Here is a 144,179-nt window from a genome sequence, read left to right on the forward strand (position 1 = left end):
AGTGCTAACCACTGAGCCACTGTGCTGCCCAAAGTTTGTTGAGGGGGGCACCCGGAGTGATCATGAAGCTGTTGGATTGATATAAAAATCAATATCCCTTAGGGAAGGAAATCTTTCCCTCTTATGATCCCAGTTGGTGTTCCTACCGAGCATACCAGAGCCCACATCAAAACCTAGCTTTCGACTGGTTTTAATGGAGAGGAGCGGGGTGAGGGATTCTCCCGCAGAAACACAAGTATGGAATGCTGAAGATGTTTCAACAATAAAACAGAAATTTATCAACAAAATAAATAAAAACAGAATAATCTAAATTATCTAGTTACAAAACACAATCAAAATTTTTAAACACAGTGTAAAAACAATCTCATTAACCTCTTTCATCATATAGTCTTTAAGTAACAATAACAGCAGCTTTTATGTAGTATCGAAAACATGTTCCTAACAGTCCCACAGAGATATGCTTCGGTGCAGTCATCATGACCAAATAGGGGTTTGGGGAGGAAGTGTTGTCAAGGGACAGTGAGACTCCAAACACTATTTCAGGGTTTCCCTCCATCTCCTCCTCTGACCAACAAAATACCAGCCGCTACGAAGACCACAAGAAGCAGAAGCAGAGGTAAGTATAAACCTACTGGAGCTGGGGGCTCGTTGTAGCTGCAAGAAAAAGCTGGAGTGACGCCACAGGGAGGCTGTGACCAGATTCGCTGGTAGGAAATCAGCACTAAATTTGAAAACGAGCACAGCCAAGAAGTATCAATAAAACTAATTAACTCAATAAAGTAATTAACTAAGTAGAAATAACTGGGCAGGTGATGTGCTGTAGCTGTATGATGTGGGAGCTGGCTGATCCCATTGTGAACGGCAGCGACCACTTCTGCAGCAAGTGCTGGTTACTCGAGGAACTTCGGCTCAGAGTTGATGAGCTGGAATCGGAGCTTTAAACCCGACAGCACATCCGGGAGGGGGAGACGTACCTGGGTGATTTGTTTCAGGAGGCAGTCACACCTGGTAGATTAAGTCATTCAAATTTGGTCAGTGGCCAGGAACAGCAGGGTGTGGCTGTAAGGGAGGCAGGTAGAGGGATCCTGCAGTCAGCAACAAAGGAGCCTCAGCTCTTGACCTTGTCCAACAGGTACGAGGTACTTGCTCCCTGTGTGGATGAGGAAAAGGGCTGCAGGGAGGATAAGCCAACTGCCCACTGCACCGTGGTACCAGGAGGTCAATCAAGATGGGGAGCAAGAAGACAGGTAGTAGTTGTAGGGGATTCTATCATTAGGGGGACAGACAGAATCCTTTGTAAGCAGTATCGAGAGCCCTACATAGTGTGTTGCCTGCCCGGTGCCAGGGTAGGAATGTCTCTAACCGGCTGGAAAGGATATTGGAGCAGCAGGGAGAGGATCCAGTTGTTATGGTCCATGTTGGAACAAACAACATCGGCAAGACTAGGAAAGAGGACCTGTTCAGGGATTATCAGGAGCTAGGAACCAAATTAAAGAACAGGTCCTCAAGGGTTATAATCTCCGTATTATTGCCTGAGCCACGTGCTACTTGGCGCAGGGACATGAGAATAAGGGAAGTAAACATGTGGCTAAAGGAGTGGTGCAGGATAGAGGGGGCCCTTTTCATGGGACACTGGCATCAGTGTTGGAACAGGAGGGAACTATAGCACTGGAACAGTTTCCACTTGGGACCAATATTCTAGTGAAAAGCATTAATAGACTGGTCAACAGGACTTTAAACTAGAAAGTAGGGGGAAAGGGAAGGAAAAAACGTCTCCTGTTGGGGAACAAAGCAAAAGGCTAACATCCGTAGGGGTAGATCCCACTGTGTGGAAAAATACAAAAAGAATGACTGAAGGAGAACTCGGGAGAAGTTATTAAAGTCTCCAGGACAGACACAAATAGTACAGAGTGTTTGGAAAGTGTTAGGAATCAAACTTCAAGCACATTGGATAAACAAGTGACAATGAGAAGAGGGACAGTTAATATAGGACTGAAGGTATTATATCTGAATGCATGCAGTATAAGAAAGAAGGTAACTGAGCTCGTGGTGCAGATCGAAATTGGCAGATATGATGTGGTGGGCATCACAGAGACATGGCTGCTCAGGGATCAGGATTGGGAACTGAATATCCAAGGATATTCACCTTATCAAAAAGATAGGCAGGTGGGCCGAGGGGATGGGGTTGCCTTATTAGTAAGAAGTGAAGTATGGTCATTTGGTGTGGAATCTGTGTTGGTAGAGTTGAGGAACTGCAGAGGTTAAAAAAAGTACCAGCGTTGGAATTATATTGGAATGATGGGCGGCAAAATGTGGTGGGTGCTGGTGTACAAGATATACTATGAAATAGAAACCGTGTGTAAGAAAGGCAAAGGTTTGGTGATGTTGGGGGATTTCATTATGCAGATGGGCTGGGAAAATCAGATTGGTGGTCGATTGCAAGAAAAAGAATTTGTGGAATGTCTACGAGATGGCTTTTTGGAACAGCTTGTGGTGGAGCCCACATGGGAAGATGAAATATTGGATTTAGTGTTGTGCAATGAGGCAGACTTGATAAGGGGGCTTAAGGTGAAAGAATGGTCAGGAAGCAGTGATGATAATTGGATAGATTTTACTCTGCCATTTGAGCGGGAGAAGATAGAATCAGAGGTAATGGCATTACAGCTGAATAAAAGCAACTGCAGAGGCATGAGGGAGGAGCTGAGCAGAATCTCTGGGAGAGGAGCCTAGCAGGAAAGATGTGGACCAGCAATAGCAGGAGTTTCCGGGAGTAATTCAGGAGGCGCAGCAAAACTTCATCCCTCGGAAAAAGAAGCGTGGTACAGGGAGGATGAGGCAACCATGGCTGACTAGATAAATCAGGGATAGCATAAAAGCAGCAAATAAAGCATATGTTGTGGTGAAGGACAGTGGAAAACCAGAGGATTGGGAAGCTTACACAGACCAACAGAGGGCAACAAAAAAGAAATAGAGAGGGAGAAGAATAAATATGAAGGTAAGCTAGCCAGTCATACAAAGGATGACTGTGAGAGTTTCTTGAGACATGTAAGGGGCAAAAGTGGACATTGGACCATGAGAAAATGACACTGGAGAGATACTAGTGGGGAACAAGGAAATGGCTAAGGAACTGAATAATTACTTTGTGCCAGTCCTCACTGTGGAAGACATGAGCAATATCCCAAAAATTCGAGAGAGTCAGGAGGCAGAGCTGAGTATGGTGGCCATCACTAAGGAGAAGATGCTAGAAAAACTGAATAGCCTGAAAGTGGATAAATCATCTGGACCAGATGGACTACACTGAAGGAGATGGCTGAAGAGATACTGCTGGTTGTAGTGGTGATCTTTCAGGAATCACTAGAGTCAGGGAGGGTCCCAGAGGACTGGAAAATCATGAACATGATATCCCTGCGTAAAAAGAGAGACTGAAAATGACAAGCTGTTTAGCCTAGCTTTGGTAGTGGATAATATTTTAGAGCCCATTTTGAAGGATGAGATTTCTGAACACTTGGAAGTGCATGATAACGCACAGCGAAGTCAGCACGGCTTCATCAAGGGGAGGTCATGCCTGACAAATCTGTTAGAATAATTTGATGAAGTAATGAGCAGGTTAGACTAAGGAGATCCAATGGATGTTGTTTACCTGGACTTCCAGAACGCCTTAGACAAAGAGCCACGCAGGAGGCTGCTGTGTAAGATAAGGGGCCCAAAGTGTTAGAGGCAACATGCTAGCATAGATAGAAGATTGGCTGTCTGGCAGAAAACAGGGAGTGGGGGTAAAAGGGTCTTTATCAGGATGGCAGCCCACAACAAGTGGTGTTCCGCAAGGGTCAGTGTTGGGACCACAACTTTTCACTTTGCACATTAATGATCATGATGAAGGAACTGAGGACATCCTGGCTAAGATTGTAGCTGATACAAAGTGTGGTGGAGAGACAGGTAGTATTGAGGAGGTGGGGAGGCTGCAGAGGGATTTAGACAGGTTAGCAGACTGGGCAACAACATGGCAGATGGAGTACAATGTGGGAATGTAAGGTAAGAAGAATAGAGGTATGGACTATTTTATAAATGGGGGGAAAATTCAGAAGTCTGAAGTGCAAAGAGACTTGGGAGTTCACGTCCAGGATTCTCTCAAGGTAAACTTGCTGGTTGAGTCAGTAGTTATGAAGGTAAATGCAATGTTGGCATTTATTTTGAGAGGACTTGAGTATGAAAGCAAGGATGTAATTCTGAGGGTCCATAAGGCTCTGGTCAGGCCACATTTGGACTATTGTGTGCAGTTTTGGGCCCCATATTTTAGGAAAGACACATTGGCCTTGGAGCAGGTTCGGAGGAGGTTCACAAGAATGGTTCTGGAATGAAAAGCTTAATGTACAGGGAACTTATGAGGACTCTGGGGTTTACTCGATGGAGTTTAGAAGGATGAAGGGGAATCTAATTAAAACTTACAGAATACTGAATGGGCTGGATGGAGTGGGTGTTGTGAAGATGTTTCCATTGGTGGGAGAAACAAGGACCCGAGAGCACATGCTTAGAATAAAGGGAAGACCTTTTCGAACTGAGATAAGAAGAATCTTCTTCAGCCAGAGAGTGGTGAATCTGTGGAATTCACTGCCACAGAAGGCCTGGTGGCCAGGTCATTGAGTATATTTAAGACAGAGATAGATAGGCTCTTGATTGTTAAGGGGATCAAGGGTTACAGGGAGAAAGCAGGGGAATGGCTATGAGAGACTTACTGGCCATGATTGAATAGCAAAGCAGATCTGATGGGCCGAATGGCCTAATTTCCACTCCAAAACCTTATGATCTCATGGTCTAAAGCAAACCTTGTATAGTATCTTCAAAGAAAAGATACACTATTCATGGATAAGAGATAATGGGAACTGCAGATGCTGGAGAATCCAAGATAACAAAGTGTGGGGCTGGATGAACACAGCAGGCCAAGCAGCATCTCAGGAGCACAAAAGCTGACGTTTCGGGCCGAGACCCCTCTCTGATGAAGGGTCTAGGGCTGAAATGTCAGCTTTTGTGCTCCTGAGATGCTGCTTAGCCTGCTGTGTTCATCCAGCTTCACACTTTGTTTCCATACACTGTTCATACTAGATTTGCAGCCACTTGCACTGCAGCAGGTTTAACTTATAACCTATAATAACTGCTTCCTGGAGCTGTTCATGCACAAATATATTCAGTTTTAAGTAAGTTATTCAGGGTTTTATCCCAACATGTGAGGCCTGAGACTATCACTAACACTTCACTCTAAGGTCATCTAGTTTCACTAATTGCCTTCCCTTCTTGGAAGCACTGGCCTATGATCATCACAGGATTTCACAGGACTGTTCCAAACTCAAAGTGATGCTAAATTAAAAATATTTCTCTGTAAAAACATAGATGACAAGGTGTGGAGCTGGAAGAACACAGCAGGCCGAGGAGCAGGAAAGCTGATGTTTCGGGTCTGGACCCTTCTTCAGAAAAACAATAGTATTTACTATATGCTTAAAAAAGACCCCTCCTGACCTTATAAACTGCAGCTTGCTAATCTTGAATGGTTGAAAAGCCCTACCCATATAAATAAAAGGCCCTATAATTCTAAAGCTAGGCCTCACAAACTGATTTAAAGGTTCAGATTAGGATTGCTGAGGGAGAAAGCGAATGGGTGACCAAAAGGCAGAGGAAGAGCGGGAAGGCAGTGCAGGTGTCCCCTGCGGTCATCTCCCTCCAAAACAGGTATTCCGTTTTGGATACTGTTAGGGGAGATGGCTCACCAGTGGAAGGCAGCAGTAGCCGGGTTCATGGCACCATGGCTGGCTCTGCTGTACAGAAGGGCAGGAGAAAGAGTGGAAGGGCGATAGTCATTGGGGATTCAATTGTAAGGGGCGTAGATAGGCGGTTCTATGGTCGAAAATGGGACTCACAAATGGTATGTTGCCTCCCAGGTTCCCCGGTCAGGGATGTCTCCGATCGGCCGCAGAACATTCTGAAGGGGGACGGCGAACAGCCAGTTGTCATGGTGCATATAGGCATCAACAATATAGGCAGAAAACGGGATGAGGTCCGACAAGCAGAATTTAGGGAGTTAGGAGCCGAGTTAAAAAGTAGGACCTCAAAGGTAGTAATCTCAGGATTGCTACCAGTGCCACGTGCTAGTCAGTGCAGAAATGAAAGAATAGCCAGGATGAATGTGTGGCTTGAGAGATGGTGCAGTGGTGGGGGGGTGGGGGGATTGGGGGGGGGGGGCGGGTTCAGATTTTTGGGACATTGGAACCGGTTCTGGGGAAGGTGGGGCTGTTACAAATTGGATGGGCTACACCTGGGCCGGACTGGAACCAATGTCCTTGGGAGTGCTTTTGCTAGTGCTGTGGGGGAGGGTTTAAACTAATGTGGCAGGGGGATGAGAACCAAATATTGGACAGAAAAGAGGTAGAAACGAAAGCCTGTAGGGAACTAGATAATGGAGTCAGTGTGACTAAAGGGAATAGTAGTCGGGAGCAGATGATGAACACAAAGGGACAGGTGGCCTGAGGTGCATTTGTTTTAATGCGAGAAGTGTAGTAGGTAAGGCAGATGAGCTTAGGGCTTGGATCGGTACCTGGAAGTATGATGTTATTGCTATTACTGAGACTTGGTTGAGGGAAGGGCATGACTGGCAACTAGTTGTCCCAGGATATCGATGCTTCAGGTGGGATAGAGAGGGAGGTAAAAGGGGTGGAGGAGTTGCAGTACTGGTCAAAGACGATATCACAGCCGCACTGAAGGAGGGCCCCATGGAGGACTCAAGCAGTGAGGCAATATGGGTAGAACTCAGAATAGGAAGGATGCAGTAACAAGGCTGGGCTGTACTACAGGCCTCCCAACAGCGAGCATGAGATAGAGGTACAAATATGTAAACAGATAATGGAAAGGTGTAGGAGAAACAGGGTGGTGGTGATGGGAGATTTTAATTTTCCCAACATTGACTGGGATTCACTCAGTATTAGGGGTCAAGATGGAGGAGAATTTGTAAGGTGTGCCCAGGAGGGTTTTCTAGAGCAGTATGTATGTACTCCAACTCGGGAAAGGGTCACACTGGACCTGGTGCTGGGGAATGAACCCGGCCAGGTGGTTGATATTACAGTAGGGGACTACTTTGGAAATAGCGACCACAATTCCGTAAGTTTTACAATACTCATGGACAAGGATAGGAGTGGTCCTAAAGGAAGAGTACTTAACTGGGGGAAGGCCGACTATACCAAGATTCGGCAGGATCTGAGGAAGTAGATTGGGAGAGACTGTTTGAAGGTAAATCCACATTTGATATGTGGGAGGCTTTTAAAGAGAGGTTGATTAGCATGCAGGAGAGACATGTTCCTGTGAAAATTAGGAATAGAAAAGGCAAGATTAGGGAACCATGGATGACAGGTGAAATTGTGAGACTAACCAAGAGAAAAAATGAAGCATACATGAGGTCTAGGTGACTGAAGACAGACGAAGCTTTGCAAGAAAATCGGGAATGTAGAGTGAATCTGAAATGAGGGATTAAGAGGGCTACGAGAGGACATGAGATATTGCTGGCAAACATGGTTAAGGAAAATCCCAAAGCCTTTTATTCATATATAAAGAGCAAGAGGGTAACTAGAGAAAGGATTGGCCCACTAAAGGACAAAGAAGGAAAATTATGCGCTGAGTCAGAGAAAATGGGTGACATTCTTAACGAGTACTTTGCATCAGTATTCACCAAGGAGAGGGACATGACGGATGTTGAGGTTAGGGATCGATGCTTGCTTAGTCTAGGTCAAGTTGACATAACGAAGGAGGAAGTGTTGGGTATCCTAAAAGACATTAAGGTGGACAAGTCCCCAGGTCCGGATGGGATCTATCCCAGGTTACTGAGGAAAGCGAGAGAGGAAATAGCCGGGACCTTAACAGATATCTTTGCAGCATCCTTAGACTCGGTGAGGTCCTGGAGGACTAGAGACTTGCTAATGTTGTCCCCTTGTTTAAGAAGGGCAGCAAGGATAATCCAGGTAATTATCGACCGGTGAGCCTGACGTCAGTGGTAGGGAAGCTACTGGAGAAGATACTGAGGGATAGGATCTATTCCCATTTGGAAGAAAATGGGCTTTTCAATGATAGGCAACATGGTTTTGTGCAGGGAAGGTCATGTCTTACCAACTTAATAGAATTCTTTGAGGACGTGACAAAGTTGATTGCTGAGGGAAAGGCTGTAGATGTCATATACATGGACTTCAGTAAGGCGTTTGATAAGGTTCCCCATGGCAGGCTGATGGAGAAAGTGAAGTCACTTGGGGTCCAGGGTGTGCTAGCTAGACGGATAAAAAACTGGCTTGGCAACTGGAGACAGAGAGTAGTAGCAGAAGGGAGTTTCTCAAATTGGAGACCTGTGACCAGTGGTGTTCCACAGGGATCTGTGCTGGGACCACTGTTGTTTGTGATATATGTAAATGATTTGGAGGAAGCTGTAGGTGGTCTGATCAGCAAGTTTTCAGATGACACTCAGATTGGTGGAGTAGCAGATAGTGAAGGGGACTGTCAGAGATTACAGCAGAATATAGATAGACTGGAGAGTTGGGCAGATAAATGGCAGATGAAGTTCAAACTGAGCAAATGTGAGGTGACGCATTTTGGAAGATCAAATTCAAGGGTGAACTATACAGTAAATGGAAAAGTCCTGGGGAGAATTGATGAACAGAGAGATCTGGGTGTTCAGGTCCACTGTTCCCTGTAGGTGACAACGCAGGTCAACAGGGTGGTCAAGAAGGCATACGACGTGCTTTCCTTCATTGGGCGGGGTATTGAGTACAAGAGTTGGCAGGTCATGTTGCAGTTGTTTGGGACTTTGGTTTGGCCACATTTGGAGTACTGTGTACAGTTCTAGTCGCCACATTACCAAAAGGATGTGGATGCTTTGGACAGGGTGCAGAGGAGGTTTACCAGGGTGTTGCCTGGTATGGAGGGTGCTAGCTATGAAGAGAGGTTGAGTAGATTAGGATTATTTTCATTCGAAAGATGGAGATTGAGGTGGGGCCTGATTGAGGTCTACAAAATCATGAGGGGTATAGACAGGGTGGATAGCAAAAAGCTTTTTCCCAGAGTGGGGGACTCAATTACTAGGGGTCATGAGTTCAAAGTGAGAGGAGGAAAGTTTAAGGGAGATATGCGTGGAAAGTTCTTTACACAGAGGGTGGTGGGTACCTGGAACGTGTTGCCAGCGGAGGTGGTAGACGCAGACACGTTAGCGTCTTTTAAGATATATTTGGACGGGTACATGGATGGGCAGGGGGCAAATGGACACAGACCGTTAGAAAATAGATGACAGGTTAGACAGAGGATCTAGATTGGCACAGGCTTGGAGGGCCGAAGGGCCTGTTCCTGTGCTGTAATTTTCTTTGTTCTTTGTTCTTTGTTCTTTGTAATCACCATGGTTGCAGAAGTACTTAGGAATTAATTGCTAACATCAGATGCACGGAAAACACATTGTTTCCTAACTCAGGGACCAAAACAAAGCCCAAACTCACAATAAATAATATCAAAAATGTACATAATTCATGACCAATACAGGAAATCCATATACAGCCTTCGTAAGGCTATCAGAGATGCCAAGAGGCAGTACTAAACTAGGCTTGAGACCCAGACCAACCACATGGACACCCATTGTTTGTGGCAGGGTAGACACGATATAATGGGCCACAAAGTGAAGTCAAATAGAATAGCAGGCAGCAATACACCACTACCCAATGAGCCTATCCCAACAACCTCGCATGCACCTGTACTCATGGTCACTGTTGCAGATGTCTTATCAGCCTTCTTGAGAGTGAACATAGACAAAGTGACTGGCCCAGACTGAATCCCTGGCCATGCACTCAGATCCTGTGTGGACCAGCTGGCAGGAGTATTCACAGACATCTTTAACCTCTCCTTACTATGGTCTGAAATTCCCATCTTCTTCACGAAGACCACCATCGTCCAGGTGCCAGGAAAAAATTATGCAGCATGTCTCAGTGACTACTGCCTGGTGGCTCTGCCCTCAATTATTATGAAGTTCTCACATCAATTCCAGCCTCTCAAATTGCCTTGATCCTTTGCATTTCATATACCAGCGCAACAAATCACCAGCAGACTCCATCTCCCTGGCCCTACACTCATCCTTAGAACATCTAGATAATGAGGGTACCTGTGTCAGGCTCCTACTTATTGAATACAGTTCTACCTTCAACACCATAATTCCAAACAAACTCACCTCTAAACTCTGAGACTGAGATCTCGGCTCCCTCCTTTATAACTGGGTCCTTGACTTCCTGATCCATAGAGCACAACCAATAAGAATTGGTGACAACACCTCCTCCATCATAATGTTCATCACTGGTGCTCTGCAAGGCTGTGTCCTCAGCTCCCTACTGTACTCCTTATACACTCACAACTGTGTGGTGAAATTCTGCCCCAATTCCAGTTACAAGTTTGCTGACGACAGTACCATTGTAGGTTGGATCTCGAACAACATTGTGACAGAGTACAGGAAAGAGACTGAGTGCTTAGTGGCATGTTGTAAAGACAATAATCACTTCATCCATGGCAGCAAAATGAAGGAGCTGGTCATTGCAGAGTGGAAGACATGCCCCTGCCTGCCTCAGTAGTGCTGAAGTGGAGATGGTCTCGAACGTCAAGTTCCTGGAAGAGATGGTCGCCAATAACCTGACCTGGCCCATCCACATTGAAGTGACTGTCAAGAAAGCACAACAATGTTCCTACTTTTGAGAATGCTAAGGAAATTTGGCATATCCTGAATGACTCTTCCCAATTTTAAAAAAAATGTACTGTAGAAAGCATCCTGCCTGAATGCATCACAGCTTGGTATGGCAACTGCTCTGCCCAAGACCACAAGAGATTATAGACAGTCATGAATGCAGCCCAGTCCATCCCAAAAAACAGCCTTCCCTCCACTGAGACAGCAGGAACTGCAGATGCTGGAGAATCTGAGATAACAAGGTGTGGAGCTGGATTAACACAGCAGGCCGAGCAGCATCAGAGGAACAGGAAAGCTGACGCCTCCAGCTCTACACCTTGTAATCTTTCTTCCCTCCACTGACTCCATCTATACTTCTCGGGAAAAGCAACCAACATAATCAAAGACCCCCCTCCCACCCTGGTAATGCTCTCTTTCACTCTCTTCTATTGGGTAGAAGATATGAAGTTTTGAATATATGTACAAACAGATTGAAGAGCAGCTTCCTCCCTACTATTATCAGGTTTTTGAACAGGCCTCTTAACTGTTAATATTGATCTCTCTCTCTCTCTCTCTGCACCTTCTCTGTGGCTGTAACGCTGTATTTTACACTCTGTTCTGTTCCCATGATGCACTTGTATGGTACGGTCTGCCTGTATAACATACAAAGCAACACTTTACACTGTATCTCAGTACATGTGACAACAGTCAGCCAAACTAAGCTAACCTCAAACTAAACTATACATCCTCATGGTGAGGTAATCTGGAACTCCGAAGGCATTGCCAACATGATCAACTTTTGACAGCTGTCTGAAGTTGCAGAGAAAATTGCTCAGCCGTTTGAAGTCAAGAAAATAAAACAATACCAGTAGCTTGCCACGGCAACGAGGAATGGGCATTCCAACAACAGCCACAGGTTAACATCAGTTAACACATCAGTTAAAGAGGGTGAATTCTGAGCAGTGACTGACTTTAGGTGTCCCAGGATAAAAGCTTTTGTGTTGTGTGAGACTGAGAGCAGCACTCACTGGCTGCCTGGGAGTCTGTATCAGGGAAAATTCTCTTCAGTCCATGTGTTGCTGGTTATGTGACAGGTATGACAGGGGCAAAAATGGTGGATTGGAAACAAGGAAAGTGATTCAATGTTGCCAATTGGATTGAATATTTTTAGTAATCAATGATGAGTTAACAATATCCAGATACCCTAAATTAATCTAGTCCCATTTGCCAGTATTTGGCTCACATCCCCTAACCCTTCCTATTCATGTAGCAATCCAGATGCTTCTTAAATGTTGATAAAATTTTATCAACTCTGACTTCTATCATCTGCAGTTCTTGTCATCTCCTAGTCACTTTTTAAATTTTTGTACCAGCCTACACTATCTCCTCTGGCAGCTAATTCTATACACACATCACCCACTTTCTGAAAATATTGCCTCTTAGGCCCCTTTTAAATCTTTCCTTTCTCACCTTAGCCCTATGCTCCCTAGTTTTGGACTCCTCTACCCTGGGGAAAAGACCTTGGTTATTCATCTAACCACACCCCTCATGATTTTATAAACCTCTATGGGCTAATGGTAAGGTTCTTGGTAGTGTGGATGAGCAGAGAGATCTCGGTGTCCATGTGCATAGATCCATGGAAATTGCAACCCAGGTTGATAGGGTTGTTAGGAAGGCATACGGTGTGTTAAATTTTATTGGTAGAGGGATTGAGTTTCAGAGCCATGAGGTCATGTTGCAGCTGTACAAAACTCTGGTGCGGCCGCACTTGGAGTATTGTGTACAATTCTGGTCACCGCATTATAAGAAGGATGTGGAAGCTTTGGAAAGGGTGCAGAGGAGATTTACTAGGATGATGCCTGGTATGGAGGGAAGGTCTTACAAGGAAAGGCTGACGGACTTGAGGCTGTTTTCATTAGAGAGAAGAAGGTTGAGAGGTGACTTAATTGAAACATATAAAATAATCAGAGGGTTAGATAGGGTGGACAATGAGAGCCTTTTCCTTGGATGATGACGGCGAGCATGAGGGGACATAGCTTTAAATTGAGGGGTGAAAGATATAGGACAGATGTTAGAGGTAGGTTCTTTACTCAGAGAGTAGTAAGGGAAAGGAACGCTTTGCCTGCAACGGTAGTAGATTCGTCAAGTTTAAGGGCATTTAAATGGTCATTGGATAAACATATGGATGATAATGGAATAGTGTAGGTTAGATGGGCTTCAGATTGGTTTCACGGGTCAGCGCAGCATCGAGGGCCGAAGGGCCTGTACTGTGCTCTAATGTTCTATGTTCTATGTGACCACCCCTCAGCATCTGGAGCTCCAGGGAAAATAGCCCCAGGCTATTCTGCCTCTCCCTATAGCTCATTTGGAAAGTATGGGAAACAGGCTGTTACAAAACCACAAGACCATAACACACAGGAGCAGAAATAGGTCATCAAATCTGCTCTACCATTCAATGAGATCATGACTGATCTCATCACCCTCCACTTCTGCATTTTTCCATAACCCTCCATTCCTGGCAACATCCTTGTAATTATTTTCTGAGCCCTTTCAAATTTAATTTCTTTCCTATAGGTGGGAGACCAGAATTGATCGTAGTATTCCAAAAGTACAGCTACAACATGGCCTCCCAACTCCTATACTCAATGCACTGACCACTTGAGGCAAGCATACCAAATGCCTTCTTTGATATCCTATCTACTGTCCCAAAGACCATAAGACCATAAGACATAGGAGTGGAAGTAAGGCCACCTGCCAGTCTTCAGCAGAAAAAAATTTAGTTTGTTTAGGAACTTGCTGCATTTCTACATGATAAGATCTATAGTCTTAATCATTGCCAATTCAACTCTCTGCACAAATGTTCAGGCTGTAAATTAATAATTTCAGTCACCCATTAACAGCACTGGGGGTCTGGATGTGAGTTTGCTCGCTGAGCTGGAAAGTTCGTTTTGAGACGTTTCGCCAGCTTTTTCTTTATTTGAAAAAATATGCTTTATTTGTAGAATGTACAAAAACAAAATTTATACACCTACCCAGTCATGCTGGCCACTCCGGGTTACCCAGGGGGTACGTACACCAACTAAAGGCAAAAACAAAACAAAGAAGAAAAAAAAACAAAACAAAGAAAATGCCCCGACAGTCGTCACCCCGCACAGTCCCTGTTGGCGCCCTGACCAGTTGGGGAAGACGCCAGCTGGGCCCAGTTACCAGATTGGGCCCTTTTTCCTATTCTGGACGAGGGGTTTCATACCGTGGTCTTTCCCCACCGCGCCTTGGCGGCGGCTGCCCCAAGCTTTAGCACGTCCCTCAGCACGTAGCCCTGGACCTTGGAGTGCGCCAGTCTGCAACACTCGGTCGGGGTCAGTTCTTTCAGCTGGCAGACCAGCAAGTTGCGGGCAGACCAAAGAGCGTCTTTCACCGCATTGATGGTCCTCCAAGCGCAGTTGATGTTGGTCTCGGTGTGCGTCCCAGGAAACAGCCCATAGAGCACGGAGTCCTGCGTCACGGAGCTGCTCGGGACGAACCTCGACAAATACCACTGCATCCCCCGCCAGACCTCCTGCGCATAGGCACACTCCAGAAGGAGGTGATCGACCGTCTCGTCCCCACCGCAGCCACCTCAAGGGCAGCGTGCGGTGGCGCAGAGATTCCGGGCATGCATAAAGGATCTCACTGGCAGAGCCCCTCTCACCGCCAGCCAAGCAGTCCTTGTGCTTGTTTGAAAGTTCTGGCGATGAGGCATTCTACCAAACGACTTTGGCAGTCTGCGTGGGGAACCACACGATGGGATCCACCCTCTCCTTTTCCCGAAGGGTCTCAAGGATACTACGTGCTGACCACTGCCTGATGGCCTTGTGGTCAAAGGTGTTTCCCTTCAAAAATTTCTCCACGAAGGACAGGTGGTACGGGACAGCCCAACTACTCGGAACGTTCTGCGGCAACGAGGCCAGGTCCATCCTTCACAACACCCGGGACAGGTAGAACCTCAGTAAGTAGTGACACTTGGTGGTTGCGTACTGAGGATCTACGCACAGCTTGATGCAGCCGCACACAAAGGTAGCCGTCAGGGCGAGGGTGGCGTTCGGTACGCCCTTTCCCCCATTTTCCAGGTCTTTGTACATGGTGCCCCTGCAGACCCGGTCCATCCTTGACCCCCAAATGAAGTGGAAGATGGCCCGGGAGACCGCAGCGGCGCAGGTCCAGGGAATAGGCCAGGCCTGCGCCACATACAACGGTACCGAAAGCCCCTCGCACCTGACAACCAGGTTCTTACCTTCGATGGAGAGGGACTGGAGCGTCCACCTGCCCAGCTTCTGCTTCAGTTTGGTGATATGCTCCTCCCAAGTCTTAGTGCACGCCCCAGCTCCACTGAACCAAACACTCAGCACCTTCAGGTAGTCTGTCCTGATGGTGAAGGGGATGAAGGAGCGGTCATCCCAGTTCCTGAAGAACATGGCCTCGCTCTTACTCCTATTGACTTTGGCACCTGAGGCCTGTTCAAACTGGCCACAGATGTCCAACAGCCTACTCACCGACCGACGATCGGTGCAGAAGACGGCGACATCGTCCATGTACAGGGAGGTCTTGACCTGAAGGCCTCCACTGCCTGGGATAGTCACGCCCTTCAGGCTCACGTCCTTCCTGATGGAGGCGGCGAACGGCTCCACACAGCACACAAACAAGGCAGGAGAGAGCAGGCAGCCCTGCCTGACTCCAGATCTGATGGGAAAACTGTCTGATTCCCACCCGTTGATCGAGACTGCGCTAACGATGTTTGTGTAGAGCAGCCGGATCCAATTGCGGATGCCCTCCCCGAACTCCAATTTGGAGAGGACGTCCCTCATGTAAGCACGAGAGACCCTGTCGAAGGCCTTCTCCTGGTCCAGGCTGAGGAGGCAGGTGTCCACCCTCCTGTCTTGTACGTAGGCGATCGTATCCCTGATGAGCGCGAGGCTCTCAGCGATCTTCCTGCCCAGCACAACACAGGTTTGGTCAGGGTGAATCACCGACTCCAGGACAGACCCGACCCAGTTGGCTATGACCTTGGCCAGGATTTTGTAGTCCACGTTCAATAGTGAAATGGGACGCCAATTCTTAATTTCTCCCCTCTCCCCCTTCCTCTTGTAAATGAGGGTGATGATGCCCTTCCTCATGGCATTGCACATTTCCCCTGCCCGAAGCGCACTATCGTACACCTCCAGCAGGATCTGGCCGACCAGGTCCCACAGAGCGGAATACAGCTCGACCGGTAAGCCGTCGCTCCTGGGAGTCTTATTCCTCTCCAAGGACATGAGGGCTCTGGTCAGCTCGTCCAGGGATATCGACTGGTCCAGCCACTCCCTCGTGCTGTCGTCTCAGACCTCCATGATAGACGACAGGATTGACTCGGAAGCCATGCTGTCCGTGGGCTTCGTGTTGTACAATCTGGCATAGAAGGATCTGCTGATCCTCAAAACGTCGGGCCGAGACGACGTCACCGAGCCGTCGTCCTTCAGCCGGCTAAGCACAGAGCTCTCTTTGTGCACCTTCTGAAAGAAGAAACGCGAGCACGTCTCGTCCTGCTCCACAGAGCGGACCCTGGACCAGAAGATTATCCTGGAGGCCTCCACGGTGAAGAGCAAGGCTTCCTGGCCCCTCACCTCACGGAGGTCCTCCGTGACATCGACCCCCATCAACTGAAGAAGGAGCAGGTTCTGCACCCTTTTCTGGAGTTGCGACAGCTTTCCCCGCCTCTCTCTCGCCTTCCGAACACCCTTGAGGACAAAGAACCTCTTGATGTTCGCTCTCTCCTGCCTTGTTCGTGTGCTGTGTGGAGCCGTTCGCCGCATCCATCAGGAAGGACGTGAGCCTGAAGGGCGTGACTATTCCAGGCAGTGGAGGCCTTCAGGTCAAGACCTCCCTGTACGTGGACGATGTCGCCGTCTTCTGCACCGATCGTCGGTCGATGAGTAGACTATTGGACGTCTGTGGCCAGTTTGAACTGGCCTCGGGTGCCAAAGTCAATAGGGGTAAGAGTGAGGCCATGTTCTTCGGGAACTGGGACAACCGCTCCTTCATCCCCTTCACCGCCAGGACAGACTACCTGAAGGTGCTGGGTGTTTGGTTTGGTGGAGCTGGGGCGTGCACTAAGACTTGGGAGGAGCGTATCACCAAACTGAAGCAGAAGCTGGGCAGGTGGACACTCCGGTCCCTCTCCATCGAAGGTAAGATCCTGGTTGTCAGGTGCGAGGGGCTTTCGGCACCATTGTATGTGGCGCAGGCCTGGCCTATTCCCTGGACCTGCGTCGCTGTGGTCACCCGGGCCATCTTCCACTTCATTTGGGGGTCAAGGATGGACCGGGTCCGCAGAGACACCATGTACAAAGACCTGGGAAATGGGGGAAAGGGCGTACCGAACGCCACCCTCACCCTGACGGCTACCTTTGTGTGCGGCTGCATCAAGCTGTGCGTAGATCCTCAGTACGCAAACACCAAGTGTCACTACTTACTGAGGTTCTACCTGTCCCGGGTGTTGTGAAGGATGGACCTGGCCTCGTTGCCGTGGAATGCTCCGAGTAGTTGGACCGTTCCGTACCACCTGTCCTTCGTGGAGAAATTTTTGAAGGGAAACACCTTTGACCACAAGGCCGTCAAGCAGTGGTCAGCATGTAGTATCTTCGAGACCTTCGGGAAAAGGAGAGGGTGGATCCCGTCGTGTGGTTCCCCACGCAGACTACCAAAGTCATTTGGTGGAATACCTCATCGCCAGAACTTTCAAACAAGCACAAGGACCTTGCTTGGCTGGCGGTGAGAGGGGCTCTGCCAGTGAGATCCTTTATGCATGCCCAGAATCTCTGCGCCACCGCACGCTGCCCTCGAGGTGACTGTGGGGGGGACGAGACTGTCGATCACCTCCTTCTGGAGTGTGCCTATGCGCAGAAGGTCTGGAGGGGGATGCAGTGGTATTTGTCGAGGTTCGTCCCGAGCAGCTCCATGACACGGGACTCCGTGCTCTATGGGCTGTTTCCTGGGACGCACACCGAGACCAACATCAACTGTGCCTGGAGGACCATCAATGCAGTGAAAGACGCTCTTTGGTCTGCCCGCAACTTGCTGGTCTGCCAGCTGAAAGAACTGACCCCGACCGAGTGTTGCAGACTGGTGCACTCCAAGGTCCAGGACTACGTGCTGAGGGACGCGCTAAAGCTTGGGGCAGCCGCCGCCAAGGCGCGGTGGGGAAAGACCACGGTATGAAACCCCTCGTCCAGAATAGAAAAAAGAACCCTATCTGGTAACTGGGCCCAGCTGGCGCCTTCCCCAACTCGTCAGGGCGCCAACGGGGACTGTGCGGGGAGATGACTGCCGGGATATTTCTTTGTTATTTTTTCTTCTTTGTTTTGTTCTTGCCTTTAGTTGGTGTATGTACCCCCTGGGTAACCCGGAGCGGCTTGCATGACTGGGTAGGTGTATAAATGTTTTATTTTTTTTGTACATTCTACGAATAAAGTATATTTTTTCAAATAAAAAACGTGACAAAACGTCTGAAAACGAACCTTACAGCTCAGCGAGCAAACTCACATCCAGAACCTCAACCTGCGCTACAAATCTTCTCTAAACTCGCCAGCAGTGGGGGTGTTTAGCTCCATCAGCTGGATAGTTGGTTAGTGTTCCCAAGAGCATGGGTTGAATTCCTGCACTAGCTAGGGTTTCCATGAAGGACTCTCATTCTCACTCTCTTCACTTACCTGAGGCCTGGTGGCCCTTACTAGGCATCTCTCTTAACATGAGAGCTGGACATGGCAATTTTCCCTTTTACTTAACAATGTACTGGTGTTTCCAACCTAGAATGGGAACAATTCCACCTGATTGCTGCATGTGATCAATTGTTTTCCAAGATTTTCCTTTCTCTCTTTAACTGTTCTTGCCCTCTCTATTTCTCTTCCTCCTCCTGATTTGATTTATTTCTCCATCACTCCCTTGTTCGTTTCTCCAGCTATGAGGATAGGAGGGTTTGGGATTGTTATCAGCTGAACAGGAATTAAGGATTTAATGGAAGTTAATAAAATTATAAGATACTAGGTAAAGGAGATAGTAAGGACCTATTGCCCTTATTGTCCTTGTATAACAGTGGACAAAGGTTCAACATCAAATATGGAAGAATCAAAGTGGAGTTGAAGAATTATTTTGTCACCAGAACATGGTAGGGGTCTGAAACTCACTACCCAAGAGGAGGGTAGAAGTAGAACCCCTCATCCTACTGAAAAGACTTTGGATATATAACGGACAATGATACAGATCAAGAGCTGGATGGTGGGATTAGATTGGACACTCTTTTTTCAGTCAACACAGGAATCATATTCTGAACTTTTGATAATAATGATTCTTGACACTGTGAGGGAATGTGGAATACTCAGATCTTATCAAATGTTAATGGGGCCAAATGGCCTACTCCTGTTCCTAATTCATATGTTCGTATGAATGACCTCCTCCTGTGACAAATATTTTCACTGTTTTTATGGTTAAAACCTGAACAGTTTGGCAAACAGACCATCACAATACCATTAGAGCATAAGACATAGGGGCGAAAATAAGTCATTCAGCCCATCAAATCTGCTCTACTATGAAATGAGATCATGGCTGCTCTGCTCACTCTCAACTTCACTGTGCTGCATTTTCCCATAACCCTTGATTCCCTTCCTAATTAAAAATCTTTCTCAGCCTTGAATATACTTAGCAACCGAGGCTCGACAGCGATCTGTGGGAAAGAATTCCAAACTCACTGCCCTCTGCAAGAAGAAATTAATCCACATCTCTGACTTAAATGGGTGACCCCTTACCCTGAGCTGATGCCCTCCAGTCCTCCCACAGGGAGAAACAGCCTCATTGTTAGTGCCCCATCACAAGCTCACACTAAGTGCAGGGAAAAATGAATTTCTTGAGCAGATTGGTTTAGTTGAAAAGCCGAATGTAGGGCCTGTACAATATTTCAGAATGGCAAGATCCTCCGCCTCAGTTGGTTGGAGAGGTCAGAGATTGCAGGACCCCGTGAGAGTGATTCATATTTTCTGTTGCTGCCTGTGATTCAGTTGTACGTGTTCAAAACCTCAATCAGGGCTGGGTGCTGACTGAGATTAACCAGGTGGCCCCCTTGAGACTGAGCCAGATAATAACAAAAGTCTGGAGTTACAGGAAGGGAATGGGACCACAACAAGACTTTCATTTTATTCGTACATGGGATGGGAGCATCGCTGACTGGGCCAGCATTTATTGTCCATTGCATAAGAGCCAACCCAGCCCAGCTCTTCCCCTCCCCCCACTGCATCCCAAAACCAGCCCAGCCTGTCTTTGCCTCCCTAACCTGTTCCTCCTCTCACCCATCCCTTCCTCCCACCTCAAGCCGCACCTCCATTTCCTACCTACTAACTTCATCCCACCTCCTTGACCTGTCCGTCTTCCCTGGACTGACCTATCCCCTCCCTACCTCCCCACCTATCTTCTTTTCTCTCCATCTTTGGTCCGCCTCCCCCTCTCTCCCTATTTATTCCAGAACCCACACCCCATCCCCTTCTCTGATGTAGGGTCTAGGCCCGAAATGTCAGCTTTTGTGCTCCTGAGATGCTGCTTGGCCTGCTGTGTTCATCCAGCTCCACACTTTATTATCTTGGATTCTCCAGCATCTGCAGCTCCCATTATCACAGAGCCAACCATATTGCTGTGCGTCTGGTGTCGCATATAAGCCACCCAGGTAAGAATGACAGATTTCTTTCCCTAAAGGACATTGATGAGCCAGCTGAGTTTTTCCAACACTCAAAGGTAGTTTCATAATCATCTTTAGGTTGCTTTCATTGAATACAAATTCCACATTCTACAATGCCTGTGGCAGGGTTTGAGCCCAAGTCCCCAGAATGTTATCTGAGTCCCTGGGTTAACAGTCCAATGATAATACCACTAAGCTATCACCTCTATAATTCACCTCAGTCCATCCCAAACCCTGATGGAAATGCTCGGTCTCCTCTTCTGATGGAATACTAGTGTTTCCCCTCTGTCACTGAACCTCCCAGCGAAAGTCAGAGCCTTAGAGCTTTAGAGTCATACAGCACGAATACACAACCTTTGGCCCAACTTGTCTGTGCCATCCTGGTTTCCCAAACTAAATTGGTCCCATTTGCCTGCACGTGGCCCATATCAGTCTAAACCGTACCAATTCATGTACCGAACAACATTTCCATTAAAAGTGACTTGCATTTGTACAGTGCCTTTCATGACCTCAGGATGTTGTGGAAAACTTTACAAACAATGACGTACTTTTGAAATGTTGTTATGAGGTGTTGAGTTGTACACAGTGAGATCCTGCAAGGAGTCATGTCACAGTGACCGGATCATCTGATTTTTAGTGATGTTAACTGAAGGGTAGCTATCAGTCAGAACACCAGAGACAACTACTATGTCCTACAGTGCAGAAAGCGGCTATTCAGCCCATCAAGTCCACATCAACCTTCTTAAGAGCATCCTATCCAGATGCACCCTCTCGGTCCACAATATCCCTGTAATCCTCAATTAAGCATGGCCAATCCACCTCACCGGCATACCTTTCGACTGTGGGAGGAAACCATAGTACTCTGCAGCAACCCTCACAATATTCCAGAATGGAAAGATTCTCCACTAAAGTCGGTTAGAGAGTGTGCACACTCCACACAGAATGTCACCCAATGCTGCAATTAAACCAGCTCCCTGGTGTAGTGAGGTAGCAGGTGATAATCACTGAGCCACTGGGATCTTGGGCAGATGGGGGAACATCTGCAAAGACATGGGCAGCAGACACATGGGAACACCACCCCCTGCGGGCTCCCCTCCAATCCACTCAACGTCCTGACTTGGAAACATATCGCTGTTCCTCCATTGTCGCTGGGTCAGAATCTGGAATTCCCTCTCTAAGGCATTGTGGGTCAACCCACAGCACAGAGACTGCAGGTTTAAGAATGCAACTAGGGACAGGCAATAAGTCCTGGCCCAGCCAACAATGCCCAAATCCCACAGAAGAATATAAAAAGTTTAGCAGCTAAACTTAAAGACAGCCATTCTGAAGTGTGGCACTCCCTTGGTACTGACCCTCCAACAGTGCGGTGCTCCCTCAGTACTGGTCCCCTGACAGTGTGGCACTCCCTCTGTACTGACACTCCAACAGTGCGGCACTCCGTCAGTACTGACCCTCCGACAGTGCGGCACTCCCTCAGCACTGACCCTCCGACAGTGCGGCGCTCCCTCAGCACTGACCCTCCGACAGTGCGGCGCTCCCTCAGCACTGACCCTCCGACAGTGCGGCACTCCCTCAGCACTGACCCTCCGACAGTGCAGCACTCCCTCAGCACTGACCCTCCGACAGTGCGGCACTCCCTCAGCACTGTCCCTCCGACAGTGCGGCACTCCCTCAGCACTGACCTTCTGGCATTGCAGCACACGGTCAGTACTGCACTCTGAGTGACAGGGTAAAAGGTGTGCTGAAGTCACTGGAGATGGAGCTAATCTAACTTTTGGCCATATTTGGAATATTGTGCACAGTTTTGGGCACCATATCTCAGGAAAGATGTCCTGATCCTGGAGTGGGTTCAGAGGAGCTTCATAAGAATAGTCAAAAGAATGAAAAGCTCAACATAAGAGGAACGTTTCAGGAATCTGGGTCTATGCTTGATGGAGTTTAGAAGGATGAGGGGGGATCTAATTGAAACTTACTAAATGGCCTGGACAGAGTGGATGTTGGGTCGATGTTTCCATTGGTAGGAGAGACTGGGACTGAGAGCACAGCCTTAGAGTAAAGGCAAGACTTTTTAGATTGGAGATAATTAGAAACTTCTTCAGCCAGAGAGGAGTGAGCCTATGGAATTCATTGCTACAGAAGGGTGTGGAGGGCAGGTCATTGAGAATGTTTAAGACGAAGATAGATGGGCTCTTGATTGTCAAGGGGATTAAGGGTTACAGGTAAAAAGCAGGAGATTGAGGTTGAGAAATTTATCAGCCATGAATGAATGGTAGAGCAGGCTCAATGGGCTGAATGGCCTAATTTCTGCTGTTATGTGTTATGGTCTAATGGCCTAACCTTCTGTCTCTCTGTTGAGAGGGGGGGACACAAGAAAAGAGGGAATCCTGCCTATTGACCTGTATGAGAGCGGTCTCCAGTTTAGAATGAGTGCAGGTATGGAGGGATAGTCTGTGTTCACCCAAAGAGTTGAGGGAGAGGTTAGTGATGAACATGTGAATGAGATCACGGGCTGTTCCAACAAACTCTGAATCATACAATGAGACATCACCATTAACCTTTGTGATTATGCAAACACTAGTCAAATTTAATGCTTCCTGTCCATTCATCTGAGCTAGAGAATCCCATGCAGCCCAGCCTGTAATCCATCAGTTTGCAAAGCATGGTCAAAGCGGAAACTGCTGGATGCATTCATTTGATTTTCCCAGATTTTGGAATACTATCTCAAACAAGATTGGACTGAGGAAACTGGAAGTAAATACTGGCGAAATTTGCCAATCGAATGTCGAAACTTTGTGTGCAGTGTTTCAGAATATGTAGGCTCTACCTTATTTAACACCAGTTTTGAGCAGCTGCATCTTATTTAACGTAATAGATGGTTTGCTATTGCAAGATCCGCCTTCCCCAGAGATCAATGGTACTTTGTGAATTTGAATTCATCTTTAACAGAAAGTAACAGCTACATAAATCTGGAATAAGGGATTTCTGAAGAAGGGTCCCGACCCGAAAAGTCAACTTTCTCTGATGCTGCCTGGCCTGATGTGTTCCTCTAGCTGTTGCCTTTGGAATAAAATCATGGTGTCTTAGCAAAATAAAGAAACTCCAGATGCTGGAGATCTGACACACACATAAAAACAGAAAGCATGGGAGAAATTCAGCAGGTCTTGCAGCACCTAAGAGGGAACTGAGGATATCATTTTGAGTCCAGTGAACCTTCTTCAGTTGTGAAGAAATTCTAAAGCTTTGGATACTCAGTTGTTGAATATACTAAATGTGGGGACAGATCAATGTTTGGTCTCTGAGGGAGTTGAGGGAGATGGAGGGTGTATGAGGAAGTGAAGTTGAAGACCATGGCCAATCAATAATTGATCTCATTTCTGTTTTAACAGTCACTACTGGGAGGTTGCTTGACAGAAAGATCTCAGAATCTGGAGGGTCCCAATTGGATCAAGTTAAAAGACATCTGGAAGGGTATCTGATAGGAAGAGTTTAGAGGGATATGGGTCAAATGCTGACAAATGGGCCTTGATTGAGGGGAGGTGATGGCCTCGTGGTATTATCACTGGACTATTAATGCAGAGACCCAGGCAATGCCTGAGGACCTGGGTTTGAATCCTGCTATGGCAGATGGTGGAATTTGAATTCAATAAATTTCTGGAATTAAATATCTAAATAATAAATGCTAGGCAGCATTTATTGCCCATCCCTAATTGCCCAGAGGGCTGGTTAGAGTCCACCACATTGCTGTGGGTCTGGAGTCACATGTAGGCCAAACCAGGTAAGGATGGTAGTTTCCTTCCCTAAAGGACATTAGTGAACCAGATGGGTTTTTCCTGACAACTGACAATGTGGTCGTCATTAGATTCTTAATTCCAGATAGTTTACTGAATTCAAATTCCACCATCTGCCATGACAGGATGTGAATCTGGGTCCCCAGAATGTTTGTCTGGGTGTCTAGAGCAGCAGTCCAGTGATAATACCACTAGGCCACTGTCTCTCCTGGAGACAAACACACTGAGCCCTGTAGGCGTCTGTCTGACAGGGCAACAAAAGGATGCCAATGAGAACAAACAAGATGAGCATCACATTGTTCCCAATCTCTAATGCAGACCTAGAAGTCTGATTGGGCATCAGAGTGGGTGAACATTGGGCCAATGATATGTTGAGGGTAAGGGAGCAGAATTTGGGACATGGGGGTGAGGGTGTCACAGGGCAGTCATGAGCCTGAAGAGGTCACGACTGGGGAAGGTTCTGTCTGGTCCGGATCAGTTAAAGGACGACTGGACTAACACCAACTGAGAGAGACATGACACAGCTGAGGCCTTCACCAAATTGCTCAGCTATCACCAGCTGAAAGCACCAATCTCAGTGAAGGCCCTTGCCTATATGGGTGAGTGGCCTTCACAATCTGATCATGAACTCTGAAGCTTCAATGTGAGTCAGACAGAGGTAAAGCTTTGTTTGAATTCTTTATTCCATGATGTTGCCCAGCAATGATAAATATTTTCCCCTTGTCACCACAAGCAAATGTCACCATGAACCACTTTAAAAAACATCCAAAGCAAAGTGTGAAGGCACTGAGTACAGAACACCAGAAAGCATGAAAACCATTGCCAATAAAGTAGCAGTGACTCCATCGTGCACATTTCAAAACTGAACATTGAACTCAGCTTTTGTAGTGGTAGGAGTGAGGGGAGGGAATGAATCCCACAGTTTGAGGAGCTCGGGGGAGAGAGTTCGTGATACGGAGGACAGAGGGAGAGTATGGGGTGGGAAACAGGGAGAGGGTTTGGGACAGAGGGCAGAGGGGTTACTGTGTGTATTGGGGTATTTGGGGATTGGGAGGGATAGTGGGCAGAGTTCAGAGAACTAAGCAAAGTTGGACTTAATAAAGAGGCAAGAAAAGTTATAATAGTGAATAATTAGCATTACATTACATTAAACAGAATTTATTCAACATATGATCTTTACTGTGAAGATAATTAAAACTCAGTTTCAAATGAGAGAAGGATTCAATTTGTTGTCTTGCTGTTTCTCTGCTGCTGATGATCTGGAGGGCGGGACTTCATGTGCTAAGCATCAGTGATAGGATCTTTAGAGAGGAATTGATTCTCGCTTCCATCCCTTCCAATCCATAACATCCGAATGATCTTAAGTCAGTTATACTGAAAAAGAAACAAGGGTATTTTGCTGATTGAGAGGAGCTTGATTCTGCACAGAGTTCAGAGTCACCAGGTACAAGATCCATTATTGCTCACTGTTCAGCCCATCTCGTGTCTGAGCGAAATGCTAACCTGAGTTGATTGAGTGGTAACACATTGGGAATTGTGCCAACTCTGTCCAAACATATTTCCCATTGAGAATACTTACAGGAAGAGGGTGACTAGACTGAGATTTTATTGTGGGATGTGGGCATCGCTGGCTGGGTCAGCATTTATTGCTCATTTGTGAGCAATAGTTCATCCTCACATTTTCATCTCATTGTGGATGATCAGCCATGATCATAATGAATGGTGGTGCTGGCTCGAAGGGCCGAATGGCCTATTCCTGCACCTAATGTCTATTATCTGTAGTTGCCCTTGAAAATGTGGTGATAAGCTGTCTTCTTGAATTGCTTAGAGTGCTTAAATATGCAGACGGACTCTGAAACTGGTGTCGAATGGTGTAAAAACTCATCTCATTCACTAAAGTCCTTTCGGGAAGAAAACTGGCCTGGTTCTGGCCTACATGTGACTCTGGACACACAACAATGTAGTTGACTCTTACCTGCCCTCTGGGTAATTGGGGATAAGCAATAAACACTGGCCTAGGGGGCCAGTATTGGCCTAGTATGGCCCAATTGTGGGTCAACCCACAATGCAATGAGGAAGAGAATTCCAGGATTTTGACCCAATGACGCTGAAGGAACAGTGATATATTTCCAAGTCAGGATGGTAAGTGACTTGGAGGGGAACTTGCAGGGGGTGGTGTTCCCATGTATCTGCTGCCCTTGACCTTCTAGATGGAAGTGGTGGTGGGTTTGGAAGGTGCTGCCTGAGGATCTTTGGTGAATCTCTGCAGTGCATCTTGTAGATAGTACACACTGCTGTTACTGAGTGTCTGTGGTGGAGGGAGTGGGATGTTTGTGGATGTGGTGTCAATCAAGCGGGCACTTTGTCTTGGACGGTATCAAACTTCTTGAGTGTTGTTAGGGTTGCATTGGATCATCCAGGCAAATGGGGAGTATTGCATTGCACTCTTGAGCCTTGTGTAAGGTGGACAGGATTTGGGGAGTTAGGAGGTGAGTTAGTCTCTCCAGCATTCATAGCTTCTGACCTACTCTTGTAGCCACTGTGTTTGTTTATGTGGTGATTCCAGTTACATTTCTGGTTAATAATAATCCCCAGGATGCTGATAAGGGGGTTGTCAGTGATGGTAACACCATTGAATGTCAAGGAGTGCTGTTTAGCTCGTTTCTTATTGGTGACGGCCATAGCCTGGCATTTGTGTGGCGCAAATGTTACTTGCCACTTTTTAGCCCAAGCCTGGATATTGTGCAGATCTTGTTGCATTTGATCACGGACTGCTTCGGTATCCATGGAGTCGCAAATGGTGCTGAACATTATGCGATCATTGGCGAACATCCCCACTTCTGACTTTACAGAGAATAGAACAGTACAGCACAGTACAGGCCCTTCAACCCATGAAGTTGGGCCAAAACTTTACCGTAAACCTCCACCCCTAACTTATACTATCTTCCCTATGCCTATCTAATAGCTGCTTAAATGCCGCTAATGAGGCCGACTCCACTACCCTCCCTGGCAATGCATTCCACGCCTCTCCCATTCTCTGAGTAAAGAACCTACCTCTGACATCTGCCCGATATGCATCTCCTTTCACTTTAAAACTATGTCCCCTCGTAAAAGCTACCTCCACCCTAGGAAAAAGCCTCTGGCTGTCCACTCTATCTATACCTCTGATCATTTTGTACACCTCTATCAAATCACCTCTCATCCTTCATCGTTCTAAAGAGAAAAGCCCCAGCTCTCTCAACCTTTCCTCATAAGACCTTCCCTCCATTCCAGGCAACATCCTGGTAAATCTCCTCTGCACTTTTTCCAACACTTTCATATCTTTCCTGTAATGAGGTGGCCAGACATGGACATAATACTCCAGATGTGACCGAACCAGGCTTTTGTACAGCTGGAGCATAACTCCACAGCTCTTGAGCTCAATCCATCTATTAATGAAAGCTAACACACTATACACCTTAACAACTCTATCTACCTGGGTGGCAGCTTTCAGGGAACTGTGGACATGATCCCCAAGATCCCTCTGCTCCTTCCCACAGCCAAGAATCTTTCTTGTAACCCTGTATTCTGCTTTCAAGTTCGTCCTTGCAAAATGAATCACGTCACACTTTTTAGGGTTAAACTCCATCTGCCACTTCTCAGCCCAGCTCTGCACTCTACCAATGTCCCTTTGTAACCTAGAACAGTCCTCCACACTGTCCACATCACGACCCACACTACTATCATCCACGAACTTGCTAATTCACCCTTCCATTCCTTCATCCAAATTATTTACAAAAATCACAAATAGAAGAGGACCCAGAGCAGATTCTTGTGTTACACCACTCGTAACTGAACACCATGTTGAATATTTTCTGTCCATTACCACCCTTTGTCTTCTAAGGGTCAGCCAACTCTGAATCCAATCAGCCACACTTCCCCCTATCCCATGCCTCCTTACCTTCTGCATGAGCCTACCATGGGGAACCTTATCAAACGCCTTAATTAAATCCATGTGTACCACATCCACTGCTCCACCTTCATCCACGTGTTTGGTCATTTCTTCAAAGAATTCTGATGGTGGGAAGGTCTTTGATGAAGCAGCTGAAGATGGTTGGACCTAGGGCACTACCCTGAGGAACTCCTGCAGAGATGTCCTGGAGCTGAGGTGACTGACCTCCCACAACAACGACCATCTTCCTGTGTGTCAGGTATGACTCAAACCACCGGAGGGTTTGTCCCCTGATATCCACTGATTCCAGTTTTGCTCGGGCTCCTTGATGCCACATTTTGTTGAATGCAGCCCTGATATCAAGGGCTGTCACTCTCTCCTCACCTCTGGAATTCAGCTCTTTTGTCCATGTTTGAACCAAGGCTGTAATGAGATCAGGAGCTGAGTGGCCCTGATGGAACCCAAACTGGGCGTCACTGAGCAGGTTATTGCTGAGCAGGAGCTGCCTGAAAGCACTGTTGATGGCACCTTCCATCACATGGAGGTGGGAATTTCAATAGGAATGACACTTTGAGAAAGAAATCTCACTCGTCATCACCATCTTAAATAGGAGACCCTTTATATTTACACAATGCCTCCTATTTTCAGACTCCTCCATGGGGGGCACACCCTCTCTGCAGTCATCTTGTCAAATCCTCTATGTACCTCATCCAAGATCACCTTACATTCCTTTAAATGCCAATACCATATTAATAAAGAATGTCTCCTTGATCTTTTAGCTCCCCAGCCCAACCCCAGGTATTTTGGAGATGCTGTGGGCCCAAGACGGAATGAACTCTGTCCCTGGAATCTGCTCAGAGTTGGAAAAACTGATGGTCTGTTCTGCTCTCCTCCCACTGCTCTGGGCTCCTTAGGGTCAGCACTTTGTCATCAAGGTAAGGTGATATCCCAGTCTCTTCTCCCATTGTGAGATTAAAAACACACAGAAATATCACAGAAATAGGCCATTTGGCCCATCTGCTCTGTGCTGGTGTTTCTGCACCACATGAGCCTCTAGTCTCCCCCTTTGATATACGATGCTTTTACAGTGTTCCTTTCTCCCTGTGGCTTTATCTGGCTTCCCCTCTAAATGCATTGATACCAATCTTTTAGATTGCTTTCGTTTAGAGAAAGGACTGAGAGCTCAAAGAATCATAGAATACAGGCCCTCCAGCCCACCTCTATGCAGGTGAAACATTTTCTCTATGGCAACCCTTTGCAAAACGTTGTGTAATTCTGAAGTTCCCCTGGGGGTTACTATCTTTAATTTCACGCATTTGAAAGCTGGAGTAAAATATTCTCCTCTTACTGAATTTTGAATTTTTCCTGACCAAGTTTCCTTTCGGGTTGACTGATGAGCTGACCACTCGGGTTATGGTGCCACTGGACGGAGCGCCATCTCTGGAATGGAATCAATGAGACACAATGACACAACAGGAAGACATTTGTGAATTTCCAATCTGCTACAGGACTGCAATATTGTACCAGACCCTGCCGTTCGTCCAGTCTGACTGTGGGAACTGATCAAAATGATTAGACAATATGAAATTGATAGCATACTAACACAAACCGGGAGCCATGAGTCAGAGCATTGTGGCACAGAAGAGAAAAATCAGCCTTTTGAGGCTATGCTGACTCTCTGTAGAACAATCCAGTGGATTCTCATTTCACCATTCCAGCCCCAACAAATTTAATTAATTCAAATGGACAACCAGTTTCCCTTCAAAACCACAGACTGTCTTCCTTTGCAACCCCCATGCAGGCAGTGAATTCCATTCATACTGCTTGCTTTGTCAGAAGCTTCCCCTCACATTCCCCGTCCCCACATTTCTTGCCCAAAATTTGCATTGTGTCCCCTCGGCCTTCTACCATCAACAAACGGAAACAGTTTCTCGAGTCTACTTTATTGTAGGGCAGCACGGTGGCTCAATGGTTTAGCATTGCTGCCTCACAACGCCAGGCACCTGGGTTTGATTCTAGCCTTGGGTGACTGTCTGTGTGGAGTTTGCATGTTCTCCCCGCGTGTGTGCGTGGGTTTCTGCCCAGGTGCTCCAGTTTCTTTGCACAGTCCACAGATGTGCAGGTTATGTGGACTGGCCAAATGTAGGGACATGGGAGGCTCTTTCATGGGCCGGTGCACACCCGATGGATCAAATAGCCTCTTTCTGCACTGTAGACATTCTAAGATTTGAAACCTCCTCAAATTCCCTCTCCTTCTGGGAGGACAACCCCAACATTTGGACGAAGGCAGAGGAAAATAGATTCTTGTTCTTGTGGAATTCAAACCACAAACAGACCAGCCATAACTTTATTGAATAGTGAAGCAAGACTGGGGGGGCCGAATGGTCAATTTCTACTCCTGTTTTGTATTTTCATATGCATCATTCCTGGCAGCATTATGGTAAATCTCCTTTCAAAGGCTTCTTAAATTGTGCTGGCCGGAACTATACATAACATTGCAGGAGTGGCCAAACCAGAGCTTTTTGTAGAAGTGTCATTATTAATTCTTTTTTGAAGATTCGCATTCAATGGATTGATATGGCTGAGAAGAGATACCTAGGCATTTTTAAAAATAAGTGGACATTAAGAAGACATTGGGCATTTTTTAAATAAGATTTTTCTTAACATGCAGATGGTTTAAGCTAATTCTTGGATTGCTTACTGGAAATCACATGCTAGGGCTTATGGCTTTGTCTTGGATATTAGTTGGAGCTCAGTCCCGGTGCTGTCTGCTGAGTGAGAAGTTCCCCTGCCAATCCTCTGCATTTTTGAGAAGGACTTTTCATAAGGCCCAGAGTAAGACCAGGAAAAGCTGATGCAGCTGCTCTTCTGAAGTGCTTGACAAAACTTGAATGAACTGTGTTTGAAGAAAATTACATCCCTGTGCTTAGTGACGCTGTCTACATGATCCAAGACATCAACAGAAAGAAACGTGACCAGGGGAAACCGGTTGCAACTGTGCCAGCCAGAGAGAGAGAAGACCAAGTGTCGAACCTGTGGTGAATCTTCACTGAGATATGGGTGTTCGGAAATGATATCAACTTTTGTCAAGATAACAAAGTGTGGAGCTGGATGAACACAGCAGGCCCAGCAGTATCTCAGGAGCACAAAAGCTGACGTTTCGTGCCTAGACCCTTCATCAGAGAGGGGGATGGAGAGAGGGAACTGGAATAAATAGGGAGAGGGGGGGAGGCGGACCGAAGATGGAGAGAAAAGAAGATAGGTGGAGAGGAGAGTATAGGTGGGGAGGTAGGGAGGGGATAGGTCAGTCCAGGGAAGACAGACAGGTCAAGGAGGTGGGATGAGGTGGTAGGTAGGAAGTGGAGGTGCGGCTTGAGGTGGGAGGAAGGGATGGGTGAGAGGAAGAACAGGTTAGGGAGGCAGAGACAAGCTGGGCTGGTTTTGGGATGCAGTGGGGGGAGGGGACGAGCTGGGCTGGTTTTGTGATACAGTGGGGGGAGGGGACGAACTGGGCTGGTTTTGGGATGTGGTGGGGGCAAGGGAAGATTTTGAAGCTTGTGAAGTCCACGTTGATACCATTGGGCTGCAGGGTTCCCAAGCGGAATATGAGTTGCTGTTCCTGCAACCTTCGGGTGGCATCATTATGGCACTGCAGGAGGCCCATGATGGACATGTCGTCGGAGGAATGGGAAGGTGAGTTGAAATGGTTCGTGAATGGGAGGTGCAGTTGTTAATTGCGAACCGAGCGGAGGTGTTCTGCAAAGCAGTCCCCAAGCCTCCGCTTGGTTTCCCCAATGTACAGGAAGCCACACCGGATGCAATGGATACAATATACCACATTGGCAGATGTGCAGGTGAACATCCTGGGGCCTGGGATGGGGGTGAGGGAGGAGGTGTGGGGGCAAGTGTAGCACTTCCTGCGGTTGCAGGGGAAGGTGCCGGGTGTGGTAGGGTTGGAGGGGAGTGTGGAGCGGACAAGGGAGTCGCGGAGAGAGTGTTCTCTCCGGAAGGCAGACAAGGGTGGGGATGGAAAAATGGCTTGGGTGGTGGGGTCGGATTGTAGATGGCGGAAGTGTTGGAGGATGATACGTTGCATCCGGAGGTTGGTGGGTTGGTGTGTGAGGACGAGGGGGATCCTCTGGGGGGTGTGTTGCGGGAAATGAGAGAGACACAGTCAAGGGCGTTCCTGACCACTGCGGGGGGAAAGTTGCGGTCCTGGAAGAACGTGGACATCTGGGATGTGCGGGAGTGGAATGCCTCATCCTGGGAGCAGATGCGGCGGAGGCGGAGGAATTGGGAATAGGGGATGGAAGTTTAGCAGAAGGGTGGGTGGGAAGAGGTGTATTCTAGGTAGCTTGTCAACATTTTGTTACTAATGTAATATAGTTCACGTTTCTCTTGTTTAATAAGTGTTTGTTTTTGCATGTTGAAAGTACAAAAAAAGAACAAAAGAGAAGTATGGCACAGGAATAGGCCCTTCAGCCCTCCAAGTCTGTGCTGATCGCCATGCCCTGACTAAACGATAAAGCAAACCTTCGACCCTCATTTGATGCATATTCCTCGATTCCCTCCCTATTCATGTAACCATCCAGGCCTCTTAAATGTTGCCAATGTGCCTGCTTCCACCATCTCCGCTGGCAGTGCATTCCAGGCTCCTATAATTCCCCGCATGGCAAGTTTTCCTGGCACATCTCCATACAACTTTTGCGCTCTCACCTTGAACCTGTGTCCCCTTGCAATTGAAACTTCAACCCTGGGAAAAAGCCTTTGACGATCAACCCTATCTATGCCTCTCATAATTCTTTAGATGTCTATCATGTCTCCTCTCAGCTGCCATCTTTCCAGTGAAAACAATCCTAGTCTTTTTAACCTCTCCTTGTGGCTAATGCCCTCGAAACCAGGCAATATCCTGGAGAATCCAAGATAACAAAGTGTGGAGCTGGATGAACACAGCAGGCCAAGCAGCATCTCAGGAGCACAAAAGCTGACGTTTCGGGCCTAGACCCTTCATCAGAGAGGGTCTAGGCCCGAAACATCAGCTTTTGTGCTCCTGAGATGCTGCTTGGCCTGCTGTGTTCATCCAGCTCCACACTTTGTTATCTTGGATTCTCCAGCATCTGCAGTTCCCATTATCACCAATATCCTGGAGAATCTTCTCTGCAACCCCTCTAAAGCTTCCACATCCTTCTGGTAATGTGGCGACCAAAACTGCACACAATATTCCAAATGGGGCCAAACAAGGGTTTTATATAGCCGCAACGTGGTTTGCCACTCTTGTACTCCATACCCTGGCCGATGGAGGCAAGCATGCCATGTGCCTTCTTAATCACTTTGGCTACCTGTGTTGCTATTTTTAGGGAATTGTGGACCTGCACACCCAGATCCATTTGTATGTTAATGCTCCAAAGGGTTCTGCCATTTACAGTATAATTTACCCCTAAATTTGATCCTCCAAAATATTTCACCTCGCATTTGTCTGGATTAAACTCCATCTTGCCATTTTTGTGCCCTAGTTGCCTATCTATCGATATCCTGTTGTATCCTTTCACAATCATCGGCACTATCAGCAACTCCACTGATCCGCAAGTAATCAGCAAACTTACTAATCGGCCCATCCACATTTTCCTCCAGGCCATTTATTTACACCACAAACAACAGAGGACTTCAGACTGGATACCACTAGTTACCGGTCTCCTTTCTGAAAAACATCCTTCCAACGCTACCCTCTGTCTCCTACGATCGAGCCAGTTCTGTATCTGTCTAGCCAGCCTACCAGAAATCCCATGTGATTTTAGTTTTTCTACTGAACTGCTATGTAGGACCTTATCAAATGGCTTCCTAATGTCCATATAAACCACATCCACAGCTATTCCCTCATCAATTATCTCTGTCACCTCTTCAAAAAATTAAATCAGGTAGGTGAGACGTGACTTTCCCCGCATGAAATCATGCTGCCTGTAGCTAACTAGCCCATTTTCTTCCAAATGTGCATATCCTGTGCCTCAGTATCTTCTCCAAGAGCTTTGCCATCACAGATGTCAGACTCATGGACTATAATTTCCTGGATTATCCCTACTTCCTTTCTTAAACAAGGGAACAACATTGACTATCTCCATTCCTCTGGAACCTTGCCTGTGGTCAAGGAGGATGTGAAGGTATTTGTTAATTCCCCAGCTATTTCTTGCCTTGACTCTCACATGAACCTGAGATAGATCCCATCTGGCCCTGGGGACTTGTCTACCTTAATGCAATTGTAGATACCCAAACTTTCTCCTTTAATATATTGATAATCTCTACAGCACTCACACACTCATCCCTGACCTCAACATCAGTCATGTCCCTCTCTCCTTGGTGAATACCGATACAAAGTACGCATCAAGGATCTCTCCCACTTCCTGTGGTTCCATGCATAACTTCCCTTCTTTGTCTTTCACGAGGCCTACCCTTTCCCTGGCTGCATATGGATACTGATAGGATAGTGTGGGGGGGGTGCTTAGATTAGTTCACAGGTCGGCGCAACATTGAGGGCCGAAGGGCCTGCTCTGCGCTGTACTGTTCTATGTTCTATGTCTCTGTCTGCCTTCTTTCTTCTAATATATGCATAAAAGGCCTTGAGATTCTCCTGGACCTTGTTTGCTAAAGGCAGTTCACGACCCCTTTTTGCCTTCCTAATTCCTAGTTCCTTCCTAACTTCTCGATACTCCTCAAGGGCTTTTTGTCAGTTTGTAGCTGCCTAGGCCTATCATATGCTTCCTTTTTCTTTTTGACTTTTTACAATTTCCCTTGTCATCCATGGTTCCTGGATCCTGCCATTCCTATCCTTTAGTTTTGCAGGGACATGCAATTTAGTCAACTGGTCTTTAAAAACCTCCCACATGCCAGATGTAGATTTGTCCTTAAATAACTGCTCCCAATTAACATTCTCCAGTTCCTGTCTAATTTGGATGTTTTTGGCCCCTGACCAATGAAACACCCTCACCCAAGGGCCACTCTAGTCCTTGTTCATGACTGCTCAAAAATCTTATGGAGTTATGGTCATTAAGCCCAAAATGCTTTCCTCATGAAACATCAATTGCCTGTCCTGACTCATTCCCTAGGACCAAATCTAACATGGCCTCGTATCTGGTTGGATTGTCAACACACTGCCTCAAAAAGCCCTCCTGGACATGCCAACAATTGGTCTCCAACCGAGCCCCTGGCTCTAAGGGAGTCCCAGTAAATAAGAGGAAAGTTGAAGTCACCCATCATAGCTACCCTGCTCTTTTCAAACTTCTCTGGTATCTGACTACATTATATGTCTCCCGTCGGCTGTTGGGAGGACTATAGACAACTCCCAACATTGTGATTTCACCCTTCCTATTCCTGAGCTTCATCCATAATGCCTCGCTGCACCATCCCTCCGATGTGTCCTTCCTCAGCACGACGGTGATGTGGTCCCTAACCTGCAGTGCAACTCCTCTCGCCCCTTTTTCTTTCCCTTTCTGTCCTGTCTAAAAACAGCAATATCCTGCAATATTAAGCTGCCAGCCCTGTCCGTCCAGTAACCATGTCTCCGTAATGGCAACAACATCATAATTGCAAGCAGTAATCCGGGCTCTTAGCTGTCTTACCTGCTACACTTCTCACATTGAAGTAAATACACTCCAGACCTCCAGTCCCTCTGAGCCCCGTGACTTCCCTGTGCCTGCTCTAATTCTGCGCTATGCATATTTCAGTCTCTTCTTTGTCCCAAGTCCCTGCACCCACTGGCCTGTTGTTCTGATTCCCACCTCCCTGCCACACTAGTTTAAACCCTCCCAAAGAGCTCTAACAAACCTCCTGCCCAGGATGTTGGTGCCCCACCAGTTTAGGTGTGACCCATCTTTCGTGTACAGATCCCACCTTCCCAGAAGACATCCCAATGACCCATACATCTAAAACCTTCTCTCCTACACTAGCTCTGTAGCCAGATGCTCAACTGTACTCTTTCTCTGTTTTTAGCCTCACCAACCCATGGCACAGGTCGTAATCCCAAGGTTACTACCCTGGTAGACCTGCTTTTTAGTTCCCTACCTAACTCCTTGAATTGCCCTCGCAGTACATCTTCCTTCTCCCTACCTATGTCATTTGTGACAACGTGGACATGGCCTCTGTCTGTTTTTCTTCCCATTTCAGAATGTCTGTACCCGCTCCGAGACATTCAGGACTGGCACACTCTTGTTGAATGTGTTCAGTAATGGACTTTGTGGTTTGCAAAATAAAAAGCAAAATTGGGGTCCATCAAAAGAGGTTTCACTGTGGAATTGGAGTTGGCCAGTATGAATGTAACAATGTGCACTTCCTGTACCCCTGTATTTTGTGCCCAAATGAAAAGAGTGGGAAATTCAGCTTCTGAACTCTCCACAATCTGTTTCAGAAGATTGGTCCCCCTTGTCTTACACAAAGACTAGTATTTTGGGAAAGATCTTGGCGCCTGGTACAATAATTATCCCCCAGCCAAAATTACCTGGTTGATTATGGAATCTCACTGTGCATCAGTTAGATACAGCTTTTCTTACATTGCAACTGATACTAGGATCATTCAAAGTTTGTAAAGTGCTCTGAAATGGCTTGGATCTGGTGAAGGATGTTACAGGAATGGCAGTTCTTTTTGGGGATACTTGTGCTGTGCTCACCTTTCCTCCTCTCCATCCAGGAGTTTACTGTAGGTGGCAATCTCCATGTCCAGTGCCATGTTGGCGTTGAGTAATTCTTGGTGCTCGCGCATTTGCTCGGCCATATCCGTCTTTACACTCCGCAGAGCCTCCTGCAGCTGGTTGATATGGTTCTTGGCTTCCTCGATGGCAAGCTGTCCACGCTCCTCTGCATCCCTGGTGTTAGACTCCAGGGAGGCACGCTGTGGGAAGGTAATATATCAGTCGGGATGCTAATACCCAACGCAGGCCTGGAAGTTCCAGGCAGCAGTGATTAATCTCCTGCAGTGAGGAAATTAAAAACCAAAGGATCTTGCGTACAGCAAGAGGCTGTTCTCTCCACTCTGCTGGTTTCTTTGGAAAAGCCATCTGATTAATTCCACCCTCATGTATCCTCCCATCTCACACTTCCACTCCAAGCCCGGCAATGCTTTTCCACATCATTAAAATGGCAGAAAAATGTCCTTCACACACCCTACCCCCATCACTTCTTTGAATCTTTTTTCTTATTCTTCAAAATATTGAGAATTGTCTCAAAGTTTGGATGTTGGCCAACAGTTCAGAATCCTCCAATCACATGATGAAGAGCGAGTGCACTCTCCCATCAGTCATTTTGAGTTGAGGCACCAGGGGAATTGGTGGAGCCAACAGCAGAGGGAATGAGGTGGAGACATTATGGGATGACACCACCAGGATCCTCTCGGATCAAAGAAACTAATCTCTAGCATCTGGCAATATCCCAGAATGATTGCTGACCGACTGGAGCTAGTTTCGCAAATCCTGACTCAAGGCAAATCATAAGTCAAATGAGTTCAAGAACCAAAAATCAGATTCAAGCTTCCAGATTTAAACTGAAACAACTCTAATACATGGGGACATTTAGAGTAGGTTTTTGTCTGAACACATCCACAGATAAAATATTGTGAGAATGGGAGAGGTCCAAGGTTAGCTAAGAGTAAAGCACCCACCACAATTTTAAACTGAAAATTAAGATTCCTCTACTTTTTCAATCTGAAAGGGAAGCTCCATCTACACTGTCCCCATCACCCACTTTAATTCATACCTGATTCTGAAGCGCATCTATTTCAGACTTCAGCTTCTGCAGATAACGTGAGCAATCAGCAAACTCGTTCTTTGCATTTCTGAGGTCATTGTTCTGTCTTGCCTTGTCATTCTCCAGATCTGATAGCTGTGCACAAACAGAATTACCATCAGAACATTGTCTAGGCCTGCCTGATATGACCACTGAGTCTCTCACTGAGAAAAGGGTTTGTAAGAGACTCTGAATGACAACAGTGTGATGGGCATATTATTAGAAAAACTGAGAATTAACACAATGAGAAGAATGAGCGGTAACAAGGTGTAGAGCTGGATGAACACAGCAGGCCAAGCAGCATCTAAGGAGCAGGAAAGCTGACGTTACGAGTCTGGAGCCTTCTTCAGAAATGGTGTGTTCTCAGAGTCTGTAAGATCACATTTCACTGACTATACTGTGTTTGGTGATGTCCGTGATTTTATGTTCTCTAGCAGAATGGGGGAGACACTGGGTAGGCCAACCTATATTGTCCATTCCTGATCTTTTAAAAACTTGTTCATGGGGTGTTTCTGGGTCACTAATACCCTTTAGGCAAGGAAACTGCCATTCTTACTCGATCTGGACTACATGTGATTCCAGACCCACAGCAATGTGGCTGACTCTTAACTGCCCATTGAAATAGTCTAGCCAGTCACTCAGTTCATCGAGTTAACTATTCAGACCCTCAGGCCTGCTCTGCCATTTAATAGGATAGCAGCTGATCTGATTGTAACCTCAAATCCACATTCCTGATGACCTCTTGGTAAGATTTGATCCCTTTGCTGAACTAGAATCTCTCCACCCCTGCCTTAAAAATATTGAAAGACTCAACTTCCACCCTCTTTTCGGGAATAGAGTTCCAAGGACTCTTGACCCTCCGAGAGAAAAGTTCACCCCACCTCTGCTGTAAACGGGTCACCCCTGCTTTTTAAAACAGTGGCTCCTAGTTCTACAATGTACCATGAGAGAAAACACCCTCTCTATACCTACCTGCTCAACTTCCCTCAGAATCTTACACATTCCAGTCAAGTCATCTCTTCTAAACTCCAGCAGATACAAGACTCATAAGACCACCACTTCATTCCAGGGATTAGTCTGATAAACCTTCTCTGAACTGCAGCACCCCACCCCCCGCAATGCAGTTACACCTTTCATTCAATATGGTGACCAACACAATACTCCAGCTCTCATCTTCCTAGTGCTCTGTATAACTGAAACATAACACCCCCACTCCTGTACTCAATTCCCCTCACAATAGGTATTCCTGTTCTATTAGCTCTCCTAATTACTTGTACCTGCACACTAGCATTTTGTGATTCCAGCAACACAAACCTAGTTCCCTCTGCATCTCAGAGCTCTGAAATCTCTTTTTATTTAGGTGATATACTTCTTTTTCATTCCTGCTGCTAAAATGGACAGTTTCACATTTTCCCACATTTTATGTTCAATTTGTCAGATTATTGTCCACTTATTTAACCTGCTAATATCATTTTGTAGCCTCATTGTGTCCTCTTCACAACTTATTTTCTTACCTAGATCAATTGGGGGTGGCCAACAGTGACACTCACATTCCATGAAAGAACGAAAATAAATGAGGGAACACTCACAATGCACATAGAAAGTTCTAGGACATTGGCCCAGCGACAGTGAAGGAACGGCGATATATTTCCAAGTCAGGATGGTGAGCGGCTCGGAGGGGAACTTGCAGGGGGTGATGTTCCCCTGATGCCCTTGTCTTTCTAGATAGAAGTGGTCGTGGGTTTGGAAGGTGCTGTCTTGAGGATCTTTGGTGAATTTCTGCAGTGCATCTTGTAGATAGTACACACTGCTGTTACTGAGCGTCGGGGATGGAGGGAGGGGGATGTTTGTGGATGTGGTGCCAATCAAGTGGCTGCTTTGTCCTGGATGGTGTTGAGCTTCTTGAGTGTTGTTGGGGCTGTACCCATCCAGGCAAGTGGGGAGTATCCCATCCCACTCCTGACTTGTGCCTTGTAGATGGTGGACAGGCTTTGGGGAGTCGGGAGGTGAGTTACTCGCTGCAGTATTCCCAGCTTCAGACCTGCTCTTGTAGGCACAGTGTTGACATGGTGAGTGCAGTTGAGTTTCTGGTCAATGGTAACCCCCAGGATGTTGACAGTGGGGGATCCAATGATGGTAAGACCATTGAATGTGAAAGAGCGATGTTTAGAACTTCCCTTATTGGAGGCGGTCATTGCCAGGCATTTGTGTGACATAATTGTGACTTGCTTCTTGTCTGCCCAAATTGAGTCCAGAGGTTTTGAAATATGTGACATAAATGTAACAACTGTTCTTCCTGCTTTTCTAATGTCGGCTGACACTAACCAAGGTAGATATTAGTGAGTGAATGGGCTTTACCTTGCTTTGGTACCAGGCTTCAGCCTCACTCTTGTTCCTGGCTGCGACTTCAGCGTGCTGCCGTTTGATGTCATCGATCATCTGTTTCATGTCAAGTTGGCGTTTGTTGTTAACCTTGAGTGTGACGGCAGTGCTCTGGATTTGCGATTGCAGCTCATGAATTTCCTGTAAGCAGACGGTTTACAAGCAGTTACTCTCAGCAGATAATTCGCACATTGCTCATCCATCCTTTACACTGTCCCAATCAAACACACTCTCAGGAGAGGGTCAGCACAGGGTTAGAGACTGAGTAAAGCTCCCTTTACACAGTCCCCATTTAACACTCCCAGGACAGCTGCATCACAGGGTTAGATGCAGAATAAAGCTCCCTCTACTCTTTTAAATTAAAATGAGACTTCCTCAGTACTGTCCCCATCAAACATTCCCAGGACAGGCACAGCATGGGGTAGGATGGGGTTAGATACATAGTTATCTGCTGTATAATGTTATAAAAAGACACTTCAGGGCATCTCACCAAAATATAAATTCAAGGGGAGGGATTTTGTGGCACAGTGGTAATTTCTACCTGTGACTTAGAAGACCTAGTTAGGCCATATCTGAATATATTGTGGAAAATTATCTTTAAATTCAAAGGGAAAGCCAACATTTATATTGCAAGTGAGCAAAATTCTAATTGTTTGGCAAGTCGACAATGATTGGCAGAGGCTTTGCCATGGAGAATGCACCCATTAGTAAGGATTGAAGTTGACAGACTTTAAATTTAAACAGGTATCACCTTGAGAAATGAAGCAGCAAATGGCTGTTGAGCTATTTTGTGGAGTTGAAATAAGCACTGTGAATGTTCTCTGTTTGCCAAGAGCACGGCCCTGTGTATTAATTTGTGTGTCGCTTCCAACGTACATAGATATGCCACATTGCAACCCAACTACCTATCATAAATTAGTCATTAGCATAACTCTTGACATACTTAGGATTATCCGGCAAGCGCTGTCCAATGCTAGAATTACATCTAATGTTCACTAGAGTGTTGCAGGTTTGGCAAACACCAGGCAGTTGGGCACCTCACCTCCTGCTGGTTATACTGTTAATGGGTTTAAACCTGTGTAACAGTTTAATAGCCCCTTCCCCATTATAAGGAATTGGTTAGCTCGGTTGGTTGGATAGTTGGTTTGTAATGCAGAGTGAGTTCAATTCCAAGATAACAAAGTGTGAAGCTGGATGAACACAGGCCTGAAACGTCAGTTTTTGTGCTCCTGAGATGCTGCTTGGCCTGCTGTGTTCATCCAGCTTCACATTTTGTTATCTCGGATTCTCCAGCATCTGCAGTTCCCATTATCTCTGGGTTCAATTCCAACACCACTGAGGTCACCAGGAATGACTCTCCTTCTCAAACACTTCCACTACCTGAGGTATGGTAATGCTCAGGTTAAGTCACCACTAACCATCTCTCTAAGGAGAGAGCAGCCCTATGGTCTGGAAAGACAATGGTAACTCTACCTTTTCTCCATTGCTGGGGCCAAATGGAGATGAGCCCCTTCAATTGGCTTTCATTAACAGGGGGATTGAGTTTAAGAGTCGTGAGATCTTGTTGCAGCTCTATAAAACTTTGGTTAGACCGCACTTGGAATACTGCATCCAGTTCTGGTCGCCGTATTATAGGAAAGATGTGGATGCTTTGGAGATGGTTCAGAGGAGGTTTACCAGGATGCTGCCTGGACTGGAGGGCTTATCTTATGAAGAGAGGTTGACTGAGCTTGGTCTCTTTTCATTGGAGAAAAGGAGGAGGAGAGGGGACCTAATTGAGGTATACAAGATAATGAGAAGCATAGATAGAGTTGATAGCCAGAGACTATTTCCCAGGGCAGAAATGGCTAGCACGAGGGATCATAGTTTTAAGCTGGTTGGTGGAAAGTATAGAGGGGATGTCAGAGGCGGGTTCTTTACACAGAGAGTTGTGAGAGCATGGAATGCGTTGCCAGCAGCAGTTGTGGAAGCAAGGTCATTGGGGTCATTTAAGAGACTGCTGGACATGCATATGGTCACAGAAATTTGAGGGTGCATACATGAGGATCAATGGTCGGCACAACATTGTGGGCTGAAGGGCCTGTTCTGTGCTGTACTGTTCTATGTTCTATGTTCTAATTACACAATAAAGGATGTACCTCAGCATAGAGTAGCTTCAGGAACTCAATCAGATTGGTGAGATATTCCAGTTTTGATTCCAGCTCGACCTTTTGAAAATAGGCATCATCCACTTCCTGGAAAAATGTTTTTGATATGGCAAAAGTAATTGGACAGGCTTTAGGTGAAGCAATCAATCATTCTGAACTTTTACATCACATCAGAAAGTTTGAACTGGGCCAACAAGCTCCTTTCTGCCCTCAGATTGTGCATTAATTCTCACTCCAATCCCACCCTTCAGCCAGAAGTTACCATATTCCCAACACTAACATCAGCTGAATCAATCCTGAGCTCATTCCTCATTCTCTATGAAATTCAAAGCTATCCCTTTTGAAATCTCACTTCCAGTTTTTCTGGTGACCGTCAGGGTCTTTCCTAGGGCTAAGGCTAGGTCTTTGCCACCTGTTAAATCCTGCTGAGCCCAGCTCGGATGTTTCCCTCATGCCTCACGGTGCACTTTCCCAGTGTGTAGCATCAAGGGGAGCCTGACCATCTCCTCAGGAGAATCGACGGAATTTCCATTGCTAACACTGCCAAGATTAATCCCCTGGGATTAGTATTAAATTGACCAGAAGCTGACCTGGGCTAGATATAAATATGACAAGAACTGATCAGAAGCTGTGAATTCTTCAGATAGCATCCCACCTGATTCTACAAACCTCTCCACCTACATGAGTCAGGAGAGTGATGGAATACTCTTGCCTGGATGGGTGCAGATCCAGCAACATTCACAGCACTCTTGGTTGGGACCACGTCCATAAGCATCCACTCCCTCATCCACCAACACTCAGTAACAGCAGTGTGGACTATACACAAAATGCACAGCAAAAAATCACCAAAGATTCTTAGAAAACACCTTCCAAACCCACAACCATTTCCATCCAGAAACACAAGGGCAGCAGATACATGGGAACACCACCATCTACAAATTGCCTTTTAAGCCAATCACCATCCTGACTTGGAAATATATCACCGTTCCTTCGCTGTTGCTGGGTCAGAATCCTGGAATTCCCTTTTTTAGGGGTTTTGTGGGTCTACCTCCAGCACATGGACTATAGTGGCCCACTAGCTTCTCGAGTTGCAACTTGAGACAGGTAATAAATGATGTTCAAGCAGCGAAGCGTACATGCAGCAAATGAGATTTAAAAATTAGACGAGAATTAACTGCTCTCTCTGTCAGTTGCTTCTCTGTCATTCAACGGATTTCCAACACAATATATAACAGTTGAATCACTACATATCCAAATCTTTACACCAGAAATGACCTCCTTGATTTGCTAATCAATGCTATAAAAAACAAAAGGTGAAATTCTATTTGTTTATTCTTGGACTGATTTACTTTTGAAACAGTCTTTGTGATTTACATGTCTGTCCCCAGTCCACTGAAAGTGTAGTTATTTTGTCTAAATTCTCATCTTTTACATCATATTTTGTTCCAAAATGCATTATTCACATTTCTTTTAATTGGCATTAATCTGCATTTGTCTTGCTCCCACAGTGTTGAACTATAGGCGCTGGCCTAGTGGTATTATCGCTGGACTGTTAATCCAGAGACCCAGATAACGTTCTGGGGACCTGGGTTCGAATCCCACCATGGCAGATGATGGAATTTGAATTCAATAAATTCTGGAATTAAGAATCTAATGATGACCATGAATCCATTGCCAATTGTCAGAAAGACACGTCTGTTTCATTAATGTCCTTGAGGGCGGGAAACTGCCATTCTCACCTCGTCTGGCCTACATGTGACTCCCAAACTACAGCAATGTGGTTGGCTCTTAACTGTCCTCTGGGTAACTAGGGATGGGTAATAACTGCTGCCCAGTCAGCGATGCCCTCATCCCATGATGGAATAAAGAATAAAATCATTACTACAATTTATTTGTAATCTAATGTTATTGGCTAATGTTGTTATCATCTTTCCAAGTCCTAACTCTGGATTGGTCTTCTCCTGTGTAAAGGTAAACCTTCCTCAAAGTTCACTGCCCAGTTTGTCTGGCCTCAACCTTACTAATCTCAGTCGTAGGCAATAGTAGAGAGCTCTGCCTTACACTGAATTTCCTACAGGTGGCACAACGTAGACATGGACATAACTTTTCCCACCAAGAATAAATTTTTGTTGACCCTTCCAGGGACTTGCAGACAGCAAGTGGTGTTTCAACCTTTGAGTCTGTTCTATCATTCAGTGAGATCACAGTTGATCTTGCTCTACATAGGTATTTCCCTATTAATCTCAAACTTAAATACAACAAGCTGCATTTTCAGAATAGAGATCTGAATCTCTGTGTATATGTATTTGGAGATTTCTTATATGTAGGATCACGTTTCATATCTAAGTGATCTCCCCTAGTTCTGGACTCCTCAAACTAACAGAAATCACTTATTTTTCTTCTGATCCTTTCAGGTGTTCTTAAATAAAGATGCCATTGTTTCAGAGGGCCACGGGAGAGAGATGATGGATGGTGAGATAAACCTGAGGGTCCTCATGCCTTGGGTCAGGTGTGAAGTTGAAAAGGTTGGACCTTCATGGTAACATCAGCCAGTGCAGTGCAGAGGTCAACTTAGATCAGTTAGATGGACAGCTGGGCTTGTGATGTAGAATGAAACTAATAGCTCAGGTTCTCAAATTGATCCCATGTAGAAACTTCCAGCAAGTCATGCATTAACCACCTCAATTCTAGCAAGTGCAATTTGGGGCTTTGTGTCACAATTAATTTGTCTGGTAAGGGATGCGTGTCTTTCATTCTTTGGACTATAAACTGAATTGGAAGTTTCAGTACTTTAATTGGAAACAGGAATATTTTGCAACTGGAAGACAAGGGTTGCCTATTGTGAAGTTGTGAAATACAATGTTGCTTTTTGGAAGCAAACAGAGAGAGAAGTTGTGACTGAATGGCACAGAATCTTTTGAGTTGCGGAAATCCGGCTTCACACAGAACATAGAACATAGAACATTACAGCACAGTACAGGCCCTTCGGCCCTCGATGTTGTGCCGACCTGTCATACCGATCTCAGGCCCATCTAACCTACACTATTCCATGTACGTCCATATGTTTGTCCAATGACGACTTAAATGTACCTAAAGTTGGCGAATCTTCACAACAGCCCTCTGATTGGTTGAGCTGTAGTGTTTTAACAAGCTGTAAGTGCCAAGGACAGCAGAGAGTGAAAAGATCTGGAGCTGGAGAGATTACAACTCCCTCTCTCTCTTTGTGTGAGGTCAAAGATGGAAAGCCTCAGAAAGCTTCTGCGTGAATTCTTTCTTTGAAAAAGATCCAAGTTTACCTGATCAACCATTGATCTGAAGAACAACGAACACAGGGCCGTCACTGTTTCATGATTGAAACATATAAAATAATCAGAGGGTTAGATAGGGTGGATAGGGAGAGCCTTTTTCCTAGGATGGTGACGGCGAGCACGAGGGGGCGTAGCTTTAAATTGAGGGGTGAAAGATATAGGACAGATGTCAGAGGTAGTTTCTTTACTCAGAGTAGTAAGGGAATGGAACGCTTTGCCTGCAAGGGTAGTAGATTCGCCAACTTTAAGTATATTTAAGTCGTCATTGGATAAGCATATGGCCGTACATGGACTAGTGTTGGTTAGATGGGCTTGAGATCGGTATGACAGGTCAGCACAACATCGAGGGCCGAAGGGCCTGTACTGTGCTGTAATGTTCTATGTTCTATTGCAAAAATCAAAAGGACTGTAAGATCAAAAGAACTTTCTACATTGTAGACTCTTCTTTCGACCTTCAAAATTTTGTTTCTCATTTTTTAGTCTTTTCCACCTGCAGAATGTGTGTCAAACTGTTCACCTTTTGTGCCTTAATTGTGATTGAGCCTGTGTGTATTTTGGGGTTTTGAAGAGGTGGAGTAAATCTCTTAAATAATTAAAAGAAAATTACACATAGTAGTTTAGGTGTGGTCTCACTAATGCTCTGTATTGTTGAAGCAAGACTTCCTGATCTTTTCCTACTTGTTTTTGTAATAAAGATAACATTGTATTGTCTTTCCTGGTCACTTATGCACCTGTTGACTTAACTTTTTGTGATTCAAGTACCAGGTCTCCTCTGTAGCACTGGGTTCTGAAGTCTCTCTCCACTTAAACAGTAGGCAATTCTTCTATTTGTCCTGCCACAGTGGACTTCATATTTTCCATGTCTCCATCTACAGAATATTCTCTTTAATAACTGATTCTTGCAATCTCCCAGTGACAGATGCTAGCCCACAGTTTCCTGCACTCTGTCTCCCTCCTTTCTTGAATAGAGATGTTACAAATGTGGATTTCCAATCTGCTGTTTGCTTATGGAATTGAAGGAGTTTTGCTCGTCAACAAATAATTGCATGCATCATCTAAGACCCTGGTGGCTGTCTTTTTAAACCAAATCTGAATTGAATTTACACTTGTTCTTGTGGAGTGGAGTCGAGACTGAATGGCACCGAGAATCTTTCAAGCTGAGGAAATACAGCCTGGCAACAGCCCTCTGATTGGTTGAGCTACTGTGTGTTACCAAACCGCAAGTGTCGAGAACAAGAGAGAGTGAAAAGATCAGGAGCTGGTAGAGATAGAAATGCTGCTTGGCCTGCTGTGTTCATCCAGCTCCACACTTTGTTACCTTGGATTTTCCAGCATCTGCAGTTGCCATTATCTCTGATCACAAGTTTAACCTTACTGTGAAGCCTCTTCCAGGGATGCCTAACCTGAAGAAGTTATCCTCCTCCCTCCGGACCAACCTCAGGGAATGTCTCTCCCACTGCTCTCCATCTTCAGTCCGCCTCCCCCTCTCTCCCTATTCATTCCAGAACCCTCACCCCATTCCTCTCTCTGATGAAGGGTCTAGGCCCGAAACGTCAGCTTTTGTGTTCCTGAGATGCTGCTTGGCCTGCTGTGTTCATCCAGCTTCACACTTTGTTATCCAGGAGCTGGTAGAGATTCACTTCTCCACTCCAGCTCAGGAAAACAGATTGAAGATTAAGATCTGCAGCAGAACATGAGTTCAAAGTCACTGAAATCTACAACTAATTTCTCTCTATGACACTGAAAACTTGAAGAAGGAGCTTCTCTATAATTTTGCACATTAGAACACCCAGTCAATTAGAGTCAGGGTCTTAAGTGATCTACTGACCTTTTTAAGGATAACAAATTCATTCTCCAGTGTAGTACGGGAATTAATCTCATCTTCATATTTCCCTTTGAAATCTTCAACCATTTGCTGTGTGTGCGAGATCTGCAGCTTCAGGCGGTCTCTCTCCTTCTCTAGATCACCAAGCTGCTGCTTCAGTTTGTTGCAGAACATGTTGACGATTTTGTCAGCATTTGATTTGTACGTGTCTGTGTGCTGCAGCAGATCCCATCGTGTCACCAGCACCTGCTTCTCCTGTTCTAGCTTACGAACCTGTACAAAAAATGCAAAAATGACCCCTTCCCCTCTCCCAGAAATAGTCTAAAATGTGCTTCACTACTTACTCTCAAATAGCCCTGAAATACAACGCCCATCAGAATGGAAAAGAATTAAACAGGAACATGTGACTTTGACCTGGACATTGCAAAGGACATAATGTAGACTCAGCCAGTTCATCAGTCAAACAGGAGCCTGTGGTAAAATTCACAGAGCAATACACTTACCAATGACACTGGGGATCTCTTTGGTAACTGCATCAGTTGCGTCATTCTGTGCACTTGAGAGAACTTGACGCTGTGGAAGGATGCTGCATTTTCAGAGGATCAGTGCTGAGGGAGGGCCACACTGTCAGAGGGTCAGCACTATGGGAGGGCAACACTGTCAGAGGGTCAGTACTATGGCACGGCCACACTGTCAGAGGTCAGTGCTGAGGGAGTGCTGCACTGTCAGAGGATCAGCGCTGAGGGAGTACCACGTTGTCGGAGGGTCAGTGCTGAGGGAGCGCTGTGCTGTTGGAGGGTCAGTGCTGAGGGAGTGCCACACTGTGAGAGGGTCAGTGCTGAGGGAGTGCCACACTGTCAGAGGGTCAGTACTGATGGAGTGCCGCACTGTTGGAGGGTCATTGCTGACGGATTGCTGCACTGTCAGAGGGTCAGTACTAATGGACTGCTGTGCTGTTGGAGGGTCATAGCTGAGGGAATGTCACCGTATCGGAGGGTCAGTACCGAGAGAGTGCTGAGCTGTCAAAAGTTCAGTGCTGAGGGAGTGTTTGCCATTCAAACTATTTAATTTCTGAAGAGATGCTGAATTATCTGTCCTCCTGGGATAGATGTAGATGTTTCCACAGCATTATGCTGTGAAAGAGCTGGGAAGTTTTCACCTGGTCCTTGACCATCATGGCAAAAACAGAGTATTCAATTGTTATCACATTTATATTTTTGGGATCTTGTGTGAAATTTGGAAGCCTTAAAGCAGACATACATTAGAGCTGTGAGAACACTTCAGAGCGCGATCTGGAAAGTGCTATACATTTGAGGAGCCAGTAGATGTCAGTGATGGTTCAGGATTGGAGCTGCTCCTGTGTCTCGCATTTTGCACAGATTGGACAACATGGTAGGTCAGGCAACATCAGAGGAGCAGGAAGGTCAATGTTTCAGGCTGAAATTCTTTGTCAGGACTGAGGGAGTTGGGCCAAAATGTTGACTTTCTTGTTCCTCTGACCTGCTGTGTCTGTCCAGCTCCACATTTATTGACGCTGGCTTCCAGCATCTGCAGTCCTTACTGTCTCTCATTTGTACCAATGGACTGAATTTGGTTTGAGGTGAAGGTAATGGAACCAAACTCCCATGACTCAGAATAAATAAATTAACCCACTCCCTGATGGACGGACACTTGATATTTCTCCCCCTAAAACCTCATTTTTAAACTGAGCCATCCCTACCTTTGTTACCCCCTCCTGTCAGACAACCACCCAAGTTCTCAGAGCTCCTCTCAGTCTGGGCTCTGGTAGCAACCTGAAATCCAACACTTCTCCATTGGGAGCTGTGTCTTCGGTTTTCCTGGGCCATGCAATCTGGAATCCCCTCCAAAAACAGCCCCATGCCCTCCCTTTCTGTCTCTTCCTTCAAGATTCTGCTTCAATGCAATCTCTGGCCAGGGTTCTGGGCACCCATTCTACTCAGCAGAGCAGAGGAGGACGGTATCACTGGTCTGTGTTGGTCTCAGACTCCCAGAGGAAGCCCCGTTGTGAGAACCGCTGTCTGGGGAATTCTCACTGGGATCAGTCCAGGGAGATTCTCTGAAACATTGACCAGACAGACAGAATGACTAGAGCCCAGAAAAGCGTGAAATGAGCTCATTTCCATTGGGAAATCTTTTTGCTGAAGAAGGGTCTAGGCCCAAAACATCAGCTTTCCTGCTCCTCTGATGCCCCTCGACCTGCTGTGTTCACCCAGCTCTACACCTAGTTATCTCTAACTTTCATGGGGCTTGGATCTTTGGTAGGTTGGATATTTGGGGGTGTCCTTCAGAAGGGCTGAGGAGTTTGAAGATGTATTTTGAAGGAGTTTGAGTATTCGGGGGTATTTTGGAGGGATTTGAATATTTTGTGGGGTTTTCGAGGCTTTATTTCTGAGGGACCATGGGTATTTGAGGGGTTCTAAGCTGAGAGACCCCAGCGCTGCACAGCTCATTTCTAACACCTCCCAAAAATTCACAAACAGGACTGTTCAGGCAGACCCATTGTTTCAGCCTGCTCGTGCCCCACAGAACTCATTTCTTCCTACCCTGACTCAGTCATCTCTCCCCTAGTCCAGTCCCTGCCCACATACACGTATGAGTCCTCTGATGTTTTACGTCGGTTTCAAAACTTCCAGTGTGCAGTCTCCAGCTGCCTCCTCTTTGCCATGGATGTGCAATCTCTTTACATGTCCATTCCCCACCAGGAGGTCGTAGGGCTCTCTGCTTCTTCCTGGAGCAAAGATCTGAGCTGTCCCATCCACCACCAACATCCTCTGCTTGGCCAAGCTTGTCCTCACCCTCAAGAACTTCTCTTTAATTCCTCTCATTTTCTTCAGGTCAGAGGGCTGGCCTTGGGCATCCACATGGGCTCTAGATATGCCTGTCTCTTCGTGGGGTATGTGGAACATTTCTTGTTCCAGACCCATTCCGGCCCCCATCCATAACTTGTTCTCTGATACATCAATGGTATAACAGTGCTGCTTTCCTCTCTCATTGGAATTGGAAACGTTCAAAGATTCTGCTTCCAATTTCCACCGTGGTCTATCTCTGACTCCTCCCTTCCCTTCCTCTGCATCTCTGTTTCTAGTTCTGGGGCCACTAACATCCTCTTTAAACCCACTGATTCCCACAGCTACCTGGACTATACATTCTCACACCCTGCTTTCTATAAAGACTCCATCCCATTCTCTCAGTTCCTCCATCTCATATGGTCAGACGAGACAACTTTGACAAAGGAGCCTCTGAAATATCCGCTTTCTTCTTCAACCAAGGATATCCCCAGCACCATTGTCGACAGGGCCCTCAACCAGGTCCGACCCATCTCCTGCACTTCCACCCTCACCCCTTCTCTTCCGTCCTGCAACAGCAATAGTGTTCCCCTTATCCTCACCTACCATATAACCAGCATCCACATCCAGAAGATCATCAGACACCATTTCTGCCACCTCCAGCAAGATGCTACTGCCAGACACATATTACCCTCCCCACCCTTGTCCGCCTTCTCTAGGGACCGTTCTCTCTGGGACCCACTGGGCCACTTTTCATTCACCCCCCCCCAAAACCACCCCACAGGCCTACGGCACCTTCCCCTGTAACCGGTGAAGGTTTGACATCTGCCCAGTTACCTCCTACCTCCTCATTATCCAAGGACCCAAACATACCTACCGGGTGAAGCAACACTTCACCTGCACTTCCCAGAGTTTGCTGCTCACAATTGATCCTCTACATTGGGGAAACAAAGCATAGACTGGGAGAACACTTTTCAGAACATTTCTGTTCTGATAGCAAAAAAGACCCTGAGCTACCTGTTGCCTGCCACTGTAACACACCACCCTGTTCCCTGGCTTTGCTTGCAGCAAAGCCCAGCGCAAGCTGGAAGAACAACACCTCATTTTCCGCATGGCGACCCTGCAGCCCTCTGGATTCAATATCGAGGTCAATCATTTTAGGGCACAAACTCTCCCATGTCCTAGCCCCCTAACCCACATACCTGGCCTTGTTATCACACAGACTGTCATTACACACTACCTATTGTTAGTCACTAACAATATCCATTAAAAGTTATGCACATTCCCAGTCAGATCACTATCCGCTCCTTTGTCTGTCCGACTGCTCTTCACTCTCTTTGGGCTCTATCCTTTATCCTATCATTTATTCCCTATCTGATTCCCCCTCCCTATTTACTGCACACAAACCTACGCTTTTCCAGCTACCATCAGTTCTGAAAATGGGTCACTGGACCCAAAAGTTAGCTCTGATTTTTTATCCTCACTGATGTTGCCAGACCTGCTGAGCTTTTCCAGCAACTTCTGTTTTGATCATTATTGTGGGTGGGGTACTTGGGTGTGTCTTTCAGGAGGGCTGGGAATTAAGGCTGTGGGTATTATGAGGGTATTTGGTGGGGGGGGGTTGGTATTTTCAAGGAGGCTGAGGAGTGTTACAGAAGGGGGATGAGTGTTTAGAATGTTGCAGGAGGGGAATGGGTATTTGGGGAGTGTTACAGGATGGGAAGGGGTGTTTGGAGGCTGTTGCAGGAGGGGGATGAGTGTTTGGTGAGTGTTACAGGAAGGGGATGGGTGTTGGGGTGTTGTTGGAGGGAGTAGCGACTGAGGGTATGGGTTGTGTTTGGGTATTTGGGAGGCATTATATTGGGGGTTGGCTATTGGGGTGGGTTGGGATTGGTTTTGTGGTGTTATTTTGAAGGGATTGGACATTTCAGGACTCATTTGGGAAGGGGTTGGTATTTGGAGAGTATTTTAGGGTAGGTTGCATATTTGTAGGGCATTTAATTGCATGAGACCATGGGATGCAGAAGAGAAATAGGCCATCTGGCCCCTTGAATGTGCTCACCCATATAATGAGATCATGGCTGGTCTGATAATTAACTCCATTTTCTTGCCTTTTCCCCATAACCTTTGATTCCCTGACTGATTAAAAATCTGTCCAACTCAGCCTTGAATATACTTAACAGCCCAGGCTCTCTAACTGGATGTGGTTAAGAACCCACAGAGTCACTTCCCTCTAACAGAAGAAATTCTTCCTCATCTTAGTCTTAAATGTGAGACCACTCACTCTGAGGTCCTAGAATCTCCACATCTACCCTGTCAAGCCCCATAAGAATGTTATATGTTTCAAAAAAGTCACCTGTCATTCTTCTCTATTCCAATGCGTATACACCAAATCCATTCAAAGTCTCCTTATTAAACAATCTTTCCATACCTTGTTTCAGTCCAGTAAACCTTCTCTGGGCTGCCTCCAATGTCAGTCTATCTTTCTTTAGACTAGGGGGGCCCCAAAGCTACTCACTGCATTCCAGTTATGGCGTGACTAACGCCTTGTACAGTTTTAGCAAAACTCCCTCCTTTTATACTTAATTCCCTTTGAAATAAAGGCCATCATTCTATTTGTCTTCCATATTCCTGCTGAACTTGGATGCTGATTTTTTTGGGAATCATGCATGTGGACTCCCAAATCCCCGTGTGCTGTAGCCTTCTGAGGTCTTTCTCCATTTATATAGTATTTAGCTCCTTTATTCTTCCTACCCAAGATTATAATGTCTCATTTTCTCACATTATATTCCATCTGCTGAGCTTTTGCCTGCTCATTTAACCCCTCAGAACCCTTCACCTATTTTTGTGTCATCGGCAAACTTGGCTATAGTACATTGACTTCGCTCATCTAAGTCATTAACATAAATAATTGTGATCTCAACATTGATCCCATTGGCACTCATCTACTGATGGGTTGCCATCCTGAAATTGCCCCCATTGTACCAACTCTCTGTCGTGTATTAGTTAGCTTATCTTTTAGATATGTTAGAAGAGGAAGGAGGACTGGAAACATTACAGTAGTATAATGTCTGGGCCTGACTATTCCTTAACACCAGATTCTTCCATGATGCCCCTCATAGCTGCGCTGACTGTGAAGTCCACTCACAGAATGCAAATGAGCGATAACACAGCACCCTCTGGTTGGATCAAATATACTACCTCCAACACCATGGGTTTTTATTCGGTAGCCTAATATGTGGTACCTTATGGAATACCTTTTGGAATTCTAAATCTATCACATCCTCAGCTCCCCCTTTATCTATCTAACTTGTTACCACCTCAAAGAATTGTAGTAAATCTGTCAGGAATTACTTCCCCTTCATGAAGTGTGCTGACTCTGCTCTGTTACGTATTATATATTTCTAAATGCTCTGCTGTTACATTTCTATAATAGACATTTCTATTAATAGGCATTAAGCTAACCGGTCTGTTGCCAGAGGCTTATAGATTTAGGGTTGGGTTGAGTATCTGGGGACATTTTATACAGTTTGCATATTTAGGGATGTGGATTGGGTTGGGTTTTTGGGGTTATTTTGGAGCGGCTGGATATTTGGAAGGAGGCTGGCTATTTGTGGAAGCATCGTACAGCATGGAAACAGACCCTTGGGTCCAACTAGTCGGTGCTGAACATAATCGCAAACTAAAGTTGTCCCGCCTGCCTGTTCCCAGCCCATGTCCCTCCAAACTTTTCCTATTCATACACTTACCTAAATGTCTTCTCAACATTGTAACTGCACCCACATCCACCACTTCATCAGGAAGTTCATTCCACATGCCAACCACCTTCTCACCTTAAAAATGTGCCCCCCTAGTCTTGGAATTACTCATCCTAGGGTAAGGACACCTACCGTTAGCTCTATCCCTTCCCCTCATTATTTTATAAACTTCGGTCGGGTCTTTGGAGGGGTGTTGGGTATCTGGGGGTATTTTAAAGAGTTTGGATATTTGGGGATGTGGGCTGATGTGGCTGTAGGGAAGGAGTGTGGTGGTGGGCATTTGTTGTCCTCTCACCCGGCTGATGACATCCGAGAACTTGTCATTCAGCCTCTTGATCTCGTCCTTCTCCTGGGTCCGGGCCGCCCGCAGTTTCGGGTCGATCTCCGCCCGGGGGCTCTCATTCAGTAAATTCGTGGTGGAAACCGAGAAAGTCCGGGGCACGTTCCTGAGGCTGAGCGCCCGGGACATCCCAATGGTGTTGCTTCCTACGCGGCTCATTCCGATCCCGGTCTCGGTGCGGGTGCTGACCCTGATCCCGGTGCTGATCCCGATCCCGGTGCTGGACCCTGATCCCGGTGCTGGACCCTGATCCCGGTGCTGATCCCGATCCCGGTGCTGGACTCTGATCCCGGTGCTGATCCCGATCCCGGTGCTGGACCCCGATCCCGGTGCTGATCCCGATCCCGGTGCTGGACTCTGATCCCGGTGCTGATCCCGATCCCGGTGCTGGACCCCGATCCCGGTGCTGATCCCGATCCCGGTGCTGGACCCTGATCCCGGTGCTGATCCCGATCCCGGTGCTGGACCCCGATCCCGGTGCTGGACCCCGATCCCGGTGCTGGACCCTGATCCCGGTGCTGATCCCGATCCCGGTGCTGATCCCGATCCCGGTGCTGGACCCGATCCTGGTGCAGGATCCCGGTCCGAGTGCCCCGTTGCTGTCGCACGCCGCCCCTTTTAAGGTAAATTTGCATACGGCCCGTCCCCGCCGCTGCACATTGGAGAGAACCATAGGGGCGGGGCCTTCAACTGGATACATTCCTGAATAATAATGAGGCTGGGTGACTCCCTGCGCTCTGATTGGTCCATCTTGCTGTCACTCCAAACCGACAGCTCCAGGTAATATAATCGGAGAGACTCACCTGAGACAGAGAGATAGAGACAGAGGGAGAGAGAGAGAGAGAGAGGGGGGGGGAGAGTGAGGCTCTGTTCACATACCCCCGCGCACACAGTTTGTTGCTGCCCCTAGATCGAGATGAACTACAACAAGACACCGTTCTCCCGCACAGCCAGCTCCAGCAGCATGGTGATGGGTTTAACCCCCAGGAGAGCCAGTAATGCCCGCAGCCTGCAGGGTGATGTGAGCAGGAGCGTGAGAGTAGCTTCTTACAGCCCGGTCAGCATGACCAACCTGAGCAGGGTTGCAGTCCCCAGCACCTTCAACCAGCAGGATGAACTGCAGGGACTGAATAAGCGCCTGGCTCTTTACCTAAACAGGGTGAATAGCTTGGAAAGCACGAACAAGGAGTTGGAGGGCAAGATCCATGCTCACCTGGCTCAGAAAGGTAACCTGGCTCGGGACTGGAGCTCTTACGAGAAGCCAGTGGTGGATATTTGCAAACAGGTGGGTAATTGCTTTAGAACCTTCAATCCATCGGTAACATTCTGTCCCCAGACCGTTCTTTTAGACTTATTATTTCAAAGAACTGACCGAGCCCAAGTTTGTGATGCACGCAGCTGTGAAATTCACCATACAGACAAAAACCAGGTAGAATGTAACAAATCCAAGAGGGAAGTGAGGGAACGGACCTGACAGCTCAAGAGAGAATAATAAGAAACTGGCAGCTAGCATTAAAGGGAAGCTAAAATTCCCCCCAATGCATTATTTTTGTTTTTCATTACTGAGGTTCAGCTGGTTGGGTTAGCATTTGTTGCCCATCCCTAACTGCCCAGATGGCAGTCAGGAGTCATTGCTGTCGGTCTGGAATAAAATATTGGGCAGACCAAGTAAGGATGGCAGTTTCTTTCCTTGAAGGATGATAGTGAACCACATGGGTTTTTCCCCCCTGATAATCAACGATGAATTCATGGTCACCATAAGGCTCTTAATCCCAGATTTTCTAAAATTTGAATTCAAATTCCACCATCTGCCATGCCAGGGTGCGAACCTGTGTCCCCAGAACATTAGTTGGATCTCTGGGTTAACAATCCAGTGATAATACCATGAGGCAGCCACCTTACCAATAGAACACAGTAAAAGAGCATAGAGCTAGTAAAATAAGATAATAAAGTGTGAAGCTGGATGAACACAGCAGGCCGAGCAGCATCTTGTGCTCCTGAGATGCTGCTTGGCCTGCTGTGTTCATCCAGCTTCATACTTTATTATCTTGGATTCTCCAGCATCTGCAGTTCCCATTATCTCTAGAGCTAATAAAATGGTGGTTACAGAAATGGAAATTGTTGTGTGACTAGGAGACCAGATTGATGGGGCGTGACTGAGGTACAAAATGAAGTTTACATCAGTTCTTATCAAGGAGAAAGATCCTGCTGATGTTGTAGTGGAAGACGAACTATTTTAGATACTGAATGGACTGAAATTGATGAAGGGGATCTATTGGTGGGCTACCTTGATATATCACCAGGACCAGATGAGATGTCTCTGAGGAAACTGAAAGCAGGAATTGTGAAGAGATTGGCCATAATCTTCCAGCCCTCCTTAGGTACACAGGGGTGGTGTGAGAGGACAGGGGAATTGCAAACACTATGTTCTTGTTAAAAAAAAAACAGGTGTAAACATAATCACAGAAACTACAGTTTAACCTCAGTGGTGGGAAATCTTTCTGAAATGATCAACAGAGACAAACTCTTGTAGTCGCGTGGATAAAAATCAGACAATTAAAGAAAGCCAGCACAAATTTGTCCAGGTCAAGTTGTATTTCACCCACTTGATGGAGTACTTTGAGAAGGTTGATGAGGGTAATGCGGGTGATGTGATGTAAATGGACTTCCAGAAGGAGTTTTGATAAAATGCTGCAAAACATGCTTGTCCGTAAAATGTGGTTGGACAAGCTGGGAAAGTGGTTTAAAGAGCACGCGAGATCCTGCACTTTATCAGTAGAAGCACAGATTACAAGGGAGAACCTTTGTAAAACACGGGGGAGTTGTGTTCCATTCTGGATGTGAAGTGATTAGGCAGGGTGCAGTACAAATTTGTGACTCTGATTCCAGGGATGAAGACTTAAGTGACTGGATTGAGAGGGGATGGTGGGTCTGTTCTTATTCGGATGGGAATCTTAAGTAGAGATTTGATGGAGATGTTGAAAACATGACAAACCAAGGCAGAGTAGATCAGGGGTAACTGTTCCCATTAGCAGTAGAGTTGAGAATCAGAGGACACAGATCTTTGATGATTGACAAAAGAAGCCAATGACATGAGGAAAAACATTTTCACTCAGTGAGTCATTAGTATCTAGAATCCACAGCCAGACAGTGTGAGGGAGGTAGATTTTATTGAGGCTTTTGGAAAGGAATTGGAATCTGAAGAAAATGCAGGGCTATAGAAAAAAGGGTGACTGGGTAGAACTTGCTAAATTCCTCCTACATTTCCAGCACTGACTAAATGGATTGAATAGTCTTTTCTGTTCTGTCACCATTTGATGATTCTATAATTTAGCCTTCATGTGAGATGAGTTTAAAGGGTGGATAAAATAAGGTCCAGTGCTCAGATCTCATTGAGATCCTGTTTTATTCTTTTCATTGTGTCTCTTTTTCGTCTTTCTCCACTTACAGCTCCACTGGAATCTGCCCCTGTAAACTGTAAAAAGACACTCATTACCCGTGGTGGCACTGCAGTGTCTCATTAGACAAAGGTGTACATCACGTGTGTATCAAATCTCCAGTTTGTGGAGAGAAGTTGTGGAGGAGTTTAAATATCTGTAAATACAAATACATTAACAAGCATTTTCTTGTGTCTACCATATTTTCTGTGAATTCTAAGTTGCTTTGTTTTTGTAAACAGGTACCACTCTCAGTTCCTTTCTCGCTCTCCCTTTCTATCTTTCTCCCTCACTCCTTTTCTCACTCTCTTTTTCCTACTCTGTCTCTTCCTTTCTCTCTTTGCATCAAAAGCAGTGCAGTATTTTGAATCACTGTGAAGCAGGAAATTGATGGAACAATGAATATCAACAATTTATGAAAATATTAAAATTATATATCAGGATGCATTATTAGCTTTCTGCATTGGGATAAAACTTCTGACAAAAGCCATTAAGTAAATGTTGGTTACTGTAGGCCTGTGCTGAAAATTCCTTGACACACCCACAATGAACCTGAGTCTGTGTTTATTTAATGTCATTTCAACTTTAGTGCATTGAAGTGACACAGGTTTGGCTGACTTATGCGTTGTTTAGCATTTCACTCCTGACCTGATTATGGGATGGATATCAGAAATGCTTTGGTACTCGAGAATCGCAAAATCCTGGGATGGTTCAACATGGGAGACATACAGTTTATTGGGCATCAGTATCAAAACAGAGGAACCAGGAGCAGGATTAGGCTGTTTAGTCTCTTGAGCATGTTCTGCCTTTTATTACAATCATGCCTGATCTTATCTTTAGCTCAAATCCACTTTCCTGCCCACTATCCATCACCCTTTAACCCATTACGAATGAAAAATCTATTTCTTCCTTAAATTTACTCAATTTCATGGCATCCATCAGGTTCTGAGGGAGTGAATTCCGCACATTCATGACCCTTTGATCTTCTCATCTCTTTTAAATCTACCACCCATTAGCCGAAAACTACGACCTCTCATTCTAGATTGCCCCACAGGAGGCAATACTCTCGACTAATCAATGCCTTTTACCATCTTCCATATCTCAATTACATCTCCTCTGATTCTTCTAAACCATACAGCGAGAAGGTCCAAACTGCTCAGTCTCTCTTCATTGGATATGCCTGGAATTAATCCAGTGAATGTTGTCTGAACTGTCTTTAATGCAATGACATCCTCACATTCATTTCTGTTGGTTGGAGTCATACTGAACACAAAATGAAGGTGGTTGTGGATTTTGGAGGTCAGTCATCTCAGCTCCAGGACATCTCTGCAGTAGTTCCTCAGGGTAGTGTCCTAGGACCAACCATCTTCAGCTGCTTCATCAATGACCCTCCCTCCATCATAAGGTCAGAAGTGGGGATATTCGCTGAATATTGCACACTGTTCAGCGCCATTTGCAATATGTCAGATACTCAAGAAGTTCATGTTCAAATGCGGCAAGATCTGGACAATATCCAGGTTTGGCCTGACAGGTGGCAACTAGTATTCATGCGACACAAATGCCAGGCAAAGACCATCTCCATTAAGAGTCAATCTAATGACTGTCTCTTAACATTCAATGGTCACTAAATACCCCACTGTCAATATCCTGGGGGGTAACCATTGACCAGAAACTCAACTGGACTCACCACATTAACGCAGTGGCTATAAGAGCAGGTCAGAAGCTGGGAATACTGCAGTGAGTAACTCACCTCCTGACTCCCCAAAGCCTGCCCACCATCTACAAGGCACAAGTCAGGAGTGTGATGGAATACTCCTCACTTGCCTGGATGGGGGCAGCCCCAACAACACTCAAGAAGCTTGACACCTTCCAGAGCAAAACAGCCGCTTGATTGGCACCACATCCACAAACATCCCACTCCCTCCACCACCGACGCTCAGTAGCAACAGTCTGTACTATCTACAAGATGCACTGCAGAGATTCACCAAAGACCCTTATACAGCATCTTTCAACCCCATGGCCACTTGCATCGAGAAGAACAACAGCAGCAGATACATGGCAAAACCACCACCTGAAAGTTCCCTTCCAAGCCACTCACTACCCTGGCTTGGAAAGAGTGTTCCTTCAGTGTTGCCGGGTCAAAATCCTGGAATTCCACCGCATCCCCAAAGGACATTGTGGGTCAACCCACAGCATATAGACTGCAGTCGTTCAAGAAGGCAGCTCACTACCATCTTCTCAAGGGGCAACTAGGGATTGGCAATAAACGCTGAGCAGCCAGTGATGCCAGCATCTCATGAATGAATAGAAACAAATTTACTGCATGGACATCAATGTCACTACATCCAGTTATTACGTAGTGTGTGCATTTTAAGATCTGTATTCGATCTCTCGCTGTGAAATGAAATTAACTGATGTTGATTTATTAATCGTTGCTATTTGTATAAAGGAATCCTATTTCCCGGCAGGTTCAGGAAACAAACATGGATAATGCTGGTTTGACTCTGCAGCTGGACAACTGCGAACTGGCCTCTGACGATTTCAAAGTGAAGTGAGTGTGGGGCAGGGACTATGAAATGTAAAGAAGTAGGCCATTCAGCCCATTGAGTGTGCTGCACCAACAATGAGATCATGGTTGATCTGATCATCCTTACCTTCACTCTCCAACATTGTTGACACAAGCCTCAATTCCCTTCCTGATTAAAAATCTGTCTGTCTCAGCCTTGAATATACTCACTCCCCTCTGACAGAAAAAATTCCTCCTCATCTCTGTCTTAAGTAGATATCCCTTTATTCTGAGATGATAGCCTTTGGACTGAGGGGTGAAATATGCAGATGACTGAATGGGTTGAATAATGTCCTGATGCAGAGCTAACTGTGGAGGGTCTTTTTTGTTTTGTTCTCATTGGGGGCTGGATTCTTTGATTCCAGAGGGATTTGGTGTTCGGTATTGCAATTGATCTTAATAACTCTTTGTGATAGAGAGCAAGAAACAGCTGGTGTTTGTCCAATGATTCCCTGGACTCAACCTCAACAGGGCATTATACCCTGAGGCTGTGTGTTTAGCAAAGGCCATGGGTGAATATTCTGTTTGCATGTGGAGAGCAGGCAATAGGGTGAAACATTGAAGGGTGAAAATCGAGGAGGGGAGGTGAGAATATTGGTTCAGGAAAGTCGTTCAGTTTTGAAAGAAATAACTTTCATTTCTATCACACTTTGCAGAACCCCAAAACACTTTGCACCTAATGAAGTATTCTTTGAAGTGAACTAACTGCTCTAATTTAGGAAACTAGGCAGCTATTTTGCACACTCCAAGATCTTAGAAATAAGAATGTGATCATAAACGGACAATCATTTGAAGCTTAAATGTTCTCCAGGGCATGGGAGTTGAACTCTTGTACTCTTCTTTGAATGCTGCCTGAGATTTGAGATTTTTTGCAGTCACTTGAACTCATGGTCTCAGCTCTTTAATCCCCACATGATTCATTCAGTGTCACAAATGGACATTGCAGAGACAGGGATTCTTCTCTTTTGAGCGGAGAGGGTTCAGCAGGAGGTTTAAGCTAATCTCAATACCATAACAACAACTGGCACTGTCTAGTTTTCTGGTGGAGAGAATGGGAAGATGCTCAGGAACGAGATGCGGAGGAATGGGATTGTGGGAGATATAGCAGTTTGGATCGGAAATTGGCTTGTTGAAAGAAGACAGAGGGTGGTAGTTGAAGGGAAATGTTCATCCTGGAGACCAGTTACTAGTGGTGTACCGCAAGAGTCGGTGTTGGGTCCACTGCTCTTTGTCATTTTTATAAATGACCTGGATGAGGGCGTAGAAGGATGGGTTAGTAAATTTGCAGACGACACTAAGGTCGGTGGAGTTGTGGATAGTGATGAAGGATGCTGTAGGTTGCAGAGAGACATAGATAAGCTGCAGAGCTGGGCTGAGAGGTGGCAAATGCAGCTTAATGCAGACAAGTGTGAGGTGATGCACTTTGGTAGGAGTAACGGGAAGGCAAAGTACTGGGCTAATGGTAAGATTCTTAGTAGTGTAGATGAGCAGAGAGATCTCGGTGTCCATGTACACAGATCCTTGAAAGCTGCCACCCAGGTTGACAGGGCTGTTAAGAAGGCATACAGTGCTTTAGCTTTTATTAGTAGAGGGATCGAATTCCGGAACCAAGAGGTTATGGTGAAGCTGTACAAAACTCTGGTGCGGCCGCACTTGGAGTATTATGTACAGTTCTGGTCACCGCATTATAAGAAGGATGTGGAAGCTTTGGAAAGGGTGCAGAGGAGATTTACTAGGATGTTGCCTGGTATGGAGGGAAGGTCTTACAAGGAAAGGCTGAGGGACTTGAGGCTGTTTTCATTAGAAGAAGGTTGAGAGGTGACTTAATTGAAACATATAAAATAATGAGAGGGTTAGATAGGGTGGATAGGGAGATCCTTTTTCCTAGGATGGTGATGGCGAGCACGAGGGGTCATAGCTTTAAATTGAGGGGCAAAAGATATAGGACAGATGTCAGAGGTAGTTTCTTTACTCAGAGTAGTAAGGGAATAGAACGCTTTGCCTGCAACGGCTGTAGATTCGCCAACTTTGGGTACATTTAAGTTGTCATTGGATAAGTGTATGGACGTACATGGAACAGTGTAGGTTAGATGGGCTTGAGATCGGTATGACAGGTCGGCACAACATCGAGGGCCGAAGGGCCTGTACTTGCTGTAATGTTCTATGTTCTATGTTCTATGAGATGCAACTAGCCAGTAATGAGACACAAATACATGAAAATAAGGTAGTCATGGTTCATCAACAAGATTCAAAATTCGCCATTGATATGCTGAGAAGATGCTTTCCCTCATGGGAGAGTCTAGGACCAGAGGCCCAGAATCAGAATAAATGGATGCCAATTTAAGACTGAGGTGAGGAGGAATTTCTTCTCTCAGAGGGTTGAGAGTCTTTGGAACTCCTTACCACAGAGACCTGTGGGGGCAGAGTCCTTGTGTCTATTTAAGGTGAGCTAGATAGATTCTTGATCAGTCGGGGAATCAAGGGTCACAGGGAAAGGGGGCAGGAAAGTGGACATGAGGAATGCCAGATCAACCATGATTCAACTGAGTGGTGGAGCAGGCTCGAGGGGCTGAATGGCCTACATTTCTTATGGACCAACTTAATGGAGAAAGTAGGACTTTTTTAACATGATGCCGGGAATCCAATTTTTCATTTTTTCCATATTTGCCTAACTTTCTCGCCTTTCCCTTGCTGCTGATGGCCTGGGGAAATTCTGCCCGATAGGTTTCTGTAGAATAATGACGTTAAGGGATGTGGAAACAGTGTGTAATGGCATAGTAGTCTTGATTGCCTGATGGGCCTTTTGTTCTGAAGTTCCTATGTTCAAAGTCATGAGTGGGTTTCACGCAGTAAGTGAGGAGAAAGTGTTTCCAGCGACAGGAGAGTCAGTAACCAGAGGGACACAGATTGAGTATGATTAGTCAGAGAAATAGAAAGAAGGTTTCTCTTAGCTGTTTGCTACTACAAAACCTGGCCTTTGATGAAAGACAATACACAATTAATTGAAACCTTTATGTCTGATGAGGACTCTTTGTAAGCATTACTTGTGTAAAAGGAAAACAATATTTAGACTGGGTGAAGGGACAGTGCTGTTTGGTTGTGAATGGACTCTGATTGGTAGAGGTGTTACCATGGAGAATGCACCAGTTAGATGATGATCGACTGTTAACTGCCAAGCATTGTTTAAATTTGAAGCCGGGCAGGTTGAAGATGATTAGTCAAGGCATTAAAAACCAAAAGAACGGTGGATGCTGTAAATCAGGAACAAAAACAGAAGTTGCTGGAAAAGCTCAGCAGATCTAGCAGCATCTGTAAAGAAAAAAAATCAGAGTTAATGTTTTGGGTCTTCCTCAAAGGGTCTTCCTCAGAGTGACTCTTCCTCAGAATACTTCCTGCAACTTTTATTTTGTTAGTCAAGACATTAACCCTAAGAAATGAACCAGAGAAAAGCTGTCACACATTCTGAGTTGAAGGTCTAGGCCCGAAACGTCAGCTTTGGTGCTCCTGAGACGCTGCTTGGTCTGCTGTGTTCATCCAGCCCCACATTTTGTTATCTTAACAGTGTGTGTACATGTTCATTCCGTCTGCAAACGTACACGGTTCTGTATTTATCAATGCAGCTTCCGGTGCACATGTGTGTTCCACATTAAAAATTAATGAAGCAAGTTGTTGTCCTCCAGAACACACTGCTTGAAAGGGCAGTGGAAGCAGATTCAACAGAAGCTTCCAAAACAATTGGAGAATTCATTAGAAAAAAGGGAAATGAAGTGGGACTGTGGACAATGATCAGGGGAGTGGTCAAAGAGAAAAAACAGACATTGACGGGCCAATTGGCTTCCATCGGGCATTGCAGGATTCTAGGACTTTCAAAAGGAATCTGGGTAAATACTTGAAAAGGGCAAATTCACAAGGTTTAAACGTGGAAGAGGGGGATTAGCCCCAATTGGATAATTCTTTCAAAGAGCTGCCACAGACAAGGAGGACTGAACAGCCTCTTTCTGATCTGTGAAAGTCTAAGGTTTCAAACTGTGACCTCTGGAAAGGTCTCAAGTGCCAGGCTCACTGGCTTAATGGTCTTTGCTTGAGATTGCTTTGTAACTCAGTTATCATTGGTCTCCAGGTGGCAGTCAGAGTTGGACCTGCGGCAATCAGTGGAACAGGACCTTAATGGGCTGCGGAAAATCCTTGATGACACCAATGTGGGGCGCATGCAGCTGGAGTCCCAGATTGAGGCCTTGAATGAGGAGCTGAGTTATCTCCGGAAGAACCACCAGGAGGTGAGACGGAAAGTGGATTAATCTAGTACTTTTCACCAGTTGGGACCAAAGGGGTGATGGTGACATAGTGACAACGTCACTGGTCTGGTAATCTACAGACCTGTGCTATTACCCTGGGCTTACAGGTTCAAATCCCCTCATTACAGCGGGTGACATTTCAACTCTGTTAGTAAAAATCTGGAATCTCAAGCTAGTTTCAGTGATGGCAACCATGACAACGATCACAAGCTGTTGTAAAGACTCACCTAGTGGGAGGGGAATCTGATGCCCTTACCCAGCCTGATGTGCATGTGACTCCAAACCCATGTGGATGACACATAACGTCTGAGTTGGCCAGTAAGACTCTCAGTTCAAGGGGCAATTAGGGATGGGCAACAAAAGCTGGCCTTGTCCACATCCTGTGAAAGACTAAAAATGAACAGTTCTCTGTTCTCAGCAAGATCCCAAAATGATCAGATAAATTATTTTAGTGACATTTGTTCATGGATAAATATTGGTCAGGTCATTAGAGAATAGTGAAGAGCTCCCTCTAACATGGTGGCATCCCATGGGATTTGATACCCACTAAATAAGGCAGATGCTGAGCCAATTTGACATCTCATTTGAAAGGAGGCACCTCCAATGGAGCAGGCCTCGTTCAGTTCACAGAACCTCTTTCAGCCCCACTTTCAGTCTCAAGTTCTCTCCTTTCCCCTCTCTCCCTCTGTTTGTACAGGAAGTGGATGAGCTCAAAAAGCAAATTGCAAATTCCAGTGTCTCAGTGGAAGTTGAAAATTCCGACGACGAGGATCTTGCGAAAATTATGCACAGCATCCGTGAGGAATACCAGGCCCTGGCTGATCAGAACAGAAAGGATGCAGAGGAATGTTACAAAAAGAAGGTATAGAAGTCACGAGGACTTTGTGTGATTTGGACAGTACGGGTGTGTCTCAGAATATTTGTGTGAATTTGCATGCGCTTGTGTGTGTGTGTGTGTGTGTGTGTGTGTGTGTATCTGTGTTTGTGTGTCTGCGCACACATGTGAGTGTGAGTGTATGTGTGAATATGTGTGTGTGTCTGTGAGTGTGTGTGTGTGTATCTGTGTTTGTGTGTCTGCGCACACATGTGAGTGTGAGTGTATGTGTGAATATGTGTGTGTGTCTGTGTCCCTGTATATATGTGTGTGCCTGTGTGTGTATGCATATCTGTGTATGTGCGAGTTTATATTAGTGTGTTATCTCGTAATGTGTATCCACTTATCTAATTAAAACCTGTTCGCATTTGTGCTCAGTTTGATGCTGCTTCTTTTGAAGCTTCAAAGAACAATGAAGCTCTTCAAGCAACAAAGAATGAGCTGACCAATATCCGGCGCCAGATCAAAAACCTGGAAGTTGAGCAACGCTCCTTGATGGCCATGGTAAGCCCCCAACTCAAGCATAGTCAGGAAAGCAGTAGCTGTTATCAGTGTTCAGCACTGAATCCACTCTCTCTTTCTCACCCTCAACCTTTCCTCCCTCTCTCTATCTCTCTCTCTTTCTCGCTCCACCCCACACCTCCCCCACCCTCTATCTCTCTCCCTCTCCTAACCTCTCTCTGTCTCTTCAAACCCCGCACTCTCTCATGGCACCACATCCACAAACATTCACTCCCTCACCACAGCCTCCCTCAGTAGCAGTGGTGTGTACTATCTACAAGATGCATCACAGAAATTTACTAAAGATTCTCAGACAGCAAACACACAAACTACTTCTATTTAGAAGGACAAGGGCAGCACTTACACGGGAACACCATCCCCTGCAAGTTCCCTTCCAAGCCACTCACCATCCTGACATGGAAATATATCGCCGTTTCTTCGCTGTTGCTGCTTCAGTTCCCTCGCTAAGGGCATTGTGGTCTAGCTATCGCACATGGACTGCAGCAGTTCAAGAAGGCAACTCACCAGCACCTTCTCAAGGGGCAATTAGGGACAAATGCTGGCCCAGCCAGTAATATCCACATCCAGTGAACAATTTAAAGTAAGCCCCATCACAATTGTTCTCACCAACTTTACAGATTTCAGATTGAATGGATCAAGTATGTTAGTTCTGTTCTGTGTCACAGAAAGTGAGAGTTGATGAAAGCCTGTTCTGTCAGCTAGTTATTGGGTGTAAACCTTCCCTCAAACTCAGCCTGGGCAGTGTGACTGGCACATGAGGAAGGGATCTCTTTGGTTTTGGCAGTGTGAGCATCTCCTGCTAACGGAGTCTGGTGAACAAGCTTCTTACCGATTGCAAGAGCCTATCTTAACTCATAACAAGCACCATGCATCTATCACTCTCTGGTTAAGGGTCACCTTGTTTTTCAAATTGTTATTGTAGTTCTCAAATCCCTCTGTGAGTTTGGCCCATGCTACCTGAGGAAGGATCACTGGACCCAAAATGTTAACTCTGATTTTTCCTTGACAGATGCTGTCAGACCTGTTGAGCTTTTCCAGCAACTTTGTTATTGTTTGTCTGTATGTACTCCCCTCCAAACCCCTCAACCTTCTGAGTTCTCTGTGGTCCACATTCCTGATTTTAATCTCAGCCATCGGGAATCATACTTTAAGCCGCCTTAGCCCCGAGCTCTGGAATTCTCTCCTTGCCCTCCTTGATCTGGCTTTCCCCTTTAACCTTCTGCTTTTGACTGAGCTTTTCGACACAGTGATTTTGATAATACGTATAGAAGCACATGTTACAAGGTAAAGTATGCAATGTAGATACAAGCTGTTGATTTTAAATTATTCTCCTGTCATCAGATCAGTTCCCTTGAAGACACTTTGGAGGACACTGATCAGCGATTGGCTGCAGAGCTACAAGCCCTGAACCAGACCATCCAGCACCTGGAGGAGCAGCTCGCTGACTGCCACAGTAGACTGAAAGCTCAGAATCTGGAGTACCAGAACCTCCTCAACACCAAGATGAGACTGCAAGCTGAGATTGACACCTATCGTCGTCTGCTGGAAGTTGAAGGGTAAATTATCCTCACTCCTGAACTACAGTATGGCGTTAGATACAGACTAAAGCTCCCTCTAGACTGTACCCCATCAAACATGCCCAGGACAGGGACGGGTTGGGGTTAGGTATAGAGGAAAGCTCCCCATATTCTGTCCCCATGAAACACTCTCTGGACAGGCATGGCATCCAGGCATTTGCTGGGAAAACCTGGGATGGACAGTGTTCTGAGGAAGGGTCACTGGACCCAAAATGTTAACTCTGACTTTTTCTTCAAAGTTGCAGCCAGACCTGCTGAGCTTTTCCAGCAACTTTATTTTTGTACGTGGTGGACAGAATGGTTTCCGGGGCACACAGGACTATGGGTATTATTGCCGCCAATGTTGCCTGATTGTTCCAGGTGTTGATGAGTCAGATGACCTTAAATATGAACCTTTGTGTGGGATGGTAGGTAAAATGATGAAGCCTCATAAATTGAGTAAGTGACCCAAACTAGCTATCTTCATGTGCCATCTCAAACGTGTTTCTGTCTTCCAGACATAGTCAAACAGAGCATTTCAGAAGTCTTCCTGATTCGAGCACTGGAGGTGAGTTGGTGACTGTTAGCTAGCTGATTCCAGGTGGAGCACTGTTTGGGCTATTTCAATTGGACGAGGCAGAAGAAAGCCCACATACAGTGAGACCATAAGACATTGGAGCAGAAATTAGGCCACTTAGCCCATTGAGTCTGCTCTGCCATTCAATCAAGGCTGATAAGTTTCTCAGCCCTGTTCTCCTGCTTTCTCCTCACAACCTTGATCCTCCTGACAATCAAGAGCCTATCTATCTCCATCTTAAATATACTCAATGACTTCTATGGCAGTGAATTGCATAGATTCAACACTCTCCAGCTGAAGAAGTTTCTCGTAACCTCTGTTCTAAAAAGACTTCTTTTACTCTAAGACTGTGTCCTCAGGTCCTAGTCTCTCCTACCAAACAGTGCTCCACCTGGAATTGGCTACCTAACCCAGACTCTACTGTGTATAGGATCAAACCCACTACATTTCTGCCATTGACATAATTTTAGATGGAAGGAAACCTGAAAGAAACACATTGGGGGGACTTCAACAGACTTAATTTTAGTTACAAAATAGTAATAGGAGAATACTGGGACTTAAAATAAACACATTACCAGGACCTGATGCTTTCCACCACAAATGTGTATAATAAATGGGTGATTAAATTGTAGGCGCACATTTCTGAATTTTCCAAATCTCTCTAGATTCTGAAATGATGCATTTGGATTAAAGATTTGGAAACATGTCCCTCCATTATTGAAAAGAGAGTGTGATTGGATAATGATAGACCAGTCAATCCCATATCAGTTGTGGGCAGGTTTGGTAGAACTTGTTTGGCATAATGCAGTTAACCTCTGGGACCTGTGTTCATGATTAATGAATTGGTTTGGATTTATGAAGAGCCTGGAATGTATGCCAAATCTAGTTGAACGCTTGTAGTGTACTAGCATGATGGACAGGAAGATCTCTCTGGATGCTCTCTGTGGGGACTTCCAGAGGTTTGCACACAGTGAAAATGAAAACCCATGGAACTGGGGTGATATGAGTCAGGAACTGATGAGGAGAAAGATGACAATGATGAAGACAATGTTTGCCACTTGATAGTTGTGATGTGTCATGTCTCCTAAGGATCTGTACTGGAGCCTTAACTTTTCACCATGTACGTTACTAACTTAGATGGCAGCAAAGATAATTTAAATCTCAGCTAAGACAAAGATAGGAGGCACAGAAATTTATTTTGAATTCAAATGGATTGTTTATTGTCACATGTATTCAATGTAAAAATACAGTGAAAAGTATGTACCTTCACTGTACCTACATGGCGCCATTCACATTAACTTCGAATGAGATAACCTTCCCTTCCACTGTCACAGTCCCGCTCCGGGATTTCCAGCCCTTGCCATGCCTCCGCCAAAATCCTACTCTCGGCTGCCTCGCAGGCTTGTTCATGGCACCGCTGCCTCACTGGCCCACTCTCGATCTGCCGCCGTCGCTCCGACTCATGCTCGCTTGATTCACTATCGTTGCAGGCCACAAACCACACATTCAGCTCACTCCACATGCTTCCTGGTCGTGACCCAGCTCCTCGACTCCTTAGGCGGGTAGTCACAAGCGGGTGTGGGAGAGGATGGAATTACTGCACAGGGAGAGATAAGGAAGAAAAAAAGGGCAAAGAAAGAAAAGAGAAAGAGAACTGGCCAGCAGAGTGGAGCTCTGAATGGAATGGCTTTGCTGCCATGTTGCTGGAACTTTAGGTGGAAATTAGACACTACAAAGGGACTTAGTTGATTAAGGTAGCAGATCAAACAATAGTTGATCAAAGATTATGTCACTTACTGTATGTCTTCACATATTCCTGACTACTCACTCACATTTGCGTGACTCACCATGTATTCACACATATTTCCATGCACTCACTGATCTCCTTCTATTGCAGACAAGAAAGCCACTAAGAAAGTCATCATCATTTCCCAGAAGGTCATAGATGGGAAAATCGTTTCGGAGAAACAGGAATCCGAAGAAATTCTGCAGTAAAAATCTTCTTCATGCAGAGAAAGTTTCTGAAAAGCATTCCGATCTGTTTCCAGCAAATAATGCAGGGTAAAGGGATTGTCTGGTGATTCTGGGATGTTATTCTGATCATCTTGTTTCTGTCAAGTGATCTGCGGGCTGATGGGCTGTTGATTGGCTATATTTACATGTACCTGTGTGAAAGGGACAATGTGTTCAGATAGAAAAAAAAATGTCTGGCTCTATCAAAGGCACAGGCATGTGTCTGTCATGTAGGTTCACTCAGCACTATTATGACATTTGTCTGATGAATAAACAGTTGGATTGAGTTAACATTTGGTGAAGTTGCATGTTTTCCTGAATGACTGAGGACTGTCAATTTTTGCTTGAACACTGCATATTCCTGTATATTCACAATTACTCCAATGTTTTCACTGTACACTATCTTTAAAGTGTACTCCTATTAAGTATATTCATCATGTACACCAATGTATTCACTTGTATCACTGTGTTTTCCTTGTGTTTCTGCTTTTGAACTCAAATTGGTCAGAAGCCAACAATGTATCTTCCTACATACTCTGCATATACTCCCATAATATCCATGGAAGTTTAAACTATTACTTCCGACTGAAATAACAATTCCCAAATCAGAGCAACATATGGAGTATAATGATGGGATCTGATCTGATTGTATCTGTTTTCTGTTTTTCTGCTCTAATAAAAGATTTGAGTTTATAACGTGCTTCTGTTGTAAAGGCTGGATGTTATTACACAATATTTAACCAGGTCATTCTCCAGCACCCAAATTTTACCCAAACTGGTTAATTGTCTCACTGGCCAAAAGATCCAGTCAGTTGCTGCAAGCAGTTCTGAGTGAAGTTTCCAGAGACAAGGTGAAGGATTCCTTCACCATCAGGAAGACTTGTACATGTCCTGTATATCAATGATAATGTTGTGACCACGAGCTCTTTCAATGGTGTGAGTTGACTAACTAGTGTACTATTGCCTGAATGTGTCCATTGCATTTATGAAATCAGCAACATGTATAATCGTGTCCGGCTTTATTGATAACAATTTGGTGAGATAGATGCTATTGACATGGCCTCAAGGCTGAGCTCTATCTTTAATTTTTGACAGTCACATGGAAGATCTGTTGATGAATTGACTGCTAATTTCCCATTCTTTGTAAATTGCCAATAAATAGATGACACCTTTGCTTTATTTCAATCTGGAGCGAAGTGTAAAAATTTCCTTACACACACAACTCGTCTTAGAAAATGCACTCTAACAAGCTCCCTTTATTGTATGTGCTATCTTGAGGTTCTCCAATAATATCTACCAGAAGTCTACCTTCAATGGTCAATATATACTTCATCTATTATAAAATTGGCCTTAGAATTTAGATTAGAAGTGTATAAATCATGAGCAACTATGTAAGTGGGGCCGAAGGCAGTTTACCAGCAAGCCTCATGTTGAAAGAAGTGCATCAAAGCAAGCCTGCAGGGTAACGGTGACTTGATTTGGATAAGTTCTTGCTGTATATTACAAAGTTCAGACCTCAAATTACCCAGGGAGGCACTTCAGAAATGGGTGATATGACTCGTTTCTTGCTGATACTATGCAGTAGCAGCACAAAGGACATTCGCCACTAACAGGAATTTATATCAAACCAAAAAGACATTCTCCCAGTCACACAACTGAACAATGGGGTTCTATGAATTTTAATTCCAGTGTGATGCCAAATGTATATGTGGGCCATATATCCCAACAACTGATAGATTGTATCAAATAACATATTCTTTTCACTATTCACAACAGAATATGCAAATTCAATCAGGCTGCACCTGTAAAACATAGAACATCAAATGTGATTGTGTGATTGTCCAGTAAGTGCTGTCCAAACTCAAAAGTGATAAGTATTACACTGAGATAGTAGGAACTGCAGATGCTGGAAAATCTGAGATAACAAGGTGTAGAGCCGAATGAATGGAGCCAGCCGAGCAGCACAGCTGACGTTTCGGGCCTAGACCCTTCTTCAGAAGCCTTCTTCTTCTGGAGGGTCTAGGCCCGAAACGTCAGCTTTCCTGCTTCTCTGGTGCTGCTCGGCCTGCTGTGTTCATCCAGCTCTACATCTTGTTATCTCAGTATTACGCTGATCCACTTAAAGAGCTTGTTATTCAGGCTCACAATGTAGCTCACTTACTTTAGCGAGAAACTTACATTCGTATTCAGAGACCTGTTCTTTACAGGTACAAGGAGATCATCTAACTTCTTTTTCGAATGAAAAACAAATAACGTCATCATTATATTCTCCATGGCAACACTTCAGGGGCAGCACGGTGGCACAGTGGTTAGCACTGCAGCCTCACAGCGCCAGGGACCTGGGTTCGATTCCAGCCTTGGGCGACTGTGCAAATTTGCACGTTCTGCCCGTGCCTGCGTGGGTTTTCTCCGGGTACTCTGGTTTCCTCCCACAATTCAAAGATGTGCAGGGTAGGTGGATTGGCCATGCTAAACTGCCCGCAGTGTGGGTTAAAGGGGAACGGGTCTGGGTGGGATGCTTCAAGGGGCGGTATGGACTTGTTGGGCCGAAGGGCCTGTTTCCACACTGTAGGAAATCTTAAATCAGACAACTTGCCAAATGGTAGCATCCCAACTGTCGTTAGTAAATTGTTGCTTGTGTTGTTCTGAAATTCTTGCAACTCTGTCCTGAAGAATACAAGACAGAAGTCTTCAAAAGTCTGAGATAGTATCTATCTAGATAGATAGCCATCTCACCTACTTTACCCAGCCCCACCTCTCCTCTATTTATTTGAGTTCCCTTCCTCCTCCACCATTTCTGAAGAAGGGTCTTGACCTGAAACATCAGCTTCCCTGCTCCTCTGATGCTGCCTGGCCTGCTGTCTCTGACTCCACACAGTTACTTTCAACAGTCTGTCTTTTTGTCACCAATACTCATGTTCTGTACTACCAATCACCAGAAATATGATTTTTGTCTTCTACTGCTTCACAAAATATATGTTTAACCTGTGCTCCTGAGATGCTGCTTGGCCTGCTGTGTTCATCCAGCTTCACACTGTTATCTTGTTTAACCTCACTGTCATTTTGTCCTCCGTGATGATGCGTTGTCTCTGCCTCTAGAGAAGCCACATTTAATTACACTAATATCAAATGGATATTTGTAAACATGCTTACAAACTGCTTTTATATTTCTTGCTAATTCTTAAATTTCACATTCTATTTTATAACTATCACATTCTTGGTTACGCTCTGCTGATTTAAAATCCTTCCAAATCTTCATATTTACAAGTCATGTTACCAACATTTTAACTCTTAATTTAATGCTATTGTTTATGGTTCTTCTCAAATATTGCTATCGATTGTGAGATAATGCTGGAAGGATTTAGAGGCTAATTATCATCCTGTAAAATATATCATACTTTTCCAGGGGTCACCAAGTCCAGGAATGGGTCTTGAACCCAGAGCTTTTGATTAAAGAGGCAGGGACATGACTGAATGCGTTACAAGACCTCCTGCAATTGATATTGAAAACTATTGACCGGATGATGGGGCTGCCTTTGTTCAGAAAGTTACCACAACCAGGTTCAAGATCAAAGACAAAGGAGTGGACCTCCACAAGGGAGGTGAGTGACTGACTTTCACATCAATGCAACATTGAGTCCCACACTAATGTCCTGGTGTGAAACAAAAGGTAAGTGTGGCTATTTAGCTTGGTCAGAAGAATAGGAAAGCGGTGGGTTAGTGGTATTACTATGGGACTATTAATCCAGAGACCCAGGGGAAGAGAGTTCGAAGCCCAGCAAATGGTGGAATTTGAATTCAATAAAATATACAGAATTAAGAGTCTAATGACAATCATGAGTCCATTGTCATTAAAAACCTGCCCAGTTCACTAATGTTCATTAGGGAAGGAATATGTCATTCTTACCTGTTTTACATGTGACTCTAGATGCATTGCAATGAGATAGACTTTTAACTGCCCTCTGAGCAATAGGCAGTGGCCTAGTCAGCAATGCCCTCATCCCGCGAATGAATAAACAAAAGAAATGCAACTTCACTAAATGGAGGAGAAATTTCAAAACACTATGATGAAGAAGCAGGGTGTCCTCACGCATGAACTACAGAAACGAGAATGCAGGGACAGCCGGGAATGATGGCAAATGGAATTTTGGCATGCTTTACTGAAGGAATAGAGTATATATAAATAAAAGGAGTTGTTGCATTGCTTGGTGAAACAGAATCTGGAGTACAATGCCGTTTTGGGACCTTTGAGGAAGCAGGTCATTGAACTGGAAGCAGTACAGAGAAGATTCACCAGGTTAATGCCAGAGATGGAAGGCTTTTTTTAAGAAGAGAGATTGAACAGTTTAGGCCTGTACTCACTAGTTTAGGAGAATAAGAAGAGATTTTTATGAGGTATCAAGGATTCTAAAATGGATTGACAAAGTAGACAGACCAGATATTTCTTCTTGTGGGGAAAATCTAGAACAAAAGGTCAATATTTTAGGGTTAGGTAGCAGATTTAAAACACGAGGAGGAATCACTTCCTCAAAGGATGGAAAATCTGTGGAATTTATTTCCCCAGAGAACGGTGGATATTGAGATGTTGAGTAAATTTAAGGAGAGATAGATTTTTTAAAATTATTAATGGATTGAGGGGCTGTGGAAATTGGAGCTGAAGCCAAGATGAGATCAACTGATCATATTAAATAGCAGAGTCGGCTTGAGGGACTGAATGGCCTAGTCCTACTTCAATTACATTGGTGAGAACACATCTGTAGCACTGCATACAGTACTGGTCAGGTCTGGTGGGACGTGCGGAGAGAAATCAAAGTTAGTGTTTCGGGCTCAGTGACCCTTCCCCTCAGGACTGAAGGAGGGTCATGGATCCTAAATGTTAACAGACTTCTCTCCACAGGTGCTACCAAACCTGCTGAACTTTTCCAACAATTTCTGCTTGATTACCACAGTTCTTTCAGTTTTTTTATACAGTATTGGTTTTCTTATTTAAGGATGGATGTTATTGTGTCAAAAACAATTCAGTGAAGGTTTGTATTAGTCTAATACCTGCAATGAGTGGGCTATCTAATGAGGAAAGATTTTATTGGCTTGGCTTGGATCTGCTGGAGTAAGCTTGGGAAAATCCGATGGGGATATTTTGGAGGCTGAACTGAAGAGTTTAATTATTTCAGCTGTAATGTTGTTCACTTGTACAAAGCCCAAACATATACAAAGCCAGAAACAGCTGTGACATATAAAAGATTTATTCTTTTGGATGTGCTTACAGTTTCTGCCACTTTTGCAGGCACACCATCACCGGTGAGTCAAATCCTGTATTCAGTGTTAATGGCCATGGGAAGCAACAGCATAACAGTAATGGATAAGGAGAAGAGAATTACATAAAGGTGGAAAAATTTCTCAATCGGGGTCTGCCTAGGCACCAAAGACAACAGGAGTTAACTGCAAGCAAAGCTCTGCTGGGAACCAGCTCCCATAATCAGAAGAAATTATTCCTGGTTTGCCCCCGACAGGGCTCCCTCTGACCCTATGCTGGAGATCTGCACAAGCATCAGCTTCAGGCTCATCGGCCCAAAGCTTTATTATCGGGCTGAAAATGTCTTCCCCCTGTGGACAGAACAATACAGTCAGAAACAATTCAAGATAACAGCTCCTTCCATTCACACCACCTAGTCCTCCCCAACTTAGCCCACTTATCCTTCACCCCTCCTTGTTTTGAAGCTGCAGAGGGTGTCTGTGCTGTGTGGGGAGGTCAGACAAACAGTCGCTTCAAGGAGTTTTGTCATTGTGCTACACACTGAGAACAAACTGCTGGTGAAGACACTGCAATTTCGGCCTTTCACTGTCATCATCCCTCCGGCACTTGTTCACAGCACAATCGGGGGTATCTGGCAGCCAGTTCCCAACACATCCTAGTATCCCAATACCCAGAGGCTTAGAAAACACGGTGTGCTTGAGGAAGCAAGCAGACATGGTGGATTCAAATAAATTCCTGTCCAGAAACAGGTTACCTGGAGTGGGCATAGGGAGGCTGCTTGCTGGATTCAGGATCTGACTGTCTTCCTACATCGTGGAAAGTGAATAAATTGGAGGGCATCACCAAGTACAGCAGAGAAGATTTATCACTACCTGGAATGAGTTGATTGCCTTGTCACAGAAGGCTGGATAGGCTGGGCCTGTATCCTCTGGGTGTTTAAATTTATCCACCTCTGACTCCTGTAAACATGTTGGATTGTGGGTGGTCTTAAACTGGGTTGACGTGGAAAGGATGCTTCCACTTGTGAGAGAATCTAAAACTACGGGTTACTGTTTAAAAATAAGGGGCTGCTCATTTAAAATTAGAGGCAAGTAAATATAATTTCTTTCAGAGGTTCGAGTATCTTTGGAATTCTTTTCCTAAGGCGGCAGTGGATGGAGAATCTTTAAATATTTTTAAGGCAGAAGGAAATGGATTCTTGAAGACAGAGGGGGATGAAAGATTATCAGCGATATTCAGGAATGTAGAGTTCAGCTTAAAAGCAGATCAACTGCAATCATATTGAATGGCAAAGCAGGCTTGAAGGGTCGAGTGGCCCACTCTTGTTCCTTGTTTGTGTGAACTGCCAACTGAGAGGGGGATTATAGAGATTTAACTGAGGGGCTTTATGGGAGATGCTGGTGAGCACGAATATACTTGGTACTGTGTCAAGTCGCACAAAGAAACGTGGTGACCTGTGACCCACACTCTCCAACACTCACCAAGTTGCTTGCTGTGCAGGCCACAGCGACACTGCCATGTCCCAACTCATGAAAACTGAATGATAGGCCTGTCTGTTTCAGCTGGTGTGCAGTGAAGGCATCAACCCCTCTAACGTACAGATGAATAAAGGAGGTGAGCTCAAAAAAGTCAGCAGGACTTTTGCTGAGAAGATAGAAACCAGCAAGGTGTGTGACATACCCAAGGATATAACAAGGCACTTTGTAAGGTATTGCAGCCTGTCACCCACAAGGATTCTGTGACATTATACAAGATTCGCCCCACAGTTGACGTAAAGTCACTGGCACACCATGACAGCAGGAGTTGCCGCAGGTAGAACAGCAAAGATCCAACCTAGACTGAGGACCTTCAAAGGGCGACGCGGTGGCTCAGTGGTTAGCACAGCTGCCTCAGTGCCAGGGATCTGAGCTTGATTTCAGCCTCAGCCTACAGTCTATGTAGAGTTTGCATATTCTCCCTGTGTCTGCACGGGTTTCCACTGGGTGCCACGGTTTCCTCCCATAGTCCAAAGATGTGTGGATTAGATGAATTGGCCATGCTAAATTGCTCGTGGTGAGCATGGGTGTGTAAATTAGGTGGATTAGCCATGGGAATTAAAGGGTTATGAGGAAAGGGTATGGGGACGGTTGTGGGTGGGATGGTCTTTGGAGGGGTGGTGTAGACTTGTTGGGCTGAATGGCCTGTTTCCACACTGTAGGGGTTCTACGATTCTGTGAAGTGTTAAGCAGGGCTGTGCTTGCTGGGTCTGTGTGGGAGGACAGTTTTACTTTAACCACTTATTTCTATGATACTGGGTGCAATCAGCTTGTGGCGAAACTATTGCAATAGTTTCTGTATTGCAATTGTGACTCCTGCACTCAAGTAATGTGGTCAGTTGCCCTCCCTGTATCACTCACGCGTGTATCTATCAGAAGACCTGACAATCCTGGATTGCACTGCACTGTCTGTCCACTCTCTAGGCACTGCAGCTATTGGACTATCCCCATAAGCACTCTGCTGCATAAAGCCAGAATAGAGTTTGCCATGGAAATACCTGAAGGAAGGGAGAAATACAAAAAGCACAATAACACAAAGCAACATGCTACACGCAGAGCTACATGCAAAGTGTACATTCGCAGGCTACCCCTGAACAATGTAGGTGGATCCAGCAGTGGTCTGTGTTATCCTGAGATACAATAATGATGGGGACAGGTCCGTCCGCTGTGTAACACTGGGGTACAGTAGTGGTGATGGGGACAGGTCCGTCCGCTGTGTAACACTGGTGTGCTGGAGTGATGGGGACAGGTCTCTCATTGTTGAACGCTCGTGTGCAGGAACAGTGGGGTCAGGTCTGTCTGTGGGGATGAAGCTAATATCTTAGCATACATACTCTCACTGCAGACTAGCTTGTTTATTGGCTTTAATTTGCTAAAACGTAACAGGAAAGTTCACTGGATTGGGTTATAATGTTAAAAAGTGCAAAATAGTTTAAAGGCATTGCAGCTACTGAGCAGAGGCTGACAACAATTCATTTTAGCAGACTGAGGCATGCAAAACAGAATTCAAATTATACACAAAATAATCGTCCATTATAAGTTTGCAGACACAAATGAATTGGATGCAAAGCAGAAGGAAAAAAATCCAAAACAGCAACAAGAGGAACTGCAGGGAACATACAGCAAAAAAAAAAGGATACCAGTCAAGTCATATCACCCCTCTGACTGACCCGGCACAGCCGGAATGCACAGGATCCCTACAGCTCTATCTGACTTTGAGCACATCAGGTGCCATCATAACTTAATCAAGTTCCCAGCAAAGTCGTTCACCACTAACTGAAGGCTACGGGCAGAGGCAGCTTCCTCTGACACATACAGACTTCCTGCCTGGTCCCATTGCAACTGATTCCTTGCATTCTGCTTCGTCATGTCAGGCTAGAATTAAATAGTATCTTATTCCTTAAGTTTCATTTTAGAAACTGTTGCAGTGAGCAAACAGGTCAGTTCATTGCACAGAAGAGTCATGAATTTGTTTCATGGAAGAGTCACATTGGACTCAAAACCATTACATCGGTTTCTTTCTCTCAACAGACGCTAAGTTTCTCCAGTACTATTTTTATTTTAGCTACGTTCAAAGCTACTTACCTTCACACATTTCGAGTGAGGAATAGGTACTGAACAGGAACAAGGTACAGGGACCTTTTGAGCTTTCTTTTATTCCGTTCCTCCCTCACCCCAGAGGCTCAGACAATATCTAGTGCTATAATTATCTGCCTTCAATTGAGCAGGGCCAGAGACGAAAGCTCAAGTTTTAGAGTTTTGGAATGGTGGCTGTCCTCCAGCAGGTACCTACAGATCCTGTCACAGCAGTCAAGCTGCTTAATTCCATTTCCTTCACCTTCACATAAATTGCAATAATTCCCACTGAATTAAAAGCAGGTGAAATTCACCAAGGAGCTCTGAATGTTCAGAACACTTTGCCATCTCTTTTGCAGGAATTATTCTCTAACAGGTTACAGTGGCACGTAATAAATCAACTAGAGGCAAGTTATTCAATGCTGTTTGTAAAACACTAACATCTTTTGTATTCTTCAAATTAAAAGACGTGAAACACTAATATTCCATTTGAAGCATGAAATTATAGCAGCACAGTTGATACTGCTCCTATGCAATAGCCTGTCATTCAGATAACTCCTCCAGAGGACACTGTTCCTCTCCTCTACCATCTCTGCAGCCTTCCAAGTACAAGATCTGCTAAGTTTTTCCAGCACTATTTTTACTTTAGTTACATTTAAAGCTGCTTTTCGCCTTCACACATGTCTAGTGAGGAATGGGAGCTGAACACTCAACAGCAGCGGGGTCCGCAGTAGTGAGGTCAGCTCAGACAACAGAGACAAGGTGACCAGGGACAACGTACTGCTTTATGCTCACTTGCCCTAACCCAGTGAGCCTAACAGATGATAAGCAGCAATTACTTGGCCCCACCCTCCTGCCTGGTACTCACGACATTGTTTTCATTTCCTTTTTCTCAGTTTCCGGCCGCGCACGGTTCAGCACTTTCAGGAAGTCTGAGGTCTTGGCTCTCATACGAGTATGGATATAAGCCTGCAAACAACAGGAAGACATGAGATTACCCTGCAAAACAGTCCATTATAGAACCTCAGGAATACAACAGCTCACCAAGTTTTATACGAATGACTGACATCCTGTGGTATTGACCATTGCCAGTTGTTGAGTATTTTTGCGAGGGGGGCAGGGGGAGGGGGTGTGGGACAGCCTGTGGATGTTACAAAGGAAGGTGGGAGATATTGGCATAATGATATTATCACTGGGTTCGTAACCGAAAGACCGAGGTTCCAATCCCGCCACGGCAGACGGTTCAAGTTGAATTCAATAAAAATCTGGAATTGAAAATCTAACGATGACCATGAAGCCATTGTCGAACAATGTCCTTCCAAAAAGAAAGCTGCTATCCTTAATTTCAATTCCAGATTTTTATCGAATTCAATTTCCACCATCTGCCGTTGTGGGATTTGAAAGTTGGTCTTCGGCTTACTAGCCCAGCAATAATATTGCTATGCCATCATTTCACGCCTTTCTTTGGTCTGGTCAGTTGCATCTCAAGAAGAAACGAGACTGGACAGGCTTCTAGAGATCAACTTAGAGACCAGAAATGATGATAACTAACTCATCCCTGTTCAGGCTGTCAAGTCCTTCTTACCAACATTAAAGCTGGGACATGTGGCTCACAGATCAGTTGAGCCACAGTCTGACACAGCCAAACAAACAGTATCAAGTTTCCTTCGAGAGCACCTTCCAAACCAATGACCACTTCCATCTCAGAGGATTAGGGCAGCAGATATATGGGAACACCACCACCTGTAAGCTCCCTTTCAAGCCATCACCATCCTGACTTGGAAATATATCAACATTCCTTCACTGCTGCTGGGTAAATATCTTGGAATTCCGTCCCCAGCAGCACTGTGCATCTACCTACAGCATGTAGACTGCTATGATTCAAGAAGCAGCTCGCCACCACCTTCAGAGAAAATAAGGACGGGAAATATCCAGCTAGGTTTCCTACTGGGATTTGACTTGTCCGACATTACCATCAGCTAGGATCAGAATGAGTTACAGTCGAGACAGATGTTGGATAAAAGCTCTTTCTGAATTTCTGTCTAATGAAAGGGCCAGTTGTCTGGGCAGTCCTACTGTACAAGACAAGGTAGCAGATATCTCAAAGCTGAGCTTCATTGTGATGCAACTGGTGGTGAAACAGCACTGTTTAGGTTCACCACTCAGGCCGGCATGCCGAGATTAATCACTGTGTGGTGCCAATGCTTCATACTTGGAATTCCTTCAAGAACTCACATCTGAAGGATTGAGGTGAACGAATTTCTTTCAAGTTTTGTGGAAATCCCTAGAGTGATTTCTTTTGGGAATAAAAGTTGTTGAAAGGTTAGTGTGGTCACTGAAGTTCTTTCCCCCAAAAACAAGGCTCCCTAAGAAGGAAATGATAATTGCTTGTTCCTGTGTAGACCACGACTGCGGCAGGATGGAGCGTGCTCTGGCGAACAGGAATCATCTTGCTGAGCCGTGGGTGAAACATATTTGCTCCTTCAGGCAAGTAATTGGAAAAAAAACATGTCAATATTATATTTCCTGAACAAGTGGTAACTGCCAAGATTCCAGAAGCAACCACACATTATTAGTGATTTGTTCTGACAGATTTAATCATTCCAAAACATTCTATGCTTTATTATTTTGCCTTGAAGAATAACTCCAATGGCCTGGAAGTTTTTTTTTAAAAGAAGAGGTCACTCGAACATCAGATCACTCCTTCAGCCTTGACCTTCAAAGTATAATTTAAACACTGCATAGCCACTTCCCCAAAATACACAAACGCAAAGTAATATTGTTCGAGAGCTTTACAGATTCACAGTACAGGTAACACAGAGGTAACAGGTAGGTTAGACCAGGGAAACCCAGTGGATGTTATCTATCTAGACTTCCAAAAGGCCTTTGATACGGTGCCTCACGGGAGGCTGCTGAGCAAGGTGAGGGCCCATGGTGTTCGAGGTGAGCTACTGGCTAGGATTGACGATTGGCTGTCTGAGAGAAGACAGAGAGTTGGGATAAAAGGCTCTTTTTCAGAATGGCAACCGGTGACGAGTGATGTCCCGCAGGGTTCAGTGTTAGGGCCGCAGCTGCTCACCTTATATATTAATGATCTGGATGAAGGGACTGGGGGCATTCTGGCGAAGTTTGCCGATGATACGAAGATAGGTGGACAGGCAGGTAGTACTGAGGAAGTGGGGAAGCTGCAGAAAGATTTAGACAGTTTAGGAGAGTGGTCCAGGAAATGGCTGATGAAATTCAATGTGAGTAAATGTGAGGTTTTGCACTTTGGAAAAAAGAATACAGGCATGGACTATTTTCTAAATGGTGAGAAATTTCGCAAAGCAGAAGTCCAAAGGGATCTGGGAGTGTTGGTCCAGGATTCTCTAAAGGTTAACTTGCAGGTAGAGTCTGTGATTAAGAAAGCGAATGTAATGCTGTCGTTTATCTCAAGAGGGTTGGTATATAAAGGCAGTGATGTGCTTCTGAGGCCTTATAAAGCTCTAGTTAGGCCCCATTTAGAATACAGTGTCCAATTTTGGGCCCCACACCTCAGGAAGGACATACTGGCGCTGGAGCGTGACCAGTGGAGATTCACACGGATGATCCCTGGAATGGTAGGTTTAACGTACGATGAACGGCTGACGATCCTGGGATTGCGTTCATTAGAGTTTAGAAGGTTGAGGGGAGATCTAATAGAAACTTACAAGATAATGTATGGCTTAGAAAGGGTGGACGCTGGGAAGTTGTTTCTGCTAGGCGGGGAGACTCGGACCCGTGGGCACAGCCTTAGAATTCGAGGGGATAAATTTAAAACTGAAATGAGGAGACATTTCTTCAGCCAGAGTGTGGCAGGCCTGCGGAATTCATTGCCATGGAGCGCAGTGGAGGCCGTGACGTTAAATGTCTTCAAGGCAGAGATTGATAAATTCTTGATCTCACATGAAATCAAGGGCTATGGGGAGAGTGCAGGGAAGTGGAATTGAAATGCCCATCAGCCATGATTAAATGGCTGAGTGGACTCGATGGGCCTAACTTCCACTCCTATGTCTTATGGTCTTAACCATCATCTATAGCTGAGGCAGATCATCAATATAAGCTAAACACCTCCTTCCACATCTGTACAGACTCCGTGTGTATTATCAGTGGGACTTGGCACTGTTGAACATTGGAATCTGATGTACGGTTTGGCTGCTCACCTTGGAACACTTAATGTGGTAATGCAGATAATCTCTGAAGGTGTGGATCAGGTTGATGGTATTGTCACGAGTGTTTGGATTAGTGTGTCGAGGAAACAGCACTAGCAAAACAGAAACAAAACTGATCAGCGGAATGGAGACAATGCAGAGCACAACCCCCAATCGTAGACGTAGACATAGACATACACACACAGGCTCCCAAAGGGAATTAAACTAAAAAGTTTCAGAAGATGCATAGGTTACCACATTTATATTATGATCTGGCTAGTGACTAATAACACACACAGATTCATATAGTGCAGAAAAGGCCCACTGAGTCTGCATGATATAACTATTGCTAAAAGTGCACAATCCCAATCTTCTGCACTTGCCCCATATCCTTGAGTGTCATGATATTTGAAGTGCTCATCCAAATATTTTTTTTAAAAAGGTTAGGGTTTCTGGCCTCCACTACCTTCCCAAGCAGTGAATTTCAGATTCCCACCACCCGCTGAATGAAAAAGCTTTTCCCCAAATTTCCTCTCAATCTTTTGCCCCTTACCCTAAAGCTATGCTCCCTCATGACCGGCCCCTCAACCAAGGGGAGTAGCTGTTCACCCTGTCCCTAGCCCTCAATCATATACACCTCAATCATATCCCCCTCAAGTGTTTTCCGGTCTGAAGAAAACAATCCAAGCCAATCTAGTCTCTCCTTATCATCCAATTTCAACATCCTGGTGAATCTCCTTTGTACCCCCTCTCGTGCTTTCACATCCTTCCTATAGTGAGGTGGCCAGAACTGCACACTGTCGTCCATCTGTTGCCTGACCAATACTCTATGCAACTCCAACTATGCAACAAACCTCCTTGCTCTTACACGCGATGTCAAAACTGATGAAAGCAGTGTCCCATGTGCTTTCTTAACTATACTACTCATGCATTCTGCTGATTTCAGGGATCTGTGAATAATTACCCTGATCCCACTGTTCCTCTAAGCTACCCAGTGTCCTGCCATTCACTAAATACTACCTCATCTGGTTTCTTCTTCCAAAGTGCATCACCTCGTACTTATCAGGGTTAAATACCATTTGCCACTGGTTTGTTAATCTGACCAACCCATCTATGTCTTCCTGTAACTACCTTCTTCGTTATTAACCACTCTACCAATCCTGGTGTCATCTGCAAACTTGCTTAACATTCCCCCAACATTTTCATCCAAATCATTTATGCATATAACAAATAACAAGGGACCCAGTGCTGATCCTTGTGGTACACTGCTGGACACCACTGCTGGTCACTCAAACCGCTTTCTGCTGCTACCCTTTGTCCTACTATTAAGTCACTTTCTAATCCATCTGGTCAAATTTGCCTCAAATATTCTCAGTCTTCCAATGTGGGACCTTGCCAAAAATTTTGCTAAAATCCACGTAAACTACATCAACTGATTTTCCCTCATCCACACACTCGATTGTGTTTTTGATAAACTCTTAAATTTGTTAGGCACAACCTCCCTCTGGAAGCCATGCTGACTATCCCTAATTAACCCATGACTTTCCAACAGGGTATTAATGGCTCCTTTAAAAAAGTAAACAAGCTTGAGATTCCAGTCTCTGACAAAAACTAAAATCACAAGACTTCACCGATTTGAATAATGACGGAATGTACTACACAAGATTTGAACAGCAACATTTTGTAGATCGCACATACAGTTTATACTTTAACATCTTCAATTAATCAGAAGTAAATACGGACAAACAGAACGTGTGGTCCAACACCCATTTATTTCAGAGAATGGAGTGCAAAAGTTGGAAGGTTTTTCTAAAACTCTACATGGTACTAAATAGTACTACACCTGGGATACTGGGAACAGTTTTGGGGCACCTTATCCGAGGAAAGACTGGCATTGGGGGCTGTGCAAAGAAGGTTCACGTAGCAGAATGAAGTATGCAGGGACTGTCTTATGAGAGGTTGGTTAGATTGAACCTGGACCCATTGGACTATAGAAGAATGATAGGCAACCTTACTGAAGCTTACAAGATTCTTAAGTGACTTGACAGGGTCGATGCAGAAAAGTTGCTTCCCCTTATGGGAGAGAGAGATAATAAAATGTGAGACTGGATGAACACAGCAGGCCAAGCAGCATCTCAGGAGCACAAAAGCTGACGTTTCGGGCCTAGACCCTTCATCAGAGAGGGGGATGGGGGGAGGGAACTGGAATAAATAGGGAGAGAGGGGGAGGCGGACCGAAGATGGAGAGTAAAGAAGATAGGTGGAGAGGGTGTAGGTGGGGAGGTAGGGAGGGGATAGGTCAGTCCAGGGAAGACGGACAGGTCAAGGAGGTGGGATGAGGTTAGTAGGTAGCTGGGGGTGCGGCTTGGGGTGGGAGGAAGGGATGGGTGAGAGGAAGAACCGGTTAGGGAGGCAGAGACAGGTTGGACTGGTTTTGGGATGCAGTGGGTGGGGGGGAAGAGCTGGGCTGGTTGTGTGGTGCAGTGGGGGGAGGGGATGAACTGGGCTGGTTTAGGGATGCAGTGGGGGAAGGGGAGATTTTGAAACTGGTGAAGTCCACATTGATACCATATGGCTGCAGGGTTCCCAGGCGGAGGTCTGTTGAGGCAGGATCATTTAGAATATTCAAGTCTGAGATAGACAGATTTTTAATCAGAAAGGAATTAAGCATTATGGGAATAAGCCATGATCTCATTGAATGGCTGACTTCTGCTGCTGTATCTTATGGTCTTCCATTTAACAATCTCTAGTTTTAGAAGTTCCACTATATGGAAAAGGCTGGACAGAGGTTTGGGATGAAGAGAGACGGTGGCCCCAGAAACACGGCAGCAGGAATGCTGCTACATGTAGTTACATCCACATAGCTTCATGAGGGACCAAATAACAAGGGCTATACATGGTTCATATCAAAAGTGGATGAAGAGGTATTAAAGGGCAGGTGAGGTTCTGCTCAAGCCCATTAGTAAGTTAGTCAACAACAGGACAAGTGTTAGATAGAACTGCTGACTGAGAAGATGAGCAGCTCAACAGATCAAACCTTTATACTCTGACATATTAGCGGGCAGAGCTTCACCTGTCCTTGGTTAATTTGATGGGGACAGTGTAATGGGAGTTTTAGTCTACCTAAACCCATGCTGTCCCTGCCCTGGGAAAGTCTGATGGGAATAGTGTAGGGCTTGATTTACTCTGTATCTAATCCTGTGCCGTAGACCTGTCTTATGAGTGTTTGTTGGAGGACAGTGTTCATGGAGCTTTACTCTATATCTCACCCCAAGCTGCCCCTGTCCTGGAAGTATTTGAAGAGGACAGTGTAGAGGTAGCCTTACTCTGTATCTATACCCGGGCTGTACTGTCCTGGGAGTATTTAATGGGGACAGCATAGAGGGTTCTTTATTCAGGTTACCATTCTTTATGCTGGAGGAGATATTTCTCCCTATTCACTCCAATGTCTTCATAACCTCTTGGTTAAATTGCTGTTCCGCTCCCTGAGCAGCTGACGTGAAACTAAATCAGCTAGAATCATGATCCAATATCCCTGCTCACAAGAAAACCTAACAATAGGTAATGTAGTGACCGCTGCTGCTCAGGGATTTCTGTTGGAAAGAAAGTGACAAAGCTGGGAGACCTGAAAAAGACAGTGTTTACAAAAACAAACTACATTTTAACTACATTTTGTCTTCGATAATTGTTTTATTATAATCCTAGATTAATACTAATTTCAACGTCTACATAAAATGTGAAGCTAGAACTATTTTGGACTAAACATTGCAGATTTTGACTATCCATGCACACCAAAGATGAATGAGAAGAGACTTACCGAAAGTGATGTAGCCAATGTTGTCACCCACTGCTGCATCAGTGTCTTTCAGCTCCAGAGGAGGCTCTCTGTGACTGAACAGCACCTGGGGAGCAGTGTGACTGGCTCTCCGACCTTCTTTGAATTCCTGAGGCAGTTGCAGAAATGGAAAAAAACATTATATCAGCAACGCTCACAAAATGGCTGTATCTAGGGAGATGTGGTTACCCTAAAACGTCTCACCAGATAAACAGAATATGTTTTTTGCCATCAAGTTTCAAAAACTATTTCGCTCATTCTCTTAACTCAAGGGCTCACCGCACTGGGGGTCAGGGCACCCAGAAGTGGGTTGAGTCCAGTCATCATAACTCCATTTTCTAGGGGTTGGACCATTCCCCTGGCACTGCCACCCCTAGCTAATGGAACATTATTTAGTCCCCACTTGCTAGAGTATAAGACTTGTCCCACTCAGTCTGCTCTTCATGGAAGCCCTCATACAACACCACCCACACCTACAGCAAACTGTCTACCACCTCAAATTCAGGCTCCTTCACAAATGGTCACAGCAATGTCACTGAAACACATCTGCACATGTGCAACAGCTAGGTAAAGCACAGGGGCCACAGAGGGATCTGCTGAAATGACACTGGCATTAACAGTTTGGGCCGAAGGGCCTGTATCTGTGCTGTATTACTGTACTGTACAACTCTCCCATCCTGGCCCAGAGTATGAAAGGAAAAATTTGTCCACTGCTCCTGACACCTGCCTGTTTCCAGTTTGACACTCAATTGGTTGAAGAGTTCCAAATTACAACTAGCATTTACATAAATAAAGGGAGACAATGCGGGAACAACATTTCATGGGAAACTAAATGCAGCTTAGATGACAAAGACTTGAATTAAAGGGAGAGTTCATAATGTAACTTCCTCGAAGGGTCTCAGTCACACCTGCTGGGATCGTCGCCAGGACATTTTGGGAGAGGTGCTGTGAGGAATAGAGTGTGCAATGAACGACAGGGATACAGCCTGAGGGCAAACAGTCATGATCCAGTCTTCCTACCTGCATGAAGACCTTCCCAATTACAACATCGTCGTCATCCTTGAATACTGTGCTGAAGACCACCGTCACTCGATCCTTTTTTGCCTCCACGTACCTGGAAGAGAGCAGGATCACAGCTCAATCACAGGACCAACTTTTCACACAAACGAAATATATAAAACTGTAACCAGGTGGGGGAATAGTTCAGATGATTACAGAGCCCCGTAACAGTGAGGAGCAGCTGCATGTGGACGGGGGAGGAGGGATATTGGAGGAATCCCTACTTTGTGCACAGAATCTGCGAGACACTGGGAACACTGGGCCACCACAAAACCTCTTCAACAACAATCACCTGACTGTGACCTTATAACTTTGCAGATAAAGAGGCCCAGGATCTGTTCAGATCCAATTTGTCAGAAATTCCATACCGTTAACTTGCAAGAGTTGGTAATCAGGCATAATTTTTCCAAATGTAACATAGCTTTAACATGGGTTTTCTGAAAGGCTTTCATTTCACACAAGCAACTCTCTGTCTGATTTAGCATTAGACAGGCAGCAAAATGGGCCCAGTTTTCCAATAAAAAATGAATCTTGCTAAGAGCAGAGATCACACCATCACACCGTTTGCCATCCCTGGACACGTACATAGTCTCATCATCACGGTAGTGGATCAGTGCGCGTTTCTCTCCTTCCTTGCCCTCTGCCTGGAAGTTAAAGTACTTCTCAAAGACAGAGGCGAAGCAATTCCTTTTCAGCATGCCAGCCTGGTGCACCAATTCGTCCTTGTTCGCTGGAATATTTTCCAGATCAAACAGCAGAGATACATTGTACCCTGAAAAAGACAAAGGCAGGCCTCAGTGTGGTCCTAACTTAGGAGCCAAAATCAGTCCATTCTACAGCACTGGGTCAGGTACCGACACCTAGTCCAACAGGGTCATGCCAGTATTTATGTTACAAGTTACCTTCCAGCTCCTCACTGAGCTCTGTACTTCTATTCCTCAGGACTCTTTCCATTTTCCCTTTAAATGCACCTTTGCCATTCATCTGAACTAAACTCTGATAGTGAGTTGCACATTCTCATTACCCTCTGGACGAGCTGGAGAAGACAGTCCCATTCATTCATGATATTTATCTGGTATCATTCCTGTAAATTATTCTTTGGACTTTCCCCAGTGCCTTCTTTTATATCACATACAAACCAGAACAGTTCACAGCACTCCACGCGAGGCCCAATGTAAGCAAGTGGAGTATTAGCTTCTCTATTCTATCCTGCTAGAAATAACCTAGTGCTTTATTTGACCTTTCTTTCTGGTCTTTGTGGCTAACATCACTATCTTAGCAACTTCTAGACCCAGCTTCTCCTGTGCCTCCATCATTTCAAATATTTCAGTTACAAAGAAAGTCTTTTTTTATATTAAAGTGTCAGCAAAGACTGTTTCCTCTTCCTCTTGCTCCTGCAACATTGGGAACCCATGACCCCCTCTGTGACACTGACCCCTTCCCGTCCACAACCCAAACCCCATAGTAACTGTCCCATAGTAACTGTACCCTAGTATCTGATAGTTGACTCGTATACATTGAGAGTTGACTTTTGAGATTTTGGTTCAAGTTCAAATTGACATGGGGATATTCAAATGATTCAAGATCCAACCAACAACCGAAAAACCGAAAGAAACATTTTTGATGTTATGCAAACTGCAGCTCGTCATGCAAATTGATACATTATCCAACTCATGTTAACACCTGCGCGGATGCTCCGATGATGCGGAACGATCGTATGATCCTGCTGGGCAAGGTCCCTTGGTTGTGGGTCTTCTGCTGGAACGTGCTTATGGTCAAATCCAGAACAAATCACTGGGTGATCATCCCACCCACCTCCCAACTACATCGAGTTGCATTTGGGTGGACTTAATTTGGTTCAGAGAGGGTGTGGACACACAATACAAACCGGATCTGTGGAGTCACACCCATGGATGCTAGAGGATGGTTTACCACAGCCCTGGGTGTATCAGCGAGTCAGACTGATCAGAGCCTCATAAGGTGAATGGAACAGAATTTCCTAGCGCGGGCCTGAATATGCACGAGTGAATAACCAGCCCTTTGGACTTCAAAGACAATATGGAGAGGGGGGGGGGGGGGGGGGGGGGAAGAGAAGCTGTTTGCTTTCACTTTACTCCCAGCAAGCAGGTGTTCTCAATGACAAAGTGCCCAGCATAAAAGGAGATGTGTCAATACTTGGAATAATTTTCATTAAACTATCCTTTATTCAACTGCTGTGATTAAACCAGCCCCACACCCACTGCACAAACACAATACAACACAGTAGCAGCTGAACACACAGCTCAGGACTATCAGGTCATCTTCATATGGTGTTTCCACTTATTTGACATTTTCCAGGTTAGGAAACACTTTTCCAAGCACATGACGGCACTAATCATACACAATGCTAGCTCAAATTGCACTGTGACAAGTTGAGAATCTGAATTCACTGAGGACAATTTACAATCAGATGGTCAGCAGCTTTTCCCCCATACATTTACACTTCTCACTGATTACCCCCTGCTCTGCTCAGACTCAAACAAAAGCGGCCATTCATCACATGACACAGCAGCCAGCAGTGTGGGTGGAATTGAGATGAGACAGTAGCAAATCGTGAGGGCTCAGTTCCAAATCAGCTTTATCCTGAGACAACATGGTGTGAAGCTAGATGAACACAGCAGGCCAAGCAGCAGAGGAGCAGGAAAGCTTGATGTTTCGGCTCAGGACCCTTCTTCAGAAGATTCTTCTGAAGAAGGGTCCCGACCCGAAACGTCAAGCTTTCCTGCTCCTCTGATGCTGCTTGGCCTGCTGGCTTCATCCAGCTTCACACCGTGTTGTCTCAGATTCTCCAGCGTTGGCAGTTCCCATTATCTCTGACAGAGTTAGTAGGAACTGCCGATGCTGGAGAATCTGAGACAACACGGTGTGGAGCTGGATGAACACAGCAGCAGGAAAATAAATCATTTATTTGATACAATAGAAAACAGTTAGAAATACTTTACCATCCTCAGGAGCCACGAGGTAAGAGCCATAAACTCTCTTGAGTAACTGCAAGGACAGAGCAGACAGTTAACATGTGAGAGAAGCAAGAGCCTTCATTAATCGCCCAAATCTAATAAAGGGGTCTGGGAAACAGGCCAAAAGTTTTTCAGCTTAGTACTCAAACTAAAATACTAAAAATATTTTTCGTTATAACTCATCCATTTTACCACTTTTCAGTTCCCTTTCAACTCTGAGGATCTTGTAAAGATCAGAGATCTTTACTTCAAACTAATAAAATGTGAGGCTGGATGAACACAGTGGGCCAAGCAGCATCTCAGGAGCACCTGAGTTGTGCTCCTGAGATGCTGCTTGGCCTGCTGTGTTCATCCAGCCTCACATTTTATTATCTTGGAATTCTCCAGCATCTGCAGTTCCCATTATCTCCTTTACTTCAAACTACATCGTATTCATCCTACAAGTGCCTGCTGGGGACAGTATACAGGCTTTACTCTGAATCTAGCCCTGTGTTGTAGCTGTCCAGGGAGACTGTGAAGGAGCAACAAGAGAAAACTACCTGACTTCATCCTCACCAGTCTACTGGTTGCAGATGTGTCTCGCCATGGCAGTATTGGTGAGAGTTACCATTTACAGGCATTCCGGAGATAAAGGCCTGTCCATCATGCTAAGTGGCACAAAAATATATGGGACAGATTTCAGACAAATCTAGGAACTCAAAGCTGAGTATCTCAGCCATGAGGCCCCATAGCCTATTAGCAGAAACGAGTTCAACCATAATCAATAACCTAATGTCCCCCTATATTTCCCTAACTATTAATCCTGCTTCAGTGAAGAGTATTGAAAGGCATCCAGGTTTGGGTTGACAAATGGCAAGCAACATTAATTCCACGTACCAGGCAATTACCATTTCCTACAAAAAAGGATCAAACCATCATCCCTTGGCATTACCATTACCGAATCTGCCATTTCAACTTCCTGGGATTACTCCTGACCAGGAATGGAGATGGGCTTTTCATAAACTCTAAGGCTACGAGAGCAGAGGATACAAAGCAACCCACCACCTAACTCCTCAAATCCTGTCCCTATCTACAAGGCACATGTCAGGAGTGTGATGGAGTATTTGTCTGGCATCCCAGCCACAACTTCAACATTCATTTCTTTCACCACCTACACGTGGCAGTGGCGTGTACCATCTACAAGATGCATTGCAGTTACATCTTCCACACCTAATACCGTTTCCATCTAGAGGAGCAGCAGATACGTGGGAACACTAACACCTGCAAGTTCCCCTCCAAGCCACTCATCATCCTGACTTGGAAATATACCCCCGTTTCTTTGGTGTTGCTGGGTCAAAGCTCAGGACTGAAATTCAGAATAGGCAGTAAACGCTGACTTAGCCAGAAATGTTCACATACCACAAAATAATATTTACGCAAAAAAAAACTGTGTAGAGAGCACTTTACTCTGTATATAACTGTTCTGTCCCTAACCTGAGATGGACATTTTAGTTCCAGTTTAAAAGAGTAGAGGCTTTACTGTGTATCTAACTTCATCTGTACCTAAGAAAGGCAACAACCTATTTTTTGAGACCTAATAACTCTCATCCTTATAAAACTCAAGCTCAGAAAATAAAATTATTAAAGCATAACATTGACACTTGTTTGACCGTGCACCGTGGATTGGGGTAGGTAGAGACATTGCAGAACAAGGTAGGAACTTCACTGCAGAAACTGCTTTAGGGACTGACTCACAACTTCCTGTCTTGCAAACAACAGAATGAAATACCATAAAAGGACTAGTTTGGGTGTGCTCTTTGCTTACATATAGGCTGGTTCTAACCACAGACCGCACTTTTATAGTTAAGTGCATATGCACAAAGCAGAGTTCCTAACACAGCCAAGTAGGCTCAGCCCTGTCCTCCACCTACACTCAGCATTCCCTAGCTTCAAACAAGCAGCCTGCTATCCCTCATCCACCTAAATCCTATAGAGTATTTGGCTACTGTTGGGTTGGGAGGATTTTTTGGGGTGGGGTGTAATCGCAAGTTGAATGACCAAGGTAGGATCAGTACAACATTGCCCTCGCATTGGCTGATCAGTTAATTAAATATTCCAGAACGCTGTACCAAACATTAGAATGGATACTGAACTGGAGGGAAAGGGATGACGAAGGAGGGAATTTAGCAGCCACTAAAAAGGTGTCAGAAGACTTGGACAGGCTATGAGAGGCTCTTGTTAGAAATCATTTGAACTGGAAATTACACAATTTTATCTTCTCAAAATCACGATCAATTAATCAGGTATCCATTTTTCTCCAAACGTAACCAGTATTGCCAGTGAAGTTTCCATTCAGCCTGAGAGGCCACGTGGTTACCTCGGTTCTATGATTCTTGCTATATTGCTATTGGAGGATGCGCACCACAGATTGTCAGTTAATGACTTCAACTTTCTCTGCACTCAAATGAGAATCAAAACCGTTGACAGGAAGTCATCAGTAAGGGAGTTCAGGGGTTTAAATTTACAATTTGAGTGTAAGTAGCTGAAGAGCTTCAAACAGTCTGTGAAATAACTTGCTACTCAGGTCATGGGCTTGTCAGCAGACCTACAAGCTGCTTTCCTTACTCTGGTACAAATCAAAGGTGTGGCATTTATTTATGATACAAGATAGGAATGGAGTTTAACAGAGAAGCGAAGTTCCAAAATCATTCTCAAGGTTTTATTTTTAAAATCTCACTCCGAGGATATAGCTGTCACTGTGAAGTCAGCATTTGTCAACTACCTCCTGCTGCCTGAGGTGGTGCTGTGTTGCCTTCTTGAATTGCTGATCGTGTTTTGATGTTATAGTTATGTGTCAGGCCCCTTCACTATGCAATCAAGAGTCAGCCACATTGCTGTGGGTCTGGCAAGGACTGTAGGTTTCCTTGTCTAAAGTCATTAGTGAACCACTGGGGTTTTTAATGACAGTCTAAGACACCCTCCAGCCACATAATGAAGGGACTGAGGCAAGAAAAATGATTCTGTGCCTTACTCTAAGGCTGGGTGAGTTCTAACCTTCCCATTCATCCAACTATCTGGGAATGAGAACAGTTTAAGGAGCTGGCTTCCGACCTTCACACAAACTTATTCAAATCTTCTCCTCTGGAATTCCATTGAATTAATCTGAGCTTCATTGTTCCTGCTTTAACAATTAATTTCCCAGTCACTTCTCTCACTGGGAACAATGCAGTCAATGAATCATAGAATTTGTTCCTGAAGTTTCAAACTCAAGCCCTCAAACTTCAACTCTTTACTGCCTGCAACAGCAATAAACTTGCCAACTTTAGTGGCATTTAAATGGTAATTGGATAAACACATGGATGATAATGGAATAGGGTAGGTTAGATGGGCTTCAGATTGGTAGGCACAACATTTGAGGGCCGAAGGGCCTGTACTGCACTGCTATGTTCTAAGTCATCCCCAGAAAGGGGATTTCTAGAATTTCACACCAGGGTTGAGACTAATTGGCCCATCATCCACCTGAAGGCTCTTTGAAAGACCTTAAATAAAATAAAGGCAAAATACTGCAGAGTGATAATGGGAACTGCAGATGCTGGAGAATCCAAGATAATAAAATGTGAGGCTGGACGAACACAGCAGGCCAAGCAGCATCTCAGGAGCACAAAAGCTGACGTTTCGGGCCTAGACCCTTCATCAGAGAGGGGGATGGGGTGAGGGTTCTGGAATAAATAGGGAGGGGGGGGGGAGGCGGACTGAAGATGGAGAGAAAAGATGATAGGTGGAGAGAGTATAGGTGGGGAGGTAGGGAGGGGATAGGTCAGTCCAGGGAAGACGGACAGGTCAAGGAGGTGGGATGAGGTTAGTAGGTAGGAGATGGAGGTGCAGCTTGGGGTGGGAAGGAAGGGATGGGTGAGAGGAAGAACTGGTTAAGGAGGCAGAGACGGGCTGGACTGGTTTTGGGATGCAGTGGGTGGAGGGGAAGAGCTGGGCTGGTTGTGTGGTGCAGTGAGGGGAGGGGGCGAACTGGGCTGGTTTTGGGATGTGGTGGGGGAAGGGGAGATTTTGAAGCTGGTGAAGCCCACATTGATACCATTGGGCTGCGGGGTTCCCAAGCGGAATATGAGTTGCTGTTCCTGCAACCTTCGGGTGGCATCATTGTGGCACTGCAGGAGACCCATGATGGACATGTCATCTAAAGAATGGGGGGGAAGGGGGGGAGAGGAGGAGTGGAAATGGTTCGTGACTGGGAGGTGCAGTTGTTTATTGCGAACTGAGCGGAGGTGTACTGCAAAGCGGTCCCCAAGCCTCCACTTGGTTTCCACAATGTAGAGGAAGCCACACCAGGTACAATGGATACAGTATACCACATTGGCAGATGTGCAGGTGAACCTCTGCTTAATATGGAAAGTCATCTTGGGGCCTGGGATAGGGATGAGGGATCACAGGGAAACCAAGCAGAGGCTTGGGGACCGCTTTGCAGAACACCTCCGCTCGGTTCGCAATAAACAACTGCACCTCCCAGACGCAAACCATTTCCACTCCCCCTCTCATTCTTTAGATGACATGTCCATCATGGGCCTCCTGCAGTGCCACAATGATGCCACCCGAAGGTTGCAGGACCAGCAACTCATATTCTGCTTGGGAACCCTGCAGCCCAATGGTATCAATGTGGGCTTCACCAGCTTCAAAATCTCCCCTTCCCCCGCTGCATCCCAAAACCAGCCCAGCTCTTCCCCTCCACCCACTGCATCCCAAAACCAGTACAGCCTGTCTCTGCCTCCCTAACCTGTTCTTCCTCTCACCCATCCCTTCCTCCCACCCCAAGCCGCACCTCCATTTCCCACCTACTAACCTCATCCCACCTCCTTGACCTGTCCGTCTTCCCTGGACTGACCTATCCCCTCCCTACCTCTCCACCTATACTCTCCTCTCCACCTATCTTCTTTTCTCTCTATCTTCGGTCCGCCTCCCCCTCTCTTCCTATTTATTCCAGAACCCTCACCCCATCCCCCTCTCTGATGAAGGGTCTAGGCCCGAAACGTCAGCTTTTGTGCTCCTGAGATGCTGCTGGGCCTGCTGTGTTCATCCAGCCTCACATTTTATTATCCAAAATACTGCAGATGCTGGATATCTGAAATGAACACAAATTGCTGGAGAAACTCAGCAGATCTGGCAGCATTTACTGAAATACAGGGAAACAGAGTTAATATTTTGAGTCTGGTACAACTCCTCGACAGAAATGTTACCTCTATTTTTCCGCAGATGCTGCCAGACTTTCCCTGGCATTGTGCTTGTGTGTTTGAACGAGTTATTAATTAGTTGCAATACAGCAATGAAAGGATAGTGGTGGCAGATTCAGACAAGAACGACTCAATGCGTTAATCTACCTTCACACGGTCTCTGGCCCCGAGATCTAAGAGGTAGAAGCAGCTATTCAGCCCATCAAGTCTGCTCTGCCATTCAATGAGATCGTGGTTGTTGTGATAATCTTCAGCTCCAGTTTCCTACCTTATCTCCATGACCCTTGATTCCCTTACTGATGTGCCCGGCCCAATTCTTCAGTAGTCCCAGGCCTTTCTGGTAAAGTATTTGACAGTTTGGCAGCCCTCAGTCAAAATTCCTCCAGATTTCTGTCTTAAATAGATGTCCCCTTATTCAATCCCTCCATCCTAGACACCCCCACATGGAAACAATCTCTTTCATATCTACCATGTCAAGTCCCTTATAACCTTAGATTCTAATAAGGTCACATCTCATTTTTCTATATTCCCAGTACTGGTTCAACTGACTCAACCTCTACTCTTATGAAAAGCCCTCTATACTGGAAGCAACCTAGGAGTGGTTTGACTTGTATCTTTAATAGTTTTAGCAAGGTCTCACTATATAATCCCTTTGACGTAAAATGCAGCAGTCCATTTGCCTTCCCAATTACCCACTGAACTGGGGTGCTAGCTTTTTGTAATTCTAATGCACTAGGAGCCCCAAATTCCCCTCTGCTGTATCTTTTTGCAAAAGCCGCAATTGCATTTGCCAAGTTTTTGTCCCTTAACTTTCATATAAAAAGTAAGGCAAATTAGATGAAGGGACATCTGATAACAGAGGGGCATGTCCATTCTGCATAGGATCATGCTGAAAGAATGACTCATTTTTCCTGCAACCATAATAGGCAAGAGATAATTCATTATGTGAAATATTTCTGAAGGATTTTTAAGCATTAAGATAACAAAACCAAGATAGGAAATTCTGGAAATCCCAGGGGCAGAAAGAGATGGACAACTCAAAACAGCTCCTGCTCCAAAATCACCCACATCAACAACTTCGCATCCTCACATCCAATCCTTCCATAGCCATACACTTTCAATCTCAGTAAAATCCTGCAGTCTTTTGAAATCTCTGCCAATGTCAGTACCTCTGATATTTTGCTTCCACTATCGCAGCTCCCTGCACCCTAAGCTTCTCTATACCTTTCTTCACCTTTAACGCTATCTATAAAAAGATTTTGGTCACTGGACCTAATACTTTCTTAAGTCAATTGTGTCATTTCTTTTCCAGTGAGCTCCTGTGAAGCGCAATGGGATACCTTTTGAATTTGAAGGCACTCCATAAATGTAAGATGTTAATAACTGGGACTGATAGCTTTCCAGACCGTCTGCTTACACTTACCTCATCTGCTCCATGGTCCTGCAGTTCTTTGTAAAACTTCAGGGCAATGCTGACCATCACCTTGGTCTTGTCCCCATTTGGGTTGGAAATATGGTAAAGGACCCCATCGAAATCTGACGCAAAAAGGAAATGCAGGAAAACCTTCAAAGGAACCTTTACACATACTAGCCCTCAGTTAGCACACCATCAAGGTCCCTCCAAAATAAAATCGGCCTATCTCTTCCAACATGGAAGAATGGTGAGCAAGACATGGGAGGCAGAGATAGACAAAGGGATAAGCCAGTATTTTCTACTTGGATATAACTGCATAACCCTAGGACACCTTAGGAGAGAGCTGATATCACACCCTAACCAAATGTCTTATCCTATGTTTGTGGATTAGTCCTCCACTGGGTTAGTTTGGGAGCTCAGGAATTGTAATGTGCTCCTCTTCACCTTTTGGATTTTGCATGGAGCAGAAAGCAGGGTCTATATGCATTGTAGAGCACAAACATGACACAGTCAGTTTACGGGGCTGGGAATCGGGGCATAGCTGGAGCACAATTTATACCAAAAGCTACGAGCAGACCATATACACTAAATATGATCCCAGGATAGCATATCACTTCCCTGGTGCCAGGGTCAAGGAAGTAGTGGAGCAGCTATAGGTCATCCTTCTGGGAGAGTCCATATTGTTACCATCAACATCAGTGGCAACAGGCATGAGGTCTTGAGGCAGATTTCAGGGATTTAAGAAAGAAAGCACAAATCAAGATCGAGAGCAGTAATCTCGGGATTAAATGCATGGCTGAAGAACTGGTGTAGAAAGATGAATAGATTTCCAAGGAATTGGGACCAATTCTGGCGCAGGACATGCTATAGGACTGGGACTGATATCCTCGCAGGCAGACTTTCTTGTACTGTTTGCGTGGGTTTTAACTAGATTGACAGGGAAGGGAGATGGGAACCTGACAAGTAATCCAAATTGGAAGGAAATAAAGTTGGTAACAGAAAATCGAAAAGAAGGTTTATAGGATCCTCGGATTTATAGATAGAGGTAGAAAGTATAAAAGCAAGGAAGTGACGCTGCACATAGACGAAACATCGGTCAGACCACATTTGGAGTATTGCGTTCAATTCTGGGCACCCGATTTTAAAAGAGATGTCAAAGCTCAAGACAGTGTGCAAAAGAAATTCACTGGAGTGGTACCAGGAAGGAGAGAATTTAGATGTATAGAAAGATTAGAGAAATTGGGCTTATTTTCCTTGAAGCAGAGAAGATTAACAGGTGACTCTAGTAAGGTGTTCAAAGTTTTGATGGGTAAAAAGGAAATTCTGTCTTCACCAGTTGGTAATATCAGTAACTAGGGTTCACAATTTCAAGATGGTCAATATGAGAGCTAGGCGTGAGATGAGGTGAAACTCCTTTACTCAGTTGTTAGGATTTGGAATGAGCTGCCTGTGAGAGTGATGGGGGTGGATTCCACAGGAGGTTTCAAGACAGAGCCGGACATATTTGCAAGGGATGAATTTAGAGGGCTACGGAGATAGGGTTGGAAAATGGACTGGAATGGGAAGCACATTCAGGAGCTGAAATAGACATGATGGGCCAAATAGCCTCCTGTCTTGTAAAATGCTGCGATTCCATGAAAAAAATGCTGGGGAGTCTAGAAACAAAGTTGAGGATCAAGTATCAGAGATAATGGGAACTGCAGATGCTGGAGAATCCAAGGCAACAAAATGTGAGGCTGGATGAACACAGCAAGCCAAGCAGCATCTCAGGAGCACAAAAGCTGACGTTTCGGGCCTAGACCCTTCGGGATGAAGGGTCTAGGCCCGAAACGTCAGCCTTTGTGCTCCTGAGATGCTGCTTGGCCTGCTGTGTTCATCCAGCCTCATATTTTGTTGTCTTTGTTGAGGATCAAGTATGCTTTGCAAGAGGAATGATGTCAAAAAGACAAAATTAAGGGCACTCTACCTGAAAGCATACAATATTCACAACAAAGCAGATGATTTGAAGACACAAACAGAACTACATGGGTATGATCTAATTGGTATTACAGAAACATGGTTGCATCGTGACAAGGACTGGGAACTGAATATTCAAGGATATTCAATGTTTAGGAAGGAGAGGCAGAAGGAAAGGAAGGAGGTACTGTGCTGATAATAAGGAACAGGATCATTAAATCAGTAAGAGATGATCCCAGGTCAGAAGAAAATTGAGTGGAATCTGCTTATGTAGAATTAGGAAACATTAAGAGACAGCAGACATTGGTTGGTGTTATCTATTTAATGAGAATGTGACAGAGAAAACCAGGATCTTACAGCTCTGATTCTATGATTTTAATTTTACCCATCAGCCTGACATCAGTAGTTTGAACTGGATGCAGTCAGCATGGATAATACAGTGTGGAGCTGGAGGAACACAGCAGGCCAGGCAGTATCTGAGAAGCAGGAAAGCTGATGTTTCAGGTCAGGAATCTTCTACCCGAAATGTCAGCTTTCCTGCTCCTCTGATGTTGCCTGTTCTGTTGTGTTCCTCCAGCTCCACAGTTATCTGACTCCAACATCTGAATGGGAAATCGTGTCTGTACTCTCTAAAGTTTTGAAGAATGAGGGTTGGTTTCATTGAAACTTCCAAAATACTTAAGGGATAGACAGGGCAGAAGAAGACAAGATGTTGCCCTGGTTTGGGAGCCTAGGAGTAGTGATTATAATTTAAAAACAAAGGAGATACACTTAAGTCTAAGATGAGAATTTTCTTTTTAAACTCAAGTGGACTGCAAACCCTTGGGATTCTCAACCCCAAAAGACTGCGGAAATTCAGTTTTGAGCATGTTTAAAGTTTGATAGATTTCTGGAGATAGCATACACGGTTATGGGGATGAGGAGGGTCAAGGGCAATGAAAAGCAGGGAAGACATCAGTGGGTGAATGGTGCACTCCTGTTCAAATACGGGATGTTGCGTTTCATAAACAGAGGCATCACATACAAAAAGTAGGGAGGTTATACTGAACTTCTATAAATCACTGGTTAGATTCCAAATTGGGGCGTGGGAAGGAAGAGGGTCCCTGACAGGATGCAGAGGTGGTTAACCAGAATGTCTCAATTTGGCTATGGGAGATTTTGATTAAAACTTTCTCAGATTACGAAGCAATAGATACTTCAAAAAGGAATGATGTTCCCAGTGGCTGATGGCAGAGTTTAAGGTTTTTGGGCAAGAGGTACAGGTGGCAAGGATGATGATGATGATGTGAAGAAGAACTTCTTTTTGTGACGAGTGGTGTTATCCTGAGACACTCTCTGCCAATGAGGAAGTGGAAGTAGAAGTAGAAATGACAAATTATTTCAGAAGAAAACTGGACAGGCAGTTGAGAAAATAAATCCTCCCAGGCTAGTGGGATAGGCTGGTTGAATGGGACTGACAGGACTATCCTACAGAGAGTTGGCATGGACTTGCTGGGCCGAGTGGTTTTCTCTGGTGCTGGTAAGATTCAAAGATGTCAAGGCAGAAGCAACCCATATTGAACTCATGTCACGACCCTCACACTGAGCAGCAGTGTTGACATCAGCAGGGAAATAGTCATGCCAAAGCTTACCTGCAAAAGTCACTTCCACTGTGTCAGGTTTATTCCTGCAGAGAAAGAAAATGTTAGCTCAGTGGAGAATTTTATTCAGTAAGATACACCCACATAACGAAAATCGTAGTTCACATCAACTAGAGTGCCCGCCTCATTAGGACCATCTGTTTCTGGGGCACTATTTGAAAGACAAACTGTTCTTAGTGTCTGGTCAATGTCTCTCCTGAAACTGATCCAACAAGAGGAGATTATTTGGACTGTGGGTCCTTGCCATGTGAACCTGCCCACGTGATGTGACTTCTCTGCACTATCTGAAGCAATGCTTCCTAATAATGTCAAGCATTATTACTAATACAAATTTACAAGAAGGATTACAGTAGCTGCGTGCATGTTCTTGTCCTACTAGATTCAAATTCCCCATTCTACACACATTTTCTCTTTCTGGTGTTGAAACTTCAAGCCACTAGACTGTCTCTGACTTACTGATTCTGAGCCTTAACCCAATCCCCAAACAGTGACAACTTTGATCCCTCACCAGCAGTTTGATTTGATTTGATTTGATTTATTGCTGTCACATGTACCTAAGTACAATGAAAAATTTTGTTTTGTGTGCAGTACAAGCAGATCATTGGGTGACTGGACAGAGCGAGGAATACAAAGTTACGGCTGCAGAGGTGGTGCATAAAAATCAAGATCAACATTACACTTGAAACTTGAGAGGTCCATTCAGAGGTCTGATAACAGCAGGCAGGACGCTGTTTTTTTGAACCACTTGGTACGTGTTTAATCTTTTGTATCTTCTGCCTGATGGAAGAGGTTGGACAGAAGTTTGCTGTTCTGTCATGCACCGACAGCCCACTGTCCTCATACACACGTGATTTTCACACCCTCACCAGCTACCTAGTACAGGGCCTCAAATCTGACAGACTGAACCCTCAACGTGGTGTGAATTAGAACATAGAACATTACAGCACTGTACAGGCCCTTCGGCCCTCGATGTTGTGCTGACCTGTCATACCAATCTCAAGCCCATCTAACCTACACTATTCCATGTACGTCCATATGCTTGTCCAATGACGACTTAAATGTACCTAAAGTTGGCGAGTCTACTAGCGTTGCAGGCAAAGCATTCCATTCCCTTACTACTCTCTGAGTAAAGAAACTACCTCTGACATCTGTCCTATATCTTTCACCCCTCAATTTAAAGCTGTGCCCCCTCGTGCTCGCCGTCACCATCCTAGGAAAAAGGCTCTCCCTATCTAACCCTCTGATTATTTTATATGTTTCAATTAAGTCACTTCTCAACCTTTTTCTCTCTAATGAAAACAGCCTCAAGTCCCTCAGCCTTTCCTCGTAAGACCTTCCCTCCATACCAGGCAACATCCGAGTAAATCTCCTCTGCACCCTTTCCAAAGCTTCCACATCCTTCTTATAATGCGGTGACCAGAACTGTACATAATACTCCAAATGCGGCCACACCAGAGTTTTGTACAGCTTCACCATAACCTCTTGGTTCCAGAACTCGATCCCTCTGTTAATAAAAGCTAAAACACTGTACGCCTTCATAACAGCCCTGTCAACCTGGGTGGCAACTTTCAAGGATCTGTGTACATGGACACCGAGATCTCTCTGCTCATCTACACTACTAAGAATCTTACCATTAGCCACGTACTTTGCCTTCTGGTTACTCCCACCAAAGTGCATCACCTCACACTTGTCTGCATTAAACTCCATTTGCCATCTCTCAGCCCAGCTCTGCAGCTTATCTATGTCTCTCTGCAACCTACAACATCCTTCGTCACTATCCACAACTCCACCGACCTTAGTGTCGTCTGCAAATTTACTAACCCATCCTTCTACGCCCTCATCCAGGTCATTTATAAAAATGACAAACAGCAGTGGACCCAACACCGACCCTTGCGGTACACCACTAGTAACTGGTCTCCAGGATGAACATTTCCCATCAACCACCACCCTCTGTCTTCTTTCAGGAAGCCAATTTTCGATCCAAACTGCTATATCTCCCACAATTCCATTCCTCCGCATTTTGTACAATAGTCTGTCGTGGGGAACCTTATTGAACGCCTTGCTGAAATCCATATACACCACATCAACTGGTTTACTCTCATCTACCTGTTTGGTCACCTTCTCAAAGAATTAGATTAGACACGCAGTTCTAGCCCTACTGCCAGCCACCAGCTTTTACTTAAGAAATTAAGAAACCCAATGATTGAAATTGTGGGGAACAACTAACAGAACAAGCTGGCTTCCCAAGGTCTGCTGAGCAAAATCAGATTTGACTCTGACAGTTTCTCTTTTACCGGCTCGCCCTCTCCTGCCTGGGGGAACTGAACATGCAAAAAAATCAGGAACAGGAATGGATCTGAAGAACAGGAACTGAAGTTAACTTCCGACAGTAACTGGTATCAAAACTCTAATCAATACATTCAACATGGCTCAAAATCCTAAATTCTAACAACTCATTTTATTTCCCAAATAATTTGAACCTCCAGCCAGCTCAAGTGTGCTGGTATGATTTGGTAAAATTCATTTCCCCAACAGGTCCTAAACACTCATCTTATTTCCCTTGCCACACACTAGCTGTTACCAGGCCATGCGTTTCACAAACACCACATGCGCTGGATCTCTCATGCATGGGACCTGCCAAATGTCAGTTCAGTGTGTGCACAGAAATTACATCCCTACTCAGTACCAGATGTCAGTTAAGGGTATTGATTAGATTAGATTCCCTACAGTGTGGAAACAGGCCCTTCAGCCCAACAAGTCCACACTGCCCCTTGAAGCATTCTACCCAGACCCATCCCCCTATAACCCACACACCCCTGAACACTACGGGCAATTTAGCATGGCCAATCCACCTAGCACATCTTTGGACTGTGGGAGGAAACTGGAGCAACCGGAGGAAACCCACGCAGACACGGGGAGAATGTGCAAACTCCACACAGAGAGTCGTCCAAGGCTAGAATCGAACCCGGGTCCCTGACGCTGTGAGTCTGCAGTGCTAACCACTGAGCCACTGTGCTGCCCCAAAGGGTAGTGCAAGGAAATATCCCTTCTGAACTGAATTAGAATTTCATGGGTTCAAGCCTGCTCCAGATACTTGAAAAATAATTCAGACTGACGGTCTGAAAGCAGCACTGCACTGACAGACAGAACCTCTCCTCATTAAACAATCAGCCGTCCCAGGAATCAATGCAGTGAGTTATTGCTGCACTTCTTCTAAAGGCAAGTATATACAGAGCTTCAGAGATACACAGCATGGAAACAGACACTTCAGTCCAACTCGTCCATGCTGATCAAATATCTTAAATAAATCAAGTCCCATTTGCCAGCTTTTGGCTCATATCCTATAAAGCCTTCCTATTCATATACCCATCCAGATACCTTTAAATGTTGTAATTGTACTAGCCTCTACCATTTCCTCTGACAACTCATTCCATACACACACACACACACACACCCCCTCTGCATGGAAAGGCTGCCTCTTAGCTCCCTTTTAAATCTTTCCCCTCTCACCTTAAACTTATGCCCTCTAGTTTTGGACTCCTCCATTCCAGGGAAAAGATTTGTCTATTTATCCTATCCATGCCCCTCATGATCTTACAAATCTCTAAGGTCAGCCCACAACCTCCGACACTCCAGTGGAAATGGCCCCAGTCTATTCAGCCTCTTCCCACAGCTCCCACCCTCCAAAATCCTTGTAAATCTTTCCTATACCCTTTCAAGTTTCACAACATCCTTCCTATAGCAGGAAGATCAGATCTGCATGCAGTATTTCAATAGTGGCCTAACCAGTAGCCTGTATAACTGCAATTCCCATGTGTGAGGTAAGGAGACCCAAACTGCACAATACTCCAGGCATGGTCTCACCAAAACCTTGTACAGCTGCAGTATGAGTTCCTTGCCCCTAGACATAAACCCGAATGGTTGATGTGTCTGCTTGCTTCCTGTCAGTGACCAGTGCACCAGGACACACAGGTACTTTTGTGCATCAACATTTCCTAACCTATTGGTGTGGAGAGGGTGCAGATGAGATATACCAGGATGCTGCCTGGAATCGAGGGTATGAGCCATAACAAGAGGTTAGACAAACTCAGACTGTCTTCTTCGCAGCGGTGAAGACTGAGGGGAGACTTGATTGAAGGCTATTAAATTAGGAGGTGCACAGATAGGGTTGATGCACAGAATCTTTTTTCCCCCCCAGAGTTGAAAAGTCTAATCCTAGGTGGCATACATTTAAGGTGTTGGGGGGGGGGAGGGGGGGGGGGAGGAGATTCAAAGGAGATGTGAGGGGCAAGTTGTTTTTATACAGAGTGGTAGGAGTCTGGAACATGCTACAAAGGGTAGTGGTGGAGGAAAATATGAGAGAAGCATTTAAGCAACTTTGAGATAAGCACATGAATATTCAAGGAATGGAGGGATACGGGCCAGGGGCAGGCAGAAGGGAATACTTTAATTTGGTGTCATGTTCAGCAAAACATTGTGGCCCGAAGGTCCTGTTCCTGTGCTGCACAGTTCTATGCTGTATAACCATTTAATTAATAATCTGCCATTTTCTCTAATTCACACTTGTCCACATTATACTGCATCTGTTACGTCTTTGTCCACTGACAACGTGCCGAAATCATCTTGAAACTCTACTTCCTCTTTACCACTCTCAATCCTGCCTAGATTTATGTTGCCAGCAAATTTGGAAATATAACATTGGATTTCCACATCCACACGATCAGTATCTGTAGTGAATGGCTAGGGTTCAAACACTGAAGTGTCTTCCAGTGGCCCCCTTCCACTTCAAAATAGATCTGTTCACCAATTCTCAATCTATGTCAGCATAATATTTTGGGCGGCATGGTGGCTCAGTGGTTAGCACTGCAACCTCACAGCACCAGGGACCCAGGTTCGATTCCAGGCTAGGATAACTGTCTGCGTGGAGTTTGCACATTCTCCCTGTGTCTGTGTGGGTTTCTTCCGGGTTCTCCGGTTTCCTCCCACAGTCCAAAGATGTGCAGGTTAGGTGGATCGGCCATTCTAAATTGCTCGTAGTGTTCAGGGGTGTGTGGGTTATAGGGGAATGGTTCTGGGTGGGATGCTTCAAGGAGTGGTGTGGATTTGCTGGGCTGAAGGGCTTGTTTCCACACTGTAGGGAATGAAATCTAAAAATTACCATTCATCCCACATGCTTTGATCTTACACTAACTTTTTTGTAGGCTCTGAAAATCTAAACATTCTACAGGCACTCGACCTCCCCTTCTTAGTCTATCACTTGTACCTTCCAAAAAAAAATACGGACGTTTGTCAAATACGATTTCCCTGATATTTTCGAAGTGTTCTGTTATTGAATCCTACAGAGTAGACTCAAGGCTAAACGGTCGGTACTTCCCTATTCTTCCACTATTCCTGACCTGCTTCTCGGTAAACAGAAACAAAGAAACCTACCGCACAGGAACAGGCCCTTCGGCCCTCCAAGCCTGCGCCGATCAAGATCCTCTGTCTAACCTGTCATCTATTTTCTAACGGTCTGTGTCCATTTGCTCTCTGCTCAACCATGTACCTGTCCAAATATATCTTAAAAGAAGCTAACGTGTCTGCGTCTACCACCTCCGCTGGCAATGTGTTCCAGGCACCCACCACCGTCTGTGTAAAGAACTTTCCACACATATCTCCCTTAAACTTTCCTCCTCTCACTTTGAACTCATGACCCCTAGTAATTGAGTCCCCACTCTGGGAAAACGCTTTTTGCTATCCACCCTGTACCTCTCATGAAATCTAAAAATTACCATTCATCCCACATGCTTTGAACTTACATTAACTCTTTTGTAGGCTCTGAAAATCCTCAAATTCATGAATGTATTTGCCTTATCAGCCGCTGCAGTGTGTTTCAGGTACCTACCACCTTGTGTCAAGAACTGGCTTTAAACATTCCCCTTTCACCTTCAACCTATGGCCTGAGTATTTGACATTTCCACCCTAGAATAAAGACTAACTGCCCATGCCTCAATTTTATGTACTTCCATCAGACTGCCTGTCAGCTTTCGATGGTCTAATAAAGACAATCCGTTGTTCAACTTCTCTTCATAACTAATATGCTCCAATGCAGGCAATGTCCTGGTAAATCACTTTTGCTCCTTCCCCAAAGAGAAGACTATTATGGCTAAATGGCTAGCACGAGGGGTCATAGTTTTAAGCTGGTTGGTGGAAAGTATAGGGGGGATGTCAGAGGCAGGTTCTTTACGCAGAGAGTTGTGAGAGCATGGAATGCGTTGCCAGCAGCAGTTGTGGAAGCAAGGTCATTGGGGTCATTTAAGAGACTGCTGTACATGTATATGGTCACAGAAATTTGAGGGTGCATACATGAGGATCAATGGTCGGCACAACATTGTGGGCTGAAGGGCCTGTTCTGTGCTGTACTGTTCTATGTTCAATTAAGAGAAGTCCTCTGACAATTTGTTACCCAGAATATACAGGTAACCTGTTTCATATAGAACATTACAGCACAGTGAAGGCCCTTCAGCCCTTGATGTTGTGCCGACCTGTCATACCGATCTCAAGCCCATCTAACCTACACTATTCCATGTACGTCCATATGCTTATCCAATGACGACTTAAACGTACCTAAAGTTGGGAAATCTATTACCGTTGCAGGCAAAGCGTTCCATTCCCTTACTACGCTCTGAGTAAAGAAACTACCTCTGACATCTGTCCTATATCTTTCACCCCTCAATTTAAAGCTATGCCCCCTCGTGCTCGCCATCACCATCCTAGGAAAAAGGCTCTCCCTATCCACCCTATCTAACCCTCTGATTATTTTATATGTTTCAATTAAGTCACCTCTCAACCTTCTTCTCTCTAATGAAAACAGCCTCAAGTCCCTCAGCCTTTTCTCGTAAGACCTTCCCTCCATACCAGGCAACATCCTAGTAAATCTCCTCTGCACCCTTTCCAAAGCTTCCACATCCTTCTTATAATGCGGTGACCAGAACTGTACACAATACTCCAAGTGCGGCCGCACCAGAGTTTTGTACAGCTTCACCATAACCTCTTGGTTCCGGAACTCCATCCCTCTATTAATAAAAGCTAAAACACTGTATGCCTTTTTAATAGCCCTGTCAACCTGGGTGGCAACTCCACATCCTTCCTATAATGTGGCAACCACAACAGCATACAATACTTCAAGCATGGCCTAAAGTTTTATACAGCAACATGACTTGCCAACTTTTACACTTAGTGGCCTGACCAATAAAAGCAAGCACGCTGCACACCTTCTTTCCCACCTATCCTCTCGTGCTGCCACTTTCAAGGAGCTTTGGACTTCCATCTCAAAATTCCTGTTTACCACAGTTCCTCAGGGTCCTGCCATTTACTATACAACTTCCTCTTCTATTTGCCCTCCCAAAATGCATCACCTCACATTCGTTCGGATTAACCTCCATCTGCCATTTCCCTGTCCAACTTTCTAAGTGATCTATATACTGTTGTATCCTTTGACAAACTCTCCTATTATCCACAACTCTATTTTTTGTGTTGTCTGCAAACCTACGAATCAGGCCAATTACATTTTCATCCAAATCATTGTAAAACACAAACAGATGTCCCAGCACAGACCATAGCAGAACACCACTGGTCACAGAGATCCAGTCAGAAAAAAACACTCTTCCACTATTACCTCCTCTGGGCCAGGCCAATTTTGAATGCAGCTTGCCAACATACCATGGACTGCATGCAACTTAATCTCCTAGAGTAGCCTACCAGGATGGACTTCATCAACTGCTTTGGTAAAGTCCATGAAGACAACATCCACTACCCTACCCTCAATCATATTCATCATTTTCTCAAAAAAATCTATTCACATTCGTGAGACAAGACCTTCCCGTAATAAAGCCCTGCATATCCCTATTAAGTCTATTCTTTGCTAAACGTGAATAAATCCTGTCCTTAAGAACCTTTTCCAATAATTTCCCTTCCACTGATGCAAGGCACGGAAGCCTACAATTTCCTGGACGAGCCCTATTGCTCTACCTAAACATGGAACAACACTAGCTAGTCTCTAGAATTCTAGGACGTCAACTGTGGTGAAAGAGGAATCAAAGATCTCAGTCAAATTCCCAGCAATCTCCCCCACTGCCTCCCTCATTATCCTGAGATAGATGTCATCAGGTCCTGGGGATTTAGTGTTTTTAAAGACACTCACCACCTCGTCCTCAATATGAGCATGCCTTAGAACATACTCCATCTGAGATTCACCATTCAACATGGCCTCCTTTTTGGATACTGATGTGGAGTGCTCATTACAGGCATTTCATCTGGTTCCAAGTATAAATTCCTTTAGTGCTTAACTGGACCCCAGTGAGCCTCTTGCTCCTAACATAGGTTTATAAAATGCCTTGAGATTCACCTTAATCGTACTTGCCAAGGACATTTCACGGCCCCTACTGGCCCCAATTTCTCATTTAAGTTCTTTTCTGCTTCCTTCCTCAAGGGCCTTGTTCGATTTCAGTTTCCTAAACCTTACATATGCCTCCTTTTACTTTGTGACTAAACTTTCAATATTCCTTGTCACCCAGGGGAGGGGAGGGCTGGGTGAGGGAGATCCCAGGGTGGGGGTAGGGGTGTGGGAGAGAAGATGAGGGGGATCCCGTGGGAGGCGTATGCTGGTGGCGGAATCAGGGGAATCCAGGTGTTGCGGTAGGGAGATGAGGGGGATCCTGGGGGAGGGGTGGGCTGGTGGGGGGGGGGGGGGAATGTGGGGGATCATGGGGTGGGGGGGAATCCCAGGGGGAGGGGGTGGGGGGAAAGAATCCCGGGGGGAGGAGTGGGGAGGGTGGGGGGGGAGGAGTGGGGAGGGTGGGGGGGGAGGAGTGGGGGGGTGGGGGGGGGAGGAGTGGGGGGGTGGGGGGGGGAGGAGTGGGGGGGTGGGGGGGGGAGGAGTGGGGGGGTGGGGGGGAGGAGTGGGGGGGTGGGGGGGGTGGGGGGTTGGGGTTGGGGGGGGAGGAATCCCGGGGGGGGAGGGGAGATGAGGGGGATCCGGGGGGAGGGGTGTGTCCGGGTCGGGGCCTGAGCTGAGCGCCGGCCCAGGAGCCTCCCTCCGCCCGGCAATGAAGAAGCATTTCCCGGGTCCGTACCCCGCGAGCGCATTCTCCAACTTGAGGCTGAGGGTTTCCTCCACGATGCGGTTGTTAATCTCCAGCAGGATCATGGCGGCAGCGGCAAGGAACCCGGACACAGTCTCGGCCTCTCCTCCAACTCCAGACCCTCTCCGGAAACAAGGCCCAGCCACACCCGCAGAACCACTTCCGCAGCCGGTCAGCGCGGAGCAGGGGCCTTTCACGACCCCGGGGCATCCTGGGATATCTCACCACCATTGCTGGATTATTTCCCCAGACTTCTGAAGCCCTTCAGAGAAATATCATCATATCTGCCTAGATGAGACAAATGGGAAGAAGTGAGAAGCAGATGAAAAAAAATAAACGGACTGATGTTAACTTTCAGCAGATGGATGATTTCACAATGAATTTAAAATCTTGAGCGATAGTTGTAGGTCTCTGAACTTGCACGCAAACTTGGACCGCTTGGAGGATAACTGTTGTTAAGCAAATTTAGAGAAAGAGCAAGTGGGGAAGAAGGTGTGAGGTAAAAGGTATATCTGTGATACGGTGAATGGTAGGAAATATTAAATCAAGGGTTGATGTAGAGAGAGTGTACATCTTGAGGGTCATAACTGGTTAGATGCCTGTTAAACAGCATGAAGCAAGGTTGGATTGTGGCTTCCCAAATATTTCATCTCTTTGTTCCTGTGAACCAAGAACAAAGAACAAAGAAAATTACAGCACAGGAACAAGTCGTCAGCCTCGAAGCCTGCGCCAATCCAGATCCTCTATCTAAACCTGTCATCTATTTTCCAAGGATCTGTATCCCTCTGCTCCCTGCCCATTCATGTATCCGTTTAGATACACCTTAAATGATGCTATCGTGCCTGCCTCTACCACCTCCACTGGCAACGCGTTCCAGGCACCCACCACCCTCTGTGTAAAGAAATTTCCACGCATATCTCCCTTAAACTTTTCCCCTCTCACCTTGAACTCATGACCCCGGTAATGGAGTCCCCCACTCTGGGAAAAAAACTTCTTGCTATCCATGCTGTTTATACCTCCCATGATTTTGTAGACCTCAATCAGGTCCCCCATCGAACTCTGTCTTTCTAATGTAAATAATGCTAATTTATTCAACCTCTCTTCACAACTTGCGCCCTCCATACCAGGCAACATCCTGGTGAACCTCCTCTGCACCCTCTCCAAAGCATCCACATCCTTTTGGTAATGTGGTGACCAGAACTGTACGCAGTATTTCAAATGTAGTCGAACCAAAGTCCAATGCATCTGTAACATGACCTGCCAACTCTTGGACTCAATACCCCGTCTGATGAATGAAAGCATGCCATATTGCCTTCTTGACCACTCTATGCATCTGCGTTGCCACCTTCATGGTACAATGGACATGAACACCCAGATCTTTTCATGTACCAATTTTCCCCAGGGCTTTTCTATTTACCACATAGTTCACTCTTGAATTGGATCTACCAAAATGCGTCACCTCGCATTTACCTGATTGAACTCCATCTGCCATTTCTCTGCCCAACTCTCCAATCTATCTATATTCTGCTGCATTCTCCAACAGTTCCCTTCACTATCTGCTACTCCACCAATCTTAGTGTCATCTGCAAACTTGCTAATCAGACCATCTATACCTTCCTCCAGATCATTTATCACAAACAACAGTGGTCCCAACATGGATCCCTGTGGAACACCACTGGTCACAGTTCTCCATTTTGAGAAACACTCTTCCACTCCAATCCCTCTCTCCTGTTGCCCAGCCAGTTCTCTATCCATCTACGTAGTACACCCTGGATCTCATGTGACTTCACTTTCTCCATCAGCCTACCATGGGGAACCTTATCAAATGCCTTATGAAGTCCATGTACATGACATCCACAGCCCTTCCCTCATCTATCAACTTTGTCACTTCCTCAAAGAGTTCTATCAAGTTGGTAAGACATGACCACCCCTGTACAAAACCATGTTGTCTGTCACTGATAAGCCCATTTTCTACCAAATGGGAATAGATACTATCCCTCAGAATCTTCTTCAGCGGCTTCCCCACCACTGACGTCAGGCTCACTGGTCTATAATTGCCTGGACTGTCCTTGCTACCCTTCTTAAACAAGGGGACAACATTAGCAATTCTCCAGTCCTCCGGGACCTCACCATGCTCATGGATACTGCAAAGATATCTGCTAAGGCCCCAGCTATTTTCACTCTCACTTCCCTCAGAAATCTGGGTTAAATCCCATCTGGACCTGGGGACTTGTCCATCCTAATGTCTTTTAGAATACCCAACACTTTGTCCCTCCTTATGCTGACTTGACCTAGAGTAATCAAACATCTATCCCTAACCTCAACATCTGTCCTGTCCCTCTCCTCAGAGAATACCGACGCAAAGTACGCATTAAGAATCTCACTCATTTTCTCTGACTCCTCGCATAACTTCCCTCCTTTGTTCTTGAGTGTGCCAACCCTTTCTCTCGTTAGCCTCTTGCTCCTTATGTATGAATAAAAGGCTTTGGGATTTTCCTTAACCCTGTCTGATAGAGATATTTCATGATCCCTTTCAGCTCTCTTAATCCCTCATTTCAGATTGGTCCTACTTTCTCAATATTCTTCCAAATTTCATCTGTTTTCAGTCACCTAGACCTTTTGTATGCTTCCTTTTTCCTCTTTGCTAGTCTCACAATTTCACCTGTCATCCATGGTTCCCTAATCTTGCCCTTGCTATCCCTCATTTTCACAGTGACATGTCTGTCCTTTACTCTAATCAATCTCTCTTTAAAATCCTCCCACATATCAAATGTGGATTTAATCTCAAACAGCTGTTCCCAATCCACATTCCCCAGCTCCTGCTGAATTTTGCTATAGTTGGCCTCCCCCTAGTTCAGCACTCTTCCTTGAGGATCACTCTCATCTTTGCCCATCAGTATTCTAAATCTTACGGAAATGTGATCACTATTCCCAAAGTAATCCCCTACTGAACCTTCAACCACCTTGCTGGGCTCATTTCCCAACACCAGGTCCAGTATGGCCTCTTCCTGAGTTGGAATATTTACATACTGCTCTGGAAAACCCTCCTGGATGCTCCTTACAAATTCTGCTCCATCTGAGCTCCTAACACAAAGTGAATCCCAGTCAATGTTGGGAAAATTAAAATCTCCCATCACCATCACCCTGTTGCTCCTACATCTTTCCTTAATCTGTGTACATATTTGTACCTCTATCTCATGCTTGCTGTAGAGAGGCCTGTAGTACAGCCCCCACATTGTTACCACACCCTTCCTATTTCTGAGCTCTGCCCATATTGCCTCACTGCGTGAGTTCTCCACCATGCCCTCCTTCAGCACAGCTGTGATATGCTTGTTGGCCAGTAATGCAACTCCTCCAACTGATCATGTGAATGCTTCAGCCTTATTTTTTGCACTAATGTGCTGGCTTCTTTCATCAATGAGGATGGGGATATTTGTGGAGCCTCCTTCCCCAGTGAGTTGTTTAATTGTCCACCACCATTCACAGCTGGAAGTGGCAGGACTGCAGAGCTTAGATCTGATCCATTGGTTGTGGGATTGCTTAGCTCTGTCTGTCACTTGCTGCTATTGCTGCTTGGCGTGCAAGTATTCCTGTTTGTGGCTTCACCAGGTTGACACCTCACCTTCAGGTATGCCTGGTGCTGCTCCTGGCATGCCCTCCTGCACTCTCCATTGAACCAGGGTTGATCCGCTGGCTTGATCGTAATGTTTGAGTTGGGGATGTGGCGGGCCATGAGATTGACTTAGGATTGTATTCGCTGGAGTTTAGAAGAATGTGGGGCATCTCAGAAGATTAGAAGAGGGAAGGATGTTTCTCATGTTGGGGGAGTCCAGAACTAGAGGTCATTGTTTGAGAATAAAGGATAAACATTTTAGGGCTGAGATGAGTGGAATTTCCTTCCCTAGAGACTGGTGAGTCTGTGGAATTTACTCTCACAGAAAGTGATCGAGGCCAAAACATTTTTTTTATGTGGAAGTTAGATATAGCTTTGTGGTTAAAGAGATCAAGAGATATGGTGGACGTGGGATTAGGGTATTGAGCTTGATCTTCAGCCATGAGCATATTGAAAAGCAGAGAAGGCTCAAGCATTTAAATGGCCTATCACTGCTTCTAATTCTATGTTTCTATGTGCAGTAAAAAATCTGGCAACAAGTGGCATGTCAGTCTGAATTTGAGTATAGATAAAATAAGTCTTGCTACATTGTACAGGGATTTGTTAAGACCACATCTGGAATATAGATTTTTGGGAATGCAATTTTTGTTGAAATACTTAAGGAAGGTCATACTTGCATTTGAAGTGGCACAGTGAAGGTTCACTAGGTTGGTTTCTTGATTAAGAGGGTTAATAATGAAAAGCTAATTAAATTGGCTCTGTATTCTCTGGAGTTTAGAAGAATCAGAGATGACCTAATTCTCTTGCAAGATTCTGAAAGGACATTACATGATAACCATTGAGAGATCATTTCCCGCAGGCTTGGGAATTGAGAAATCATGGATACTGTATCAGGAAAAGGGACCAATCATTTAAGACTGAGAGAAGGAGAGGGTTTCATTCAGAGGGTTGTAATCTTTAGAATTCTGTATCCTAGAGGATGTCTATTGTTCAATACATTTAAGGTTGAGAGAGAAAGACTTTTAGTTTTTCTGGGAATCAAGGGAGTGGCCAGGAAAGTAGAGTTGATTGATCAAATCAGCTATGTTCACATTGAATATTGGAGCAGGATCAGTGGGCAGAATGATCTACTCCTGGTTCTGCTTCTTCAGTCTTGCCTGTGTCTGCTAAAGATGTCACTTCAATGTTCCGGAACGCTTCCACCAATGTATCTGAGGTCTGGCATGAGAATTCAATGGGAGACAAAATCACAATGCTGTCCTTTGTCTTGCTAGGATCAAGAACTTGGAGATGTCCTTCCAGAAAATCAACATAGTTGAGCTGGCCATATCTCCCACTTGGATGTTTACAAAATCCCCAGGTGAATGGGAAACTGTCTTGGGACATTTTTCATTATGATGGTCAATACAAATGATACAGGGACATGTTGAAAAAGAGCATGACAATTTATGCATTGCAGATCACCTCTCTTGGAAAAACACACCAGCCAATGAACATACATGTAGGCAAGCTAACTGGTCTGGGAACTTTCTGCACCAGACTCACAAGCGCTGCCGTTGCCCAGCGCAAGGTGAGAAGTGATACCCCAATAACAGCCTGCGTGTAGCCATGCTGATCCTGCACCTTCAGCCATGAAAACAATGATGCTGAGAGAATTATATTATTGCTGCACTGTTCGTTCAGAGATTGAGGTAATGTCCTGGGGACCCCAGCTTGAATCCTGCCATGGGAGATGGTGAAATTTGAATTCAGTAAAAATCTGAACTAAGAGTTTAATGAAGATCATGAAACCATTGTTGATTGTCAGAAAAGCCCAACTGGCTCACGAATCTTGTTCAGGGAAACTGGTCTGGCCCACATGTGACTCCAGACCCACAGCAATGTAGTTGACTCCTAACTGCCCTCTGGGCAATTAGGGATGGGCAATAAATTTTGGCCCAGCCAGTGATACCCCCATGCTGTGAATGAATAAAAATAAGAATTCACCACTCATTGATAGCCTGATAATCTGAGCACTACTGTAATTTCACTTTCCAAAATAAACTCCAGATCTTCCATAATTTTCATCCTCCATCTCCATACTTTGTTCAAAACTTTGTTGCGGCTATTTTAATCTGCATCAAGACCCAATCACCATCACCTGGTGGCCACATGCGATGTCAATCCTCCACTGCCTCCAGTTTTAAATCTCTGCATGACCTCTTGATTCCTTACATCCATAATCACCACCAGACCTCCAACCCCTGACAACTTGTGTTGTCTTGTGCATTTTATTACAAATAAGAGCTTTATAAAATTGTTAGGTTCTGGTATAATATCTTTAACTTAGGTAAAATTCAGGATGTCATGTGACCTCTTAAATCAATTTGACAAATACTTGGGTTATGTAGCTGCTAAGCATCAAAGGGAAGCATGGAAAGAAGGTGTAATGTGTTTGCATTTGGAAATGATGGCAGCAGAATCTGTGTTTACAATAGTTATATTGATAGTCTCCAAAGTCCTAGAAAGGTGTTCAGAATGTCATCCTGTAAACTTAGCATTTGCTTCCATGGTTAAAAAAAGGGCTTGATCCTCAAGGATAATTTGTCAGCATTTCCACCTGGCTGCAAGCTCCAGTAGATGCATGTTGAGATTGGTTTTGAGAAAGTAAGTATGTCTAAGATATCCCTGAAACTCACAGACACAATCAGTTTGCCTGGATTCAGGAAGGAAATTACTGCTAGTGGCTAATCATCTCTATGGTTCATCAGGCAGAGATGTGGATAGGTGCTTGAAAGGACCATGAAGATTTAAAAAAAAAGTCAGAAGCTTGCCCTACTTTTCACTAGAGAAGGATATCCAGGAAAGCTCTCACCATGATAGACAAGTCTTTGATTAACAGTCAACAGTCTGTTAAAAGAAGTAAACTGTTAGGAGTTATGAACCATTTTGGACTGGGTCAGGAAAATAGATTGACTATTACAGGCATACACCTGTAAGGTTGGTTTTATGGTTGTGTTCGTTGTAAAAGGGGAAAGTTCTGATCTGCAATTTTACAAAAAAGTCTTTGCTCGATGGTTTTGGTTAAAGTAAAAGTCCTAACTTGTTCATAAAATTCATTCACATACTGTGGAGTTGCTGGCTAGGTCAATGTTTATTGCCCATCCCTAATTTCCTGGATGATTGTTAAGAGCATCAAATTGTAAAATAATGAGACATGTTCCTTTCAGATAAGAACTGGAAACTTTTAAAAAATGTTTTCAATCTCTGCTGGAATGGCAACAGTTTAAAATTTTCTCCAACCTGATGTTGCTGGCCTTTCCTTAAACCGAATCAGAACCAAGTCTGGAATCTCCAGAGTTGCAGCAATTTTTTTAGTGAACTGCAATCTCAACATTTGCAAACAACAACAACTTAGGTTATTGCATTTTTTATTTTTTTCACAAGATTTAGATGCTGCTGGCTAGACCAACAATTAGTGCCATCCTTTATTTCCCTATAGAAGGTGGCGGTGATTCCCAATTCTTGAACTGCTGCCCAATGAATTCAATTCAACTAGTGTTGAAAATGTGGAATCTATTAATTCAGGGTGTGGTTGGTATGAACAGCATTGATACATTTAAAGGGAAACTAGATAAACATTTGAGGGAAAGAGAAGCAGAAAGTCTTGTTGATGATAAGATGAAGGAAAGTAGGACAAAACTTATGTGGACAATCACCATGACTGAGCTAGTTGGGCATAATTGTCTCTTTCTGTGTTTTAAATTGTAGAGAACCAAACCCGTTGAACAGGTATGAGAACAGGAGAGGTTCAGAGGGATACAGGCCAAACACAGGCAGATGGCAGCAGTTCAGTTTAGGAAACCTGGTCAGAATGGAGAACTTGGATCTGTTTCCATGCTGTATGAATCTGTGACTGTGTCTTAATCAATCTCTGAGTCCTCTCCACCAATAGGGCTTGGAGATAATTTTTATTTGGCTTAGCTCTCAGTGTTTGGAATGTTAAGAGTTTGATGTAAAATGATGTTGCTGAATTGAAAAATGAGTTCTCTTGCATTTTAGTGAATGTTCATCCAGGTGCAGATTCAGACTGTTTCAGCTGGGGCCATTAGGAATTCCAATCTACTCACCAGGATGAATTAAACTTAAAAACCTCAACATTTCTCTTAAGCTAAACTAGGCAGGCACTGAAGATCAGAAGGTGAAGTCAGAGCTGGATCCACTGTTACTTTGGCTTCTTTTGTACATGAGGTGTTTCTGGCTGGAAGGAGGGGTGGGAGCAAAGGGAAAAGGGAAGGTGGATGAGAGGAAGAGTTGGAAAGGAGGGCAATTAGAGGTGAAATCATTTTTTTCTGAAGAAGGGTCTAGACTCGAAATGTCAGCTTTCCTGCTCCTCTGATGCTGCTTGGCCTGCTGTGTTCATCCAGCTCTACACCTTGTTATCTCGGAAAATGAATTGCTATTTATTTTAATATACACAAATGTCCCAATGTGTTTCAGAGCTAATGATGAAAGTGAAATTGCTGGTGTAATGTAGAAAATGTTGCAGCAGTTGCCACATAGCAAGCTCCTAGTATTGTCCTGGAGTTCCCTATGTCTGAGGATTTCCTTTGTTCTGGGATCTTCCTGTGTCCTACGATTTACCTCTGTCTGGGGATGTTTCCATCCTCTGTGGATCTTACCCTTCAAACAATCATAATTCAGATTCCTGGGCCATACTGCCACACTGACATCTGGTGGACAACAATGAACATGGTTAGAGTCAGTCAAATGCTATGAACAGGAAGTGGGCATTGAACAGCCAATTAGCACAGTGAGGGTCAGTGAGGAGTTGATGAGGGGTCAGTGAGGAGAGGGAGAAGATATCATCGTTACCCCAGGCTGCTCTACTGAGGGAGTAGGTAGAGGAGAAGTTGTGGAAAGGTGGAATGGTAGGGTGTGAACAGTATGAATCAGTAACTAATTAGTGGCAATAGAAACTCAGTGAATATTCTGAGGATCCAAATTTGAATCCTGCCAAGGCAGTTGGTGAAATTTGAATTCAACACAAACATATCTGGAATTCAGAATCTACTAATGCCTTAAAATGGTGTTTGGGGGAAAAAACATCTGGCTCACCCACGAAAGAAATCTGACAGCTTCACGTGGTCTGCCCTACACGTAACTCCAGGCCCACAGCAATGTGGGGTGACTTTCAATTGCCCTCTGAAATGGCCCAGTAAGCCGGGGTTCAAGGGCAAAAATTGCTGGTCAGCCAGTGACTCCCATGAGTGAATAAAAAATTAAAACAATTGGTAATTGACTATTTGAGATTCTCAATTTTTTTGCCGACTAATACAAAGTCAAAAACATACAAGGATGCTGGATGGTGATGCTGTGCATTGCCAAATAGCTGGTGTTATTCCATATTTGGCTCCATATATGGGAGGTCCATGGTGGAAGAACCTGAGATGAATTACTGTCTTGAGAATAGAGAAACAGGTGAAAATTTGCTGATTGCATTGAGCTAGAGTGTGACCCCATCAGCACTAACCCTCACCTTCCTACTGCAACCTGACCCCCTGGAAAAGAACCTTTAGTGAGAGATACCTGGTATTTAGGTCATCTGTGACAAATGGCACCTACCGTCCACTCTCTTAACCAATGAGATTGAAGAATAAGGAAATTGTATTGATGGAGAAAGAAATCAGGTGATCTAGAGCAGGAGAGAAACACAGTTTCTGCTTGCAAAAGGAATAAAGAGGAGAATGCACAGACGTAAAGTGATGTGCAAATGAAGTAAGGGTGATGTGAAAAAATATTGCGTCATACAGCAAGTAGTTTGGGTCTGAAATACACTGCCTGGAAATGTGGAAGCAAGTTCAATTGAGACATTCAAGATGGCATTGGATGGTTTCTTGTGGAAAGAATCAGTGTGCAACAACATGGGGAAAAGGCAGGAAATTGGCACTGGATAATAGAGTTGGGCTAGACAATAGAATCAGTGTCGGCAGAATGGGCCAAATGACGTTCTTCTGCATTATAACAATATTGTACTCAGTGATAGAAGGAAAGAGTGAATGAATAAAATGGAAAAACAATGAGGCAGAGAGGAAAATGCAAAAAAAAACTATTTTTAAAGCTTCAAAACAACACACAGAAATAAGAATGGATACTTCAGACTGAATGCTTTCTGGCCCACTGAATTTGATTGACACTGTGCTGAAATGTTAAAAAGGTGCTAATGCTGTTTAGTTCTAGCTCTAATTTCTCATGGAGGGTTTAATAGGCAAATCATGTGCAAATCCACTAATTTTTAAAAATATAACAGTGATGAAGGGTGAGATATCACTTGTACTTAAAATTTGTGAAACCTCATCTAATTAATATTGTTTCCTTTATTACATTGTCTGTCTCATTCTTCTTAATTTAATGTTAAGATGCTGACAATCATTTCCATACTGAACTGGTGTACTTCAGTTAAATGTGGAAATTCAATAAATGAGGAAGAATTCGGATCCCCTATTGAAGTATTCCTCAATCTGTGAATGTTGTTCATAGTCCACACACAAAGCTCCATCTGTCCACCTTTGTCTCAGTTCTCCTATTTCATTTGTAGCGTTCCAGGAACTTCCTTTTCAACGTTTAACACTTTGTTGTACCACTGGCCTTTCCTGAACTCTCTCTTTCCCAGAGATATAACGCCATCTCCTCTCTTTTGCTTTTCTGACAGATCATCACAGTTCAATTCAAGACTCTTCATCCAGGCCAGCCCATGGTGAAGAACAAATGCTGATAGAACCAGAAGGCCGTGGGTTGTGGAGCAACATTAAAGAGATGACAGTGAGCTTGAGTTTCAATAGCAGCACCTGATTTCTAAACAGTAATCCCGAGTTCTAGATTCTCGCACAAGAAGAAATATCCTCTTCCTTGCATCCCTCAAGACCTCACATATTCCAAACAAGACACCTTTTAACTTTCTAATAAGCAGTCAGTACAGGCCTATTCTGTTCACCTTTTGCTCATAAAACAACACCCCTTCCAAGTTTAGGCTGGTAAGCATTCTCTGAACAATTCCAATGCACTAACATCCATCCTTAAATGAGGAGCCCAGTACTGTGCAATACTCCAGATGAAGTATCACCAGTACAGCATTTAACTGTAGCACAACTTCCCGACTTTGGTAATTAAATCCCCTCTTGATAAATGGTAACATTCTGTTAGGTTTTCTGACCTCTTGCTTTGCCTGAACAATGCGCAAGGATGCCCAGATCCCTCTCCATTTCAGAGCTTTGCAATTTCTCACTATTGAGATAAAACATCTCTTTTCTATTCTTCCTGGATAGTTATACATTTTCCCACATTATAGACCAGTTGTCTAATCTTTGCCCACTTTTTAAACCTATCTATATCTTTTCATAGCCTTTTCATGTCTTCTTCACAAGCTACTTTCCTACCTATCTTTGGGTCATCAGCAAATTTGGTGACTATATCTTGGCCCCTTCATCCAAATCAGATTTACAAATTGGAAACAGTTGAGATTGCAGCTCCAATGCCTGTGGCACATCATTTGTTACATCTTGCTAACCTGAAAAATTACCCATTCTGCCTCCTGTTAGACAGACAATCTTCTATCCATGCCAATATGCTCTCCCCTACACCACAAACTTTTATTTTACACAATAATCTTTAATGTGGTATCTGAGCTATACTGCAATTGGAATCTACAGTACACCCCCTTTATTCTCTTTACCCACAGTCCATATTGCTTCCTTAATGAATGGCAAAAGATTGGTAAAACATAATACCCTTTCATGAAACCATTTTGACTCTACTTGATTACTTTGATCTTGACGAGGTGTCCTGCTAAAACCTATAGAGTCATGCAGCATTGAAACAGACCATTCAGCCCAACTTATCTGCACCAACCAGGTATCCTAAACTGATCGAGTCCAATTTGTCAGAATTTGGCCCATATCCTTCTAAACCCTTCCTATTCATGCATTCATCCAGATGCCTTTTAAATGCTGTAAATTTATTGGCTTCCGCTACTTTGTCTGGCAGCTCGTTCCATACACACATCACATTTCCCCTCTCACCTTAAACCTATGCCGTCTAGTTTTGGACTTCCCTATTGTGGGAAAAAGACCTGGAAAAATGATTTTATAAATATCTATGAGATCACCCTTCAGCCTCTAATGCTCCAAGGAAAAAAGCCCCATCCTATTCAGCATTCCCCTATAGTTCAAATCATCCAATCCCAGCAACATTCTTGTAAATCTTTTCTGAACCCTTTCACATTTAATAACATCTTTCTTAAGCAGGGAGACCAGAATTAAATGCAGTATTCTAAAAGTGGCCTCACAAATGTTCTGTACAGCTGCAACATGACTCCCCAATGCAATAACAAACCGTACTAATAAAGCACCTTCAACATCAGCAAATATCAAATGGCTACTTTCACAATTCTACTCCAAATCCTTATTTAACAATAGCTTTGAACATTTTCCCTTTGACAGATATTAAACTACAGTTTCCTGCTTCTATCTCCCTTCCTTTTAACATTTGCTAGTATGCTATCTAACTGAATCTTCCCTGTATCTAAGAAGTTTTGGAAAATTAGAACCTATGCATCTACTATCTCACTGACCACTTTTTTAAGACCCTGGGATGAAGTCGATCAGCATCAAACCCACAGCTCGAACAAATTAACTCACTGCCACTTCTCTGTAATTGTAATTTTCTTTTCTTGACTTATAGCTGCTTACGACATGGCCCTTGAATCCTCAAAATATCTGTTCAAATCGTGTGCCACTTCTTTGTTGTCCGTTATTAATTCTCCATGCTCAATTTCTATGGGACAAATATCCCTTTTTATACTCTTTTAAAAATACTTATAGAAGTACTTATACTTATACTTTATATTTCTGGATTTTATGTTTCTTTTTCTCAGTATATAATTTTCTCCTCCTTATTAGCTTTTATTTAAATTATTATTTGTTGTTTGTTAATATCCTGTCTAGTTTCTTAACCTGCCACCTGTTATTGTACAATTATATGTATAAATAGTAGAGAGGGCACACAGACGGCACCTTTCAAACCAAGGCCACGTCCATCTAGAAGGATAAGGGCAGCAGATACATGGGAACACTGGCTCCTGCAAGTTCCCCTTCAAGTCACTCACCACTCTGACTTGGAAATATATTGCCGTTCCTTCACTGTCACTGCTTCAAAATCCTGGAATTCCCTCCCTAAGGGCATCGTGGGTCAATTTACAGCGACAGTTCAAGAAGGCAGCTCACCACCAACTTCGTAAGGGATAGCTAAGGATGGGCAATAAATGAAGGCCCAGATAGTGATGCCCACATCCCATGCATGAATAAAAAAAAAGAACGTGTGCTGCATTTTATGATTAATCCAACTTCAAATACAATAATGGAGCACTTACAACACATTCCTATATCGAGGAGGGACACCCACAGTGCTGTCAGGATGTAGCTTCCAGGAAATACAGCCAGAAGTGGTGAAGGAATGGCAATGTAGTTTCTGCTTAGGATAGTGTACTCAGAGAGTCAGTGCAGATGTGATGGGCCAAATAGCATCCTTCTGCACCTTAGGTGCCCATCATGTAAAGTGAATACATGCCCTCTGCGTACAATGAGTACATGTCTTCTGTGATTCTGTGGATGGATTGGAGGGGAACTTGCAGATGGTGGTGTTTCTATGTATTTGTTGCCCTTGTCCTTCTGGGTTACACAGGTTACGGATTTGGAAGGTGCTGTCTGAGGAACCTTTATGATTTGATTTGATTTATTGCTGTCACATGCACTGAGATACAGTGAAATGTACTGTTTTGTGTGCTAACCAGGCAAATCATACTTTACATAAGTACATCAGGGTGACAGGACAGAATGTAGAATATTGTGTTACAGACACACAGAAGGTACAGAGAAAGATTAACTCTAATATGTGACAGGTTCGTTCATAAGTCTGGTACTAGCAGGGAAGAAGCTGTTTTTAAATCTGTTGATATGTGTTTTCAAACTTTTGTGCCCTGTATCTGATAGAAGAGGCTGGAAGAGAGTATAACTGATGTGGGAGATGTCTTTATGTTGGCTGCTTTTACCAGGCAGCAGTACAGATAGACAGAGTCAACAGAAGGAAGGCTGGTTTGTATCATGGATTGGGCTGCGTTCACAAATTTCTGTAATTTCTCGCAGTCTTGTGCAGAGCAGTTGCCATATGGAGCTGTGATACTTTCTATGGTGCATCTATAAAAATTGATGAGTCATTGTGGACATGGCAAATGTTTTTAGCCTTTTGAGGAAGTAGAGATGTTGAAGTGCTTTCTTGACTGTAGTGTCGACGTGGCTGGACCAGGGCAGATCATTGATGATATTTACTCCTAGGAGCTTGAAGATCTTGACCACCTCAACATGGAACCATTGATACAAACAGGGCTGTGTCCTCCACTCCACTTCCTGAAGTTGATGACTAGCTCCTTCGTTTTGCTGAGGGAGAGATTCTTGTCTCTACACCATACCACTAAGCTTTCCAACTCTTTTCTGTACTTTGTCATTTTTTGAGATCTGGCCAACTACAGTGGTGTCATCAGCAAATTTGTAAATGGAGTTAGAGCTGAATTTGGCCACACATTTGAGAGTAAAGTAAGGTTGTGAATTGTTACAGTAAATGGTATGCATCTGTGGTGAAGGAAGTGAATGGGATTCCAATCAAACAGGCTACTTTGTTCTGTATGGTGTTTAGCTTTTTGACTGCTGTTGGGGCTGAACCCATTCAGCCAAGTGGGAAGTATTCTACCGTATTCCTGCCTGTAAAACTGTAAGAATCTGTAAGTGAAACATATGACAACACCTGGCCTGGAGATTTTCTGAAGCGAAGAAAGCCTCCAGAAAAGGTCTAATGCTCTTTGGTACTCAGAAACACCTTGAGCAATGCTGCTGTGAGTTGGCTCTGCCCAAGGAAGTACTTGGGAGCCAGTAATTTAATTAATTGGGGTATTTTGTGCAGAAGAGTGGGAGAGTAATAAGCCCAGGAGATGGGTGTTCAATTGGTAACTGCTAAAGATTGCACCAAGTTTCATAGTGCAACTCCCTCATGCTCAGCAGAAATAATCACTCTGGATGAGTCATTGACAATATCTTGGATTGTGCTGTGTGGGAACAGTAGGAATGACTTGACAGTAAATCATTTGAGGTTACTGTGTAATCCCTTGTTTTGTTTGGATTTATGGTTTCTCAGATTGTAAATTCTTTGCCGTGACATTGACCTCTCCAGCCCTGGAGACAAAGCATTGCCTTAGATAGAGTACCTCCCTCCATTCCTCTGAGGTAGGCCCCTGGGTATTCTCATGTGTCTCAAATATATCCTTGTACCCTCTCCCAATATTCCGAACATAATAGATTCCAAGATATAATGTGTAAGGGTATGGGGGAAATGTGGAAGATTGACTCTAGGTAATGATGTCTGTTTGAAAAGCCAGTGCAGGCATCATGGGCTGAATGACCTCTTTCTCAATTGTAACAATTCTGTGATAGAAAACATGCATTTACATCTGGGAAGCCTCTCTAAAGCTGAATCGCACTCCTGCATCTGGGGGAACATTCTCTACAACATATTTCTCACACTTTCTAGCCCCTTTACTTTATATAGGGAGGTGTCTCTTCTCTCTCACTTCTGCACCTATTAAGGTCTCATTAAGTCCTTCTCTCTCCCACTCCTTTATCCAGGGAAGGGCTCTCTAACCCTCTTTCTTCCATTCCCATATTTGGGGAGGTCTCTCTAATCCCTTCTCTCTCTCTCTCCTGTATATGGGCAGGGGTCGCTAAACCCCTATTTCCCACTCATTTATCCAGGGAAGAGCTCTCTAACCTTCTTTCTCCCACTCCTATATTTGGGGATGTCTCTCAGTCCTTGTCCCCCACACCTGTGTCTGAGGTGGTGTCTCTAATCCCTTGCCTCCCACTCCTGGATTTGGGGAGGCTTCCTAACCCTCTGTGCCCCACACTCCTATTGCACACCAGAAAAACATGACTGTTCATGATCATTTTGGTGCTGTATACCTTTGCCCTCTTCATTAGGCTGACTGTGGTTATAAAGATTGCACAGATTCGTAAACAGAAGCTGTGTAGACAAAGAAACAGGAGCGTGATATTAGGAAGACTCTCAGTAAAATGTTTCCGGGGGCTTTGGAATCTTCATGTTGAGACCAAACGAGGACTTGCTGGGCCTACATTACTGTTGAAAGAACATCTGGGGAAGCTAATTGCCAAGAAGCAGCTTTCTAATTGGGTGGGTAGTGAAAACAACAGATGCATTCAAATGGCTTGAAGCTCGAAAACATCGCCAATGGCAAAGGGAGAGGTAAATGCTGCTGTGGCAGGTCATGTAAAGGATGGCAACTCACAATGCAAGCATCCTGGTAGGTGCAAAACAGAATCAAACATTTGAGGGGAGGAGAAGTGATAAACTAGTTGGATTGGAGAGCAACCATGCCCAATTGCCTTGTTTGGATGACAGTGTTAGTCTTTACAGCCAACGGCCCCCTCATTGAGGAATGAAATCTCTCGTTCCAGCGGCCTCCCCTGCACTGCCTCCAGAAGGTTGACCATTGCCGCTGGCATCCTCCTACATGGCTGAGGGGCCAATGGAATATAAAGTTGCTCAGCAGCAGCAGTGTGTACCATCTACAAGATACACTGCAGAATTTCACCAAGCTAAATGATTGTTAAACACTTCCCATAGTTTTCAGCAGTTTTACCCACTAATAGTTGAGACTAGTCAGTGTTGTTCTACTCTGTCTTATCCCAATTAGAGTTAGCCTGATCAAAATCTAAAATCTTAATAACTGAGGTAAATTTCTCCTTTTCAGACCTAATATTGGTTTCACCAGATTACCACGAGTGTTAAATTCACTATACCCAAATGCAGATTGTTAACCAAGTCTGGTGCATGACTCAAGTCTGAATATACCAATAGACGATAATGAATGCAAAGTGCTGTAGCTCTGGGGCCTCCTTATCTATGGAAGGATAGACTGGCATCGGAGGTAGTCCAGAGAATGTTCCCTGGACTGATCCTGGGTCTGGAGGGTTTGTCTTGGAGAAGTTGAGAAGGCTGGGCCTGTACACATTGGAGTTTAGGAGAACGAGAAGTGATCTTATTGAAACATACAAGATTCTTACAGTACATGACAGGGTTCCCCTTGTGGGAGAGCACAGAATCAGAGGGCATCATCTCAGGATAAAAAGTAGCACATTTAAGACGGAGATGAGCAGAAATTTTTTCTCTTGGAAGGTAATGAATCTGTGGAATTCTTACGACAAGAGGGCTTTCAGTATATTCAAGCCTAAGATAGACATATTTTTAAGCAGGGAGATCACCTCGGGTTTTGGGGAATAGGATGGAAAACAGATTTGAGGATTAACAGATCAGCCATGATCTCATTGAAGGGTTGAGCAGACTTGATGGGCTGAATGGCCTATTTCTGCCCCTATGTCTTACGGTCTTATTGCTGGCCATTAAAAATCCTTACTAACAGTGATTCACCCTCTGACCCAGATCATTACCCAACCCCTTGTCTGTCCATCTGTTCTGGCCTCTCTTTAGGGTCTATCCCCCATCTATCATTTACTCCTTTCCCCCCCACCCCCACCCTGTCTTCTGCAGATAAACTGACATTTTCCCAGCTACCATCAGTTCTGAGGAAGGGTCACTGGACCTGAAATGTTAACTCTGATTTCTCTTCACTAATGCTGCCCAATCTGCTGGGCTTTTCCAGCAACTTCTGTTTTTGCCCCTACATCTTAGATACTGAAAATCTGAAATACAAGTTTCCAGATGCGGAGTTTCTTCATCACTTTCAGTTTGTAGACCAACATGACATGTAGTAGATATCTGATGTGGAATTTTATCTTAAAAAAGGAGGAGTGATGATCTTGTTTGAAACCACTATCTCTGATGCCACTAATTCTGAACATCCTTCTCAAAATATCACATTGTTAACATGCAACAGTGTATTACAGAGATTGCAAATGATAGTGAACTTAACAAACTGTTATTGTTGTAGATATTTAATGCCTCATCAAATAACAAGCAGAGGATCATCGTGAGAAAGTGCTCAGTTTCTATCCTCTGATGAGAGATACTTGATTTTAAGTTGGCGTCCTTAGGGACTGATATGAAGCTGCTCTATGCAAATCACAGCCCGAAACGTCAGCTTTTGTGCTCCTGAGATGCTGCTTGGCCTGCTGTGTTCATCCAGCCTCACATTTTATTATCTTGGAATTCTCCAGCATCTGCAGTTCCCATTATCTCTCACAAGACAATGGAGGTTCACTCCTCTTATGGTCCCTGAGAGATAAAGACATGTTTGGCTCAGAAACCACAGTTATCTCACATATAGTGAATATAATTGATGCAAATATCAATTCACTGAGCTTTGTTGCAATCTCTGCTGTTATGGGAGTTAACTGAAAAGCAGTTTCAATTGTTGTGCCAGACATGGCTGAGGTCAGCTTTTGCTAACATTGGAATCTCCCCCACCCTAAATGTGTTGGTTGTGTGTTAAACAATCCCACAGAGGAATGTCTAACTTCAGACTTCATCAGTCTCTAATGTTAATGGAGAACAGGAATACTCGGACATAGTGTAGATGTAGTGTTTTGTATCTGATATGTAAACCAGATGCTGAAGGCAATCTCTGAACTTCCAGCAGGTTCCGTGACATGAACATAGCAGCACGTTCAGTGATAGCGATTGGTGGATGGATAAAAGGAAGGAAATATTTGATCATGTAGAAATTCATCACCAGCATCAAACACTGTCATTTTGTGGGGTTAGAGACAGAGCAAAACCTTCTCTATACTGTCCCCATCAAACACTCCCAGGACAGGGACAGGACGGGGTTAGATACAGAGTAAAACTCACATCATGCTGTTCCCATCAAACACTCCTAGGACAGGGACAGCACGGGGTTAGATACAGAGTAAATCTCATCCTACACTGTTACTATCAAACAGTCCCCGAACAAATGGGGTTAGATACAAAGTAAAATTCTCTCTACACTGTCTCCATCAAACAGTATTAGCAACGATGTCGGGTCCTCCATCCTTCACCTGTCCAGAGGTTAGTTCCTGCTTGCTGTGGGTTTCAGTTGCTGTCACTGACTTTGCTCTTGTTGATGATGTATAGTATCAGTGAAAGACAGCTTCATCTCATTGTCTGTAAATTAAACTTCAAACTGTTACTTTTTAATATCTTGCCATGTATGCTTGTAAAGGCTGCCTACCCTCAGCAAGGAGGAGGTGAGAGATGGTGAGAATGTCATTAGCACAAGTCTGATTGACATCAGGGGAGTTCTTGGACTTGTGAATCATGTTATTTATTATGTTACCTTTGATTGTATTCTGTGGGTAACTTTGGAACTCTGCCTTTGAAGGCTGTTGAGCCAGGGTCATTGAATATTTTTAAGAAGAACATAGAACATAGAACATTACAGCACAGTACAGGCCCTTCGGCCCTCGATGTTGTGCCGACCTGTCATACCGAGCTCAAGCCCATCTAACCTACACTATTCCATGTATGTCCATATGCTTATCCAATGACGACTTCAATGTACCTAAAGTTGGTGAATCTACTACCGTTGCAGGCAAAGCGTTCCATTCCCTTACTACTCTCTGAGTAAAGAAACCACCTCTGACATCTGTCCTATATCTTTCACCCCTCAATTTAAAGCTATGCCCCCTCGTGCTTGCCATCACCATCCTAGGAAAAAGGCTCTCCCTATCCACCCTATCTAACCCTCTGATTATTTTATATGTCTCAATTAAGTCACTTCTCAACCTTCTTCTCTCTAGTGAAAACAGCCTCAAGTCCCTCAGCCTTTCCTCGTAAAGAAGAAGTGGATAGATCATGTTGAGTTTTTTGAGGTATATTGGAATGCGGAATTTGAAACACTAACAGTTCAGCCTCAATCATATTAAGTGGCAGAGCAAGGTTAAGGGGCTGACTGGTTTCCTGTGCTCCAATGTGTTTGTGAATTAATCTCTGTAAACTGTTGGATGATCATGCCACTTCTTAAACCGGGGAAAGATCTCTCAACAGCTTCACACAGATGCTGCCGTTGCTGGTGCTTAATGCTTCAGGGCTAATCCGGTGCTCATGGAGTCTTAACAGTGTGCTCCTCAACCTTTTAATGACCCAGAAACTGAACTGGACCCACCAATACAAGTCTATCAGAACAAATCAGAAGTTGGAATCCTGCAGTGAATAACTCGCCTCCTGATTCTCCTGACTCCTGACACCTGCCCACCATCTACAAGACACAATTGTGAAGGAATATTCCCTACTTGACTGATAAGTGCAGCTCTCACAACACTCGAAAAGCTTGATGCCATCCAAGACAAAGAACCCACTTGATTGGACCCTTCCCACCACATTCAACATTCACTCCCTCCATCACTGATGAACAGTAGCAGCCATGTTTACCATCTATAAGATATACTGCTGTAACTCAAATAGGATCCTCAAACAGCAACTTCCAAAACCTTGTATGACATTCCGTAGCTGGAAGCCTAAAGCATCTTGTTATTTATATACAACCCATGAATTCAGTGCTGAAGTAACCATTCAGACCCTCAAGCCTTTTCTGCTGTTCACTACAACCAAGTTTGATCTGATTACTCCACATTCCTGACAACTCCTGAGAATCTCTCATCACTCATGCATCAAGAATCCATTTAACTCTGCCTTAAAAGTATTCACGCACGCTGCTTTCACTACCTTTTCTGTTTGAAATGAGCAACTCCTTATTCCAAACAGTGACCCTAACTCTAGGCTTTCCAACCAGAGAAACATCATTTCCACATCTATCCAGGCAAGATTCCTCCAGATCTTGCATGTTTCGGTCAGAGGGCAGCTGGGAGTCATCACTGCAGAATTCTGGGAGATATTGCCATAGTTAACACAGCTGTACAGCAGGTCAGAGAGAGCTTGGTATCAAGGTGTGAAGTGTGGTTCAGAAGCTCAGAGGGAAAGAGTGCTGTCATACAGAGCAATACTGGTGGGCGGCTCAATTGTGTGGGGAACTGACAGGAGATTCTGAGGCTGCAGAAGAGACAAGAGGACAGCGTGTTCCCTCCCGGGTGCCTGGGCCAAGGATCTCTGTGAGCGGTTGCAGAACATTCTGAAAGAGGAGGGTGAACAGCCAGAGGTCATTGTGCACATTGCTATAAATTACATGGGTAGACAGAGGGATGGGCTTCTGCGAAATGACTACAGGGAGTTAGGTAAGAACTTAAAAAGCACGACGCCAATGGTAGTGATTTCCGGATTACTCCCAGTACCATGCACCAGTGAGGTCAGAAATAGAAGATTGGCCAGATGAATGCATGGCTGAGGATCTGGTGTTGGGGCCAGGGTTTTCAGTTGTTGCATCATTGGGATCTCTTCTGGGGTAGAGGTGACCTGTACAACAGGGACAGGTTCACTTGAACCTGAGGGGGTCCAATGTCCAATTTGCTAGTGTTACCCGGGAGGGTTTAAACTAGTTTGTCAGAGGGTGGGACTCTCAATAAGAGAGGGGCCATTGAGAAGTCAGGGAAAAATACATTGGCCACTGAGAGCAAGTTCAGGGCAGCCAGGGCCACAGTAAAAGGAGGGAAAAGATTTCTGGTTTAAAGTGCATTTATTTCAATGCACAACGCCTGACTGGTAAAGCAGATGAGCTCAGAGCATGGGAATAAAATGTGAGGCTGGATGAACATAGCAGGCCCAGCAGCATCTCAGGAGCACAAAAGCTGACGTTTCGGGCCTAGACCCTTCATCAGAAATGGGATGGGGTGAGGGCTCTGGAATAAATAGGGAGAGAGGGGGAGGCGGACCGAAGATGGAGAGAAAAGAAGATAGGTGGAGAGGAGAGTATAGGTGGGGCGGAAGGGAGGGGATAGGTCAGTCCAGGGAAGACGGACAGGTCAAGGAGGTGGGATGAGGTTAGTAGGTAGGAGCTGGAGGTGCGGCTTGGGGTGGGAGGAAGGGATGGGTGAGAGGAAGAACAGGTTAGGGAGGCAGAGACAGGTTGGACTGGTTTTGGGATGCAGTGGGTGGAGGGGAAGAGCTGGGCTGGTTTTGGGATGCGGTGGGGGAAGGGGAGATTTTGAAGCTGGTGAAGTCCACATTGATACCATTGGGCTGCAGGGTTCCCACGCGGAATATGAGTTGCTGTTCCTGCAACGTTCGGGTGGCATCACTGTGGCACTGCAGGAGGCCCATGATGGACATGTCATCTAAAGAATGGGAGGGGGAGTGGAAATGGTTTGCAACTGGGAGCTGCAGTTGTTTGTTGCAAACCGAGCGGAGGTGTTCTACAAAGCGGTCCCCAAGCCTCCGCTTGGTTTCCCCAATGTAGAGGAAGACACACCGGGTACAATGGATGCAGTATACCACATTGGCAGATGTGCAGGTGAACCTGTGCTTAATATGGAAAGTCATCTTGGGGCCTGGGATAGGGGTGAGGGAGGAGGTGTGGGGGCAAGTGTAGCATTTCCTGCGGTTGCAGGGGAAGGTGCCGGGTGTGTTGGGGTTGGGGTTGGAGGGCAGTGTGGAACGAACAAGGGAGTCACGGAGAGAGTGGTCTCTCCGGAAAGCAGACAAGTGTGGGGATGGAAAAATGTCTTGGGTGGTGGGGTCGGATTGTAGATGGCGGAAGTGTCGGAGGATGATGCGTTTGTATCCGGAGGTTGGTGGGGTGGTGAACCCCACCCCAACCTTCAGTTCGCCTGGGCCATCTCCAGCACATCCCTCACCTTCCTGGACCTCTCAGTCTACATCTCAGGCAACCAGCTTGTAACTGATGTCCATTTCAAGCCCACTGACTCCCACAGCTACCTAGAACACACCTCCTCCCACCCACCCTCCTGCAAAAATTCCAACCCCTATTCCCAATTCCTCCACCTCCTCCGCATCTGCTCCCACAATGAGGCATTCCAGTCCCGCACATCCCAGATGTCCAAGTTCTTCAAGGACCGCAACTATCCCCCCACAGTGGTTGAGAAAGCCCTTGACCGCGTCTCCTGCATTTCCCGCAACACATCCCTCATACCCCGCCCCCGCCACAACCGCCCAAAGAGGATCCCCCTCATTCTCACACACCACCCCACCAACCTCCGGATACAACGCATCATCCTCCGACACTTCCGCCATCTACAATCCGACCCCACCACCACACAACCAGCCCAGCTCTTCCCCTCCACCCACTGCATCCCAAAACCAGTCCAACCTGTCTCTGCCTCCCTAACCTGTTCTTCCTCTCACCCATCCCTTCCTCCCACCCCAAGCCGCTCCTCCATCTCCTACCTACTAACCTCATCCCACCTCCATGACCTGTCCGTCTTCCCTGGACTGACCTATCCTCTCCCTACCTCCCCACCTATGCTCTCCTCTCCACCTATCTTCTTTTCTCTCCATCTTCGGTCCGCCTCCCCCTCTCTCCTTATTTATTCCAGAACCCTCACTCCATCCCCCTCTCTGATGAAGAGTCTAGGCCCGAAACGTCAGCTTTTGTGCTCCTGAGATGCTGCAGGGCCTGCTGTGTTCATCCAGCCTCACATTTTATTATCTTGGATTCTCCAGCATCTGCAGTTCCCATTATCACTGAGCTCAGAGCATGGATTAGCTCTGGGGACTGGGATATTATAGCCACAACAGAAACACGGCTGAGAGAATTGTAGGACTGGTAGCTCAATGTTCCAGGATACAGAAGCTACAGGCATGACAGAAATACAATTCAGTGAGGAGGGAGAGGTTCCCTTTTGATAAGGGAGGACATAACAACGGTGCTTTGAGTGAATATTCTTTAGGGGTCATCAAATGAGGCCATATGTTTAGAACTTAGAAACAAGAAGAGGATGGTCACTTGGTTGGGACTGTATTGTAGACCCCCAAGTAGCCAGCGGGTACTGGAGGAGCACATGTGTAGACAGATTGCAGATACCTGTAGAAATAATAAAGTAGTATTGGTTGGAGATTTGAATTTCCTCTGTATTGGCTGGGCCACTCAGAATGGCCCAGATAGGGTGGAATTTGTCAAAATTGTCCCAAGAAAGTTTCCTAAAACAATATGTAGAGGGCCCTACTCAGGAGGGTGCAAAACTGGACTTCCTTGAAGGTTCACTTGACTAATATAGAGGATGGCAGGATGAGGAGACATTGATTTGACTAGGCCTGTATTCATTAGAGTTCAGAAGGATGGCAGAGGGTTTGACTGAAATGTATAAAATTCTAGACAGACTAGATGCAGGGAGGATGTTTTCCCTGGTTGGGGAATCTAGAACCAGGGGACACAATGTAAAGATTCTGGGTAGACCATTTGGGACTGAGATGAGGAAATATTTCTTTGCTCAAAGTGCATTGAACCTGTGGAATTTTCTACCACCGAAAGTTGTGGAGGATAAGTTCGTATCTTTGTTTAGATTTTAAAGCTGTTATGAAGTATGGAGAGAAAGAAGGAATTGAGGATCAGCAGGGGGGTGGGAGCCAGAGCTACACATCTGAGGGGGGAGGGGGCGTAATAGTAGATGAGGCAGTAGCAGGATGCAGTGAATCTATCAGGAAGGGTTTTCATGTGATGGAACAAAGGGATCGGTTAAAATGTGTCTGCTTTAACGCAAGGAGTGTCAGAAATAGGAGTGACGAACTTAGAGCATGGATCAGTACTTGGGACTTTGATGTTGTGGCCATAACGGAGATGTGGGTTTCACAGGGGCAGGAATGGTTGAGAGATGTTCCAGGGTTTAGAACATTTAAAAAGAACAGGGGTGGGGGGGAAAGAGGAGGGGGTGTAGCGTTGCTAATCAGAGAGTGCATCACAGCAAGAGAAATGAAGGATGCCGAGGAAGGTTTGTCGACTGAGTCAGTATGGGTGGAAGTTAGGAACAGCAAGGGAGCAGTCACTTCACTGGGGTTTTTCTACAGACCCCAAATAGCAGGAGGGAGATTGAAGAACTCATTGGCCGGCAGATTGTTGAAAAGTGCAAACGTAGCAGGGTTGTTGTTATGGGTGACTTTAACTTTCCCAATGTAGATTGGAACCTCCTTCGTGCAGATGCTTTGGATGGAGCCGTTTTTGTCAGGTGTGTTCAGGAGGGTTTCCTTACTCCAGTATGTGGACAGGCCGACGAGGGGAGACGCCATTTTGGATTTGGTGCTTGGCAATGAGTCAGGACAGGTGTCAGATCTCGTGGTGGGAGAACACTTTGGTGACAGTGACCACAACAGCCTCACATTTACCATAGCCATGGAAAGGGAAAGGAGCAGTTACCAGGGGAAGATATTTAACTGGGGTAAAAGAGACTATGATGCTATCAGGCAGGAGTTGGGAAGTACAGATTGGGAGCAATTGTTCCATAGAAAGGGCGCAGCAGACATGTGGAGGCTGTTTAAGGAGCAGTTGTTGCGAGTGATGCATAAATTTGTTCCTCTGAGACAGGTAAGAAGGGGTAAGATTAAGGAGCCTTGGATGATGGGTACAGAGGTGCTTCTTGTCAAAAAGAAAAAGGCAGCGTACATTAGGTGGAGGAAGCAAGGATCCAGCACAGCTTTAGAGGATTCCAGGCTTGCTCGGAAGGAGCTCAAAGTGGACTGAGGAGGCCAGGAGGGGGCACGAGAAAGGGTTGGCAGAAAGGATTAGGGAGAACCCGAAGGCATGTTACTCATACGTGAGGAATAAGAGAATGATCAGGGAGAAGGTAGGGCCGATCAGGGATAGCATAGGGAACTTGTGCGTGGAGTCGGAGCAGATAGGGGAAGCCCTAAATGAGTTTTTTGCTTTGGTTTTCACTTAGGAAAGGGACCTTGTTGTGAATGAGAACTTTGAGGAACAGGGAAACAGGCTTGAACAGATCGAGATTGAGGAAGTTGATGTGCTGGTAATTTTGGCAAACATTAAGATTGATAAGTCCCCAAGGCCAGACCAGATTTATCCTAGGTTGCTCCGGGAAGCGAGAAAGGAGGCTGCTAAGCCGCTGGCGAAGATCTTTGCTTCCTCACTCTCCACGGGAGTTGTACCGGAAGATTGGAGGGAGGCAAATGTTGTACCTCTTTTCAAGAAAGGGAATAGGGAAATCCCTAGAAATTACAGATCTGTCAGTTTTACGTTTGGTCAGCAAGGTTTTGGAAAGAATTCTGAGGGATAGGATTTATGACAATTTGGAAAAGTATAGCGTGATTAAAGGGAGTCAGCATGGCTTTGTGAGGGGCAGGTCATGCCTCACAGATCTTATTGAGTTCTTTGAGGAGGTTACGAGACAGGTTGACAAGGGTCGAGCAGTGGATGTGATGTACATGGACTTCAGCAAGGCATTTGATAAGGTTCCCCATGGCAGACTCATTCATAAAGTCAGGAGGTATGGGATACAGGGTGATTTGGCTGTCTGGATTCAGAATTGGTTGGCTGACAGGAGGCAGAGAGTGGTTGTAGATGGTAAGTATTTTGCCTGGAGGTCAGTGCTGAGTGGTGTCCCGCAGGGCTCTGTTCTTGGGCCTCTGCTTTTTGTAGTTTTTATAAATGACTTGGATGAGGAGGTTGAGGCGTGGGTTAGTATGTTTGCTGATGACACAAAGGTTGGAGGGGCCATTGATTGTATCGAGGGCTATTGCAGGCTTCAGCGAGACATTGACAGTATGCAGAGCTGGGCTGAGAAATGGCAGATGGAGTTCAACCTGGATAAATACGAAGTGATGCATTTTGGAAGGTTGAACTTAAATGCTGAATATAGGATTAAAGGCAGGATTCTCGGCAGTGTGGAGGAACAGTGGGATCTTGGTGTTCAAGTGCATAGCTCTCTCAAAGTTGCCGCCCAAGTGGATAAGGTTGTTAAGAAAGCATATGGTGTTTTGGGTTTCATTAACAGGGGGATCGAGTTTAAGACCCGCGAGGTTATGCTGCAGCTCTACAAAACCCTGGTGAGACCACACATGGAATATTGTGTCCAGTTCTGGTCTCCCTATTATAGGAAAGATGTGGAGGCTTTGGAGAGGGTGCAAAGGAGGTTTACCAGGATGTTGCCTGGACTGGAGGGCTTGTCTTACTAGGAGAGGTTGACTGAGCTCGGACTTTTCTCTCTGGAGAGAAGGAGGAAGAGAGGTGGCCTGATCGAGGTGTACAAGGTAATGAGAAGCATGGATAGAGTCGATAGCCAGAGACTTTTCCTCAGGGCAGGATTGACCGCCATGAGGGGTCATAGTTTTAAGGTGTTAGGAGGAAGGTACAGAGGAGACGTCAGAGGGAGGTTCTTCACCCAGAGAGTTGTGAGCGCATGGAATAGTTTACCAGTGGTAGTCGTGGAAGCAGAGTCATTAGTGACATTTAAGTGACTGCTGGACATGGACATGGACAGCAGTGAATTGAGGGGAATGTTGGTTAGGTTATTTTATTTTTGGATTAGGATTATTCCACGGCACAACATCGTGGGCTGAAGGGCCTGTACTGTGCTGTACTTTTCTATGCTCTATGATCATATTGAATGGTGGAGCAGGCCCGACGGTCTACTCCTACTCCTAGTTTCTATTTTTCCAACATGGACAATTCTGCATTTTCTCACATTATCCTCCATTTGCCAGAACTATCCCACTCATTGTACCTATTTACATCGTATCCTTATGGATGTGTCACAACTCCTCTTCTAGCTGATATTTGCATCATCAAATTTTGTGACCATATCTTTGGTCCCTGTATCCAAGTTATTTATATAAATTGTGAAATGTTAAAGGCCCAGTAATGATCCCTGTGGCACATCACTCATTCTCTTTTGCCAACCAGGAATGACCTATTTATTCCTGCTCCCTGTGTCCTGTTCACTGGCTAATCTTCTATCTATGCCAATTTGTTACCCTCTATGCTATGAGCTCTTATTTTCTGCAATAATCTTAGATGTGGCACCTCAGCAAGCTCCTCTAGGATTCTGACTACAGTACATCCACCCGTTCTCTCTATTCACAGCAACAGTTATTTCCTCAAAGAATTGTTGAATACGTTGGTTATACATGATTTTTCTCTCACAAAACCATGCTAGCTCTCCCTGATTACCTTGAAGTTTTCTAAATGCCCTGCTTTAAAGTCTTTAATTAAAGCTTCTAGTATCTTCCTGCACCAGGTGTTAGGCTAACTTGCCAATGGTTTCCTGCTTTCTGTCTCCCATTTTATTGTCATTGTAAACATGAAAGCCATGGGCATGGAGCCATCGGGAGATAATAAGAATTCATTCATCATATACAGAAGGGTAGGCTTATGCTCTGGTGCCTTGCAAGGCTCTGAGATGGAACTGTATCTCCCCCAATTCCTCACATTCAGGACAATCGGGAAAAAGGCAAGGCCAGGTTTGGTTGGAAAACCACAGGAATCTCACACATAGAGAATGTAATTGCCAACACTATTGATTCACTGAGCTCTATTGTTGCAATCTGAGCTGTTATGGGAATTAATTGAGAAAGCAGTTTCGATTGCGATGCTAAAAACAATTGTGGTCAGCTTTTGCTAACTTTGGAATCTCTTCCACCCTAAATGTGTTGGTTGTATGTTAAACAACCCCACAGATGAATGTCTAACTGTAGGCACATACAGTGACTTTTCAAATGTTAATGCAGATAGGCCTTTACATCTGAAAATAAACCAAACTCTCTCAATGTTGATGGCTGGCTCTGAATTTTCAGTATGTTCTGGTTCTATTCTTAGTGTTTCTCTCAAGGAACAGGGATCTTCAGCAGTCACCAGTCATTTGCTGGCCTTTGAAGCATGGGGATTGAAAACAGAGATAGTAGGAACTGCAGATGCTGGAGAATCTGAGATAACAAGGTGTAGAGCTGGATGAACACAGCAGGTCAAGCAGCATCAGAGGAGCAGGAAGGCTGATGTTTCGGGCCTCGAGTCTTCTTCAGAAATGGGGGAGGGGAAGGGCGTTCTGAAATAAATAGGGAGAGAGGGAGCGGCGGATAGCAGTTGGATGTCCAGTCCCTATACACCTGCATTCTCCATACTGATGGCCTAAAGGTCCTCCGCTTCTTCCTGTCCCGCAGGCCCGACCAGTCCCCCTCCACCGACACCCTCATCTGCTTAGCCAAACTCGCCCGCATCCTCAACAACTTCTCTTTCGATTCCTCCCACTTCCTACAGACAAAGGGGGTGGCCATGGGTACCTGTATGGGCCCAAGCTATGCCTGCCTCTTTGTAGGTTACGTGGAACAGCCCCTTTTCCACACCTACACAGGCCCCAAACCCCACCTCTTCCTCCGTTACGTTGATGACTGTATCGGCGCCGCCTCTCGCTCCCCAGAGGAGCTCGAACAGTTCATCCACTTCACCAACCCCTTCCACCCCAACCTCAAGTTCACCTGGGCCATCTCCAACACATGCCTCACCTTCCTGGACCTCTCAGTCTCCATCTCAGGCAACTACCGAGAAACCGATTTCAAGCCCACTGACTCCCACAGCTACCTAGAATACAACTCCTCCCACCCACCTTCCTGCAAAAATTCTATCCCCTATTCCCAATTCCTTAGCCTCCACCACATCTGCTCCCAGGATGAGGCATTCCACTCCTGTACATCTCAGATGTCCTCGTTTGTCAAGGACCACAACATCCCCCCGCAGGAGTCGAGAACTCCCTTGACCATGTCTCCTGCATTTCCCGCAACTCATCCCTCACACCCCCTCCCCGCAATAACAACCAAAACAGAATCCCCCTCGTCCTCACGTACCACCCCACCAACCTCCGGATCCAAAGCATCATCCGCCGACACATCCACCAACTGCAATCCGAACCACCACCAAAAATATTTTTCCATCCCTGACCTTCTCTGCTTTCTGGATGGACCATTCTCTCCGTGACTCCCTTGTCTGCTACACACTCCCAGCCCCACCACACCCGGCACCTTCCCCTGCAACCGCAGGAAGTGCTACACTTGCCCCCACACCTCCTCCCTCACCCCCATCCCAGGCCCCAAGAAGACTTTCCACATCAAGCAGATGTTCACCTGCACATCTGCCAATGTGGTATTCTGCATCCGCTGTACCCAGTGTGGCCTCCTTTACATCGGGGAAACCAAACGGAGGCTTGGGGACTGCTTTGCAGAACCCCTATGCTCAGTTCGCACTAAACAACTGCACCTCCCAGTCACGAACCACTTCAACTCCCCCTCCCATTTCTTAGACGACATGTCCGTCCTGGGCCTCCTGCAGTGCCACAATGAAGCTACGCAAAGGTTGGAGGAACAGCAACTCATATTCTGCTTGGGAACCCTGCAGCCCAATGGTATTAATGTGGATTTCACAAGCTTCAAAATCTCCCCTTCCCCCCACTGCATCCCAAAACCAGCCCAGCCCGTCCCCACCTCCCTAACCTGTTCTTCCTCTCACCTATCCCCTCCTCCCACCTCAAGCCTCACCCCCATCTCCTACCTACTAACCTCATCCCGCCCTCTTGACCTGTCCGTCCTCTCTGGACTGACAGATCTCCTCCCTAGCTCCCCACCTACACCCACCTTTACCGGCTCCATCCCCACCTCTTTGACCCGTCTGTCTCCTCTCCACCTATCTTCTCCTCTATCCACCTTCGATCCGCCTCCCCCTCTCTCCCTATTTATTTCAGAATCCCCTTCCCCTCCCCCATTTCTGAAGGAGGGTCTAGGCCTGAAACGTCAGCTTTCCTGCTCCTCTGATGCTGCTTGGCCTGCTCTGATTGAAAACAAATCGTTTAATCATTAACTATGGCCGAATTAAAACCAACTTCCATATTGCCGCCTTTACCAATGCCTCTTAATACCCTTGGCAACAAAAATATCTCCATCTCCACTTTAGAGGTGATTATTAAGTCAACATCAATTGCCATGTACAGATAATAGTTTCAGACTTCTCCCACCCTTTGTGCATGAAATATTTCCTCATTTCACTCTTGAATAGTCTTGCTTAAATTTTTTGACTGTGGCTCTAGTCCCAAACAGAAACTGTAACCCTCTCATGTCTTCATTTGCTTCCTTAATATCTCAAAGACATTGATCCGATCTCCCGTTACTTTCCTACATTCCTGGTTGTGTGACCTCTACTTGTAATATAACCCATGAAGTCCAGCATAAACTAAATAAATCTTTCCTGCACTCTGCCAAACTCTGTACTTTTTTGTTGGTGTTTAAATCAGTCCATGGTGATATGGAATATACTCTTAATGGCAATAGTAACATACAGCTGCCCATTTCAACATTCTCAATGAAGGCATCTTCAGAGACAGACATTACACAGTCCCTTATTTGATGTTGACACAGTGCTTCCTCCCTCACCCTGTTGTGCCAGTCCCACCAAAGAACCACTCTCAGCATCAAGTCTTTTAGGCAAAATACTGAATGTTTTCAAAAAGGATTTAGATGCAGTTCTTAGGGTTAAAGAGTTCAAAGGATATGGGGGAGAAAGTGGAAGCAGGGAATTGAGTTGAATGAAATGTGAGGCTGGATGAACACAGCAGGCCCAGCAGCATCTCAGGAGCACAAATCAATTATAATTATCAATTGAGTTGAATGATCAGCCATGTTTGTATTGAACGATGGGGCAGAGTTGGAGGGTTGAATGGTCTACTCCTGCTCTTATTTTCTGTTTCTAAGGAGCTGTCCACTTCACTTAATAGACTTCTTAAAACCTACTTCTTTCACAAAGCTTTTAATCTTCTGGTCTAATATCTCTGTCTGTGACTTCCTGTCAGAGTTTGTATCCTCTACCCTATGAAGTGTCTCAGGACTTCTTACTCTGTCAAAGTGGCTCAGTAAGTTAAGGTTCTGTTTCTCACTGGTGGTCTGATAGAAAGTATGATGCAAGGACACACTTAGTCGGCACGTTCTTTATGTTTAAGTTCTGATATCAATCCATGCCACATGAATTTCTTTCCAGCAGACAGTGGTGTAATACCTCAATGAATTGGTCAAAAAATGAGTGGGATGTGACTATGAAACTATGCTGACAACCTGAGCTTGCTGTGTTCGAGAAATTATTGACATTTTTAAACAAGGCACAGCAACAGAAACTGAATGGGAACATTTCAATAGTATTGACCACATACATGTAATGACAGTATAGGTCTGTGTCATTCGAGACTGCAGCAAGCCCAAGACTGGAATTCCTCTCAGTCCCAGAACAGATCCATGGGGCATCACAGACATTGCAGTTTAAGGACTTCAGTTGAGTTATGTGATTTTTTAAGTTATAATTTCAGACAATTCTTATTCACTCAAAAAATGACTCATCAAAAATTGTTCTGGTTTGATATTCTTGGAGATTCGATACGCAAATCTGAATTTTCTGACCTTTCTCTCTGTCTGTCTGTCTGTCTCTCTCTCTCTTCCTCTCTTTCTCTGAGCCAGGCACACGTAGATTTTGTTCAGAAGAACAGCCAGGGCTATGGAAGTGAAGTTTTATTAATGAAGGGGCAGTACTTCGAAAGCTTGTGATTTCAAATAAACCTGTGGGACTATAACCTGGGGTCGTGTGACTTCTAATTAATTAATAAAAGACTTTTGTGTGTTGGCTCGTCCTGACATCTGTACTTTCCAAACATTCCTCTTCCTCTCTGTCTTAAATGGGAATTCCCTTGTTCTGAAACCATGTCCCTTAGTTTTAGATTTCTCTGTAAGGGGAATATCCTCCCAGCATTCACCTTGCCAAGCCCCCTCAGATGCTTACATGTTTTGTTCATTCTTCTAATTCCTCTCATTCTTCTAAACGCCAATCTTTAGGACAAACCTGCTTAATTATTCCTCATAAGACAACTCTTTCATCCCAGGAACCAGTCTTCTCCAAACTGCTTCCAACGCTAGTGCATCTCTCCTTGAACAAGGAGACCACAAGTGTGCAAATTACTATTGGCTTGATCTCAATGATACCCTGTATTGTTATAGCAAAATTTCCCCACTTTCATATTCCCAACCCATTACAATAAAAGCCAACAGTTCCTTTCTTTCCCATCACCTGCTATGCCTGCATGCTGTTGTTCTGCGATTCATGTGAAAGGATACCCAGGCCCCTCTGTATGACAGTTCTCCATAATCTCTTCATTTAAATATTATTCTACTTTTTCATTCTTCCAAAATGGAAAATCTTACATTTTCCAGTTACCAAATCTTTGCCTGTTTCCTGGTTGGATCCAGAATATGTTCTTCTAAGCATCTGTCCTGATTATACCTTATGAACACATCCTCCAGGCAACTTTTGTCAGTTTAATTTGGGAACTCTCATTGGTGATTATTACTTTCTTACAAGCCTCTATTTTATTTTGATTTATACTTTGTCTGATTGCGTAGCTACTATTAAAGGATCTAGAAATCATTCCCACCAGTGACTTCTTTCCTTTACTATTTCTTATTTTCACTCAAACAGACTCTGCAATTTGATCCTCCAAAGCAAAGCTATTTCTCACTACTGATTTCATCTTGGAATAACAGAAATATTCCACCGCCTTTTTCTTTCTTCCCGTGCTCCTGAAAATGTTAAATATTCTTCAATATTTGAGGTATACAAGATAATGAGAGGCATAGATAGAGTTGATAGCCAGAGACTATTTCCCAGGGCAGAAATGGCTAGCACGAGGGGTCATAGTTTTAAGCTGGTTGGTGGAAAGTATAGAGGGGATGTCAGAGGCAGGTTCTTTACGCAGAGAGTTGTGAGAGCATGGAATGCGTTGCCAGCAGCAGTTGTGGAAGCAAGGTCATTGGGGACATTTAAGAGACTGCTGGACATGTATATGGTCACAGAAATTTGAGGGTGCATACATGAGGATCAATGGTCGGCACAACATTGTGGGCTGAAGGGCCTGTTCTGTGCTGTACTGTTCTATGTTCTATGTTCTAATATTCGGCTCTGAGCCATGGTCACTTTGCAGCCATGTAATCTCTGTAATATCTATGCTATTATACTCGATTATTTCTTTGGTGTTATCAAGCT

At 45.0% G+C, this 144,179-nt stretch overlaps 3 protein-coding genes and 1 non-coding gene across 5 annotated transcripts; 1 reads left to right on the forward strand and 3 right to left on the reverse strand.

Moving 5' to 3' along the window:
* Nucleotides 1-25,496: 25,496 nt before the first annotated feature.
* LOC125454303 (keratin, type II cytoskeletal 8-like) lies at nt 25,497-55,057 on the reverse strand. Its single transcript, XM_048534923.2, has 8 exons — nt 54,457-55,057; nt 47,600-47,869; nt 42,455-42,550; nt 40,293-40,457; nt 37,905-38,030; nt 36,824-37,044; nt 29,518-29,609; nt 25,497-25,612 (listed from the first exon to the last, which is right to left on the reverse strand). The coding sequence occupies exons 1-8, from the start codon at nt 54,658-54,660 to the stop codon at nt 25,608-25,610; spliced, it is 1,179 nt and encodes a 392-aa protein (XP_048390880.2). The 5' UTR covers nt 54,661-55,057; the 3' UTR covers nt 25,497-25,607.
* Nucleotides 55,058-55,305: 248 nt separating this feature from the next.
* LOC125453783 (keratin, type I cytoskeletal 18-like) lies at nt 55,306-71,041 on the forward strand. 2 transcript variants are annotated; one of them, XM_048533709.2, is made up of 8 exons: nt 55,306-55,786; nt 60,407-60,489; nt 64,625-64,781; nt 65,497-65,661; nt 66,052-66,177; nt 67,537-67,751; nt 68,270-68,319; nt 70,226-71,041. In XM_048533709.2, exons 1-8 carry the CDS (start codon nt 55,418-55,420, stop codon nt 70,321-70,323), a joined length of 1,263 nt encoding a protein of 420 aa, XP_048389666.1. In that variant the 5' UTR covers nt 55,306-55,417; the 3' UTR covers nt 70,324-71,041. The 2 variants fall into 2 exon arrangements, with proteins under 2 accessions (XP_048389666.1, XP_048389667.1); XM_048533710.2 differs by lacking the exon at nt 68,270-68,319.
* A 4,527-nt stretch (nt 71,042-75,568) lies between these two features.
* Nucleotides 75,569-110,774, reverse strand: arpc2 (actin related protein 2/3 complex, subunit 2). The gene is made up of 10 exons (XM_048535129.1): nt 110,608-110,774; nt 101,486-101,520; nt 97,908-98,020; nt 91,251-91,296; nt 88,855-89,041; nt 88,231-88,324; nt 87,193-87,319; nt 83,388-83,488; nt 80,075-80,175; nt 75,569-75,945 (listed from the first exon to the last, which is right to left on the reverse strand). Exons 1-10 carry the CDS (start codon nt 110,679-110,681, stop codon nt 75,921-75,923), a joined length of 903 nt encoding a protein of 300 aa, XP_048391086.1. The 5' UTR covers nt 110,682-110,774; the 3' UTR covers nt 75,569-75,920.
* LOC125454531 (small nucleolar RNA SNORD89) lies at nt 76,084-76,198 on the reverse strand. The gene has a single exon (XR_007248020.1). It is a non-coding gene; the product is annotated as a small nucleolar RNA SNORD89 (small nucleolar RNA).
* Nucleotides 110,775-144,179: the final 33,405 nt, after the last annotated feature.

Source organism: Stegostoma tigrinum, chromosome 7 (genome assembly GCF_030684315.1).
Source record: "Stegostoma tigrinum isolate sSteTig4 chromosome 7, sSteTig4.hap1, whole genome shotgun sequence".
In the NCBI taxonomy this organism is placed as follows: Eukaryota; Metazoa; Chordata; class Chondrichthyes; order Orectolobiformes; family Stegostomatidae; genus Stegostoma; species Stegostoma tigrinum.

What these genes read in the sequence shown, in the direction of transcription:
- LOC125454303 (XM_048534923.2), bottom strand. Translation starts at nt 54,660, where the DNA reads ATGAGCCGCGTAGGAAGCAACACCATTGGGATGTCCCGGGCGCTCAGC. An exon ending in TCTCGGATGTCATCAGCCGG is followed by an intron (nt 47,870 to 54,456) that starts GTGAGAGGACAA and finishes TTTTTTGTACAG; the next exon opens with GTTCGTAAGCTAGAACAGGA. An exon ending in TAGATGCGCTTCAGAATCAG is followed by an intron (nt 37,045 to 37,904) that starts GTATGAATTAAA and finishes ACCTTCCCACAG; the next exon opens with CGTGCCTCCCTGGAGTCTAA.
- LOC125453783 (XM_048533709.2), top strand. Translation starts at nt 55,418, where the DNA reads ATGAACTACAACAAGACACCGTTCTCCCGCACAGCCAGCTCCAGCAGC. An exon ending in TCTGACGATTTCAAAGTGAA is followed by an intron (nt 60,490 to 64,624) that starts GTGAGTGTGGGG and finishes ATTGGTCTCCAG; the next exon opens with GTGGCAGTCAGAGTTGGACC. An exon ending in AACGCTCCTTGATGGCCATG is followed by an intron (nt 66,178 to 67,536) that starts GTAAGCCCCCAA and finishes TCCTGTCATCAG; the next exon opens with ATCAGTTCCCTTGAAGACAC.
- arpc2 (XM_048535129.1), bottom strand. Translation starts at nt 110,681, where the DNA reads ATGATCCTGCTGGAGATTAACAACCGCATCGTGGAGGAAACCCTCAGC. An exon ending in TTGGAGAATGCGCTCGCGGG is followed by an intron (nt 101,521 to 110,607) that starts GTACGGACCCGG and finishes CTTTCTCTGCAG; the next exon opens with GAATAAACCTGACACAGTGG. An exon ending in TTGGGAAGGTCTTCATGCAG is followed by an intron (nt 87,320 to 88,230) that starts GTAGGAAGACTG and finishes CAACTGCCTCAG; the next exon opens with GAATTCAAAGAAGGTCGGAG.